The 144,179-nt window shown below is 37.3% G+C and overlaps 3 protein-coding genes and 1 long non-coding RNA gene across 10 annotated transcripts; 2 read left to right on the top strand and 2 right to left on the bottom strand.

Annotated features, from left to right (window-relative positions):
• The first annotated feature begins 23,655 nt into the window (after positions 1–23,655).
• LOC125417137 (1,5-anhydro-D-fructose reductase) lies at positions 23,656–37,959 on the top strand. The gene is made up of 10 exons (XM_087896426.1): positions 23,656–23,813; positions 25,578–25,745; positions 28,095–28,211; positions 28,934–29,011; positions 30,943–31,065; positions 32,286–32,383; positions 34,232–34,307; positions 34,829–34,912; positions 36,439–36,521; positions 36,772–37,959. Exons 1-10 carry the CDS (start codon positions 23,775–23,777, stop codon positions 36,812–36,814), a joined length of 909 nt encoding a protein of 302 aa, XP_087752552.1. The 5' UTR covers positions 23,656–23,774; the 3' UTR covers positions 36,815–37,959.
• A 15,685-nt stretch (positions 37,960–53,644) lies between these two features.
• On the bottom strand, positions 53,645–110,789 carry LOC125417284 (aldo-keto reductase family 1 member C21-like). Of its 4 annotated transcripts, none has more exons than XM_087896425.1 (12): positions 110,632–110,789; positions 109,876–109,976; positions 93,825–93,942; positions 92,463–92,589; positions 89,108–89,275; positions 88,132–88,248; positions 87,458–87,535; positions 87,115–87,237; positions 82,620–82,729; positions 82,214–82,379; positions 78,898–78,980; positions 74,515–75,102 (listed from the first exon to the last, which is right to left on the bottom strand). In XM_087896425.1, the coding sequence occupies exons 4-12, from the start codon at positions 92,544–92,546 to the stop codon at positions 75,042–75,044; spliced, it is 990 nt and encodes a 329-aa protein (XP_087752551.1). In that variant the 5' UTR covers positions 92,547–92,589; positions 93,825–93,942; positions 109,876–109,976; positions 110,632–110,789; the 3' UTR covers positions 74,515–75,041. The 4 variants fall into 4 exon arrangements, with proteins under 4 accessions (XP_048316659.3, XP_087752551.1, XP_087752550.1 ...); XM_087896424.1 differs by lacking the exon at positions 93,825–93,942 and adding an exon at positions 93,668–93,781; XM_048460702.3 differs by lacking the exons at positions 74,515–75,102; positions 93,825–93,942 and adding an exon at positions 53,645–53,871.
• A 6,879-nt stretch (positions 110,790–117,668) lies between these two features.
• LOC125417336 (estradiol 17 beta-dehydrogenase 5-like) lies at positions 117,669–139,088 on the bottom strand. 3 transcript variants are annotated; one of them, XM_085699173.2, is made up of 10 exons: positions 139,025–139,088; positions 138,123–138,292; positions 131,469–131,636; positions 129,116–129,232; positions 127,562–127,639; positions 127,053–127,175; positions 125,094–125,203; positions 124,654–124,819; positions 121,474–121,556; positions 117,669–117,927 (listed from the first exon to the last, which is right to left on the bottom strand). In XM_085699173.2, the coding sequence occupies exons 1-10, from the start codon at positions 139,071–139,073 to the stop codon at positions 117,885–117,887; spliced, it is 1,107 nt and encodes a 368-aa protein (XP_085555299.2). In that variant the 5' UTR covers positions 139,074–139,088; the 3' UTR covers positions 117,669–117,884. The 3 variants fall into 3 exon arrangements, with proteins under 3 accessions (XP_085555299.2, XP_085555301.2, XP_048316813.3); XM_085699175.2 differs by having other exon boundaries at positions 139,043–139,088; XM_048460856.3 differs by lacking the exons at positions 138,123–138,292; positions 139,025–139,088 and adding an exon at positions 134,024–134,175.
• LOC125417340 (uncharacterized) lies at positions 134,285–140,177 on the top strand. Of its 2 annotated transcripts, XR_007237106.3 has the most exons (4): positions 134,285–134,456; positions 137,581–137,669; positions 138,374–138,451; positions 139,534–140,177. It is a non-coding gene; the product is annotated as an uncharacterized LOC125417340 (long non-coding RNA). The 2 variants fall into 2 exon arrangements; XR_007237107.3 differs by lacking the exon at positions 138,374–138,451 and having other exon boundaries at positions 134,288–134,456.
• Positions 140,178–144,179: the final 4,002 nt, after the last annotated feature.

The following is a 144,179-nucleotide window of genomic DNA, read 5'->3' as shown; positions in this document are numbered from 1 at the left end:
CAATCACCAAAGAAGGACAAAACAAGATATTACATGACCTAACTATATTTACCCAATATCTGGCCACAAATCCAACCTACACAAAGTACTAGAAGAAAAACTCCAACCCAAGGGCGTTTGCTACATCCACAAAAACAGAGACAATTGATGATCTCATAGCAGCAAATCTCACAGGTGAAAACAACATACAAAATAACATCACCAATAAGGAAAACTAAATAAACAGAAGATGGGAATCTCTGGTCATTAATATCCCTTAATATGAATGGACTCAACTCACCTATAAAGAGACACAGGCTAACAGATTTGATATGAAAACAAAATCCATCCTTCTGCTGCAAAAAAGAAATACACCTCAACCTCAGAGACAGACATCGCCTCAGAGTAAAGGGTTGGGAAAAAATTTTCCAATCAAATGGACCTAAGAAACTAGCTAGTGCAGCTCTCCCAATATCTAACAGAACAGACTTCAAACTAAAATCAATCAAAAGAAATAAAGAAGGACATTTCATATTAGTCACAGGAAAAATCCATCAAGAGGAAATCTCAAAACTGAACCTTTATGCCCAAGTACATGGGCTTCATCATATGTAAAAAAAAAAAATCTAAAACTTAAATCATACATTAAAGCCCACACACTAATAGTGGGAGACTTCAACACTCCACTCTCACCACTGGGCAGGTCAGTCAGACAAAAAAATTAACAGAAAAATAAAGGAATTAACAGATGTTATGACTCAAATGGACTTAACATACATCTATGGAATAGTCCATCCAAACATAAAAGAATATACCTGGTGTGGGAGGTCCTTCTGTTTATGTGTTACTTTTATTGGTTAATGGATAAAGAAACTGCCTTGGACTGTTGATAGGGTAGTACTTAGGTAGGTAGAGAAAACTGGACTGAATGCTGGGAGAAAGAAGGCAAAGAGAGAGAAGTAATGGATCCGCTGCCTGAGACAGACACTGGGAACTTTACCTGGAAAGCCAGACCATATGGCAATACATGGATTAATACAAATGGTTAAATTAATATAAGAGTTAGTCAATAAGAAGCTAGAACTAAAGGGCCAACCAGTGTTTTAATTAATATAGTTTCTGTATGGTTATTTTGGTTCTAGGCAGCCAGGATGAACAAGCACCTTCTCCAACATATACCTTCTTCTTAGCCCCTCACGGCATCTTTGCAAAAATTGACCAAATACTTAGTAACAAAACAAACCTGAACAGATACAAAAAATTTGGAATAACCCCACATATCTTATCAGATCACCATGGCTTAATATTAGAATTCAACAACATCACTAATTCCAGAAAGCCCACAAACATATGGAAATTAAACAATGCTCAACTGAAGCATCAATGGGTCAAAGAAGAAATAAAAGAAGAAATTAAAGACTTCCTAAAATTCAATAAAAATGACCACACAAAATACCCAAATTAATTGGACACATTGACAGCAGTGTTAAGAGGAAAGTTCATATCATTAAATGCATACATAAAGAAGCTGGAAAAATCCCACACTAGTTAATTATCCGAACATTTGAAACTTTAGAACAAAAACATGCAAATTCACACAAGAGAGTTATAGGGCAGGAAATAATCAAATTGAGAGTTGAAATCAACAAAATAGAAACAAAGAAAGCAATGCAAAGAATCAATGAGACAAAGAGTTGGTTCTTTGAGAAAATCAACAGAATAGACTAACCTTTATCAAAGTAATCAAAAGGAAGAGAGAAAATACCAAATGAAAAAAATCAAAAATGAAATGGGGGACATAACAACAGGTCTGGAGGAAATACCGAGAATCATCATGTCATATTTCAAAAATCTATACTCCACAAATTGGATAACTCAGGAAATAGACATCTTTTTGGATAAATATTACTTAACAAAATTAAATTAAGACCAGATAAGCAAATTAAACATACCTGTAATTGCTAATGAAATAGAAACAGTCATCAAAAATCTCCCAACCAAAAAAAAAAAAAAAAAAGCCTAGGACCAGATGGTTTCAGCTCAGAATTCTACAAGATTTTCAAAAAATAACTAGTACCAATATTCCTCAAATTATTCTACATAATTGAAACAGAAGGAACATTGCCAAACTCATCTTATGAGACTATAATTGCCCTTATATGCAAGCCACATAAAGATATTACTAAGAAAGAAAATTACAGACCAATATTACCATGAACAGTGATGCAAATATACTAAATAAAATACTGACAAATCGAATACAAGAACACATCAGAGCCATCATCCACCATGATCAAGTCAGCTCCATCCCAGACATGCAGGGATGGTTCAACATAGAAAAATCTGTCAACGTAATCTAGCATATAACTACCCTGAAAATTAAAAACCACATGATCATCTCATTAGATGCTGAAAAAGCTTTCGACAAAATACATCCCTTCATGATAAAGGTCTTGGAGAGAGAAGGAATACAAGAAACATACCTAAATAAAATAAAGGTAATATACAGCAAGGCAACAAAACTCAAATACAAATGGATTAAAGACCTCAATATTAATCTGACCACACTGAATCTGAAAGAAGTGAAAGTTGGAAGTAGTCTACAGCACATGGGCACAGGAGACCACTTCCTATGTATAACCCCAGTAGCACAGACAATAAGAGCAATATTGAATAAATGGGATCTCCTGAAACTGAGAAGCTTCTGTAAAGCAAAGGACACTGTCATTAAGACAAAAAGGCATTCTACTGATTGGGAAAAGATCTTCACCAACCCCACATCAGACAAAGGTCTGATCTCCAAAATATACAAAGAACTCAAGAAACTAGACATTAAAACTCTAATTAACCCAATTTAAAAATGGGGTACTGAACTGAACAGAGAATTCTCAACAGAAGAAGTTCGAATGACCTAAGATTCTTAAGGTTATGCTCAACCTCCTTAGCAACCAGGGAAATGCAAATCCAAACAACTTTGAGATACCATCTTACAGCTGTCAGAATAGCTAAAATCAAAACCACCAATGACAGCCTATGCTGGAGAGGATGTGGAGTAAAGGGAACACTCATTCATTGTTGGTGGGAATGCAAACTTGTGCAACCACTTTGGAAATCAGTGTGGCAGTTTCTCAGGAAAGTGGGAGTCAACCTCCCTCAGGACCCAGCAATTCCACTCTTGGGAATATACCCAAGAGATGCCCTATCTTACTACAAAAGCATTTGTTCAGCTATGTTCATAGCAGCATTATTTGTAATAGCCAGAACATGGAAACAACCAAGGTGCCCCTCAATAGAATTAATAAAGGTGTGGCACGTATACATACACTTTAGAGTTCTACTCAGCGATAAAAAAACAATGACATCTTGAATTTTGCATGCAAATGGATGGAAAAAGAAAACGCTTTACTGAGTGAGGTAACCCAGACCCAAAAAGGTGAATATGATATGTACTCACTCATAAGCGGATTCTAGTCATTATTAAAGGACATTGAGCCTATAATTTGTGATTTTAGAGAAGCTAAATAAGAAGGTGAACCCAAAGAATAACATATATTTTACCTCCTGGATATTGGAAGTGGACAAGATTGCTGGACAGGGGTTGGGAGCATGGGGCTTGGGGTGGGGTGGGGATAAGGGGAGATGGGGAGAGAGAAGGGAAAAAGGGAGGATGGGGAGAACGTGAGGGAATGAGATGGTTGGGATGGAGGAGGGGTGGATGAGGGAGCAGGGAAGTAGATATCTTAATTAAGGTAGCAATTTTAATGTTGGCAAGTGACTTGACTCTGGAGGGGTTTCCAGGTGTCCAAGGAGAGGTCCCCAGCTTGTTCCTTGGGCAGCAGAGGAGAGGGTGCCTGAACTGGCCTTATCTTATAGCCACACTATGAATGTCTTGCATATCACCATAGAACCTTCATCTAGCGATAGATGGAGATAGAGACAGAGACCCACATTGGAGCACTGGACTGAGCTCCCAAGGTCCTTATGAGGAGCAGAAGGAGGGAGAACATGAGCAAGGAAGTCAGGACCGAGAGGGGTACGTCCACCCACTGAGACGGCGGGACTGATCTAATGGGAGATCACCAAGGCCAGTTGGACTGGACCTGATGGAGCATGCGATCAAACCGGACTCTCTGAATGTGGCTGACGGTGGAGGCTGATGGAGAAGCCAAGGACAATGGCGCTGGGGTTTTATTCTACTGCATGGACTGGCTTTGTGGGGGCCTAGTCTGTTTCGATGCTCACCTTTCTGGACCTGGGAAAAACAGGGAGGATCTTTGACTTCCTATAGGGTAGGGAACCCTGACTGCTCCTTGGACTGGAGAGGTAGGGGGAGGAGGTTGGGAGAGGGAAGGGAAGTGGGAAGAGGGAAGGAGGTGGAAATTTTCAAGAAAAAAAAGAAAAGAAAAGAAACATTTAGCTATACACCCAAATGATATCAAAGACATAAAAGATGCTTACTGGGGCCATCTAGCATAATATTAAAGTCCTAACTGAAGCTCATATGCACAAATAAATAACAAAAATTTAAAAATTATGAAGTTAAAAAAATAAAGTATTTATCTGTTTTGAGACCAGGTTTCTCACCTTGCCTCAACAGTTGGCACAGGATGGCTGGCTTGTCAGCCCTAGGGATTTGTGTGTTTTCTCCTCCAGAACATTTGAATTGCAATACAATACCATTGCACCCAGATTTTAATCATGGTTTCCAGATGTCAAACTCAGGTGTTCACACTTTCAAGTCAAGAGTGTTACTAAGTCATCTTCCAGCATTTCAGCATTAAATATTTTCTCTCTAATTTCTTAGTTCTCTACATTGACCTCTTTATTTTTAAGAAAATCAACCCTAAACCCTAATCCTCTGACTGTGCTGTCACACATATCAAGACAGCAGTTCTCAAAATAAACTTTCAGCTCCTGAATAAAAGCACATCAGAAAGAAATGAAGGTTTTTCAAACTATTAAAAATCATTAAGGTTCCTGAACACAGTAAACAATTTCATTCAAAGGTGATGCAGAGACTACAAGGTGGGTGGTCATATATTAAATAAGATTTGGATTTAATCAATTGCTGGAGAGAATGACATGTTGGCATGATGCTGATATGGGAAATGTTTCAGTGGGCTCCTCAAACTTCCCAAAGTGCATATTTGCAGGGCATACAGATTATTGCCATGACAGGGCATTCAGCAGTGATGCAGGCTTGACCTGCATATTCTCTGAAACTATACAAGCCTTCAGATACAACAGATTAAAGAGACCCTGGGGCTGCTTACCCTGCTGCTGTGAATAAGGTCAGAATTCAGAACAGACTAGAATGAATTCCAAAAGTACTCTTTCTAAATTCTGGGCTATAATTGTCTCTATATACTTTATATTTATTGAGAGATTTTTTTCTTTAAAAAAATAAAGCTTATTTTAAAATTTTGTGATTTTTGTTACTATTTTTATTTTTTATTGACTTTTATTGAGCTCTACATTTTCTCTGTTCCCCTCCCTGTCTCTCCCCTTTACCCTTCAGCTCTCCCCCAACGTCGCCATGCTCCCAATTTACGCAGGAGATCTTGTCTTTTTCTATTTCCCATGTAGATTAGATCTATGTAAGTCTCTCTTAGTGTCCTCATTGTTGTCTAAGTTCTCTAGGATTGTGATTTGTGGGCTGGTTTTCTTTGCTTTATATTTAAAAACCACCTATGAGTGAGTACATGTGATTCTGTGTCTGGGTTACCTCACTCAAAATAATTTTTTTAGCTACACCCATTCTCCTGCAAAATTCAAGATGTCATGTTTTTTTCTGATTGTGTATATGTACCACATTTTCCTTATCCATTCTTCAGTCAAGGGGCATTTAGGTTGTTTTCAGGTTCTGGCTATGACAAACGTTGCTGCTATGAACATAGTTAAGCACATGTCATTGGATATGAACATTCTTTGAATATGTACCCAAAAGTGGCATTACTGGCTCTTGAGGAAGGTTGTTTCCTAATTTTCTGAGAAACTGCCACACTGACATCCAAAGGGGCTGTACCAGCTTGCAATCCCACCAGCAGTGCAGAAGTGTTCCCCTTTCCCCATAACTCTCCAGCACAAGTTGGCTTCAGTGTTTTTGTTCTTGGCCATTCTTGTAGTTGTAAGATGGAATTTAAGAGAACTTTAAAAACATTACTCTTGAAATATATGGAGTAAAACATGTTGCAAGTTACTTACATCTGTGCAGTCACGTATCACATATTTCTGTTTAGGCCATCAAGTACCTTCATATCCTCTGGACTCAACTGGAATTCCAAAGCCTACCATGCAGATAAGAAGCATTTTTACATATTTAGACTGTATGTTTGCCAACTTGCACACTGTAAATGCAACAGAATGAACTGCGATGACAAAAAAAAAGTTGAATAATCTCAGATCTCTCAAAATACATAGTTATTCATCCAAACACTCAAGTGAGAAACAAATGTGAGGGACAGCATCACTCAAATTCCCTCCACATATCGAATTCATACACATATACAAACAAGAGAGTGTTAAAGAGAAGGTGAGGACAGAAGGAATCTGATGTGATTTAAAGAAGAAATCATCATTGTTTAGACGATCAGAAGTGCAGTTTTCCAAATGTTTAACATAATTCAGTTGCTGTCATTTAATTGTTTTATTTCCACACTGAAAAGGGGCAATCAAATAGAAGAATGCTATTTTGAACACAATTTAAAGGGATATTCTATTAATGATAATGATGTTTTATAAATGAGTTACAAACTGGTCTCAAGGTCGTCATCTTAAATACAGTTTGATCAGTTTAATCAACAAGATGATCATAACTGTTAATGTATATAAACAAATGGATCCATAAATTATTCTTCTCATCTGAAAATCAACACCACGAAAGAATTAGAGAATGAAAATATCAATCATACAGCAACTTAGTCATATAATTGACAAAATAAATGCAAAATCTCCTGAATATTTGAAAGTTAATGAAGTAAAAGTGCAGTATCAAGAAATTCACAAGATTGCATGATTTCTATGTATAAATGACACAGAATATAAGCAGTTACTTATTATGAAAATTATGGCATTACATAAAATATCATCTATGTAACTGCAATTTCTGATGAAATGATCATGGCTTGGACAGAACAGTACTGCCAAAACTTCATGGTCTCCAAAATATTGAATACATGTGAAAACAAATACAAACTTAATACCCTGGTTGGGCGTTAGAAAGTGGATTCTAAACTTTTTATTACAGAAAAAAATATAAATAATCAAGGAAAGCCAGGTGTGATGACACCTATCTATAATACCACCAGTTGGATTGTAAAAGGCAAAATCTTTAGAAGTTCTTGGTCATTTTCACCTACGTTGCTGGTTGAAGGCCAGACTACTGCGAAAATGACAACCTCAAAGTAAGCTACCATTAGTAAATACAAAATCACCCACGGAACCAAACTCAACTCAAACTCCAGAAAACTCCCTTGACATATAAAACACAATAAACTTAACTTCCCTAGATGTTTTAATTTTTTAAAAACATTTTTTTTCTCTAACTTTTCAGTAATACCACAAGGGAACAGCAGTCGTTCATGAAAACCATTGCACAGCTGAACTCTCTTGTGCAGGATGTAGGCACATGTTTATTAGAAAACAAAGACAAAATCAAAACAAAAATAAGGAAATGTAAAATAACAAACAACAAATCATCAAGCTGTGTTTAAGTAAGAGGAGAAATAAGAAACATTTTCATTTGAGATAGCCAAACTAAATCTGCACTATGAAAAATATGTTAATTGACCACAAGGGTGAGGACAGATGCATAGTCATAGATAGTGAGTCTAATTATCCATTTTAAATTGTACATATGCTTTGGTTAACACTTGAAATTATAAAACAGTATTTTTTTGTGAAATATAAAAATGAGACAGAAAGAACAGAGTATATTTTCAAAACAATAGAGGAGAATATGGGTGTGTTGCACACAGGAATGTTTAACATCAGTCAACCAAATAGAAAGTAATGAAGAATCTTAATATAAAGAGAAGGCATTTCTGCTTATGTTACTTAATAAAATTTAAAAAGTATAGCATTTTTTTTAGTAAAAGCTTCAAAATCCACTATAGAAACTGAGACCAACGGATTTCCAGAATTCTTAACATAGTTAATGGATTCACAATAGGAATATAATAATGCCAGAGGAAGAGGGAGCCTCTCCTAGGGATGATCCTCCTAACTGGTTGTCCAATACAAAGTGATCAGCTCTAAAGCTAGATATGTGCTATCAACAAAAATGGACTCAGCATGTTTAATTTGTACAATGGTGCATGTAAACATATAAATACAGATATATGTAACAATAATAATTTAGAAATAAGGGGCTATCAATTTGATAGTGGAGAGACATGGGACAAGTAGAGGTGGGGAACCCAAAAGCAGATGGAGAAAGAAAAATGGAGAAGAAAAATATTGTGATTACATTTTAATTAAAATCTACAAAAATTATAAGAATGTCTGCTTCATGTTTTCCAGTGCCTACTCTATTTCGTGCATATTGAGTCACTTGTCCTAGGATATAGAAAAAGCTTTTCCCATGTCTTGATACTTCCCTGGTTATAGGGCATTTTGCCAGTTAAATATGCCAGAAGTAATGGTATTCTTTGTCTAGATTAGAACACAATCATACATGAAAGTCCTTTCTGAGAACTCAGGAACTAAGTTGGAGTTGTGCAATATAGTAAAGTAAAGCCAAGGCTGGTTGCAAGAAGTAAGAATTATTAAGAACAGAGATAAAAAACTATGTGGAAGAGAGACCAAGGAACTACACACAGATGAGACAGGCTCCACTGCAAACAATGCAATTTACATCTTAGAGCTGACGTGACAGAACACATCTGAGCACAGAAAATCTCTTTGAGGTCAGAGGAGACAAACAAAAAATCTAAGCAAGGAAAAATTGCTTACATAAATGTTTTCTATATGGAGTCCTTGCTAAGAACAGTTTCATGACTGCTCTATGTATGGAGCCCGTACACTGAAATGGGTATTTCTTAAACTCTGACAATTATTCATAATATAAATATGATGACCTATTTGAAAAGAAAGCTACTCTTTATGGGATTTGAAAGACGGCAAAATTAAATTTAAAGAAGATAAATACCTGCATGTTAAAATAAATGTGTGTGCAAGGAAACAACAAAATCGGACATAAATAATGTGAAGACCCATTATCTAGACTAAATCCATTTCATTTCAGAAGACAAAGGAGGGGTCCTGGGAAGACCAGCTAGCCCTATTGCACTGCTGAGGCGCTCTTCCCAGAGAGCTGAGTGGGTGCTAGCCTGGGCAGCCTGCCTGCCTGTCCGGGAAGGGAGCACAGCCCTTCCCCCCTCAGCTTCTGCGTCAGGGTCTTCAGTGTTCCAAGGGACCCCTCCCCCTCTCCCCACTGCTGCGGCCCTTTGTCCCCCGGGTCCTGGGAAGACCAGCTAACCCTGTTGCACTGCTGAGGAGTTCTTCCCAGAGAGGGCTGAGGAGCTCTATCCAGAGAGTGCTGTGAAGTCCTACCCAGAGAGTGCTGAGGAGTTCTATCCAGAAAGTGCTGAGGAGTTTCATCCAGAGTGAAGGAGATGGGCAGGCGCCAATGCAAGAATTCCTCCAACAACTTGAAAGGCAACATGACATCGCCAGAATCCAGGGAGCTCGAAACTAGAAGAATTGAACACCCTACTCCAGAAGAAATAGAAGAAATCGACTCTAAGTGCTTCTTTATGAAAATAATAGAGGAACTTAAACAGGAGGTGAAAATCTGCCATAAAGAAATGGAAGATAAGTATAACAAAAAAATTGAGGAAATGAGTAAAGAAATGGAAGAGAAATATACCAAAAAGTTTGAAGAAATGAGTAAATCCGTAAATGAAATTCTGGGAAACCAAGAAAAAACAATCAAACAGGTAATAGAAACAGTTCAAGATTTGAAAACTGAAATGGAGTCAATGAAGAAATCACAAACCGAGGGCCGGCTGGCTATGGAAAATCTGGGTAAACGAACAGAGACATCAGAAACAAGCTTAACCAATAGAATACAAGAGATAGAAGAAAGAATTTCAGACTCTGAGGACACCATAGAGAAATTAAACACTCTGACCAAAGAAAACAGCAAATCCAACAAATTCTCACCACAAAACATTCAGGAACTGTGGGACACAATAAAAAACCAAATCTAAGAATAATAGGAGTAGAAGAAGGAGAAGAATTGCATTTCAAAGGTCCAGAAAATATACTCAACAAAATTATAGAAGAAAACTTTCCCATCCTAAAGAACGATATTCCTATGAAGGTTCAAGAAGCATACAGAACACCGAATAGACTGGATCAGAAAAAAACATCCCCTCGTCATATAATAATCAAAATACAAAGCATTCAGACTAAAGAAAGGATATTGAGAGCTGCAAAAGAAAAAGGTCAAGTAACTTATAAAGGTAAACCTATCAGACTTACATCAGACTTCTTGATGGAAACCATGAAAGCCAGAAGATCCTGGATAGAGGTACTGCAGAAACTAAGAGACAATGGATGCAAGCCCAGACTACTTGACCCAGCCAAGCTATTGTTCACTATCAACAGAGAAAACAAAATATTCCAGGATAAAAACAAATTTAAACAATACATAGCTACTAATCCAGCCTTACAGAGAATACTAGAAGGAAAATCACAACCCAAGGAATCCAACATTCCCAACACTGCCTACATTAACTCAGACATCTAGCGACCCTTCACAAACACAACTCAAAGAAGGAAAACACATACACTCTACTACCCAAAAAAATGACTGGAGTCATCGATCACTGGTCATTAATATCACTTAATATCAATGGTCTCAACTCACCTATAAAGAGGCACAGACTTAGAGACTGGATACGAAAACAGGATCCAACATTCTGCTGTTTACAAGAAACACACCTCAACCACAAAGACAGACACCTACTCAGAGTAAAAGGTTGGGAAAAGGTTTTCTAAGCAAATGGACCTAAGAAACAAGCAGGTGTGGCCATTCTAATATCTAACAAAATCGACTTCAAACTAAAATCAATCAGAAGAGATGGAGATGGACATTTCATACTCATAACAGGAACAATTCATCAGGAAGAAGTCTCAATCTTGAATATCTATGCCCCTAATATAAAGGCACCCACATATGTAGAAGAAACTCTTCTAGAACTCAAGGCAGTCATCAAACCACACACACTAATAGTAGGAGACTTCAACACTCCTCTCTCACCAATGGACAGGTCAATCAGACAGAAACCTAACAGAGAAATAAGAGATTTATTGGAGGTATTGAATCAAATGGACTTAACAGACATCTATAGAACATTCCACCCAAATAGGAAAGAATATACCTTCTTCTCTGCAGCTCATGGAACCTTCTCGAAAATTGACCACATACTCGGTAACAAAGCAAACTTCCACAGATACAAAAAAATATTAGTAACCACCTGTGTCTTGTCAGACCACCATGGATTAAAGTTAGAATTCAAGAACAGTGCTACCCCCAGGAAGCCATCAAATTCATGGAAGTTGAACAGTCAACTACTGAATCACCCCTGGGTCAAGGAAGAAATAAAGAAAGAAATTAAAGTCTTCCTTGAATTTAATGAAAATAAAGACACAACATACTCAAACCTATGGGACACTATGAAAGCAGTGCTAAGAGGAAAGTTCATAGCACTAAGTGCCCAATTAAAGAAAACGGAGAAAGCACACATTGGAGACTTAACAGCACACTTGAAAGCTCTCGAAAAAAAAGAAGCTGATTCACCCAGGAGGAGTAGAAGACTGGAAATAATCAAACTGAGGGCTGAAATCAACAAAATAGAAACACAGAAAACAATCAAAAGAATCAATGAATCAAAAAGCTGGTTCTTGGAGAAAATCAACAAGATCGACAAACCCCTATCCAAATTAATCAAACGGCAGAGAGAGAACATGCAAATTAATAAGATCAGAAATGAAAAGGGGGACATAACCACAGACACAGAGGAAATTCAGAGAATCATCAGATCTTACTACGAAAATTTATATGCCACAAAGTTGGAAAATGTAAAAGAAATGGACATTTTTTTAGATAAGTACCATATACCAAAGTTGAACCAAGAACAGGTGCACAATCTAAATAGACCTGTCAGTCGTGAAGAATTAGAAGCTGTTATTAAAAATCTCCCTACCAAAAAAAGCCCAGGACCAGATGGTTTCAATGCAGAATTCTACTGGAACTTCCAGGAAGAGCTAATACCTATACTCCTTAAGGTATTTCACAATATAGAAACAGAAGAATCACTGCCAAACTCTTTTTATGAAGCTACAGTTACCCTGATACCAAAACCACACAAAGACACAACCAGGAAAGAGAATTACAGACCAATATCACTCATGAACATTGACGCAAAAATACTCAATAAAATACTGGCAAACCGAATCCAAGAACACATTAGAAAAATTATCCATTATGATCAAGTGGGTTTCATCCCAGAGATGCAGGGTTGGTTCAACATACGCAAATCTATCAATGTAATCCATCATATAAATAAACTGAAAGAAAAAAACCATATGATCATTTCATTGGATGCTGAAAAAGCATTTGACAAAATTCAACACCCATTTATGATAAAGGTGTTGGAGAGACTGGGGATACAAGGAATATACCTAAATATAATAAAAGCAATATACAGCAAGCCGACAGCCAACATCAAATTGAATGGAGAGAAACTCAAAGCCTTTCCACTAAAATCAGGAACACGACAAGGCTGTCCACTCTCTCCATACCTCTTCAATATAGTGCTTGAAGTTCTAGCAATAGCAATAAAACAACATAAGGGGATCAAGGGGATTCGAATTGGAAAGGATGAAGTTAAACTTTCGTTATTTGCTGACGATATGATAGTGTACATAAGCGACCCCAAAAACTCTACCAAAGAACTCCTACAGCTGATAAACACCTTTAGTAACGTGGCAGGATACAAGATCAACTCCAAAAAATCAGTGGCACTCCTATACACAAAGGATAAAGAAACGGAAAGGGAAATCAGAGAAACATCACCTTTCACGATAGCCACAAACAGCATAAAATATCTTGGGGTTACTCTAACCAAGGATGTGAGAGACCTATTTGACAAGAACTTTAAGCCTTTGAAAAGAGAAATTGAGGAGGATACCAGAAAATGGAAAGACCTCCCCTGCTCTTGGATTGGGAGAATCAACATAGTAAAAATGGCAATTCTACCAAAAGCAATCTACAGATTCAATGCAATCCCCATCAAAATCCCATCAAACTTCTTCACAGACCTTGAGAGAACAATAATCAAGTTTATATGGAAAAACAAAAAACCCAGGATAGCCAAAACAATGTTATACAATAAAGGAACTTCTGGAGGCATTACTATCCCTGACTTCAAACTCTATTACAGAGCTACAGTATTGAAAACAGCTTGGTTTTGGCATAAGAACAGCGAAGTCGACCTATGGAATCGAATAGAAGACCCAGATACTAACCCTCAAACCTATGAACACCTAATTTTCGACAAGGGAGCTAAAGGTATACAATGGAAGAAGGAAAGTGTCTTTAACAAATGGTGCTGGCATAACTGGATGTCAACCTGTAGAAGAATGAAAATAGATCCATATCTATCACCATGCACAAAACTCAAGTCCAAATGGATTAAAGACATCAACATCAATCTGTCCACTTTGAACCTGATAGAAGAGAAAGTGGGAAGTAGTCTACAAGATATAGGCACAGGAGGCCACTTCCTAAGTAGGACCCCAGTAGCACAGACAATAAGAGAAACAAATGGGACCTGCTGAAACTGAGAAGCTTCTGTAAAGCAAAGGACACTGTCAGTAAGACAAAAAGGCTGCCTTCTGACTGGGAAAAGATCTTCACCAACCCCTCATCAGACAAAGGTCTGATCTCCAGAATATACAAAGAACTCAAGAAACTAGACACTAAAACTCTAATTAACCCAATTAAAAAATGGGGTACTGATCTGAACAGAGAATTCACAACAGATGAACTTCGAATGGCCAGAAGACACTTAAGGTCATGCTCAACCTCCTTAGCGATCAGGGAAATGCAAATCAAAACCACTTTGAGATACCATCTTACACCTGTCAGAATAGCTAAAGTTAAAAACACCAATGATAGCCTATGCTGGAGAGGATGTGGAATGAGGGGAACACTCATCCATTGTTGGCGGGAATGCAAACTTGTGCAGCCACTGTGGAAATCAGTGTGGCGGTTTCTCAGGAAACTGGGAGTCAGCCTCCCTCAGGACCCAGCAATTCCTCTCTTGGGAAAATACCCTAGAGATTCCCGAACATACTACAAAAGCGTTTGTTCAACTATGTTCATAGCAGCACTATTTGTAATAGCCAGAACCTGGAAACAGCCTAGGTGCCCCTCAATAGAAGAATGGTTAAAAAAAGTGTGGAACATATACACATTAGAGTTTTACTCAGCGGTAAAAAATAATGACATCTTGAATTTTGCATGCAAATGGATGGACATAGAAAACGCTTTACTGAGTGAGGTAACCCAGACCCAAAAAGAGGAACACGGTATGTATTCACTCATAAGTGGATTCTAACCATAATTAAAGGTCTTTGAGCCTATTATTCGTGATCCTAGAAAAGCTAAATAAGAAGACGAACCTGATGAAGATTATTTAGCTATCCGCCAGGAGGTAGGAAATAGTCAAGAGTTCCAGGTAACCTTGGGTGCATGGGGGAGGGGTGGGAGGGTTGTTGGAAGGGGAGAGGGTTAGAGAGAAGGGAGTAGGGAAGGAATGGAGAAAGCTCGGTTGACCGGGAAGGGGGGAAGAGAGGAAGGAGGAATATGGGATCAGGGAAGAATATATTTCAACTAAGGGAGTCATTTTAGAGTTTACAGGAAACTTGATTATATATGGGATCCCAGGTCCAAGGAGAGATCCCCAGATTGTTCTCTGGACAGAGGAGAGGGTGCCTGAACCGGCCTTGGCCCATAACCATACTGATGAATATTTTGCTTATCACCATAGATCCTTCATCTGGCGATGGATGGCGATACAGACTGAGACCCACCTTGGAGCACCGGACTGAGCCCCCCAAGATCCAAATGAGGAGCAGAAGGAGGAAGAAAATGACGAAGGACTGCGAGGGATGCTATCACCCACTGATACAAGGGAACGGATCTAATGAGAGTTTACCAAGGCCAGTTGGACTGCGACTGAACGAGCACGTGATCCAACCAGATTCTCTGAATGTGGCTGGATTCTCTGAATGTGGCTGGCCTGGAGTCTTTCTGAGAAGCCATTGACAATGACACTGGGACTAGTTTCCTCTGCATATACTGGATTTTTGGGATCCAGTCTGTTTGGATACTCACCTTCCTGGACCTGGAGGGAAGGGGGAGGAACTTGAACTTCCCACAGGGCAGGAAACCCTGACTGCCCTTAGGGAAAAAGAGGGAGGAGGAGAGGGAGGGGGGCAGTGGGAGGGCGTTGGGAGGAGGGGCGTAAATGGAAACTTTTATAATTTAATAAAATTACTTTCAAAAAAAAACCCAGATTGTTCAAACCACAACTTGTTCTTTGAAGATGCTGGTCTAATTTCTATTCTTGAGGCTATATGTTTTTTGCTTCCTCTTAAGGGTTTCATTCCTAAATTTGATGATGCCAACACCTTATTATTTGACCTTAGCCTAAATAGCAGTTTCCAGGAGAGTTCTGCAGTGGTTACTCAATCTAGAGTAGCTAATTTCTTTTTGATTGTGCCCAAATTTTTATATTTTATTTTTTTTGAAATCAGATGCCATTATTCAATTTTTTTCTTTTTAAAAAGGTTTATATCTCTCTTCACTGTATATGTTTTCATTAGAAGGTAAATAGGGAAAGACCACTTAAAAGTGTTTTATTCTTCTGTAAATTGATAGATTATTTACAGGATAAATAAAAAGATGCTCAATAATAAAAAAAAGAATGTAGAACTTAATTAAAAATCTAATAGCTATTTTATTGAACAACGTTGCTATGACTTTCATGTTTCTGTTCCTCTGTTTTGTGCATGTGTTTTGTGATGCACATATGTAAATGACCTGAATAGAAATTTGTGTGAGATGATTTCATCACCCTAAATTTATGATAACTTATAGAAGAATCTTTAAGTCCTACTGAATGATTGGTTTCATTTTCTTATCTGTCTGTCTAGCCTTTGGCAGTGCTTTTCTACTCTGTAACAATTCTATTCTACTTAGATGATGTAGAAAAATAGTTATTTTTTACTGAATTTGCATGGAAATAGGAGTCTTTGCCAAAGTAATTCCAATTTATCTTAAATGAAAAATTGATTGTGGTCTGAGATGATGTAAACTTAAAGAATCTTACTCAAAAAAGAGAAAAAGTCATTATGCCTTATTTCCATGATAATAAAACACCAGATTTTATGTCTTTGAACAAGTATCCTCCTCAGACACCAATTATCACTATATACACTTTTAAGTGTTTATTTGTCTGATGGGACAAATGCATCTCTATATGTTTTGAAAATGGAAAAGTGAACAAGTATATAATCTGGAAAATAATGTTACAAAAGTTCAATTAAGTAATTTGATTAAGTTATTTTGTATTTATGGAAATTATTTCTTTTGTGTGTGTTGTTTTATTTTAAATTTTTGGTCTTAATAAATTTTTGGATTTAAAAAAAAAAGAAGAAGACAAAGGAATATTTCATTCAGTTAAGGTTAAAAAGCGCATTGCCATTACAATGCATTTAATTACATTTAATTAATTTAATTGCATTTAATTACAATGCAAATTAAAAATTTGTCTTGAACCTAATTCTAACTCTATATTGCAACAAAAACTGTGGTGTTATTACGGATAAGGATAAACCCTTCGAATATATTTAAGACACAAGTGCATGGGAAAGCAAGATAGAAGATCTAGGGTGATATAGAATCAAGAGTTGCCAAAGAAGCACATTGGGGTGAATCAGTGTGACGAATTTTGAAGCTCACAGTCTAACTCAGCACCTGGATGTTCTCTTTGACTCGCTTTTCTTTGAGAGTGCTACTGTTTGCAAGGGAGTTACAAATAAAGCCGCTACACACATTTTCCCTCTGAAGTAGTTGCTATTTGCATGCCTACCTGCAATAGAAGGGAGTTCTGTTTGCTCAGCATATTTCACTTATGGCCAGTCATTTATTGTTGACCAGCATAGCTGATGTGAACTAGTATCTCATTGTTATTTAATGTAAATTTCCCAAAGAACTGAAGACACTCAGCCCTTTTTCATGTGCTTATTTGCTGAAGTGTAAGCTTGAATCTTTTGTTCAATTTTTGTCACGTATTTCATTATGAAATTTTAAAGTTGATTTTCTTACTACTAATTATTTATTAAATACATGTTTTGTTGATATAACCTATTACTGTGTGTCTTGATTTTATATTTCCTTAATAGTTTTTCAAATGCTAAAGTCCTGAATTATAGTTGATTCTATTCTTTCTTTTCTCATGGCTAGAGTTCTGCCGTTGAGCTAAGAGTAAGTTTCATTAAATTCACAGCTACACATTTTTATTATTTGATTACAACAGAAATGTTACATCTTAATCTGTAGACCAACAACCTATTTAACTTTTTTTAAACATTTAAATGAATGGCCCACAGCTGATTTTTGTTTAGGTGTGTTATCTATTTAGAAATATCTGTTGAAAAAAACTCTACTTGCCCAATGGAATAAATTCCTTTTGCAAAACTATATAGAAAACTGACAGTATTTAGTGAGTCTGTATCCAGCTTCTCTTTCCAGTTCACTGATTTGTGTTTGTGTCCTTTTGTTACTACAACACAATTCTAACTTCTATAGCTTCACTCACTTTTAAAACATTATTATCTCTTTTATTCTTGAGATTATAATTACAAATTTCTCTTCTCTTTCATCCTTCTGAACCCTCCCCCCCCCCACTAACCTCCCTGGATCCCGTTCAAATTCATAGCCCTCTTAAAACCAATTATTGTTGCATGCATCTGTGTGGTTGTGTGTGAAAATTCCTAAATATAAACTTCTCAGTATGCATATTGTTGCTTGGATGTATATTTTTAGAGCTGATCATATGGTGACACTTTCATTTTCCTCCCATTTCCATAATGGATTAGGCATTTCATTTGAATTCCTACTTAATTATATAAAATAATGATTACTAAAATTCTTTTTTCAAATTCAGGGACAGAAAACTAACTGATACAGATACTATGGCTTTTATAATCAATTTCCCTATCTTCAGGCTGTATGCTAATTTTAAGGCTTGATCCACTCACAAGTCTTCTCCCCATCACCCTTTCCTTCTACATTTCCAATCTCCCTCTCTGTGTATGGGCTGAAGGCAGGGATAACCTAGAAGACTACAAGCAACAAGTTTTTAAGGACTTCTATCTAAGCACTTTTGTCTTTCCAACTCTTTATTCATAACTTGGGGCCCTCACTACATAGCTAGTTTTGACATTAAGTTCTTTCTTTCTTTAGGACATAGTTTACCTGTGTTTCTACCAATGTTCTTTTGGATAATTAGACAAAAACTGAACTAATTCCATGTGCAGTACCACAGATCTCAAAACTTTCTTTTTGTCTTACCTCTTTACTACTGACAAATTGAATCATCATCCATCCAATTATTCCACCAAGATATCAGAGCATATTTCTTGAGGTGTGTGCCTCCCACAGACTACAGTGGTACAACATATAGTACCTTGTTGATTGTTCTTTTTCCACACTTCAAAAAGCCTCCTCCTCTCCTTAAACAGCATTTAATCCACTTCTTTATAATTGCCAGCATTTGCAGCACATTTGATCCTATGAGCTCTTGTCTACCCACACCTAGAGAAACAACTTGCAGCTCAAAGTGCAAATGCTGTACATAGTTATGTACACATGTGGTCCAGAATATCATCACTGTTAGTGAAGACCCAAATGCTAATGAAACTATGTATATCCCTCCTCAGTCCTATACTGTCAATGATGTCTCATTGATGACAGAGTTAGTTTCTCTTCTATTTCTGTATATTTTTACCATAATATTTTATTAATGCCTTGATAATTTTACACACATATTGAGCATATTTTGATCATTTTCACGTCCTATTTCTCCCTCTAACTTCTCTAGATCCACTCCCCATTCCTATGCCACTCCCAACTCCTCCTCCTTACCAACGAAGTCCAATTTTTCCTGTTCCTACATCCATACAATCATGGCTGTGAGGCCATACATTTGTTTATGGAGGACTTACTAGAGACTAAACAGTTAAAGAAAACCAACTACCCTTCCTCCAGAAGCTGTTATCTGACAGTAGCTCATCAGCTAGTGGTGGGAGCTCAAGACACTCCTTCTTATGTACCGAGCCTCAACTGGCTTGATCTTGTTTAGGTTCTTGGCAGACTACTGTGAATTGATGGTACTACCATGTGTAGAAAACACTGTTCGGCTTTAGTTCTCTCCAGATTCTGACTTTTACACCTGTTCTGCCCCACCTCTTCTGGAGTAACTTCCGAGTCTTGTTAGGAGTGATGTATTCTAGACAGTTCATCTGTGGATGAACACCTCACAACACTTTTTCTCTCTAAATTGACCAGTTGTGGGTTTCTGTATTCATATCCCTCTATTGCACAAAGAAACTTCTCTGATGTGACAGCTGCACTAATCAATGATACATACATAAGACCTCACAGGATAGTGTGATATTATATACTTAGGAGATTCATCCTGTGTAGGATTCTGGGTTTTCCCCTGCTCTTGGAGGCGCAAATTGCAAGGACTGTTTATGTTAGCCAGCCAAGCTTCCTGCTAATTTCTGTGCTAGCTCGGCTTGTAGCCTGGTGATTCAGCCTAGGGCTTTGTTATATCTTTGGGATGGCAATATCCCACCTGCCCGGAACATTCCTACAGGGCCAGTTTCCCTCTCCGATTGGCCCACACTCTATCACTGCACTCCATGTCCCAGACCCCTGCCTGGGAAGGATCTCTCACACAGCACCAGGCTCTTCATGCTGTCTGGTTGGGAAGGGGTTCCCTCTCCTGGGGTGTAGGTATATTAACCTTGCAGAAAACCAAATAAAAGGGCATTCGCCTATTTCTTGACGAATGACCCAGGTCTCTCTGTGTGTGTCTTTTGTTTAATCCCTAGGCCTTCGCCCTAGCTCGTGGTAGGTAAGGAAGGCTCGCAAACCCTACCGGGAGAGGGAGGCACAGATTCGGGTGGAACAATCCTGTAGCTTGTGAGTTCCACTACCATGAGTTCATGCCTAGATTTACAGTACCAGGCATGCATTCCACCCCATGGACTGAGCCTTATATCCAATCAGAAAGTAGTTGATTACCTCCATAATGTTTGTGCACGTTCAGGGGCATAAGGCGCCATGCAGGACATTATTCTACCTCCAAGTTTTACTGTTAGATAAAGTGTTGATGAGTTTGCTCCTAGACCTGCCCACACATTGCTTTCTGGAACTTTAAAACTAGAGAGTAGAGACTAGAATATGTGATGTCTTCAACAATAGAATCATTCCATCGAGTTCTGGTACAATCAAGATCAGTGTCAATGGCCTGTAATGTTTTTGAGGTCTCTGGAACTTCTATACCAACAATTCAAGGTATGGTATAGTCCACCTGGAACTAAGGTTTTATTTGGCAACAAGAGTATCCAAGAGAAACAATACACCCTATGTATGGCAGTAAAGTAATTCCAATTAAATACACACATATATATGTGAGTATAAATATAAGCATCTTTATATATATGTTATATATGTGTGTGTGTGTGTGTGTGTGTGTATTTGTACACAGCCACATAATACATACATACATATTTGCTTACTTACATATATATCTGCATTTTGAGGAATGACCACCAGGGGGCAGGAATAACCAACTTATAAAGTTCATGTGTCTATGTAGGATCATACACTATTTACTTGTCCTAACTGTATTTTTCAAATTTAGAGGATAATTACAAAATATTTTCAATGCTCAGGAAAAGAACTTCCTATCTAGTTATCAACTTGTGACTTCCATTTGGTAAATTTTTTCGCTATCATCTGTAAATAATCATGATTAAAATATACTTTCTGAAATGATGTTTATTAAGATACATGTGTAAATTAATCTAATAGCATTAAAATCTTTCATAATTTTCTGTCTTTATTTCAACATTTCCCGCTGTTAAATCGCTTTTATTTAACCAAAATATGTTGATTGTGCAGATATAAGTGTATTCATACACATATACATGTAGGTCTTTGCATTATGCGTATGTATGTGTATATATTAATCTCAATCTTATTGTAAATACATGTTCAATGTTTTCAAAGTCTTAATATTAACTACCTCGTCTAAATTTGAGGTTTCAAAAGTTTGTTATAGAGGATACTTGTACTCCTTTCAAGTATTTATATCTGTAGCATTTATATTATCCTTCAAAATCATTAACCTATAACATTTGACATGATAATTAAAAATGAAGGCAACACTATATTAAACTAAGCTGTAATGCAATTACAGAAACTATTTAAAGAAAGGAGAACATTTCTGGATATACATGAAATAAAACTGTAAGTGTGCCTATGAGTAACACAAGCCTATCAGACATAGCATTAATAACATTCGACTATTAAAAACACATTTTCTTACAAATAGATACTTCCAAATTCATTTGCATAAAATATTTTAGGTTCAAAAACTTTTAGGAAAAACTTTTCTTACAAATCTAAAGTATGGCTTAACTTTGGAGATTTTACAAGATATAAATAAAAGAAGTGGTCATTAAGAGATATGGAAAAGGTGTACAATTTCCCATATCCATAAACTGTCTGCCATGAGCATTTGCAAAAATCAAACTAATAAACAGATTTGATATAAATATAGCAACAGAAAAAGGGAAAAAGCAAATTGTTATCTTAGTTTGCTGATCCTAGTCATAAAGTAAAATTGGTGAATTCTGCCAAATTATTAATAAGCAAAATAAGGGTTACAAAATGCTAGCACTATGATATGGCAAATCCTCAACTTTTGTAACTATTTTAATAATGCTGATCTTTTCAGAACAGTTATTTACCTTCCCCCTTTGCTTTTCTGGCTCCTTCCAACTGTTTCAGCTTGTGGTGTTAGGCTTACCGCCAACTCAGTCACACCTACGATCTCCCAGGAGATGCTCCTCTGCTTATTCCTTCAGGAATTACGTTGTAGGAATATCCATCATTTTATTTCAATTGTAATTACATTTTGCCCTTCCCTTTCCTTCCTCAAAACCCATGCAGATTGTTCTTGATCTCTTTCAAGTTCATGGCCTCCTTTAGTATTAATTGCTATTACAGTTATGGGGGAGCTTCATGAGCATGCCTAGTTTGTTTCACAGTTCATGGCTTCCTTTATTATTTTTATTACAACTATGTGGAAGACTCATGGGCTGCCTGGTTTGTTACTTGGATTATGGCATCCAAACTCCAATTCTAATGTGTGAGCAACAAGCATTAAGAATCTCTGAGCATTCTCTTGGGTATAGCAAAACATTCTTATAAGGAAAATCTCTGGGCAGATCAGCCTATTCTCCTTTCCCCTTGATAATGTTTTCTATGTGGAGAATCTTTAAGTCAGACAGTGCAATCATTGTTTCCATTCACCAGTGCTGCCTTTCTTGAAATCTAAGACTAGTAGTCATTCCCAACTCATAGCTTATTTCTATCTCAAGTAAGATCTAATTTAATTTTGCCCTAATTTTATTCTGTGCAACTTTTCCATTGCAGGCCATACAGTTTTCCCATGTGAGCTATCTTAGTCTCATTTTTCAAACACACTCACTTTTAGCTACGGGGGATGGCTAGCCACTTGGTACACAGCAGTGTATCTTACAGTAAACAAGTCACCAAGACAACAACTACAAATGCCACAGAAGACAACACTTGAGAATTAAGCATTACAGTTAAGATTACGTACTTATTAAAGATTTAGTAGCGGAATGCTGTCACATCACCCACATATACTTTGAGTGGTATGATATACAAACACAATTGTCCAAGAGGCCACAAGAAGTAAAAAGTGGGATGTCAAAAATATTCCAGAAAGAGATTTTTCTAATACCGTAAGATACATCTTGGGGGAAATCATATACACATCATATTTTACGCTGTTGGGAACATGGGAATGACTTTCTCATTCTGTTTTTCAACACTGGAAAAATTAGGTAAAACTAACAAGTAAAGGAGGTGGGGGAAATAAGCATTTACATACTTCAGGAAGAAGCAAAATTCCCCTTGTTCACAGGTAATATTTTTAAATTTAAAATAGTTTTAAAACAAAGTATCAAACCAACACACAATCACAGGAAGTTATTATATACCCAAACCGATTATTTTCCAGCTTACTAAGAACGAAAATCAGCCTAAAGCATCTGATGTCAGGAAGTAAACCTGTACCCCAGTCTGCTTCCTCAAAATAGCCTGCATTAGTCCTGAACTTTATTCAGGTTGCTAGGAGACAGGACTCCCAACATTCCTGAGGCTTTATGAGAGGTGAACAGCACAACCAAACCCAGTAGCTCACTGCACTGAAAGACGGACGTGCTACCAGCCAACCAGAGAACCTCGCGACCTCCGCCAGCCAATTAGAGCGCCAGAACGCCCGCCCTCACGTCATTACCCTGCAGACTGTCTAACTTATGAGCGCCTGCGGCCGCCACCTGCCCCTCCAAAGCTGGTTGCCGGTTGAGCCAGAGAGCCAAGGGGTACCATGGAAAGCATCCCTATAGTGGGCTTGGGCACCTGGAAGGTAAGGATACTCTTTCTTCTGTGGTCGGGCTAATTAAGGGGGCTCGATCCTGATGAATACTTGCTGAGGAGCGGTCTTGGGCACGGGGTGACTCCTTCCACCCCTGGGCTCTGATCAAGGTCCTGCCTGGAGAGATAGAGGAGAGGTCAGACTCTCCCTTGTGAAATAATTGTTACAAGGTCCTAAAACACCTGCTCCCTGTCAGTTTGAAAAGCAGTCAGGATAAACTATATAAAGCATAGAGATCTTGAACCCGACCTCCTGCAAGATAGTCAAGGACCCCTCCTCCCCCAGTCTCAAAAGACTCATTTATGCAATATAGCTCTAATCCTCTTTGCACACCAAAACCAAATGTGCAGGAAGCGACCACCAGGAAGCATTCTACTTTGCATGCTATAACCAAATAAAAATAAACGATTGCACTAATGCCTGCTTCTGGCTTCCACTTAATGAAGGTCGAGGTTATTTGCTAGTGATTGGACAGCTTGCGTTGTCCATTTTATGTTGGAAAAACACTTTTTAAATAGAGAACGAACATGAATTTGGGTGGGTAGAGGGGTGAGGAAGGTCTGCGAAGAGGAAAACATAGTAAAGATACTTTGTATGAAAAACTGAATAAAAATTCTGTTTAGATAAGCTTTTTTAAAATAAACGTTTCTCTGGAAATTTTTGTAAAAGTGTGGGACTTTTAGGCAGTTTTATGGTTTGAGTACTCTTTGGTACATTAGAGTGAAGGTTGACATGGAAGAAACATGAAATTATTGAGATAAAGGCTTAAGAAAATCAACAGGTGTCTTCAAAGTTGGTCTCTTTCAGATTCTTCAGATACCTGCTTTCTGTTGTCCTTGCCTATCATGTTTTCACTTGCTAGCTCATTGACAGCATTCTTCTTTTCATTTTCTACAACTGAAGAGGGATACTTCAGTTATTACTTTTGAACTTCTCTGAATCTGTGATTTGTTTTATGAAAGCAATTACACTGGTGTGTTTTAGTAGCATTAATAGCTATAACTAAAGTAAAAAAAATAGGAAAAACACATTGCCTTCTGAACACAATGAAAAATTTAATTCTGTTCAAGATACTGGGGTATGAATTTTGAAAACTATGGAAGGCACTCCAAAGCCATATCTCTATGTGACATGTACTGGTGGTCTTAAATAATGTAACTATATGCTAGATGTGTATGCTGCTTTGAATAATTATTATACTTGAATAATAAATAAAATATATTATAATTCTTATTTAATTTAATTAGTAAGTAAACTCTAAAACAAAGCAAGGAAGAGCTCAAACTCAAGACTACCTTGGGCTACACTTCTCAGATCTAATGGGAATGTGTCCTGTATCATTAAACTCCTGTATATGTCGTATAAGTATCTGATGGATCACTTTAATGAGAATAAACACTTGGTTTGCCTTTACAGTTGACTGAAGATTCCTGAGTGTTAGATCTCAGACCACTTCATGTACTGTCTATTGTTACTCATTCAGCAATCACTTGGGAGCATAACACACAGCTCGGTCCTCTGCTGGAGCTGGAAAATGTCTGTGGTCTTTTCCCAAGTGAGTAAGGGGGACAGTCAGACTTCTAATCACATTCTGACTCTGACATTCCCCAACTTTAGGTTTGGCTGATAATAGTACTGTTATTAATGACTTGGGTGTTCATGTATTATTTGGTTCTGCTTCCCAGGTGACAACAGAGACACTAAGTTGTTTGTCCCTGGTGACAGAAAGGATACTTGTGTTTGATTCTGTTGCAGGCCTCTCCAGGAGTAGTGGCTGAGGCAGTGAAGGTGGCTATCGACTTTGGGTACCGGCATTTCGACTGTGCTTACTTCTACCACAATGAGAGTGAGATTGGAATGGGAATCAATTCCAAGATCAAGGAGGGTGTGGTGAAAAGAGAGGATCTGTTTGTTGTCAGTAAGGTAAGTTTTCTCAGTGGGAAGGACAGCATGGTCTCCGCCACTGCAATGAGGGAAACTGAGAAAACTGGAATAATCTAGCCTAGAATTTTTCTTATGGGAATTGGCGTCTTTGGTTTTCAGTTGATTCCGAATTAACAAGGGCTTCTACAGCTTCATGAACCTGCGAGTTTACTTCAGATGTACATTTGCTTAAAATAGCCTAAGGGTTTTTTTTTCCTTTTTTTTAAATTCAGCTGTTCAAATGGTTATGAAAAGATACCACCAATCAATAGTACGTTCATGCGCACAAAGCTTGGTTGAGTGATGACACCTCTGTGCCTGTGAAGAGCAGGATAAAGCTCTAGCCCTTGTGAACTCTGTCTATAGATCCATGCCTAAACTTGGAATTACCCGCTAGTGACAGTCAATGTGCACATGACAAAGTTCACACTGAGAAATTGATGCTATCGTGATTAGCTCTATAAGCAGGAAGTTAATCATAAAGTTAACATGAGCTGTGCATGAGCACAGCAGAGGGAGTCTGGAGAAATGGGCAGGGTTCAAATCATAGAAGTTCTAGCACATCAGAAGCTCGGACAGTTTCCTGAAACCCAGCGGGTTCCAAGCAGCTTCAGCAAGCACTGTTTCTAAGTCAGGCGGCTGGGTTTTCATACAAACCAGACACGTTCATATGACATGATGGTAGCTGACGGGAGGAATGTGCACTTTAAACAGGTTGTACACACAGTGCCGGAGATGATTAATTCTGTGCTGGCAACATGAGAAGGACGAATGGATATGAAAGAGAGTAGGAAAATAAGCCCTGTAGAACACAAGGGTTTAACCAAGACTTAAAAGCTGATTTTTGTGGGGGAGGGGCAGGTGTGGTGGTACACACCCTTCATCCTAGCAGAGGAAGGCAGAGCGCTATAAGTTTGAGGCTAGCCTGGTCCACATAGTTGAGTTCCAACGCAGCCAGAGCTCCATGAGATGCTGTCTCAAGGAGGGGACAAGAAGCTGCTCTTTAAAATTATTTTAAACCATGATCCCGATGTTAATATCAGTCAATAGTCACGTGTTTAAGGTCCAGTTATCATTCAGGAGCTCGGCCCAGATTGTTAGATAGCACAGGGTCAGGGTTCCAATGTCAGCATTTTTAAACTAAGAATTTGAATTTATTGAACTCATGAAGAGGTTAAGGAGGTTAATACCCAGCTCTAATATTCTACCCAATTCCCTTAAGACAAGGTCTTGTTAGTCCAATAGATATGAGTAGAAAGATCAAATTGTGGTCAGATTAATTTCCAAAAGCCTTTTTTATTTGTGCGCATGAGCCGTCCCTATAGGTGGGGTTGGAACGATGAGCACTGGACATGAGTAAGGAAGGTAAGGGTTTTCTATTTCAGGAGGAGGGGTTTTCCACATAGGAGATTTCGCAGGCAAAGTGGTACAGAAGCAGAAAATAAGCACAACAAGTTGGTCATAACAACCTCCTGAATCAAAGACATGGTTGCAAGGTGGTCACAACAATTTCTAAACAAAAGTGTGCTTGCAAGGTGTTGATCATAACAGTCTCCTGAAAGAACGCACGGTTGCCACTTCCTGGAAGAGACAATATAGAACCATTAAGGTTACAGTTGGGGTATAGTCCAGCTGTTGCAAAACAGTTTTAATAATCAACATAAATGATCTAGTTCGTCTTTACTGTGAGATTGCTTTCAAACCCAAGATAGAGGCAGGCTGGTTTATCAGTTTCTCACTGAACATTCAGATAGACTAGCAGCCTCCCATTAAATGTCTTCCTGTGTTGCCTTTATGTAAGTGGAGACAGTACTTTAGTTTCCCGACCACCCAGACTCAAATAATCACATAGACACTATATTAATTACAACTGATCGGCCAATAGCTTATGCATATTTCTAGCTAGCTCTTTTATCTTAAATTAACCCATTTCTATTAGTCTGTAGATTGCCACGTGACCATGGCATTACCTCATTTTCTACATGCCTTGTTTCCTCAGTAGCTGGCTGGCATCTGCTTGACTCCACCTACTCTCTCTATATATTTCTGTTAGGATTTCCTGCCTGGCTTTATTCTGCTAAGCCGTTAGCCAAAACAGCTAATTCATGAACCAATAAAAGCAGCACATATACTAAAGGACATTCCACATCACCCTTAAGCTCCCCTGAGTTTGGAAGGCTTCCTGCTCTGGATAAGGATAATCCTTTTCTAAGGATAATGTCTCTGTAGTCCTGCAGAACTTCACATATTGTGTTGTCCCATGAAAGCTTGTGGGAAGCACCAACGAGTATACAACCTGCTGGTTTTAGATTGTGGCAATGTAACAACAGGCTCCATTCTTTTCTGTAGCTGTGGTGTACCTACCACGAGAAGTCTTTGGTGAAAACAGCATGCCTCAATACCCTGAAGGCCTTAAACTTGGATTACCTGGACCTCTACCTCATACACTGGCCCATGGGCTTCAAGGTACCACTCACTTTATGGCTAGATTCCTGCAAAGACCCAGACAAATGTCAGCATGGGAGAGAGCCTGGAAGCAAAACATTTTCTGTGTTTTATAATAGAAAAATGTATCTAAAATATGAGTTAAGCTGGAACTTCCAACATTTGAAATTATTAGAAATTATGTATATGATATATAATGATATTTATATATATATATATGATACTTGTCCTTTGACCTACAGGAAGGTATGATTGGTCACAAGAGACAGGTAGTCTGTAAGCCCTTGTTGCTGTTCAGCACAGTTACTAGGTTTTTACCTCTTAACATGTTTGCCTTTTCCTTCCATACCCTGCCTTTGTTTTCTCACTTGGTTGTCACTCATCTTGATGGGAAGTCTTTGAAGTGTGAAGATCTTAATAATATTGTTGAGAGAAAATTGAATATATTAGACATGAAGAAAGTCCCATTGTTTCCTGATTTTAAAAATCTGAATCAGTCAGGGATTCAAACTTTGAGCAAGTTTCGTGATGGGATTTTGCTGGCCTCACTTTCCCTTCATTCTTGGTCTCAAAGTGGTCACTGAGCCTAGAGAGGAAAAGTGGCACAGCGAAGCCAGTAGGATTTAGTGGCAGGGTTAAATCCTCTAGTGCAGACTCTGTACATCTGTGTTCCCTCCCTACATAGTCTTCTGGTGGAGGGTACCACAAGCCCCAATAAGCTCCTTTTCTTCTGGTTCTCACAGCCTAGAGAAAAAGACATACCTTTGGATTGCAATGGCATGGTTATACCCAGTAACACCAGCTTTCTGGACACATGGGAGGTAAGTTGAAGCATGCCATCTGGCTATGTTACCCCCACTCACACATACTTAGATGAAAATTGCACAAGATCTCAAGCTTCTATGTTCAAATACACCAGGTACTACTTCAAATATGTGGCTTGCAGTATATGATGGTTAAATATGGATTGTCAACTGGACATAATCTAGAATCAGTTAGGTCAATAATCAAACCCCTTGGCAATCTTTGAAGAGATTCCTAGGTTGAATTAAATGAGGCTCAAAGGAGTCACCCTAAATTTAGGCAGAATCATTTCTTGAACTGGCATCTTGGACTGAATAAAGAGAGGTTCTCGGGCACCAATGTGCACCCCTGTTCATTTCCTAACTGTGGATGCATTGTGACCAAGGCCCTCACACTCCTGTTACCACACTCTCCCACCTTGATAGATGACTGGCCACACCTTTAAACTAGAAGCCAAAAATACGCCCTTCCTTAGCTTGCCTTTTTGAGAGTCTTGTGCAAACAAGAAAAGTAGCTAATGCACACCATGAATTATGGATGAATACTTGAAAAGCTGAAGATACCAAATGAATTTCTCATTATTTTAACCTAATGTAGTGTAGAGAATAATACAGTTTTTCCCACAACTGTTTCTTATTTTTTTTAAATTAAAACATACCATTTTCCCCCAGGAAATACAGAATAATAAAAAGGAAGTTTTTAAAAATTCCTATTTCCATAAGCCTCTGGCAATCACTGGCATTGCAACCCTCTCCTAATTCCTGTAGGTTCTCTATTAATCATTACAGAAACATAATGTTGGTCACATTTAAAGCTCACATTGGGAAGGTAGGAAAAGGAAAAAGTTAGTGGCCAGGTGACGAAGGGTCAAGTCAGTGTCCCAGATCTCGAAGATAAATGCTGAACATTTGAATTGAAGTGGTAAGTAAGAAAATAAGGAAGGTGATGGACTTGAGAGTCTCATGAAGACAGTGAAGCTGACAAAGTCGGAACAGAGAACAGCAGGTCTCTACAACTGCTGCTGCCCAGCTTGAGCAACAGAACACCAGCACGTTTGAACAAGTTTAAGTATAAATTGGCAAAGCTTAGGGAAGAGTTTTAACTCAGAAGATCCAATATGGAGCCATTCCTGTGAGAATGATGGGTGAAGCCGTAGTGATATTTCAGTCCCTTAAAAAGACATACAAGAGGAACAGAAGAGACAGGGCAAGTCTCTGGGCTGGGAACTGACAGCCTCTCCTCTTGGAAAATTATAAACCTGGAAACTAACCAGAAAAAAAAGTGAACAATGTGTTTTTGGGGTTCCAGCCCTTTCTGTCACCTTGGGCTTCTGCTCATGAAAGATGTTGGTCATACACCAGGTGTTTAAACATGCATGGTGTTTATTGAGTGATTATTACAGAATCCTAATTCACTGCTCCCTGTCTTCATGGTCACTGGAGACTCACACCTGATTTTGCACTGTCCTGCAGCTTTTTCATGGGTCTTCTGAAAGCCTAGGTAGAAGGCTCATTCATCAGAGGTCAGCCCTGTTTCAGATCGCTTTGCCCTCAAATTACTTAAAATGTGTAATGGCGAGAGTGGGAAACAAGAGTGCTGACCCATCACTGCTCTCAGGGCAAATACATAGGCGGAAAGCAAAGAGAAGAAATGGAGTCAGCAGTGGAGGGGTCACTGGAGGTCACCTCGGAGCACAGGCCTAAGAAGATTGGAAATAATGCTGAATGCCTGCTGGGATCTAACTGAGGTCAAATGCTTTATGTCTGTCATTCCATGTAATGTTAAAACAGCCCTGGTGTGGCTACTATTGTCCACATGATCTTGTAGCATCAAGTAAAATACTTTTAAAACATTGGAGCACTATGGCAAGTGGCTAAGGGAGCTGGCTTGTCATGGGGCTAGACAAACCATGTAACATGTGTACTCAGCACATGTTTTTCTCTTTCAGGCCATGGAGGACCTGGTGATTGAGGGGCTGGTGAGGAAAGTTGGGGTGTCAAACTTTAACCATGAACAGCTTGAGACACTTTTGAATAAGCCTGGTTTGAGGTTCAAGCCAGTAACTAACCAGGTGAGCTGGTAGAGGGTCTGAAGTTTTGCACAGTGTTAATTCTCTTTCCCTCCATGTGGTGGTGGGTGAGAAAGGTAACAGGTTTGCCTGTGTTAGCGGTCAGAATGGAAATGAGGTGCCAGGCAGAGGCGACTCGCTGAACGGCCAGATGTTTTCCTTTATAGCTCGTGTGGTTAAGTGATGCCATGGGCGGGTGGAGTGTGACATGGATCTCACTTCTTGGCACGTGTTTGGAGGCAGATGATCAAGTGTGTTCAGAAGAGAAGGGTCCTCTCAGACCCTACACCCTCACTAGAGGGCAGCTCTTCTCTTCCACTCATCCAGCCCATGCGGAAGAGTAGTGGGTAGCACTGTCTCCACTCAGGCTTGCAAAGGGCAGAAAGGAATCTTCTCCCCACTCCGGCTGCCCTTCACATTTGGCTACAGCACTTACAGTACCCCAAGTCTCCCATTTTGTATGTTTACTGGCTATTATTTGTCATTGGGGTTTAATGACCATAAGAAGTTTTGTCTAAATTTCATTGTACGTAAAGCTCAAAACCTGAGCATTTGAAGTTTTTCAGTAATGATTTGTTGAATGCATGCGATTAGAGAATTACTTGTGACAAGTACATGCTGCAGGTAATAGCAACAGTCTTTCGAAGGAAACTTCCCTGAAGGTTGATCTTGCTGGCTGTGGCATGCATGATCTTGAAAGCCAAGGCACTGTTCGTAATTCTTTTCAGTGTCCTCCAAATGAGCATTAATTCTAAGTCTGTTTATAACCTGAAATGGGGGAGGTAGAAATCACTGCTCTTGGGGCTTGTGTTTGAAACTCAAGTCCTGGTGACAAAAGATAGCCAATAAGCAAACTAAGCGTGTGAGGCGTTGGGTAATGTGAACCATTGGAACCTTGAAGGGCAGGAGGGAGAAGGAGTGGATTCAGACTGCTCAGGCTTGTCCCTGCATGATGGAAGAAAGCGTCCCTGAGCAGGCGATGTAGGAACGTCTGCGTGGCATAGAGGCCTGAGAGTGTGGAATTGGAGCCATTTATAGCATCTGACATCTTGCAGATGCCAGAGACCAACCTCCTCATTTGTAGGTGGAGATACCCAGACCTTAAGGGACAGGCCTTATACCTAGTTAGTGACAGTGGGGACATCAAGTATGTCTTCTCTTTGGTGCTTTCCTGGTATGCCCCTTGTCTGGATTATTTTGGTGCACTATGGTTATGTTTGTAGATTGAATGCCACCCATATCTTGCTCAGAAGAATCTGATCGATTTTTGCCATAAGAGAAATGTGTCTGTGACTGCCTACTGTCCTCTTGGTGGCTCAAGGTAAGGGCATGTTAGAGACTGTGCTAATCTGAATGCTAACAGATGCTTGATGCCCCCCACCCTTGCTTCATTTGAGACTTGGAGGAGCTTCATTGAGAGGGTGTAGAGGGGCCTTCCTACACCTCTCAGGCCCCAGGGAGAATGTAGGTGGCTACTTCTCAGGCTGGAGAGATGCCTTGTTTGGGCTTCTCTGTGAGGGTAACCAGCTTTGAAAAGACAGACCCAGCCTGAAGCAAAACCCTTTTCTGATCGGCCCGGTAGGTCATCAGTCAGCTACTACCCTCTCTTTCAGGGCATGTCACAAAATTCAGAGTGTTTAGATAATGCTACAGTGATGTCTTCTTTCCCCAAACCTGGAGTTTGTACCTCTCCCTTACTGAGCTACATAAGCCAGAACTGTAGATCCATCACTTTTCCTTTTCCCTCTCCAATCCAATGCCAAGATCGATTGCATATTGTGCCCGGAGAACCTGGAATCTCTCTGCTGTCATCACCTCTACCTTAATGAAATGCAGATGGCTTAAGGTTCTTAACCTCTTAACTCCCTTGCAGATCCACCCATTCCTTTGGGTTGCTCACCTGCTAACTGAAGTGATCTCATTGGACACAGTCATGTCTGTTTCCTACTTTAACTTTGTTCTTCCTGAGCCTGTGTGGAGGAGCTGACCTGGCTTCATCCTCCTCTGGTCACGCCTTTCCCCAATCCTGTAAACTTTCAGCATATCAACCACAAAAAACTACTGATGGGTGCTTGGATAGAATTTTCTTTCTAGTCTTTGCAACTTTGTGTATACTGATTTATTTTCCCCTAAGAATCTGTAGTTTTCTCTTTCTTGAGTTTGCTTGCTCTTGTTTCTGTTGCCGTGCTCAGGTCGGGAGCACTGTGCCCACCAGGAAGTTTCTTTGAGCTTCTTGCTGTATTCGGTGCCTTGCTCTGTCACAGCCTCTCACCTTTATTCCCTTCCACTATCTAATGCACTAGGTTACTTGGCACTGTTTGTCACTGATGTCACCTGACTCCAGAGGCCGTCTCTTTTTATCTACTCCTACCCTCAAGCTGGATGCCAGGAACCTGTTAGGAAGCCAGGAAAGGCGGGACTTTCTTCAGTTTCCTTATCTCTGTGTTTTCTGTGTGAAATAGGGTGTGCATATATGGACTTGAGAGCAGCTTGGGAGTTCTTTGAAGTCTGGGGCATATTTTGCAGCTGAGCCTTGGTGTAGAAGAGTCTCTAATCGAGTGAGTTTATGGCAAGATAACACCCGCTCTGTCTGGTTCTTTCTGAATCCATTGAGAGCTGTGACTAGCTTTGTTCTTGAAACCTGTTAACTGCTTAATAAAAGACGATTTGCTGGGTTTGGTTCCCTAGCAGTGTGTAAACCAGATGTGGTAGTGCACACCTGTAACCCCAGCAGTTTGAAGAGGAGGCAGAAAGATCAGAAGTTCAAAGTCATTCTCATGCCATATAGCAAGCTGAAAGCCAGACATGACACCCTGTCTAAAATAAAAGAAAATGGTTCCTTTAGTCACTAAGACCCTTGCCTGGATAGACTTTTGATGGATATGTTTATAGTCTTAAACATATCTTGTAGTAAAAGTTTTTACAAGCGGAAAATAGTAAACCTCACCCAGGCCTGGTGACACCTGCTAGCAATTCAAGCACTCACGTGACAGAGACAAGAAGACTGAGTTTGAACTCAATGAAGTCTAAGTGAGTTATTCAAAAAATAAAAAGTAATATGTAAGTAAAATAAACAAACGGTAAACTTGTAATCTTAGAGAAAAGTCAATTTTGTAAGCATTTGTGTTGACTGTTCTCCTGACTCGACCCGCTTTGCTGTGTCTCTCAGCAAAGATGGGGTTGACTTGTTGGATGATGATGTCGTTCAGAAGATCGCAAAGAAGCATGCAAAGTCTCCTGCTCAGGTACGTGGAAAGAACTGTCATGTTCTGCGATCACACTTCATCACCTCTCCCCAGGTCCTGAGCCTTGTTAGTTCACCCTGATGAGTTGATTCACCAGCGCTTCCCAGTTTGAAGCTCTAAGTTGGTTGCTTCCATGTCCTCATCCAGGCAAGCCATATATCCTGCCTTCCTCAGCAGTAAACTGCATACCCTCCAGTGCCTCTTTCTCCACCCTACCAACTGCATGGACAACCAGTGTGAGAGAGAGCAGACATTAACCTCAGCCTTATCCTAATGTCCTGATCATTTGTAGAACCAGGCATATGCTGAGGGATTCTAATGAAGGTGTGAATGAGTCCTCTGTCCTTCTCTTTGGACTGATGGCATTCATTACAGATATATTGACAAAGCAGTTACATTTGATTTCTAAAGGCCTTTGAGATAACCAAGGCTCTTGAGCTCTTACTGTACAGTGAAATTGAGCTACTCTAATGCCTTGTTTCCATTTGTTTTATTTCTGTGTGAAACTTTCTTTCCTACAGATTTTGATCCGATTTCAGATCCAAAGGAACGTGATAGTGATTCCGAAATCTGCCACCCCAAGTCGGATCAGGGAGAATATCCAGGTGGGCATTTCCTGATTCTAGAGTGTTTCAGATCATGACTTAGAGAGCGGAGTGCTGGCTAACTTCCATAACAACCAACCAACCAGATCTCTGTGGCCATCACCGGACAGAGGTGTATTTGTCTATGACCTGTGTTGGTGGTTAGCCTTTCACAGAGTGAGTCAGGCCAGGCTCTTATTATGTTGTGTCCCCCACCAGCCCAAGCTGGCTATCTTCTCCGTTCAAGCCAGGATGGGGAAAGAAGTAAGAGGGGTTTTAGTGGAAGCATGTAACAGACCACATTTGGGAATGAGCACTTTCATCCCATTCAATAATTCTGCCACACTTACCCTTAACAGAAACTAGATATACCCAGAGTGTGCTCAGGAGGAAGGAATTCAGGTTGGTGATCACCAGTCTGAATCATATGGAGTATGTCCACTAGTCTCTTGAGGGCATCTGCTTTGGGTGTTATGTTTTTCATGAATCAGTGAAAATTGAAGGGCTAGACATCTTAATTAGTAATTTATGTACAAAACTCTGAGAATAGCTTCTTGGAAGATAGTTTTTTAAATCTTAACCAAGCAACGAAATTGTGAACTGATGCTGAGGAGAGAGAATAATGTCAGTGTAGTAGAGGCTCAAGAGAAAGTACCAGTTAGTTCTGGAAGAGCCAGGACTTGTGTACCTGAGTTTCACTAGAAGAAAACGGGTAGTAGACTGGGGGCCTGTCCTTTCAGTTGGTCGAAGGCTTTTAGTACAAGCACCTATGCTCTCATGACAGCTCAGAGTACCCCTGTTTAGTATCCATTCTAGTACTGTTTACTTCTCGCCGTGGTCACAATGACTCTAGCACGGAGGCTGGCTCTCTACAATTCCCATAGATACTGTGTGGCTGGTTTGGCCAAACCTGAGGATAGCAATCCTCTTGGGATGGCGGCTGGGGTCCAGCAGCTTCCCTTCTTAGGGCAGGGTGATGCTGTTGCATGTTCTTCTGCTCCTTTTCCTTGGATTCAGACCCTCAGCTGCAGTGAGTGTTAGTCACTGTGAGATACTGTTGTTGAGGAATTTGATCATAGCCCTCAAGTGTGTTAGAGGGTGAAGGGCAGAGAGGTAAGAATACTATTTGAATGAAGTTACTCAAAATGTTCTTGTGTGATTTGATGCTGGAGTCAATACCAACTGACTTCCTAGCTGATGGGGTGGAAGGAGCAATAGTTTTTTCCTTTTGCGAGAAGGAGGTAGATCAGTGAAGAAAATACTTTGCTTTTTTGAAACTCTTTCTCTTTGTTCCTCACCCCCATAAGATAAAAACAATGTATAGTTCATCTTACCAGGTTTGCTTAAATTTAACTGAGACTCAGCCTGTGCCCACCAAGCAGTGAAAATCAAAGTGCATTTTGGAAGGCTCAGCAGTCTTTTAGGGGAAGTTCTAAGTGTTTCATGAAGAATTTCTGTCCCATCTTAGTGTCTATTTTAGGGAACACATATGCCAATTAAATGGGGTTTAATCTGAATTCCCTACGATCATCTGATTTTGGTTCTAGGTATTTGATTTTGAATTAACAGAAAAAGATATGGAAGAACTCCTCAGCCTTGACAAGAACCTCCGGTTGACCACATTCGCACCGTAAGTCTTTCTCCTTTTCAAAAATAAAGGCAAACATGGTGACTGGTTCTTGAACAATCTGTACTGTTAATATTCAAGGTTAATTTAACCTTACTGTAACTTTTCCTTGTTAATTGCTGGGCCAGTGAATAAAGACAATGACTAATTTATACACTAGAGAGTTAGGAAAGCACAACTCTGTCACTTAAGATGTTTCCTTTAAAGATGCCTGTTCTCCATTTCTGTTGTAATTTTTGTTTCTGTCTTCCAGAACTAAAAATCACAAGGACTATCCTTTCCACATAGAGTACTGAAGACAGCATAACTCGCCCTCTTTTGTTCTCAGATCACCAAAGTTGGCAGCATGGATCCACCTCTGCAGAGGCTGTGTGGGCTCAGCCAGCAATGACAGCAACAGAGTTAGAAGCAAGGAATATCCTGCCTAGAGCCGAGGACCAGTTCTTGGAAAAACATAAAAATCTAGGGGTGAGAAAAGAAAGTACAATGTAGGCCATAGCTGTTACTGAGTTGTTAGGGATAGCCAAGTTCACAGAGCAGTGTAATTTATGGGGGTTAGTCCTTGTGGCTCCTATCCTATAAAATGAGATACTGATGGCTCATGAATTAAAATCTACAAGTCAGCTTCAATAGCAATCAACCTAAGGCCATTGTGTTTTTCCTTCATACTACTCTCTACCCCACCCCCTGAGCTTCCTAGATTACTTTCAAGCACACTCTACCTGCACTTCAGAAAAGGAAAACCACTAAGCTGAGACTCTATCTCAGACAATTTTGTTTTTCATATTCTTAATTAAAGATTCCTAAGTGTGGGTGTGGGTGGATGTGGATGTGTGTATACCTTTTCACATAGGTGTGGAGGTGAACAAACATATATGTGCATGCATATGGAGTGCTCACTTCTCTCATAGTCTAACTCCTAAAGAGAAGTGAAAGATTCTCCTTGGTCTGAGTCCAAAAGAGAGCTTTGTTGTTGTACAAAAGCATTTTCTTTCGATGTGAGTAAAAAAGTAAGCCTGAAAAGATCCATGTGTTTATTTTTTTTCTCTGCTCTTGACTGGATATGCTATAACTAGCTTGTTCAATTACTGCCTTGATTCCTCAATGATGTATTATAACCTGGAATTGTAAACTGACTGACCTGTCCCTGAGTTGCTTTGTGTCATTGAATTTTGTCTCAATAACAGAAATGAAACTAGAATGTGTGTTTTCATATTTCACCTAAATGCTGCAGTCATCATACTTTTCAGTAAAAAAATATGAGTGCTAAATTGTTCTGATAGAATTTCTGGGATAGGTTTTTATAAGATGCATTGTAGCAGTTCCATAACTGATCAATACCTAGCATTGTTTATATATTTCCATTTAAGAACTATCTTTTTGAATACACACTGGATCCATTGATGTTGAACTCAGCAAGTATAAATTCATGTTTATCTAACACGTTTGTCTTCTTTATAAAATAAATATGAGCCTCTTGGGTTTGGAACACTGTTCAACAAATACTGGCCAGTTTTAAACCATGAACTGACAATAAGAACCACAAAAATATAAAGCAGCACTAAGCAGACCATGTAAGAAGAACTCTAATTATAGCTGAGCTTGTTGATTTTAAATGTCACCATGCCATACCACAACCTAGAATCACCTGGGGAAGAGCCTCAATTGGGAGATTACCTATACCAGATTGGCCTGTGAGCATATCTGCAGGGGACTTTCTTGATTATTCATTGATGTAGGAAGACCCATTTCATGACTGATGTCACCGGTCCCTGGTAGTAGATGTGAGTTATATGACACAGGAGGAAACTGGATGGAATCTCGAAAGCAGCTGTCAGTGTAGCCGCTCTTTTAATCTGCAGCTAACTAGATGTTCTGTGAGTTCCAACATTGTCCTCATTACATGTCACAGCAACAGAAATGAAACTAGAATATAGCTGAAGAGCTGAAGCAAGAAGTGGTCTGGAAATGGAAAGCTCTCTGCTCTGTGAAGGTTCAATGACCGTGAAAGCACATGCATGTGGATTTCAGGGTTTATGCAGGATGGAAGCCCCGAATGAGGAGTTTCAAGTATTTCCCCAGTCCACATGAAAGTGCTCAGTCAGCCACCAGCTTCTGCATGGAGAGCAATTATTTTTTAATTTTTCCCTTTTGTGGGAAATAGATTTTATTTTATTACATAATATAACCTGATTACTGTAATCCTGTCCCTACCCCCTTCCAAACCAAATCTACCCCCTTTCTGTCTCTCATTAGGAAACCAATAGGCTTCTAAGGGTACTAATTAAATAAAATATGATAAAGCTAAAACTAACACAGATTAGGAGAAAAAAAAAGACAGGAGGAAAAGAGCCCAAGAGAAGACATAGGAACATAGACCCACTTATTTGTATACTCAGGAATCCCATAAAAACACTAACCTGAAAGCCATAGTATGTACACAAAGGACTTGTAGGGTAAAAAGAGAAGAAAAAGTTGTGTGTGTATGTATACATACAAACACATTTGTGTGTATATATATATATATACCTATAAATATATATGACATATACACATATAACATTATAAATTATTTTGAAAAAAGGAAAATCCATGACATGACATTATGAGACAAGGAACCTCCAAATATGCCAGTGAGTTTCTATTAGCCATCTATTGCTGGGCATACAGCCTATTCTTTAGAGTTTATTTCTCTAATGAGACTCCCTCAGAGGAAGTGTTATTCTCATCTATAAGTGCCTATCCATTGGAAATTGCTTCTATGTTTGTGATGGGAACATGTAGTCACTTCTTTCAGCTTTATAATTCCATCTGGTACACTATAGTAGCAGACTGCTTATTGATTCCTAAATGCCCAGCCCTGAAACAATCACACAGAAACTGTATTAATTAAATCACAGCTTGGCCCATTAGCTCTAGCTTCTATTGGCTAACTCTTACATATTAATTTAACCCATTTCTATTAATCCGTGTATCATCACGAGTCTGTGGTTTACTGGACAAAGTTCCGGCGTCTATCTCTGGCAGGGCTACATGGCTTCTCTCCTGACTCCTTCTTTCTCCCAGCATTCAGTTTAGTTTTTCCCACCCTACTACTGTCTTGTTATAGGTCCAAAGTAGTTTCTTTATTCATTAATGGATAGTAATCACATCATACAGAGGGAAATTCCACATCACCTCCCCTTTTCTGTTTAAATAAAAAGGAAGGTTTTAACTTTAACATAGTAAAATTACATAAACAGGTATCAAGCAAGAATTATAGTAACAATATTTATATCTACTTTATCTTTTATTATAACTAAGGAAAACTATAGCTATTCTTCAACTCCATCAAAGACACCAGGAGGATATACTATTACCTAAGTAAACAGAACGTGCATTGTAAGCAACTTCTAAAACTCTAGACATGACAGAGACATCTCGCTGCCTGGATAGTCACCCAAAGTTCTTCTGTAACATTTTTCTAGGCATCCATCTTCAGCCTACAGGCCCATAGGATCTGGTAGACTTTTCCATCAAGCAGGAAATTTCAAGGACAGTTCCACCTATATTGGCAGTTTGTCCATGACTTTCTTGACTGCCTCATCAGTGACACACTTCCTCCAAAAGAGCCATATGTCCTATGATGTCATTCCACATGTGCTTATTGGGGCCAGTTATACTAACACTATCAAACTTTCCAAGTTGGGAGCTAGACTTTTGCTGAGGCGGGTAGCTTGGCCTTTGTCGCTACAAGGGGTTTCTACTTAAGTTTGAGGGTAGGATATGGTGATGAGTAAGAGAGTAGAGATTGGAGGTACTGAGTGAGTGGAAGAATTCTGCAGAAGGGCTGCCTATTCATCATTCTGGCAGCAGAAATGTTCCCTGGTCCAGCAGGGAGTCTTGGCCTGAAGACTCCTGGGCCCAAGAAGAGCTGTGGATCTGTGTCTATACCTTATGCTGCCGAGTCCAGGGCCCATAGTAAGATGAGATCGGGGAGAGGGCCTATCCATGAATGCAAAGAGGCCCAGGCCCAAAGAAGAAATGTGTGCCCGGGGCTATACCTGACCCTCAACAAGCATGGACCCAGATCATGAAGAACTGTGGGAAAATACAAAATGAACAAAGGCCAGGAGATTCAAACAATAAGGACTGTGCCTATGGTATATTACAACCAGAAGTATCCCAGTCCTAGATCAAACAGAGCCCTGGAACAACTGACTCAGATTCATTCTCTTCCAATGAGCCCTGGACATAAGAAGATTGCCAAGGGCAAAAGTAAAGAGCATCAACATTGTGTTTAGACCATGTACCCTGAGCCACACTGATCCTAGGTCTGACTTTCAGCTATTTTACAACTAGCTAAGACATCAATCCAGACACATCTCTGCTTGTTCATCCATAATCTTAGCCTTGACTACACTACTCTCTTTCTGAGCATTCATGTAAGCTGACATGCTCAAGAAATAGGTGTGTGGGTCACACACACACCTATTTTATTCAATATTGACCACATTCTCAACACATATCATCAAGTATGAAACATTGCAGTAATGTGCCAGGGGCTCACTGAAATGATATGTCAATATAGATATAACATACAAAAAAGAGGTCATACAGTGTCATCTAGCTGTCTGAGACATAATCTTACCTTGATTTAAAGATATCTTAAACTGATTTCTTTAGGAATGAACAGTTCTCGAATGGAACTCATGCAAAAGCCTGTTTTTACATTGCAAAATTGGTCTTGTTCTGAGTAACTGACTCCTGGTCACATCATATCTTTCAAGATTCTTAACTTGATGATAATGTAATTACTAACCTAGGAACATGGGCATGACCAGACCTCAAAGGAAATCAATTTGCTCCTGAACTGCAAGTTCCCTGGGCTATCATTTTCAAGGGTGTGTGGGTCACACCCTTGCTCTATGCATTCCAGGACAAAGTCCCCAAACAGAGGATCCAGGCCTTAAAGGGACCAAACCACATCTCAATGATCAAAGGAAATGGACACCCCATAACCATGCCCAGGTCTGAAGCCCAGCATTATCTTTATGTCAATTTTTTTTTTTGGTTTTTTGGACACACCATAGCCTCTTTTGTGACCCAGGCCATGCCGTGTTCACCAAGACAATTGGATTCTTTACCAATGAGTGACATCAGATCATAAGCCATGTTCTCAGATCAAGAAAAGTTTCCTCTGAATGTTCCTTTTGGTTCTGTTCTGGTTTGTGGGTGATATTTGTAATTGTACCAACACAGGCATAATTCTCACAAATGTGTCAAGGAAACATCATGGCTTTGAAATATTCTGGACCACACGTGAATGTCAAATGACAGGGACACTGCTTGGAATGAAGGGTGTGCTGACTGCACCCAGGACATCTCTGTGTCCAGTTCAAGAGCAACAGTTTGACCTTGGGGCTGACCCAGGACATGTACTACTACAGTAATGTTTACACACTCTAACATGATGAGTTGGTTGTCTGAAGAATGAGAAAAGGACAAAGGCCATAAACTGACTTCCATGAGGCACTGCCAGCTCCCTGATTACCAGTAAGTAAGGTCAAGATTAAACTTCAGGGTGTGAGGGCTACACCCTCTCTTTACAAGACCAAGTACTCTGCTGACAGTAAACAAGCCTGGATCACAAACCATGGCTTTGAATGTGAAAAGGACCCACTCTCTTTAATGATAGAAAAATATGGTCATAACTTAATATCAAGAATGATTACATGGCACATGGCCCTATAATGACTTTAACTGATTTTTACCCGAGGCTAGACTCTATTCACCAAACTTATTAAATGCAGAAAGAAGGCTTCCTAAGTGGATGACAGACTCCAAATTGATAACAATATGGGCTGCGGCTCACTTTCCGCCAAGAAATGTGTCAAATTTGAATTCTCTCCATCAAATGCAAAAGATATGCTTACCATGGAGGACCCAGGACCATGAAACAAGGCCTTTGTCATATATGAAAGACACCAGAGAATCAATCTGGGCACATTTGGCAAGATGAGTGTGTGGGCTGCCCCCAGGAGTCATTATGTGCCCTGCTGTCTTCCATAGATTCAGAATAAGTGATCATGTTTGTGTTGACCAACACCACCACCTCAGAGAACGGCATACCACCTCAGTGTATGGTATACCTCAGTGTATGGTATACCTGGAATATGCTTTATTCAAAAAACTGTTTCATTTTACCGAAGACATAAGCTTCTACATCGTCAGTCTTAATTTGTACTATTATCCCCATGGTGGCCATAACTACAAATAAATATGTAATTATAGAACCTGTCTTGTCAGAATCCAGAATTCAAAGCAGTTGCCTATTGAAATACTGAATATGTATCTATGGTATAGTGCATATGTTTTAATTTTCCAAACTCAGCAAAATGAAACACATTCATTTGCCAAATTTCATTTCTTTGCATACCCTCTACTATCAAAGTATTATCATAGTTATTAGATTCACTATTGATTATATCTCAGGTCCTTTCCTCTGTGAGTGTTGGTCTTGCCTTTAAATACCAAATTACCCTTTGATGTTGTGAATTAGCATTCACAAAAGCCAAAGATTCAACTATTATTTGTTTAAATTCTGTACTTGTTATCATTATATTTATAGATTAAATCAATATTTGTAAAATAAAATCAGTGAATGTTTATTTGTGTCCTGTATAATAATTTTAAATGAAATTAAAATTCTGTTCTGAAGGTGTAAATTACAAAACAATCCCACACCAATTTGGAATTATGATAAATAAAAGGGTTATTTATTTAAAGAGAAAAACTTACAGATCACCATCCTAGATAACAGCCCTCTGTGTAACCAGGAAAGGAATCTAGTAGCTGGAAGCAGAGCTGGAAGCAAGGGGGCGAGGGCACAGATACCACTGCTTTTTAAAGCAAAACAGACCACACCTAAGTGGGCTGGTATCTTAAACGCCATTGACTGAAGGAGCAGGAGGAGCTCCCATAGCACAGTTCACCTTTTAAGCTTATGCTCTCTCTCTCAAGACGTATTAAAGCTTTTCTGCAGAAGGATCCTAAGTATCCTGCATCGTTCTTGCGGGCGGTACGGTAGCGCGGGACATCTGGTGCCGAAACCCGTGAATCCGGGGGACCCTGACCACTACTCGCACCGCTGGAGACCCCTTGGACACAAGGAGGATTCAGAACTGCAGGTCTGCATGCTCAGAGAGGTATGACTATTCCTGGACTTTTTGATTTTGGTCTTGACATGTCTCCGCCCTGGGAAGGTTTTGTAGAGACCTTAGTACTTCTTTTAGCAGTTCTCTTATTTCTTGTCAGGAATTGCTTAGAAGATAAATCCTGCCAGGCGGTTGTTACAGAGGGACGAAATGTATTGGAGGAAGTCCAGGATAGCATATCAGAAACTGAGCGCAATGAGAGGTTGGGCACGCACAAACAAAGGACAGTCCCAGATAAGGAAAAAGGACCCCCCGGTGGTTCTAAGAAAATAAGAATGGGGGAGAAGACTGACCTACAAGGTCAAAAACTTTCTGATACCAACAATAAGAAAAAAGGACAGATATATATTATGTTATTTATGTTGTCTTTTGTGTACTGGACAGGAAAAAGATATTTAAATTTAGAAACTGCTAAAAAAGATATTTTAAATTTAAAATATGGGCCTAAGGATATGATGTTTTGGAAAAGAGGTTCTGTTTTCGTCTCCACAAAAAATGAGAGCCTAAGGGTGTACCTGAGATTTATATGGTTTGAATCATCGAGACCTCCTAAAATGTTGTAATATATACCCCTAAAATGTAACGTCCCAATTCAGCAGGAAGTAGCCAGAAAGACTAACAACGCCCAAATTCCCTAAAAGATTATTTAAATAAGGTCCTTTCAATGGTTGCAGAGCAGCAAGCCTGCTTCCCTGAGTTCAGCTTTACTCCATGCACCAGTTTGGATTCAGAATAAATACGACTGCGGCTAAAAGGCAGCTGGAGCAGAGTTTTGCTAGATGGCTGTGGTAAAAGGCACATTGCACCAGCCCAGTCGGTGCCTAGCCTGGCGAATGCCACAACAATGCAATGTGCCTGGAGCTGTGAGGGGCTCTGAGGCTGGAATGGCTTCTGCTTCACTTGGCGAAGCTAAACTGTGCTGACTTCAGGCAGAACTGGTTGTAATTATCATAATAAAAGCACAATCAAGGTTTAGCTGCAGTAAACGGGCAATACTTAAGTTTTTAAAAATTGCTTAGCATTTTAAGAACTCATGTCCTCCTAAAAGATTGCTGTATATACACTTGGTTTATCTAATGTTTCAGGATCCACAGGGAAATAGACGCGAAAAGCCCTTGGATTTTTAAGGTGATAGGGTCATTGGCTAAATCTATGACTATGGCGCCTTTCCCATCTGCCCCATGAGCTGTAGCAGCTCCGGCGCGGACCTTGAGATGTTGCCGGCCTATGCCGCCTCGGTTACTGGTCCGGGTGTCGGCTCCCGCCACACTCCCCACCAACACAGCTGTGGAGAGCAAGGCCCGCCCCGCTGGAAAAGCAATAAAACCCGGGATGGGGCTGCCACTATGGAAACAGGCTCCATAGCGATATAAGCCAAAAATTGGCGGAGCAATGTGGACCTGGCGCGGCTTCCCTAAAGTGGAATTGTTTAACGGGGTTTACGCCTGCCAAATGTGGCCTAGGGGAAAAAAGCCCATAGTTTCCAACACGCCTCTGGTAAACTTTTTGATACAGCTGGAGAATTGCGCCCCTGCGATCCCAGATACAATGACTGATTATTAAGCAATTGTCTAGTTATCTTCTAGGTAATTGGACTAAAAAACTTGATGAGAAAGTAACAAGGATGACCCTCTAAACAATGACAAGGGCATGGCCTATACAGATACCAGTTCTTATTAAAAACAAAAAAAGGGGGAATAATGAAGGAGTTGCCCCCAACGCCAAGAGTGGCCATTGCCATGGCTCTGTTCACTATAAATTTTTTAAATTTGGATGATAATGACCAAAATGCTGCAACACGACATTGTTCGGATCTGCAGCAGCCCAAGGATTTGGTTAAATGGAAAGATATGTTTTCTAATGAATGGAAAGGCCCGGATCCCATTCTATTGAGATCCAGGGCAGCTGTTTGTGTGTTCCCACAGGATCAGGAAAACCCATTCTGGGTGCCAGAGAGACTGACCCAAACGGTGAAAAGTGACCCACAACATGCGGACTCGCCTGAAGATTTGGCTTCTGTTCCTCCTGGCATTTTGCGGATGGATGACAACGGTTATGATGGAGCAGCGATGGGGGATACTCTCAGCCTTCCCAAAGCCGACACCAGTCAGCCATAGAGTGGCGGTGTTTCCTCGGTTTTTTACAACCAATAAGACTCTGGGGCTCCCCTACCTTCCTAGAGATGATTTATAAGCTTAGTCGAAGGATTCCAGTCCTGGGTTTTGTCCTTCATCTCCTACTTCAAAGAATGGGTGGGGGTGGGAATGTTTGGAGCAGCCCTATGCTGTGGAATAGTGTTTCTCCTCTGGATGGTTTGCTGACTCAAATCCCAAAGTCGTAGGGACAAAATGGTTATTGCACAAGCGCTGGCTGCCCTGGAACAGGGAACCTCTACTGATATGTGGTTATCTATGTTGAAGCAGTAAGGTTTATGCCAACCAGCTCCTGCACCCCTAGGACAGTGGTCCATTGCACAGGGTGGAGTGCTTGGCTTAGCTAGCCCTGAAGAGCATCGCACAGAAAATGGCCCTCTCTGAGAGATATGTCGCCCTGCATAAGGGTTTCCTGCCGCATATTCCCTTTCCCAGAAAAATGGAAGAGGGCAGGCCAGATAAGTTCCAGGTGTCATGAACCTAGGGGCAGATTCCATGCAAATCCATTATAATGTTTCCACTTTGGGAAGTGCGACCTCTATCTTTGCCTTCTGAGGGAGTTGCCTTTTTGCAAAGAAGTAAAAAAGGGGGAGATGTGGAAGACCGCAACCACATTCTCCACCACAAGATGGCACTAGCACCCGGTTTCACCGCCAGATGAACAAGGTAACGCACATGTGCTTGGTAATTTTCCACTACTGTCCCTGCCTACTTCCGAGGCATCATCTGGGATAATGGGCAGCGGACCAATCCTAGAATAACAGGTCCGAAGTGAGGACTGTTTCTTTTATAAGGGCTGGGTTCCTCTCGTCCTGGGTCTCCGCCATGTAAGCTTATGCTCTCTCTCTCAAGACACATTAAAGTTTTTCTGCAGAAGGATCCTAAGTGTCCCACGTCGTTCTTGTGGGGGAGACGGTAGCGCGGGACAATGGTTTGACCTTCGTTTTCTTTTTTTTTTAAAATATGAGATGTGCCTGACTTTCTCACTCAATCTCTTTCTTTCTACCTCTGCTACTCTGTCTTTCTCTGTTTCTGTCTGTCTGTCTCTCTCTGGTGAGTCATGTTTGGTTCTATTCTAAGTCTCTGAGTCATCCACATCCCAGTTTCTGGCCATCTATGCAGAATAGAGCTTAAACTCCCTTTTCTGCTTTGGACCTCAAGTTATAACAGTCATTAGTTAGCCTCTCTCACAAGCTCTGAGTCACCATTGCCCCAAAGCATCTTGCATGCAGGACAGTTTGAGTCTAAGGGTTTTATGTTTGGCTTAGTACCTTGGTCCCACCACCGAAAACCATACCTGGATACTGAAAATAGTCAAATAAGGTCCCATATACTTCATAACTTTAAGTCCTCACTAGGGTAACTCTCATAGGTTTCAGGAATTTATTTACTACACTAGATATCTACATTGGCCCCCAATGCCCACCTAATCCAGTTGGTGCTCACTGTACTCTCTGCCTCCATCCCCTACTTGATCTTTCTTGTTCCCATCTCCACCTGCCTCCAGTCTGCATGAAAAATGTGATTTATTTTCCCTTCCAAGGAAACTAAGTGTTCCCCCTTCAGCTCTTCTTGTTACTTAACATCTCTCTGTCAGTGAATTGCAGTGTGATTACATTATACTTCACAGCCAATATCTACTTATAAGTAAATATTATATCATACTTGTATTTCTGTGTCTAGCTTGCCTGCCCCAGGTTCACTTTTCTGGTTCTATCCATTTGCTATAAATTTTATAATGTCATTTTTTCTAACAGTTTAATGCTTCATTTTGTAAATTTTCTTTTGTCCAGTATTCAGATGAGTAGCATTGAGCTTGTCTAGGGTCTAGGGATAATAAACAAAGTGGCTATGAATATAGCTGAGCAAGTGTCCTTATTGTAGGATGCTTCATCTTTTGCGTATATGCCCAAGAATGGTATACCATAGCCTTGAGTTATATAAATCCCCCATTTTATGAAGTACTGACATATTGATTTGCAAAGTTACTGCCAGTTTGCACTAACATCAGAAATGGAAGAGTGTTCCCTTTGCTCCACATCCTTACCATCATGAGGTGTCATGGTGTTATTGATCTTAGCCATTCTTACAGTTGTAAGATAGAATCTCAAAGTCATTTTGATGTGCATTTCCCCTGTAGCTAAGAGTTTTGCACATTCAATCAATCAGCTAGTTTGTTTTGATGTCAATATCATGATGTTTTTATTACAGTAGTTCAGTTGTATAGCTTGAAAGCATGGATAGTGATACCTCTTTAAGTTCTTTGTTTGTTCGGGATTATTTTAGCTATCCTAAGTTTTGTTTGTTCATAGGAAACTGAGTATTATGAGCGTAGGGCATCTTTCTGTCTTCTGGTGTTTCAGTTTTATTCAAAGACTTGAAGTTTTTGTCATGGAAGTCTTTCATTTTTGTATTTATATTATTTGAGGCTATTGTAAAATGTATTGATTCCATGATTTCTTTCTTAGTTCAAAGGATTTTTATTTGTATGAAGGTTACTGATTATTTTAGTTCTTCCTGTTTTTAGCCAAATTGCCAAAGGCATTACTCAACTGTAAGAGTTCTCTAGTAGAATTTTTGAGGTTGTTTATGTGTCACAAATTGTTTGGTGTTGGTTATGTATCACCTGCATATAATGATACATTGACTGTTTCCTTTTAAATTTATATCCCCTTGTTTTGTAGTTGTCGTATTGCTGTAAGATTTTAAGAACTATTTTGAGTAGATATAGAGAAAGTGAACACTTACTCCTGTTACATATATTAGCACAACTGCTTTGTGTTTCTCCCCATTTAATGTTTTGTTGGTTATATGCTAGTTACAAATTACCTTTATTATGTTTATGGATGTACATTGTGTCATAATCTCTCCAAGGTTTTTTTTTATTACAAAGCATTGTTGGCTTTTGTCAAATATTTTCTCTGCATCTTATGAAGTGATTTTGTGTGCTTTTTCATTCAGTTTATTTATATTGTGGATTATATTGACTGATTTTGATAAATTTTAACCATCCTGCCTCTTTGGGATTGAGCCTACTTGGGATATATGCTCCTGGATTAAGTTTTTGAATATTTATAGAGTGTTTCTCCATCAATATTTATGAGAGAAGTTGGTCTGGAAATGTTTTTGATTCAGTTTTTGTGTGGTTTGAGTATCAGAGTCATTGTGGCATCATAAAATGAATTGATTAATGTTCCTCCCAATTCTGTTTTATAGAATTATTTGAGGAGCATTTGTACTCACTCTTCTTGAAAGTTTTGTAGAATTCCACACTTTAACCATCTTGCCCCTTTGTTTCATTTTTGTATGTCTGTCTGTTTGTTTGTTTTGTTGAGAGACTTTCAATGACTACTTCTACTTTGTTAGGTCTAATTAAGCTGTTTATCTGATCTTGAAGTAATTTTGGTCAATGGTATCTCTGGAGAAATTTCTCCATTTCTTTCAGATTTTTCAATTTTTTCCAATACAGGTATATAAAATATGACCTAGAAATTCCTGTGTTTCATTGGTATCTGTTTTTATTTTCTTTTTTAATTTCTGACTTTGATAATTCAAATATTCTCTTCATCTTTTAGCTTGTTTAGATAGATTTATCTATCTTGACTTTATTAAATTACCAACTCTTATTTTATCGATTCTCTATATTGTTTTTTTATACCTCTTTTTAAATCAATTTTAACTCTTAGTTAATTTCCTGTCATCTCATACTCCTCATGCATTTTCACTTCATTTGTTCTAGGACTTTCATGTGTATAGGTGATTGCTAGTATGAGATTTCTCCAACTTTTTTATGTAGGCATAATTCTATGAATTTCCCTGTTAACATCAATTTCATTGTGTCTCATAAGTTTGGATATGTTCTGTATTGATTTTCATTGAATCCTAAAAAGTAATTAATTTTTTAAAATTTCTGTCTTGACCAAGTATCATCCAGTTAGGAGTTATACAGTTTCTATTATGTTGTAGACTTTTTTGTTAGGTCTGTTGTCATAATCGAATTTAATCGATGATTGTCTGATATGAAGCAGGGGTATTTTTTTATCTTTTGAGACTTGATTCATGACTGAGTATATGGTAAATTATGGAGAAATTTCCATCAGGTATTGTGAGGGAGGATTGTTTTGTATTTGGGTAAAATGTTCTCTAGATACTTGGTAGCCATATTGTTTTTAATGTCTCTTAACACAAGTATTTCTCTGTTTAGTTTTCTTTTCTTTTCTTTTCTTTTTTTTGATGATGTGATGTTGGTGAGGAGAGTGGGATATTTATCACTATCAATGAATGGTAGTTGATGCATGATTCAAGATTTAGTAATGCTTCTTTTACAAACATGGTTGTCCTAGTGTTCCATAGGATGATATTTTGTTTGTGGTCTAACAAATCAAGGTTGCATGAAGAGCAGAGGGTGAAGTCAGCTTAACCACACATATCTGAAGTTCTGTACATCAGACAGGAAGTGATATCGATCTCACATAGAGAAAAATAACAGGAGGAGACAGGAGTGCGGCCTTTTTCCATTGAGAGTTACCAAAGTAAGAGTTTGCAGTGGCTTGCTCTTTCTCTCTGTGATCTTTCAGCACTTGCCCTAATATCTGGCACCAGGTTTTTTTATGAAGACCTATTAGAATTCATGTGATAGTTCAAAGCATAGCTGTCAAGAATTCAAATGTCATCTTGGTGGAATTTTCCTTTGATGAGTGTGAAGTGTCCTTTATCTCTTTTGATTAATTTTGGTTTGAGGTTTTCGTTTTGATAATTAGAATAGTTACCCCAGCTTGCTTCTTAGGTCTGTTTTCTTTTAAAATACTTTTCTAACCATTTCCTCTGAGATAATATCTATCTTTGATGGTTTTGTGTGTTTCTTGCATGCAGCTGAAGGTTGGATCCTGTTTACTCATCCATTCTGTAATTCTGTCTCTTTTTATTGGGAAATTGAATGCTTTGATATTGAGAGATATCAATTACCAGTGAATGCTATTTCCTGCTATTTTATTGCTGATAGTGGTGACAGTGTGTTTGTGTGTGTGTGTGTGTGTGTGTGTGTGTGTGTGTGTGCATGCATGCATGTGCGTGTACACGGGTGTAAGTGTGTTCTTGCTTTCCTTTTCTTTTGCTGGTGCAAAATTATTTATTTCCTATCTTTTTCTGGGCAAAGTTAAAGTCCTTGGGTTAAATTTTTTCTTGTAGGATGTTCTGTAGTGCTAGATTTGTAGGTAGTGTTTAAATTTGACTTTATCATGGAATATCTTGGTTTTTTCCTCTATGCTGATTGAAAGTTTTTCTGGATATATTAGTCTGGGCCGGCATTAAAGTCTCCAAGACATCTATGCAGGTTGTTCCATCTTTTAGAGTCTCCATTAAGAAGTCATGTGTAGTTATAATAGGTCAGCCTTTATGTGTTACTTGGCCTTTTGCTCTTGCAGCTTTTAAAAATCATTCCTTTGTACTGCATGATTTGTGTTTTGATTACTACATTGCCAGGGGACTCTTTTTCTTCTTCGAATCTATTTGATGTTCTGTATGCTTCTTGTACCTTTACAGGCGTGTCCTCCTTTAAGTTAGGAAAATTTTCTTGTATAATTTTGTAGATAATATTTCCAGGGTTTTTAAGATGGGATTCTTCTTCTACTTCAGTTCATATTATTATAATGCTTGGTATTTTCACAGTGTCTCTGATTTCCTGTTTTTTTATTTTTTTGTTAGATTTTAGAAAGTTTTACTTTTAACATTTTTTGACTAATGTATATATTTCTTCTATAACATCTTCAACACCTGAGATTCTCTCTTCCGTCTCTTGTATTGTTAGTGTCCCTTGATTCTATAGTTACTGTCTCCTTGCTTAGATTTTTTTCATTTACAGAATTCTCTCAGTGTGTTTTCCTATTTCATTCTTTTTCAATTTTCAGTGCTTAAACAATTTATTTTTTTCAATCATTTGCTTGATTTTTGGTTTGTTTTTGTCTTTATTTTATTTTTCTTGGCTTTCTTTAAGAGATTTATTGATTTCTTGCTCCTTTTTTTGGTTGGATTTTCCTCTAATTCTTTAAGGGACTTATTCATTTTCATTTGACCTTCCTCTATCATCTCCATAAAGTTGGTACTCCGGTTTTTTCTTGCATGTCAGTTTTTTTGGAATATTTGGGGCCTCTGGTGGTGACATATTGATCTGGCTATTCTTGATATTCTTATGATAGCCCCTAGAAATCTGGGTTTGGGGTGGTAACAGGTCTAGGTGCCGAATTCTGAGTTTGTCTCTGCTCCATGAGTGTTTTACTTCTGCTTTCAGATCTCCTATCAGCTTAGTGGCTGAATCTGAATCTATTTATATGCTAAGTACTCTCTAGGAACCCATATCCCCACAGTCTGTACCCTGCCACCCAAGCCACACTATGGTGGGATTTCCAGTCCGCTCTCCCTTGCCCAGCCTTGGGTCTGGTACTACTGCCAAGGAAGTTTTCAACTAAGTCTCTGTCATTGTGTTTGCCCACAAACCTGGGATGAAAATTGAGATAAAGACCTGTTATCTCACAGAGGCAGAAGAGCAACCAGCTTCTTTTCCTTTTTGGTCAGAGACCCAGCAAGTGAGTGTTGCTCCATCCATCCCAAACGGAAAAGACCGTGAAACTCCAGGTTCCTCCCTAACTTTTTCCTGTGATTCTCTCTTCCTGTTTTCCCATATCCACCATAACCTCTATTGTTAATTCCTGTCAACTAGCTGCTGCATCAGCATACTAATCCAAGGCTGACTTTATTAACACAGTCCTGGTTTTCACAGTGTAATAAAATAACTTATAACAGTTTCCTCTTTCCTCTCTGATTTTCTGACAAGATTAGACTACAATTGAGCAGGCAATCTCCACCCAAGTTGGGGGCTGGATTTCTAGTGACTGTGGTGACTTCTGATCAAGCAGGAGTTCTCTATACTTGGGACTTGACAAAGTGATGAGGAGGGGTAGGAAATTGGAGTGGGGGTACTGAGAAAGTAAGGGGACCCCTGACATTCAGCCTACCTGACATTTTGGCAGATAGCATGACCCCTGGTCAAGCAAGAGTCATGTCCGGGTTTCTTGATGTCTATCGGTTTAACATGTTAAGTTCTGATTCTGACTTTTTTTCAAATTATGTGTACAATTGTGTTTTCATGTATAGGGATATTTATGTATGAGTGTGGCTACACACAGTATCCAGAAAAGAGTATCTTGGATATTGGGCTTTGAAAATTATTATTTTTATGTTCATCCAGACATAAAATTGTCACGTATTCAAAAAAACAGAAGTAATAGTTTTCAGAATGTGTTTCTAAACACTTATTATAAAAATAATTAAATCTGTAGGAGCTAGAGAGATGGCTCAGTGTTTAAGAGCACTGGCTGCTCTTCGAAAGGAGCCATATTCAGTTCTCACTATCTACATTGCAGTTTAAAATTTTCACACTTCTATGACCATTCTCATGAGAAAAATCCCATTCCGTGAACTTTGGATTTTCTATGTCCATAAGCCTTTATGTAGAACTGGGTTCAATGTTCAAATTTCTCAATTATGCCTCAGCTTTCTGATCACATGATACACATTTTCCATTTGTGAGATAGAGAAACATACCTGTTGTTACTCCTCAAAGAATGAAAAAGCTACCTATTCTCATTAAAAAAAAAAACTGTCGGTAAAATGAGAGTTTTCATCTACCACAGAACCCACATAGACATTTAGGCATATTAATTTTGATACATCATGAATCATAGGGAAATAAGGCTGTAAAGAAATACATTAGCCCTGAAAATTGTTGAAGAATATGACTTTTTTGGGATTTCAGAATGGGATAATATTTTACTTTCATTTGTTTCTCTCTTAACTGAAGTATAGCTCCAGGAAGTTCTGAATTTGTACAGAGTAGAAGTGACAAGTCCAGACATCAGCCTGAGCAGTCTTCCTCCAGTGAAGCTTCCAAAAGACATCCACACATGTCAGCATTCATCAGAAAATGGAAAATTAGGGTGACCCTCAAACCTGCAAATACAAAGAAAATTGATAGTACATTAGAACATGCTGTATCGAGAAGTGATTTCTATGAAGCAGATTTTAGTATGGAAGTATATAATTTTCTTTTCCTAAGGCATACAATCTTCTTTTCTTACTTTAAATAACACTGCTTTCTACTTGAAAAGCAAACAATAAATGAATGATTCAGTTTATCCTGTTTTCTCTAATACCAAACATATAGAAAACAAAGAATCAAATGCTCAAACACATATCTATCAACAAAAGGAAACAGGGAAAGAAGAGTCAGCCATTGAAAACACTGGTTATTCTTCCAAAGGAACCAGGTTCTAGTCATACCATCCAAAAGCTGGCTCATAAACATTTTTAACTCTAGTTTCAGGGAATCCTATGCAATCCTCTGGCGTATATGGCGCCAGAAATACATGTGATACACAGATATTCATATAGGAAAAACCCATGTGATTAAAAAAGTTAAATAACAAACAAGAATATATGTATACACACACACACACACACACACACATATATATGTGTGTATATATGTATATATATATCCATTTGTAATAACAGCTGCCAAGGAGATACAGAAGGTACCATTTAACAAGACCAGTCTCTTCATTACTTACAACAGGTCCTAGATGATAAAGATGTTACAGGGGGCCAATCCAAGGCCTGAATATATGAATCTGGGCGGTAGCTAAATTGGTCAGTCCAGGCTCCTAGAGCCACATGGAATCTCCATGGTTCAGGGTGGCCTCAGGATATCCCAGAGAAGTTTCATGAGGATCCAGTGAGATGGTGTGCTAGAAGCCAGATGCCTTGAACCAGACCAATGACTCATTGCAATGAACATTTGTTAGCAACACTGATTGGATGAAAGTGTATACTATGAGATGAATTGCTCATAATGGCACAATAACAAATAAAGCAGAGTTGAAGATGGTACTAGTTTGAATGTAATAGGCCCCCATAATCTCAAAGGGAGCAACACTATTATGAGGTCCATCTTTGTCCAGTGGGTATAAACCTATTGGAGGAAGAGTGTCACTGTAATGGCAGGCTTTGTGGTTTCCTATGTTGAGGATACTGATCAGTCTCACAGTTGATGTCCTGTGCTTGCAAGGTATACCAATCTCAGCTCCAGTACTACATCTGCATGTATGCCACCATGATCCTGTCATGGTAATACTAGACTGAGCCTCTGAAAGTGTAAGTCACCCCCTCAATTAAATATTGTCTTTCTAAGGAATGCTATTTTCTGTTGTTTTTTTACAGAAATAAAAACCCAAACTAAGTTGGCAGCAGGAGTGGAATATTGCTATGATATAATAGGAAATGATTTTGTTTGGAGTAATATGGTCTTTAGAAGTTTGGGTTAGGAAAGAAATGAAATGCTTTGAGCACTGCATAATATCAATACTAGTAGAAGCATGAAAGACAGAGCTTCTCAAGGTGATTTGATGGACTCTGGAGATCCACAGGTTTCAAAGGAGAACAACAACATGACACCAGTAAAATCTAGTGACCCTACAGCAATGACACTTAACAACCAAGTATAGTTGAAACAAAAGAAATTTACCTAAAAATTAACTTCAGGAGAATGCTTGAGACTTTTAAAGAGGAAATGAGCAACTCCCTCAATGATATGAAGGAAAAGACAAAAAATTGAAAGACATCAGCAAATCCCTTAAAGAAAATCAAGAAAGAGCAATCAAACATATGAAAGAAACTATTCAAGACTTGAAAACTGAATTAGAGATAATAAAGAAAACATAAGCTGAGGGAATTATAGAAACAGACATTATGAGAAAATAATCAGGAACTACAAATACAAGCATAAACAACAGAATGCAAGAGATGGAAGGGAGAATCTTAAGCACTGAAGATACAATAGAAGAAATAGACTCATCAGCCAAAAAAAATTAAATATAACAAAAACTTAACACAAAATATCCAAGAAATATGAGACACCATGAAAAGACCAAACATAAGAATAATAGGTAGAGAAGAAGAAGTTCAACTCAAAAGCACAGAAAATATATTTAACAAAATCATAGAAGAAAATTTTTCCAACCTAAAGAAAGATATGTCTGTGAAAGAAGATTGCAGAACTCCAAATAGACTGGATAAAAAAATGTCCCCTCACCACATAATAATCAAACATACAGAATATAGAAAGAATATTAAGCATTGCAAAAGGAAAAGGTCAAGTAACATAAGACGGCAGACCTACCTGATTTATACCTGATTTCTCAGTGAAAACAATGAAAGCCAATAGGTCCTGTTCAAGCATTATGCAGACACTAAAAGACTATGGATACAAGCTCAGACTACTATACCCAGCAAAGCTTTCATTCACCACAGAAGGACAAAACAAGATATCCCATGGCATAACCATATTTACCCAATATCTGGCCACAAACCCAAACTTCACAAAGTTCTAGGAGAAAAACTCCCACCCAAGGGAATTCGCTATATCCAGACAATAGCAGAGACAATTGATAATCTCATAGCAGCAAATCCCAAAGGGGAAAAATTATATAAAATAACATCACCAATAAGGAAAACGAAATAAACAGAAGATGACAATCACTGGTCATTAATATCCCTTAATATGAATGGACTCAACTCACCGATAAAGAGACACAGGCTACCAGATTTGATATGAAAACAGAATCCATCCTTCTGCTGCATAAAAGACACAAACCTCAACCTCAGAGACAGACATTGCCTCAGAGTAAAGGGTTGGGGAAAATTTTCCAATCAAATGGACCTAAGAAACTAGCTGGTGCAGCTCTCCCAATACCTAACAAAACAGACTTCAAACTAAAATCAATCAAAAGAGACAAAGGACATTTCATATTAGTCACAGGAAAAATCCATCAAGAGGAAATCTCAAAATTGAACCTTTATGCCCCAAGTACATGGGCCCCATCATATGTAAAAGAAACTAAAGTTTAAATCATACATTAAAGCCCACACACTAATAGTGGGAGACTTCAACATTCCACTCTCACCACTGTCAGTCAGACAAAAAATTAACAGAAAAATAAGGGAAAGATGTTATGACTCAAATGGACTTAACAGACATTTATGAAATATTCCATCCAAACATAAAAGAATATACCTGATGTGGAAGGTCCTTCTGTTTATGTGCTACTCTTATTGGTTAATGAATTAAGAAACTGCCTTTGACTGTTGATAGGGTAGAACTTAGGTAGGTAGAGAAAACTGGACTGAATGCTGGGAGAAGGGAGACAGAGAGGGAGAAGTAATGGAACTGCTGCCAGAGACAGACACTGGGAACTTTAGCTGGTAAGCAAGATCACATGGCAATACACGGATTAATACAAATTGGTTAAATTAATATAAAAGTTAGTCAATAAGAAGCTAGAAATAAGGGGTCAAGCATTGTTTTAATTAATATAGTTTCTGTATGGTTATTTTGGTTCTAGGCAGCCAGGATGAACAAGCACCTTCTCCAACATATACCTTCTTCTTAGCACCTTATGCCATCTTTTCAAAAATTGACCACATACTTAGTAACAAAACAAACCTGAATAGAAAAAAAAATTATAATAACCCCACCTATCTTATCAGATCACCATGGCTTAATATTAGAATTCAAAAACAACACTAATTCCAGAAAGCCCACAAACATATGGAAATTAAACAATGCTCAACTGAAGCATCAATGGGTCAAGGAAGAAATAAAAGAAGAAATTAAAGACTTCCTAAAATTCGATAAAAATGACCGCACAAAATACCCAAATTAATTGGACACAATGAAAGCAGTGTTAAGAGGAAAGTTCGTATCACTAAATGCATATATAAAGAAGCTGGAAAAATCCCATACTAGTGAATTAATAGAACATTTGAAACTTGAGAACAAAACCAAGCAAACTCACACAAGAGAACTAGATGAGTTGGTTCTTTGAGAAAATCAACAGAATAGACTCACCTTTATCCAAAGTAACCAAATGGCAGAGAGAAAATATCCAAAAATGAACAAAATCAGAAATGCAGCGGGGGATGTAACAACAGACACTTAGGAAATACAGACAATCATCATGTCATATTTCAAAAATCTATACTCCACAAAATTGGATAACTCAGGAAATAGTCATATTTCTGGAGAAATATTACTTACCCCAAAATTAAATCAAGACCATATAAACAAATTAAACAGACCTATTATTTCTATTTCTATAGAACTAGAAACAGTCATCAAAAATCTCCCAACCAAAAAAAAAACCTTAGAACTAGATGATTTCAGTTCAGAATTCTACAAAATTTTCAATAAAGAAGGAGTACCAAGATTCCTCAAATTATTCCACACAATAGAAACATAACGAACATTGCCATACTCATCTTATGAGGCTATAATTACTATGATATGAAAGCCACATAAAGACATTACTAAGAAAGAGAATTACAGACCAATATTATCATGAACAGTGAATCCAAGAAGACATCAGAATCATCATCCACTATGATCAATTCGACTTCATCCCAGACATTCAGGGATGGTTCAACATAGAAAAATCTGTCAACATAATCTACTGAAGGCGTAAGTCACAGACAATCCCACACCAGTTTGGAATTATGATTAATAGAATGGTTATTTATTCAAAGGGGAAAAAACTTACAGATTACCGTCCCAGACAACAGTCCCTCCGCGCGAACAGGAAAGGAGTCCAGGGGCCGGAAACGGAGCCGGAAGACAAAGAGAGAGTGGAGGACAGCCGCTGCTTTTTTTAAAGGGAGAGACCACGCCCCAATGGGCTGGTAACTCAGTGGCGATTGGCTGAAGGAGCTGAAGGAACTCCCACAGCATCTTCCCCTTTTGTTTATGTAAGAGAGTTCTAAGCTTACTACGCAATTATATACAATAAGTACAAACCTACGAAATTATATACAATAAATACAAATATCCTATTCTAACTAGCTTAAGTCTTGTATAACAAATAACTTGGCCAAGTCATGAAAGGAAAGTAACTACATTTATATAATCTTCAATCCCATCGAAGATCTGAGAAGGGAAATAATGTTATCTGAGTAATTAGGAAGTGCAATCAAACAACTTCCAGAACATGTAACAAATCGCAGAGACAACTGGCTACCTGGACAAACACCCAAAGTCACATTTGCAGCGTTGAAGCAACCAACTTTGGCTAAGGCCTGATGTAACTGACATACCATTTTCAAAGGCAAGAAACTTCAAAACTATCTTACCCTGTCTTGGCAGGATATGACAGTCTTGTTTTATCCATTTATGGATATTCTGTAACTCTGTCAGTAGTTGAGGTATGAGCATTTCTTTACCCAAAGGCCAGTTCTGCCAAGAAGAAAGGCTCCAGGTGGAGTGTCTTTGGTGCTCAACATTCTCTCGGGCATAGATCAGTGTTGCCAGGAGTGATTGTGTCTCCCTACCATAGAACTCTGAATTAGATTAAAGGCCATTTTCTACAGCTCTTTGAAGAGGTTGAAGATTATCTATCTATACTGAATATAATCTCTATATATCTAAAGAACCTGATTAGTCTAATTATAAATGACAAACTTAGATGACTGTTGATCTATATAATTCTCAATATCTATCTAACTTAAAGACTGAGATAATAAACAAGTGTGCAATAATTGAGGACAATGAGACCTCCAAATATAAACAATGTGCAAGTATACATTGCAATATGGTAAATATATATCAATACATAAACAATATATAAGTATCTTAATCAGAGGTAGAAGTGTACAATGCAATATGGTAAATATACATATATCAATACAATGTATATATACAAATACATAAAAATGTTTTAAACAGAGGTAGAAGCATGAAGCATGCATGCATAAAATAGTCAACATAATTTAACTTTGTATCAATATATAAGAATTGATACCAATATGTTTGTCTAAAAGCAATAACTCACAAGTACAAATCTGTTTATCCCATAATCCAATTATCCCTCCTTTTTTTTTTTTTTGGATTCCTGTGCTTATAAAATTCCTCCCCCAACCCTCAACCATATACTAATTATAACCAACCCCTAAATGATGTCCCTAAACCCAAGGACAAACTTTATTGGGAGAGGGGACGTCGTTCTCTAGAATTACTTCCAGCTGTCATGGGGGCGACGTTCTTTCTGGGGGATCCTGTGAAAGTAAAATGATGGTTAAATTTCAAGATCAATGTCTTTTAAAATTGCAAATAGTCTCTGAGTATTTTGTGGAGGTCTGGCCAGAATGTTGTACAAGATGTGCACCATTTCAGCACGTTGGAACCGTCTTGTGCAGCTGGTACCCAAAACAGGTCTTGTAGTAGCGCTATCAGTATCATGACGTCATATCAACCAGGTGGAGTTGTTGTTATGGGGCCCCATCTTCTTCCTGGAAACTTCAAATGTCACTGTAGGAAAAACTCATTGTTCATTGTGGAAAACTTAAACATTAATTATATAGACATATACATGAATACCTATATTCAATGAGAGACATGATAGATATATTTAATGAAGGTATGATAGATATGAAGAAAAGTAAAGATGTTTTCTAAACTCATATTTCTTTCTGTCCCATATCATGGCTCTTGACATGAGACAGAAACTCCAGAAACTCTGGGTTTTTCTTTAAACAACAGGCTTGGAATTAGAGAGGGACTGAGCCAGAGTCCAACTCTAAAACCAGCTCTATAAATTTAGAAATATGATTTAGTATATGGTACTTACAGAACCTATTCAGTTTTCTTGATAGTCCCTATTGGGCCGTTATTTTCCATCTGTCAGTATTCAAATATCCAGGGTCCCTTGAACTTTTCAAAGATCAGTGTTTTCCTGTGGAGATAAGAACAGAACCCTGCCCCCATTCTATATGCTTTTCTTACCACCTGTATGGTTATCATCATTGTAGATGCTGTCATTTCTCCTTTCCAAGAGGTTTCTCCTCTTCAAATCGAACCTTTATTAATTTTGATGGTATCCACAATTTTTCTTCTCCTGTGGAAACAAGAGCAAAACCCCTTCCCCAACGTAGCACATCTCCTGGCTTCCATTGAGAGGTCAGCACGTCTTTGAAATAAACAGGTTGGTTTAGTTCAGAAGTTTTTTCCATTATCCAATGCCTCTCTGCTGCTGTTGTTCCTTTCTCATTAGCATTAAGAAAATTCAAGGTTAATAAAGCATTATGCAATCTATTTCTGGGGGTATCTTTCGTCCCTTTCTGTTTGTTTAGCATATCCTTTATAGTACGATTTGATCTTTCTATAACTGCCTGACCTGTAGGATTATTTGGTATACCTGTAACGTGTTTTATATTATAATAAGCAAAGAAGCGTTTCATTTTCTTAGATACATATGCTGGACCATTGTCTGTCTTTATTTGTGCAGGTATACCCATGATGGCCATAACTTCCAATAAATGTGTGATTACCGAATCAGCCTTTTCTGAGCTCAGGGCAGTTGCCCATTGAAAACCTGAATACGTGTCTATGGTGTGGTGTACATATTTTAATTTACCAAATTCCATAAAGTGGAACACATCCATCTGCCAGATTTCATTCCTTTGAGTACCCTTTGGGTTACTCCCTGCAGGCAACGGTGTTTGATTATAGAAAGAACAAGTAGGACATCTCTTTATAATGTCCTTAGCTTGTTGCCATGTAATGGAAAACTCTTTCTTTAAGCCTTTACTATTGACATGATGTTTTTTATGAAATTCTGAGGCCTGCAGAACGCTTCCAATCAATAATTGGTCAATTTCAGCGTTACCTTGTGCTAGAGGCCCAGGCAGACCGGTATGGGACCGGATGTGTGTTATGTACATTGGACAAAGCCTATTCCTAATTATGTCCTGTACCTCGATAAACAATGAAGTCAACTCTGTGTCATCTGGTATGAATTCAGCGGTTTCAATATGCAAGATAACTCTTTCTGCATATTGTGAATCTGTAACTATATTAAGAGGTTCTTTAAAATCCCTTAGCACCATAAGAATGGCATATAATTCTGCCTTCTGGACAGAATTATAAGGGCTTTGTTCCACCTTACTCAATTCTTCTGATTTATAACCTGCTTTCCCTGATTTATTTGCATCGGTATAAAATGTCCGAGCTCCAGTTATTGGAGCATCACGTACAATTCTAGGAAGAATCCAAGAAGTTCTCTTTATGAGGTTAAGTCTATCACTTTTGGGATAGTTGCTGCTAATTTCTCCCAAAAAATTAGCACAAGCTCTTTGCCATGGTTCATTATCTTCCCATAACTTTCTTATTTCCTCAGTAGTAAAAGGCACTATAATTTCTGCTGGGTCTATACCTGCTAGTTGACGAAGTCTCAGTTTACCTTTTATAATTAATTCTGAAACCTTTTCTACATAAGTTTTTAATTTTTTACTTGGTTTATGAGGTATAAATATCCACTCTAAAATAATATCTTCCCTCTGCATTAAAATCCCTGTAGGAGAAATTCTGGAAGGCAGTATGACTAGGATGGAACTAAGATTCGGGTTGACCCTATCCACATGTGCCTCCTGTAATTTTTCCTCAATCATTGTCAGTTCCTTTTCTGCTTCAACTGTCAATTTTCTGGGACTATTCAAATCCTTATCACCATCTAAGGTTTTGTTTAAATGAACTATTAGATCAGGTGTTATCCCAACAGCTGGTCGTAGACTGGAAATATCTCCTAACAATCTTTGGAAGTCATTAAGAGTCCGTAACCGGTCTCTCCTAATTTGTGCCTTTTGTGTTCGAATTTTCTCTAACCCTATTCTGTAGCCTAGGTAATTAATAGAATCTCCTCTTTGAATCTTTTCAGGGGCAATTTGTAATCCCCACCTAGGCAAAACTTTCTTTACTTCTTCAAACATACTTTCCAAAATATCTTTATTTGAATCAGATAATAAAATGTCATCCATGTAATGATAAATTATGGACTTGGGAAATTGCTTACGAATTATTTCCAGTGGCTTATTAACAAAATATTGACACAATGTGGGACTATTGAGCATCCCCTGTGGGAGGACAGTCCATTGATATCTCCTAGTAGGCTGAGAATTATTATAAGTAGGCACTGTGAAGGCAAATTTTTCTCTATCCTTTTTTTGCAAAGGTATAGTGAAAAAACAATCTTTCAAATCAATAACTATAAGAGGCCATCCTCTTGGTAATAGAGAAGGCAAAGGAATTCCAGATTGTAGCGGACCCATAGGCTGAATTACCTTGTTGACAGCTCTTAGATCTGTCACCATTCTCCATTTACCAGATTTCTTTTTTACAACAAACACAGGAGAATTCCAAGGGCTGGTTGATTCTTCAATATGGTTAGCATCTAGTTGCTCTTGTACCAGCTGTTCCAAAGCCTGTAACTTATCTTCAGCTAGAGGCCACTGCTTGATCCATATTGGCTTCTCAGTTAGCCATTTTAAAGGTAGGGCTGTTGGTACCTCTAAAGGTTTGCTATTGGCTGTGTGTTCTTGTACAGCCTGAATGGCTGGTGACCTTTTTCCATAATACCTCATTATATCCTTCCCAGAATTGTGAGTTCCTGGAACTACAGGAATGTTAATCTGGGTATTCCATTGCTGTAGCAGGTCACGGCCCCATAAATTTATTGCAATATTTGCTATATATGGCCTTAATCTTCCTATTTGCCCTTCAGGCCCTATGCATTCCACCCATCTTGTGCTTTGTTTTACACGAGATAGGGTTCCAATTCCCAGGAACTGAACATCTACCTCATGAAGAGGCCAATTCGGATGCCAGGATTCTGGAGTAATTATACTTACATCCGCACCTGTGTCTAATAAGCCTTCAATATAAATGCCATTTATACAGACTCTTAGCTTTGGTCTTTGATCGTTAATATACGTTTGCCAAAATATACGTTTACTCTGTCCTCCTGAATTTTTTGACTCATTCTCCACATGTAATTCATCATTCAGACCAGTATTACTTTTTACGGCAGACATTGGAGTTTTTAATTTTCTTGGTGAGACACATTTTCGACTGTAACTGGGAATGACTGGGCCACTTTTGGCTTGGGGGCCTGCGAGAGGCCCCTCAAGGAGTTTCCCGATGGTATCGGGTTGCCTTGTCTGTCTGTTGTTGACCTGCATTCGTTGGACCAATGTCGGCCTTTACCGCATCTTCTGCATATACCTGAAGGCTGAGATCTCCTACTTTTGTCATTCCCAGAGGAAATATTATTCCTAGGATTTCTTTGCCTGCAATCCCTTTTCAGATGTCCTAATTTACCACAATTAAAACACCTGGTAGTTTGATGTCTCCTCATAGCTTTGGAAATCGCTTCTCCTACCCAGGATTCATCGTTAAAGCTAAACATCTCAACATTCATTGTATGCTGTATCCATTCTTCCATTGGTGCTGATCTAGATCTTAAAGGCCCAATTATCTTTTTACATTCAGTATTTGCATTTTCAAAAGCTAGAGATTCAAGAAGTATTCGTCTAGCTTCTGGGTCTGTTACCCCTATGTCCAGAGCCTTAATTAATCTTTGCACAAAGTCAGTAAAGGGTTCTCTCTGTCCCTGCCTAACCCTGGTATATGATTCGACCCTTTTTGCTGGATCTTGTATTCTATTCAAAGCATTCAAGGCTGCTTTGTGACATAAGGACAGCACTTCTTCATCATAAAGAGCTTGGACCTGTGGATCAGCATATGCTCCTACACCAAGAATTTGATCTTGGGAAACCTCCACACCTTTTGCTCTTCCTTGCTGTTCCATATGTTTGGATTCTTCTCTGAAATAAATTCCAAACATCAAGGAAGGCCCATCATCTAAAACTGCAGACACTAGCTGAGAGAAATCATGGGGGGTAGCTCTGACATTAGAAGCCCAAGTCCTTATCATTTCCTTAACAAATGCAGAGTGCAAGCCAAAGTTAACGACAGCTTGCTTAATTTCTTTTAAATCATTCATTGCTATTGGTGTCCATCTAGCTTCTTTAACTCCCTTTGAGCCTTTGGAAGTTAACCCTTTGTCAGAATAAATTACAGGGTATGTTGTTAGGACCCTGGGTAAGCCAGTTCTAACAGCTGGTGGTGGCATTGTATCCTGTCCTTGTGCCTTCTTACTCTGTTCACCAGCTCCAATAGTTTCTTCAATCATTTCTAATCTTTTTATCATTGTATCCCTTAAATCCTGAATCTCCTGACCTACCCGTGTTTCTAGTAATTTCACTAAGGTATCAGTTTTTTTGTTCCCATTCTGGAGGTTCATTCTATCTGTTACCTTATCAAAACTTTGTGGTAACATCTGAACGTCAAATTCAACAGCCTGTACCCTTTCAGGTAACTTCCTAGTACCCTTGGACTTGGAGTCAATTTTGTCTATCATAGTATCCACTTGTTCAGATAACCCCTGATTTTCAATAATTTTAATCCTTTCAACTAGTTGTTCAATATTAGTCCGTAAAAATCGTATCTTTCTTAATGATAAAATATTGAAAAGAAAACTGAAACCTAGCAACAAGTAAATTAATATATTCCCATAGTCATATAAACCTTGCATGACATAATCCATTGTATTAATAAAGAAAACAGTAAAATTGGCGTTGGAAACAAAAACTGCCATATTACCTCTTGTCTAGTTGGCGGCGCTGTTGCCAAGTTGAGACTAGAACCACTGCAAAGGTGACTTAAACAGGTCCTGTTTCAGTGTCTGCCTTAGTATTTGTTAAAAACTAGGAAATATAAGTTGCTCAAGAAAGAAAGTTTAATTAAATCAATTCCATACACGGAACCAGAAACCCAGAATCCAGGGGTAGAAAAGAGCAACCTGGAAGCCGCGTATGCCTCCACGTGACCGAGTCGTTCTGATTCACGCCACTAAAGCACCGCACTTACAAGGGAAATTTAAAAACAACTCAGAAAAGAGCAAACCAGGCAGGCAGAGACTGTCCCGAGCCTGTGGAGCTTGGGAGGCGTGGGGTTTAACTGAACTGCTGGCTCCACACACAGGGCACAGGCCGCAGCTGAGGGAGGTCTCGTGACTAGCCGAGCTGGTAGCAAGCAGTTGAGTGGGGGGGAAGGGGGGGTTCTACAACCAAACGTGGGGCGCCAGATGAAGGCGTAAGTCACAGACAATCCCACACCAGTTTGGAATTATGATTAATAGAATGGTTATTTATTCAAAGGGGAAAAAACTTACAGATTACCGTCCCAGACAACAGTCCCTCCGCGTGAACAGGAAAGGAGTCCAGGGGCCGGAAACGGAGCCGGAAGACAAAGAGAGAGTGGAGGACAGCCGCTGCTTTTTTTAAAGGGAGAGACCACGCCCCAATGGGCTGGTAACTCAGCGGCGATTGGCTGAAGGAGCTGAAGGAACTCCCACAGCAATCTACCATATAACTACCCTGAAAAATAAAAACCACATGATCATCTCATTAGATGCCAAAAAAGCTTTCGACAAAATACATCCCTGCGTAATAAAGGTCTTGGAGAGAGCAGGGATACAAGAAACATATCTAAATAAGTAAAGGTAATATACAGCAAGGCAACAGCCAACATCAAACTAAATGGAGATAAACTCCCAGTAATCCCACTGAAATCAGAAATAAAACAATTGTCCACTCTCTCCATATCTATCCAATATATTTATTGAGGTTCTAGCTAGAGCAATAAGAGAACAAAAGGAGATCAAGGGGATGCAAATCAGAAAAGAAGAAGTCAAATTCTTAATATTTGCTGATGATATGATAGTTTACATTAGTTACCCTAAAAATCCTACCAAGGAACTACTAGAACTCATAACCACTTTCAGTAATATAGCAGGATACAAGATTAACTCAAAAATTTAGGAACCCTCCAGTACACAGATGATAAATGGGCTGAAAAAGAAATCAGAGAAACATCACACTTCACCACAGTCACAAATAGCATAAAATATCTCACAGTAACTCTAACAGAACAAGAGGAAGACTTGTATGACAAGAACTTTAAATCCTTGAAGAAAGAAATTGAAGAAGACATCAGAAAGTGGAAAAATCTCCCATGCTCTTGGGTAGGTAAAATTAACATAATAGAAATGGAAATCTTACCAAAAACAATCTATAGATTCAGTGCAATGCCCATCAAAATCCTAGCAAAATTCTTTACAGACCTCAAAGGAATGGTACTCAACTTCATGTGGAAAAGCAGAACACCAAGGATAGTCAAAACAATCCTATACAATAAAAGAACTTCTGGAGGCATCACAATCTCTCACTTCAAACTCTACTACAGAGTTACAGTACTGAAAACAGCATGGTGTTGGCATAAAAACACAGGAGGACCAATAGAACTGAATCAAAGACCCAAATATTAATCCACACTCCTTCAAACACCTGATTTTTGACAAAGAAGCACAAAATATCAAATGGAAAAAAGAATGTACATTTGACAAATGGTGCTGACATAACTGGATATCAACATGTAGAAGAATGAAAATTGATCCATATTCATCACCACACACAAAACTCAAGGCTAAATGGATCAAAGACCTCAACAGAAAGCCAGCTACACTGAACGTCATAGAAGAGAAAGTAGGAAGTACACTTGAATATATTGGCACAAGAGAGCACTTTCTAAATATAACCCCAGTAGCACAGACACTGAGAGAAACTCTTAATAAATGGGACCTCCTAAAACTGAAAGGCTTCTGTAAAGCAAAGACATGGTCAACAAGACAAAATGACAGCCTACAGAATGGGAAAAGATCTTTACCCACCCCACATCAGATAGAGGTCTGAACTTCAAAATATATAGAGAACTCAAGAAATTGGTCATTAAAAGAACAAATAATCCGAGAGAACTGTCAACTGAGGAATCTAAAATGACTGAAAGACATTTAACAAAATGCTAAACAATCTTAGTCGTCAGAGAACTGCAAATCAAAACAACTCTGTAATTCTATCTTACACCTGTAAGAATGACCATGATCAAGAACACAGACGACAACTTATGCTGGAGAGGATGTGGGGTAAAGGGAACACTCCTGCATTGCTGGTGGGAGTGCAAGCTGGTGCAGCCCCATTGGATATCAGTATGGTGATTTCTCAGAAAATTAGGAAACAACCTTCCTCCAGACACAGCAATACCACTTTTGGTAATATATCCAGAGGATGCTCAATCGTACCACAAGGTCATGTGCTCAACTATATTTACAACAGCATTGTTTGTCATAGCCAGAAACTGGAAACAACCTAAAGCCCCTCAACTGAAGAATGGATAAAGAAAATATGGTACATTTACACAACGGAGTATTACACAGCAGAAAAAATCATGACATCTGGAAATTTCAGGTAAATGGATGGAGCTAGAAAACATTATTTTGAGTGAGGTAACCCAAGCCCCACCAGAGGGGAGTGCAAGGCACCTCCAGCTCCTGCTGCTGGGGCTTCTTGGCTCCACATAACTCCCCACTTCCCCGTCCCCCCACCCGAGTTTGCCCTTATGCCTGTGGGATCACGAAACAAGAAGAATTTAACACCCTACTCCAGAAGAAATAGAAGAAATCAACTTTAAACAGAACATTATGAAAATAATAGAGGATTTTAAACAGGAGGTGAAAAACTGTCATTAATAAATGGAGATGACAAACAAAAAGGTAGAGGAAATGGATAAATCTCTCAAAGACACCAAAGAAAAACAAGAAAACCAAGAAAAAGCAATCAAATAGGAAAGGGAAACAGTTCAAGACTTGAGAAATGAAATGGAGGTAATGAAGAAAACACAAACCGAGGGAAGGCTAGATATCGAAAATTTGGCTAAACAAATAGGAACTGCAGAGACAAGTATTACCAACAGAATGCAAGAGATAAAAGAAAGACTCTCAGACACTGAAGGTACTGTAGAGGAAATAAACTCACTGATTAAAGAACAAAACGAATCCAACAAATTCTTAACACAAAACATCCAAGAAATCTGGGATACCGTGAAAAGACCAAACCTAAGAATAATAGGTGTAAAAGAAGGAGAAGATTTACATCTCAAAGGCCCAGAAAATATATTCACCAAAATTATTGAAGAAAACTTTCCCAATCTAAAGAAGGATATTCCTATGAAGGTACAAGAAGCATACAGAACACCCAAATAGACTGGATCAAAAAAAATCCCCTTGCCATATAATAACCAAAACACAAAACATACAGAATAAAGAACAAATATTAAGAGCTGCAAGGGGAAAAGGTCAAGTAACATATAAAGGGAAACCTATCAGAATTACACCTGACTTCTCAATGGAAACCATGAAAGCCAGAAGGTCTTGGATAGATGTGCTGCAGAAACTAAGAGATCAAGGATGCAAGCCCAGACTACTATACCCAGCAAAGCTTGCATTTACCATTGATGGAGAAAACAAGATATTCCAGGACAAAAACAGATTTAAACATTACATAGCCACAAACCTAGCCTTACAGAAAATACTAGAAGAAAAAAATCACAAACCAAGAAAGACAACAACCCCCATAATAACACAAGCATCTGGCAACCCTCCTCCAGCACAACTCAAAGAAGGGAAACACAGAAACACTACCACCAGGAAAAATAACCAGAGTTAACAACCACTCATCATTAATATCACTTAATATCAATGGACTCAACTCACCTACAAAAAGGCACAGGTTAAGAGAATGGATGCGAAATCAGGATCCAACATTCTGCTGCCTACAAGAAACACACCTCTCCCCTTCCAACAACCCTCCCACCACCCCCCCATGCACCCAAGGTTACCTGGGACTCTTGACTATTTCCTACCTCCTGGCGGATAGCTAAATAATCTTCATCAGGTTCGTCTTCTTATTTAGCTTCTCTAGGATCACGAATAATAGGCTCAAAGACCTTTAATTATGGTTAGAATCCACTTATGAGTGAATACATACCGTGTTCCTCTTTTTGGGTCTGGCTTACCTCACTCAGTAAAGCGTTTTCTATGTCCATCCGTTTGCATGCAAAATTCAAGATGTCATTATTTTTTACCGCTGAGTAAAACTCTAATGTGTATATGTTCCACACCTTTTTTAACCATTCTTCTATTGAGGGGCACCTAGGCTGTTTCCAGGTTCTGGTTATTACAAATAGTGCTGCTATGAACATAGTTGAACAAACGCTTTTGTAGTATGTTTGGGCATCTCTAGGGTATATTCCCAAGAGAGGAATTGCTGGGTCCTGAGGGAGGTTGATTCCCAGTTTCCTGAGAAACCTCCACACTGATTTCCAAAGTGGCTGCACAAGTTTGCATTCCCACCAACAATGGATGAGTGTTCCCCTCATTCCAGGGAGAGGGTTAGAGAGAAGGGAGTAGGGGAGGAATGGAGAAAGCTCGGTTGACCGGGATGGGGGGAAGGGAGGAAGGATGAATGTGGGATCAGGGAAGAATATATTTCAACTAAGGGAGTCATATTAGAGTTTACAGGAAACTTGATTATAAATGGGATCCCAGGTCCAAGGAGAGATCCCCAGATTGTTCTCTGGACAGAGGAGGGGGTGCCTGAACCGGCCTTGGCCCGTAACCATACTGATGAATATTTTGCTTATCACCATAGATCCTTCATCTGGCGTTGGATGACGATACAGATGGAGGCCCGCGTTGGAGCACCGAACTGAGCCCCCCAAGATCCAAATGAGGAGCAGAAGGAGGAAGAAAATGACGAAGGACTGCGAGGGATACTATCACCCACTGATACAAGGGGTCGGATCTAATGAGAGTTTACCAAGGCCAGATGGACCGTGACTGAGCGAGCATGTGATCCAACCAGATTCTCTGAATGTGGCCGGATTTTCTGAATGTGGCTGGCCTGCAGTCTTTCTGAAAAGCCATTGACAATGACACTGGGACTGGTTTCCTCTGCATATACTGGATTTTTGGGATCCAGTCTGTTTGGATACTCACCTTCCTGGACCTGGAGGGAGGGGGGAGGAACTTGGACTTCCCACAGGGCAGGAGATCCTGACTGCCCTTGGGGACAAAGAGGGAGGAGGAGAGGGAGGGGGGAGTGGGAGGGCGTTGGGAGGAGGGGTGTAAATGGAAACTTTTTATAATTTAATAAAATTACTTTCAAAAAAAAAAAAAAGAAACACACCTCAAACACAAAGACAAACACTACCTCGGAGTAAAGGGTTTGGAAAAGTTTTTCCAATCAAATGGACCAAAGAAACAAGTGGGTGTGGCTATACTACTATCTAACAAAATAGATTTCAAACTAAAATCAATCAGAAGAGACGGAGATGGACACTATATTCATATCAGGAACAATTCATCAGGAGAAAGTCTCAATATCTTCTGAATATCTATGCCCCTAATATAAAAGCACCCACACATGAAAAAGAAACATTACTAGACCTCAGAACATAGATCAACCCCACACTCTAGTATTGAGTGATTTCAACACTCCTCTTTCACCAATGGACAGGCCAACCAGACAGAAACTCAACAGAGAAATAAGAGAATTAACAGATGTAATGAACCAAATGGACCTAACAGATATCTGTAGAACATTCCACCCAAACAGAAAAGAATATACCTTCTTCTCAGCATCTCAGGGAGCCTTCTCAAAAATTGATCACATAATTGGTAACAAAGTAAACATCCATAGATATAATGAAATTCTAGTAATCACCTGTGTACTATCGGATCATCATGGAATAAAGCTAGAATTCAACAACAATTCTAACCCCAGAAAGACTACAAACTGAACAGTCAACTACTGAACCATCCCTGAGTCAAGGAAGAAATAAAGAAAGAAATTAAAGTCTTCCTTGAATTCAATGAAAATAAAGACACAACATACCCAACCATAAGGGACACTATGAAAACAGTGCTAAGAGGAAAGTTCATTGCACTAAGTGCTCACATAAAGGAAACAGAGAAAGCACACATTGGAGACTTAACAGCACAGCTGAAAGCTCTAGAAAAAAAGAAACAGACTCACCCAGGAGGAGTAGAAGACTGGAAATAATCAAACTGGGGACTGAAATCAAAAAATTTTAACAAAGAAAAAAATCCAAAGAATCAATGAAACAAAAAGTTGGTTCCTGGAGAAAATCAACAAAAATGATAAACCCCTTTCCAAACTAATCAAATGGCAGAGAGAAAACACTCAAATTAACAAGATCAGAAATGAAAAGAAGAAAATAACCACAGACACAGAGGAAATTCAAAGAATCATTATATCTTACTACAGAAGCCTGTATGCCACAAAATTGAAAAACGTGGAAGAAATGGACACTTTTTTAGATAAACACCATATACCAAAATTAAGACCAGGTAAGCAGTTAAATAGACCTGTAAGTCGTGAGGAAATAGAATCTGTCATCAGAAACCTCCCTACCAAATAAAGCCCTGGCCCAGATGGTTTCAATGCACAATTCTATCAGTACTTCCAAGTAGAGTTAATACCTATACTCCTTAAAGAGTTTCAAAAAATAGAAAGAGAAGAGTCATTTCTTTACTCCTTTTATGAAGCTACAGTCACCCTGATACCAAAACCACACAAGGACTTAACCCAAAGAGAATTACAGACCAATCTCACTCATGTACATCGATGCAAAAATTTTCAACAAAATACTGGCAAACAGAATGCAAGAAAACATCCAAAAAATTATACATTATGATCAAGTAGGCTTCATCCCAGAGAGGCGGGGCCAGTTCAACATACAAAAATCTATCAAAGTAACCCATCATATAAATAAACTGAATGTAAAAAACCATATGATCATTTCATTAGATGATTAAAAAAGCATTTGATAAAACTCAACACCTATTTATGATAATAGTCTTGGAGAGATTAGGAATACAAGGTTCATTCCTAAATATAATAAAAGCAATATACAGCAAGCCGACAGTTAACATTAAATTAAATGAAGAGAAACTCAAAGCCATCCCACTAAAATCAGGAACAAGACAAGGCTGTCCACTCTCTTCATATCTCTTCAATATAGTGCTTGAAGTTCTAGCAATAGCAATAAGACAGCATAAAGACATCAATGAGATTCGAATTGGAAAGGAAAAAGTCAAACTTTCATTATTTGCAGAATATGATAGTGTACATAAGCGACCCCAAAAACTCTACCAAAAAACTCCTACAGCTGATAAACATCTTTAGTAATGTGGCAGGATACAAGATCAACTCCAAAAAAATCAATAGCTCTCCTCTACACAAAGAAAAAAGAAGCAGAGAGGGAAATTAGAGAAACATCACCGATCATGATAGCAACAAATAGCATAAAGTATCTTGGGGTAACTCTAAGCAAGGAAGTGAAAGATCTATTTGACAAGAACTTTAAGGTTTGAAGAAAGAAATAGAAGAGGATACCAGAAAATGGAAGAATCTCCCATGCTCTTCGACTGGGAGGATCAACATAGTAAAAATAACAATTCTAACAAAGGTAATTTATAGATTCAGTGCAATCCCCATCAAAATCCCAACAAAATTCTTCACAGACCTTGAGAGAACAATAATCAAGTTTATATGCAAAACAAAAAAACCTAGGATAGCCAAAACAATCCTGTATAATAAAAATACTTCCAGAGGCATTACCATTCCTGACTTCAAAATTTATTACAGAGCTACAGTAATGAAAACAGCTTGGTATTGGCACAAAAACAGAGAAGTCAACCAATGGAACTGAATCAAAGACCCAGATATTATTCCACAAACCTATGAACACCTGATTTTCGACAAAGGAGCTAAAACTATACAATGGAAGAAAGAAAGCACCTTTAACAAATGGTGCTGGCATAACTGGATGTCAACCTGTAGAAGAATGAAAATAGAACCATATCTATCACCATGCACAAAACTCAAGTACAAATGGATTAAAGACCTCAATATTAATCTGACCACATTAAACCTGAATGAAGAGAAAGTGGTAAGTAGTGTACAACACATGGGCACAGAGACCACTTCCTATGTATAACCCCAGTAGCACAGACAATAAGAGCAACAATGAATAAACGGAACCTCCAAAACTGAGAAGCTTCTGTAAAGCAAAGGACATTGTCATTAAGACAAAAAGGCAACCTACTGATTGGGAGAAGATCTTCACCAACCCCTCATCAGACAAAGGTCTGATTTCCAAAATATACAAAGAACTCAAGAAACTAGATGTTAAAACTCTAATTAATCCAATTAAAAATGGGGTACTGAACTGAACAGAGAATTCTCAACAGAAGAAGTTCGAATGACCATAAGATTCTTAAGGTTATGTTCAACCTCCTTAGCGATCAGGGAAATACAAATCCAAACAACTTTGAGATACCATCTTACACCTGTCAGAATAGCTAAAATCAAAAACACTAATAATAGCCTATGCTGGAGAGGATGTGGAGTGAGGGGAACACTCATCCATTGTTGGTGGGAATGCAAACTTGTGCAACCACTTCGGAAATCAGTGTGTCGGTTTCTCCAGAAACTGGGAGTCAACCTCCCTCAGGACCCAGCAATTCCACTCTTGGGGATATACACAAGAGATACCCTATCATACTACAAAAGCATTTGTTCAACTATGTTCATAGCTGCACTATTTGTAATAACCAGAACCTGGAAACAACCTAGTTACCCCTCAATAGAAGAATGATTAAAGAAAGTGTGGAACATATACACATTGGAGTTTTACTCAACGGTAAAAAACAATGACATCTTGAATTTTGCATGTAAATGAATGGAAAAAGAAAACGCTTTACTGAGTGAGGTAACCCAGACCCAAAAGAGGAATATGATATGTACTCATTCATAAGTGGATTCTAGCCGTAATTAATGGACATTGAGCCTATAATTTATGATCCTAGAGAAGCTAAATAAGAAGGTGAACCCAAAGAAAATCATATAGTTATTCTCCTGGATATTGAAAGTAGACTAGATTGCCAGGCAAAACTTGTGTGTTTGGGGTGTGGGGGTGGATGTAAGGGGAGATTGGTAGAGAGAAGGGAGAATAGGAGGATTCGGGAGTACTTGGGGGAATGGGATTGGTGGGATTGAGGAAGGATGAATATGTGAGCAGGGAAGTAAATATCTTAATTAAGGCAGCCATTTTAGGGTTTGCAAGAGACTTGACTCTAGAGGGGTTCCCAGGTCCAAGGAGAGGTCCCCAGATTGTTCTTTGGGCAGCAGAGGAAAGGATGCTGAACTGGCCTTGTCCCATAGTCACACTGATGAATATCTTGCATATCACCATAGAACCTTCATCTGGCGATGGATGGAGATCGAGACAGAGACCCACATTGGAGCACTGGACTTAGCTCCCTAGATCCAAATGAGGAGCAGAAGGAGGGAGAACATGAGCAAGGAAGTCAGGACCACAAGGGATGCAACCACCCACTGAGACGGTGGGACTGATCTAATGGGAGTTCACCAAGGTCAGCTGGACTGTGAGTGATGGACCATGTGATCAAACTGGACACTCTGAATGTGGCTGGTAATGAAGGCTGACTGAGAAGGCAAGGACAATGGCACTAGGTTTTTATTCTACTGCATGGACTGACTTTGTGGGAGCCTGGTTTGTTTGGATGCTCACCTTTATAGACCTGAATGGAGGGGAGAGGACCTTGGACTTCCCATGGGTCAGGGAACCCTGACTGCTCTTAGAACTAGAGAGAGGCGGGGATGTGGTGAGGGGGAGGGAAAAGAGAGGCAAGAGGAGAGGCAAGAAATTTTTAATAAATAAATAAAAATAAATAAAGTTAGTAAACTCTAAACATGCATTTAAAAAAAAGAATATATTTTATTTTGTGATCACTGCAAGATTGAAAGGATAGGGCCACTAGGATATTAGAGGAATTGAGGTGCATATTGTAAAATCTCAAAGAATCAATAAAGAAATTATATTAAAAATTATTAAAGAAAGAAGAAATGTACTGCATTTTTGAAAATATGTAACCAAAAAACATACTCTATAGTAAAAAGTTGTTGAGGGATGGTGAGACTGTTTAGTTTAGTAAGGAACGAGCTACAGGTTGATGACCTATATATTCTGTGACATATATAATATAATGTTAGAATTTATGGATCCATATTTACTCCCCCCCCACTTTCAAACAAATTAATAAAGTTATCTATTTAAAATATTTGGGAAGATATAGATTCCTGAATTTTAATTTTTTCTTTTTAAAATTACATTACTCTTCCTTATTTCCTACGCTCTCGTTGATTCTGAGAAATAATGAAAATTATTTATCTATCTGGTTTGTGTCACCTTATTATCTCTAAGGGATTTCTGAGTGTGTGAATGAGTGAGTCTCTGATTCTTGGGCTTCATCTAGGGATTCTTTTCCTCTGTTGGGATTCCTTTTCTAGCCTTGATGTGATGATTTTTCCTTTATTTTACTATGTTTTATTTTGTCATGTTTGGCTGTTATCTCTTAGAATCCTATTCTTTTCTAATGAAAGAGAGAAATGGAGTAGATTCCGAAGGCAGGCAGGTGAAGAGGAACTAAAAAGGATAGAGTAAAGGGAATCTATAATCAGGACATCATGTATAAAAAAGAATCTATTTTCATTAAAATGAAAAATAATATTTTAATTAAATAAAAATTCAAAGTTCATTGTCATAGTAATACTATATGATCAACTACAAATAAATGTGCATGTTAAATTCACAATTAAAATTTTTCTAAATAATTTCGATATAGAAAAACAGAAGGAATAAAAGTATCATATATATGTACTATTACTTTGGAATTTGCATTATCCAATTTGAAAGTGGTAAGTGAGTTTGTAACTTACCATTTCACTTTAAGAAATATTGCCTTAAATGGAATGTTTGCTACACTGACATTTGGTTTCAACCATATAATTTATCAATCATTCATTTATTTCCTCTTAATTGAAATATAGTGGCTTTTGGTTCCATAATAGAAACAATACTTGTCCAAAACAAAATCCCACACATAAAAAAATAACCACAAATCACAATAACAAAATAAACATATAAGATCTAAAGAGTTAAAGGATTACTCATCAAAGACAATATCATGAATAATAGTTCTGTCTCTATGTAATACACACTAATTTATTCATTTTCAGTATACTATTAAAAACAAACTGTATCTAGAATTGTTATTACAAGCAATTTTCCATTATGCTTATAATTTTCACACAATATCACATTATTAATCTTAAATAATTACCCCTCGGGAATTAATACATTTTCCTTCATATATAATCCATCTTGTCTCGCATTCTATAGCCTTATACATAGAATAAAATATGAAAAAAAACTTTAGATTATAAATTCTCTACAGGAATGGAAATTATTTAATAAAATATAATAATATCCATTTTTAAATGCATGTGTGCGAGGTTTTCTATGTGATTGTAGATGCATGTGCATGTTTATGGGTAACCACCTGAGTGTAAGGGGCAGAAGAATCCCTTACATGAACTCCACAATAAAGTATTTGTCTGTTTTGAGGACAGGTTTTTCACCTTACCTCTATAGTTGGCATATGATGGCTGGCTTGTCAGCCCCAGGGATTTGTGTGCTTTCTCCTCCAGGACATTTGAATTGCAATAGCAAACATTACACCCAGATTTTAATCATGGTTTCCAGATGTCGAACTCAGGTATTCACACTTTCAAATCAAGTGAGTTACTAAGTAATCTTTCAGCATTAAATATTTTCTCTCTAATTTCTTAGTTCTTTACATTGACCTCTTTATTTTTAAGAAAATCAAATCTAACCCTAATCCTCTGACTGTGTTATCACACATATCAAGACAGCAGATCTCAAAATAAAACTTTCAGCTCCTGGATAAAAGCACATTAGAAAGAAATGAAGGTTTTCAAACTATTAAAAAATCATTACGATTCCTGAAAACAGTGAACAATTTCATATGCAGGTGATGCATAGACTACAAGGTTGGTGGTCAAATATTAAATAAGATTTGGATTTAATCAATTGCTGGAGAGAATGACATGTTGGCATGATGTTGATATTGGAAATACCTCAATAGGCTCCTCAAACTTCCCAAAGTGAATGTTTGCAGGGCATACAGATTATTGCCATGACAAGGCATTCAGCAGTGATGCAGGCTTGCCCTGCATATTCTCTGAAACTATACAAGCCTTAGGTGCAATAGATTAAAGAGACCCTGGGTCTGCTTACCCTGCTGCTGTGAATAAGGTCAGAATTCAGAACAGACTAGAATGAATTCCAAAAGTACTCTTTCTAAATTCTGGGCTATAATTGTCTCTATATACTTTATATTTATTGAGAGAATTTTATTTTTTCTTTAAAAAAATAACGCTTATTTTAAAATTTTGTGATTTTTGTTACTATTTTTATTTTTTATTGACTTTTATTGAGCTCTACATTTTCTCTGTTCCCCTCCCTGTCTCTCCCGTTTCCCCTTCAGCTCTCCCCCAACGTCGCCATGCTCCCAATTTACGCAGGAGATCTTGTCTTTTTCTATTTCCCATGTAGATTAGATCTATGTAAGTCTCTCTTAGTGTCCTCATTGTTGTCTAAGTTCTCTAGGATTGTGATTTGTGGGCTGGTTTTCTTTGCTTTATATTTAAAAACCACCTATGAGTGAGCACATGTGATTCTGTGTCTGGGTTACCTCACTCAAAATAATTTTTTTAGCTACACCCATTCTCCTGCAAAATTCAAGATGTCATTTTTTTTCTGATTGTGTATATGTACCACATTTTCCTTATCCATTCTTCAATCAAGGGGCATTTAGGTTGTTTTCAGGTTCTGGCTATGACAAACGTTGCTGCTATGAACATAGTTAAGCACATGTCATTGGATATGAACATTCTTTGAATATGTACCCAAAAGTGGCATTACTGGGTCTTGAGGAAGGTTGTTTCCTAATTTTCTGAGAAACTGCCACACTGACATCCAAAGGGGCTGTACCAGCTTGCAATCCCACCAGCAGTGCAGAAGTGTTCCCCTTTCCCCATAACTCTCCAGCACAAGTTGGCATCAGTGTTTTTGTTCTTGGCCATTCTAGTAGTTGTAAGATGGAATTTAAGAGAACTTTAAAAGCATTACTCTTGAAATATATGGAGTAAAACATGTTGCAAGTTACTTACATCTGTGCAGTCACATATCGCAGATTTCTGTTTAGGCCGTCAAGTACCTTCATATCCTCTGGACTCAACTGGAATTCCAAAGCCTACCATGCAGATAAGAAATATTTTTACATATTTAAACTGTATGTTTGCCAACTTGCACACTGTAATGCAACAGACTGAACTGTAATGACAAAAAAGTTGAACAATCTCAGATCTTTCAAAATACAAAGTTATTCTTCCAAACACTCAAGTGAGAAACAATGTGAGAGGCAGCATCACACAAATTACCTCCACATATCGAATTCATACACATATACAAACAAGAGAGTGTTAAAGAGAAGGTGAGGACAGAAGGAATCTGATGTGATTTAAAGAAGAAATCATCATTGTCTAGATGATCTAAACCAGAAGTGCAATTTTCCAAATGTTTAACATAATTCAGTTGCTGTCATTTAATTGTTTTATTTCCACACTGAAAAGGGGCAATCAAATAGAAGAATGCTATTTTGAACACAGTTTAAAGGGATATTCTATTAATGATAACGATGTTTTATAAATGAGTTACAAACTGGTCTCAAGTTGGTCATCTTAAATACAGTTTGATCAGTTTAATCAACAAGATGATCATAACTGTTAATGTATTTAAACAAATGGATCCATTAATTATTGTTTTCATCTGAGAATCAACACCATGAAAGAATTATAGAATAAAAATATCAATCATATCGCAACTTAGTCATGTAATTGACAGAATAAATGCAAAATCTCCTGAATATTTGAAAGTTAATGAAGTAAAAGTTCAGTATCAAGAAATTCACAAGATTGCATGATTTCTATGTATAAATGAGACAGAATATAAGCAGTTACTTATTATGAAAATTAGGGCATTACATAAAATATCATCTATGTAACTGCAATTTCCGATGAAATGATCATGGTTTGGACAGAACAGTACTGTCAAAACCTCATAGTCTCCAAAATAATGAACACATGTGAAAACAAATACAAACTAAACACCCATTGGGAGTTAGAAAGTGGATTCTAAATATTTTATTACAGAAAAAAACATAAATAATCAAGGAAAGCCAGGTGTGATGACACCTATTTATAATACCACCAGTTGGATTGTAAAAGGCAAAATCTTTAGAAGTTCTTGGTCATTTTCACCTACATTGCTGGTTGAAGGCCAGACTACTGCGAAAATGACAACCTCAAAGTAAGCTACCATTAGTAAATACAAAATCATCCACTAAACCAAACTCAACCCAAACTCCAGAAAACATATAAATCCCTTGACATATAAAACACAATAAACTTAACTTCCCTAGATGTTTTAATTTTTTAAAGCATTTTTTTCTCTAACTTTTCAGTAACACCACAAGGGAACAGCAGTCGTTCATGAAAGTGATTGCATAGCTGGAATCTCTAGTGCAGGATGTAGGCACATATTTATTAGAAAACAAAGACAAAATCAAAATAAAAATAAGGAAATGTAAAATAACAAACAACAAATCATCAAGCTGTAAGTAAGAGGAGAAATAAGAAACATTTTTTTGAGATAGCCAAACTAAATCTGCACTATGAAAAATATGATAATTGACCGCAAGGGTGAGGACAGATGCATAGTCATAGATAGTGAGTCTAATTATCCATTTTAAATTGTACATATGCTTTGGTTAACACTTGAAATTATGAAATAGTATTTTTTGTGGAATATAAAAATGAGACAGAAAGAACAGAGTATATTTTCAAAACAATAGAGGAGAATATGGGTGTGTTGCACACAGGAATGTTTAACATCAGTCAACCAAATAGAAAGTATTGAAGAATCTTAATATAAAGAGAAGGCATTTCTGCTTATGTTACTTAATGAAAATTTAAAAAGTATATCATTTTTTTTTAGTAAAAGCTACAAAATCCACTTCAGAAACTGAGACCAATGGATTTCCAGAATTCTTAACATAGTTAATGGATTCACAATAGGAATACAATAATGCCAGAAGAAGAAGGAGCCTCTCCTAGGGATGATCCTCCTAACTGGTTGTCCAATACAAAGTGATCAGCTCTGAAGCTATTTATGTACCATCAACAAAAATGGATTCAGCATATTTAATTTGTACAATGGTGCATGTAAACATATAAATACAGATATATGTAACAATAATAATTTAGAAATAAGGGGCTAACAATTTGATAGTGGAGAGACATGGGACAAGTAGAGGTGGGGAACCCAAAAGCAGATGAAGAAAGAAAAATGGAGAAGGAAAATGGTGTGATTACGTTTTAATTAAAATCAACAAAAATTATAAGAATGTCTGCTTCATGTCTTCCAGTGCCTACTCTATTTTGTGCATGTTGAGTCACTTGTCCTAGGATATAGAAAAAGCTTTTCCCATGTCTTGATACTTCCCTGGTTGTAGGGCAATTTGCCAGTTAAATATGCCAGAAATAATGGTATTCTTTGTCTAGATTAGATCACAATCATACATGAAAGTCCTTTCTGAGAACTCAGGAACAAAGTTGGAGTTGTGCAAAATAGTAAAGTAAAGCCAAGGCTGGTTGCAAGAAGTAAGAACTATTAAGAACAGAGATAGAAAACTATGTGGAAGAGAGATCAAGGAACTACACAAAGATGAGACAGACTCCACTGCAAACAATGCAATTTACATCTTAGAGCTGATGTGACAGAACACATCTGAGCACAGAAAATCTCTTTGAGGTCAGAGGAGACACACAAAAAATCTAAGCAAGGAAAAATTGCTTACATAAATTTTTTTCTATATGGAGTCCTTGCTAAGAGCAGGTGCATGACTGCTCTATGTATGGAGCCCGTACACTGAAATGTGTGTTTCTTAAACTCCTACAATTATTCATAATATAAAAATGATGACCTATTTGGAAAGAAAGCTACTCTCTACAGGATTTGAAAGGTGACAAAATTAAATTTAAAGATAAATACCTGCGTGTTAAAATAAATGTGTGTGAAAGGAAACTACAAAATAGAACATAAATAATTTGAAGACGCATTATCTACACTAAATCCATTTCATTTCAGAAGACAAAGGAACATTTCATTCACTTAAGGTTAATAGGTGCATTGCCATTGCAATGCTGAGAACAAAAATTTGTCTTGAACCTAATTTTAATTCTATATTGCTACAAAAACTGTGGTGTTATTACAGGTAAGGATAAACCCTTCGAATATATTTAAGACACAAGGGCATGGGAAAGCAAGATAGAAGAACTAGGGTGATATAGAATCAAGAGTTGCCAAAGAAGTAAACTGGGGTGAATCAGTGTGACGAATTTTGAAGCTCACAGTCTAACTCAGCACCTGGATGTTCTCTTTGACTCGCTTTTCTTTGAGAGTGCTACTGAGGGCCACAATCCCACGCTGTATCTGGTAGCAAAGGGCAATCAAGGCTGGAGTTTGGTTGTATTTCTTTGCCATGAAATGAAGAACTGGTTCATCCAAGAGAACAGGGGAGCTTGGGTCCACCCTGGAATGAAATACAGTGAGGCTAAATCCTTCATTCTATAACATGTAAAGAAGTTTCAAATATACATGAAGGTAACAGTAGACAATGGGACTTCCCAAGTGTGTTCCTGGACCAGTAACATTAATACCATTTTTCATTCTATAAAAAAGCAAATTATCCCTGCTATCAGGTTGCATGAGTTTAAATTTAGAATTATGGGACTAAAGATATGCCTGCACAATTGTTTAATGACCTCATTACCATCCTGTATATCGTTGTGTTCCCAGGACACCATAGGCAACCAGTACAATATCATTTGATTTGCAAAATTCAAGAAGTTTCATTTGGTTGAGATAAGGATGACATTCTACCTGCAGATGAATGAATAAAGATATCATAACAGATAAAATGCCACATTAATATAAAGAAAAGTGTTAAAATACAATAAACTAAATTAGGAAAACTTATTTAATAAATTATGAATTGACTATAACAACACCAAGACTTAAGCATATAGCACTCTACCCATTCTGATCCAAGAAATCTTGATTAATTGCAGTGGCTCATTAAAAACATGAATATAAAGATTCCTGGGAAGTAGAAAGGTTTTGTGGCATGAGAGGTGTAGAACGGAACAATAAAGAAAATTGGGGGACTTTAACCAAGGAACATATATAAATTTTCTTTTTTTTTTTTTTTAGTAAATTTTATTAAATTATAAAAGTTTCCATTTCCATCCCCCCTCCCAACACCCTCCCACTCCCCCTACTCCCCCTCCTCCTCCCTCTTCATCCCACAGGGCAGTCAGGGTTTCCTGCCCTGTGGGAAGTTCCAGTTCCTTCCCCCTCCCTCCAGGTCCAGGAAGGTGAGTGTCCAAACAGACTGGATCCCCAAAATCCATTATATGTAGAGGAAACAGGTCCCAGTGTCATAGTCAATGGCTTTTCAGAAAGACTTCGGGTCAGCCACAGTCAGAGAATCCGGCCAAATTCGGAGAGTCTGGTTAGATCACGTCCTCTTTCAGTCCCAGTCCAACTGGCCTTGGTAAACTCTCATCAGATCCGTTCCCTTGTATCAGTGGGTGATAGCATCCCTCGCAGTACTGATTTCGTTTTTCATGTTCTTCCTCCTTCTGCTCCTCATTTGGACCTCGGGGGGCTCAGTCCGGTGCTGCAATATGGGTCACCGACTGTATCGCCGTCCTTCGTCAGATGCAGGATCTATGGTGATAAGCAAAATATACATCAGTATGGACATGGGCCACGGCCGATTCAGGCACCCACTCCTCTGTCCAGAGAGCAATCTGGGGGATCTCTCCTTGGACCTGGGATCCCATATATAATCAAGTCTCCTGTAAACCCTAAAATGGGTCCCTTAGTTGAAATATAATCTTCCCTGATCCCATATTCATCCTTCCTCCCTCCCCCCCCCCCATCCCAGGCCACCAAGCTTTCCCCTTTCTTCCCCTACTCCCTTCTCTCTAACCTTCTCCCCTTCCATCGACCCTCCCTCCCCCCCATGCACCCGAGGTTACCTGGGACTCTTGTCTATTTCCTACCTCCTGGTGGATAGCTAAATAATCTTCATCAGGTTCATCTTCTTATTTAGCTTCTCTAGGATCACGAATAATAGGCTCAAAGACCTTTAATTATGGTTAGAATCCACTTATGAGTGAATACATACCGTGTTCCTCTTTTTGGGTCTGGCTTACCTCACTCAGTAAAGCGTTTTCTATTTCCATCCATTTGCATGCAAAATTCAAGATGTCATTGTTTTTTACCGCTGAGTAAAACTCTAATGTGTATATGTTCCACACCTTTTTTAACCATTCTTCTATTGAGGGGCACCTAGGCTGTTTCCAGGTTCTGGCTATTACAAATAGTGCTGCTATGAACATAGTAGAACAAATGCTTTTGTAGTATGATCGGGAATCTTTAGGGTATATTCCCAAGAGTGGAATTGCTGGGTCCTGAGGGAGGTTGACTCCCAGTTTCCTGAGAAACCGCCACACTGATTTCCACAGTGGCTGCACGAGTTTGCATTCCCACCAACAATGGATGAGTGTTCCCCTCACCCCACATCCTCTCCAGCATAGGATATCATTGGTGTTTTTGACTTTAGCTATTCTGACAGGTGTAAGATGGTATCTCAAAGTGGTTTTGATTTGCATTTCCCTGATCGCTAAGGAGGTTGAGCATGACCTTAAGTGTCTTCTGGCCATTCGAAGTTCATCTGTTGTGAATTCTCTGTTAAGTTCAGTACCCCATTTTTTAATTGGGTTAATTAGAGTTTTAGTGCCTAGTTTCTTGAGTTCTTTGTATATTTTGGAGATCAGACCTTTGTCTGATGAGGGGTTGGTGAAGATCTTCTCCCAGTCAGAAGGCAGCCTTTTTGTCCTACTGACAGTGTCCTTTGCTTTACAGAAGCTTCCCAGTTTCAGTAGATCCCATTTATTCATTGTTTCTCTTATTGTCTGTGCTGCTGGGGTCCTGCTTAGGAAGAGGCCTCCTGTGCCTAAATCTTGTAGACTACTTCCCACTTTCTCTTCTATCAGGTTCAAAGTGGACGGATTAATGTTGATGTCTTTAATCCATTTGGACTTGATTTTTGTGCATGGTGATAGATATGGATCTACTTTCATTTTTTTACAGGTTGACATCCAGTTATGCCAGCACCATTTGTTAAAGATGCTTTCCTTCTTCCATTGTATACCTTTAGCTCCCTTGTCGAAAATTAGGTGTTCATAAGTTTGTGGGTTAATATCTGGATCTTCTATTCGATTCCATAGGTCGACTTCTCTGTTCTTATGCCAATACCAAGCTGTTTTCAATACTGTAGCTCTATAATAGAGATGAAATTACCTGTTTCTTCTATGCAGAATCATGGCATAAGCCTTGATGCAGAACATGGAAAGGACTTACTAAGTTTTGACTCTTAGTGAGAATAATAAAACACGAACTATAGAGTCTACAGCTTGAAACAGCCAGTTGGGTATAGACTACAAATCAGGAAGATTTTAGCAAGAACTTAAAACCAAAAGTTAATTCAAATAAGTGAAGTAATTCAAAATCGATAAATTCACTTGAGTGGACACACAGAAAAGAGATAATTTAACAAAGAAAAAGAAAAACATAGACTCCATGACACTAACAATTATGGTTTCTATAACAACTCCTGTCTCAGAACATTGGTAACTAAAGGTATACATTTAAGTAGAACTAGACTTTTCTTTAGTAGACAATAAAAGAAGAAGTAACAACACAACTTAGAAGGAGAATTAGTTTTGTCAAATTGAAACAAAATAATTGATCAGGAAAGATCTTTAATGGATTCTCAAATATCATGTTACAGTCCATCATAAACTATGAATTCCTTCTTGTAAATTATCATGCACGCATGTCACAGCATTTTCACTGGAGGAAAAATGTTGAAAAAGAAGAGTGCTCTGCCCATACTTCTAGATTTTAAGGGCAGAAACAAAGAACCCAAGAAGCAACTTAATTAGTAAGACTTTCATTATTCAAAATGGATTTAAAAGAGATACTGTGTTTCAAAAAACAAACTGTGGAGGAAGACTAACATCAGTCTTAGGCCTCTATGTATACATTTGCACATACTATATGTACGCTACATGCACATATACAAGAAACAAAACATAGAGTGAAATGTTATAAACTTGGTTCTCATAATGAAAATCCAACCAAAAAAATTGTCCTTATTCCAAGGGAAAGTTTTAAAAAATTGTTAGAGGTTGGTAGTAACATGTGCATCTAACTTTGAAAGTCTTGCCAAGGTATTGTTCACATATACAAATATGTAGTCATATGCATTTACTATAATTTACAGACTTGCAAGATATCTACAATTTTGGAAATGGATGAAGAAATATAGAAGATCAGTAACATTAATTAAAATTTCCTAAGTGATTGAAAATACTCATAAAATTATATAAAATTATGAATATCACATTGTTTTTTCTAATCTAAGTTTAATATTTTAATATATAATAAATTTATCTGGTTATGACAAGTATATTAATAGCATACACCTTTATTTCCTATATGTTACTTTATGTTGTCTACTGTAAATTGTTTTAAATGCATGAGAGAATGGAGTCACAGATACAAGGAAATTCTTTCACACTTTACTTGATGCCACAAAACCATTGAAATATGCCCAGGAACAAAGTCAGCTGAAGTATTGTTCAAAGTTTCAGAGTATTAATATTACACATCCAAATAATATCAGCAAAAAAAGTAAACTTCCGTGCTCTAACCTGGATGAGAATTGTGACCTGTTGTAATTCTTGTGTTGGTACATATTAACAAAGCATGTGAAACCTACAGAAACCTGGACCGCTATCATTTGCTACATTCATAGTATCCTTGTTTCCTGAACATCTCAAGGTTTTTCAGTCTTATCTAAGCACAGTTCCTAACAGCCTTTCCACATTGTATATTGTTCTTTCTTAATAAGCCAGGTAAAGTTTAACCCATCCTCCACACTGTCATCAAGACCATAGTCTACCTTGATTATCATACCTCTCTAAAATCTACTAAGAAAAGATTCTGTTGGTGTTTTCTATTAAGGCTTCACAGAGAAAAGCAAAATCAACTGTCATAAATATCCTATGTATGAACACTCTGGAGTTAGCTTGTGTTGCTCCACATAAAAAATGAATGCTGAAACCTGTACCTATTAATCAGTTTCAACAAGGGAAACAGGAGATGGAGAACAAGAGGTTGAAGATCCCCACCTCATTACACACAGGCTTGTGCTTGAGCCCTGGCTTCTTCAGGATCATCTCCAGCTGCCTGCGGTTAAAGTTGGACACCCCAATGGACTTGGCCAGTCCTGCATCCTTGCACTTCTCCAAGGCCTAAAGAAGAAAAGGGAATTGCAAAGCATTTTATGTGGTTGTATAACCTTTTGATTCTATTATGTTAAAGTCATGCATGCTACCCCGGCTCTTAAACAAAACGGTCCTTGGAAATAATGTCATTTTTTGACAAAGAAGACACACCCCACTCTCATGAATGAAACAGTGGCCTGATGTTTTCTCTACCTGCATTCCCCCATGTGCTGTTTCTAGTACTCACTTCCCACGTGGCACAGAGATCCACTGTGTCAAATATTAATTTTCCATGTTCATCTACTGGGAAATCATTTTCTCCTGGCTGGAATAAAAGCAAAAGTTAAAGTAACATTCTCAAAAAAGGCATGTTTTCTACCAGTAGTCATGCTTCTAGGGAAAGGGAATGCTGAGAACTAAAACTTCATAATACAGATGGGTCATATTTAATGTAATTATATTTTTCATGGGTTTGGAATGTTGAGTTATATAAAATGTCCTTAGGTGGTTAGATTCTATTTTCTTATACCTATTATATGTGTTCCTAAATATTACATCTCTGAGTCATTATGGGCTGTCCTCTAGACTTTTATAAATTTTTAGGGTTTTCCCCATGTGGATAACAAATTTTGTGTCTCTTCCCTGGAGAAGACTATTTTCCTTCCTCTGCTTCATTAGTTGCCCATTGTTCCTTGTCTAGTTCTGTGGCCTCATGAGATTTTCCCCTTCCACATTAACATGTCTGCTGGTCTTTGTTTGGGTCTACTTAATCAGCATGTTGGTAAGACTTCATGGGTATAGATTCCCTGGTATCTCTAGAGAACACAGTCTCATAGAAAACCCTCTATTCTTCTGAATCCTACAACCTTCATAACTACAAACTACTCTAAATAAAATTTTTGGATATTCAAAAAAACATACTTTCAGAGCCGTTGGGAAATGCATGAGGTAAAGGTTTACATAGTCCACCTGAAATTTCTTCAATGACTGTTCCAAGGAAGATCTCACCAGTTCTGGACGAAGACAATTACACCAAACCTACAGTGGAAGGTGGAATTCAGGTTGAATTAATATTTTCTAATAATTTTTTATTTACTTTACTTAATACAGACTTTTTCCACTAATTTTAAATTGACATAATCAGTGGGAATATATCACTTCTTCCCAAAAGTTCTTTAATCTGATCTAGCCATGTACATCTCCTATGTTTATCATGTATTAATCTTGGAAATTACCCAAGACCCAATATTTTAGTCAAGCAATAACTAAGTTTACCATCAATATTATCTTTTACTGGATTTAAAATTTACAATGAGAGTCTATTATTCTTACTCAAGTCAACTCAGTATGAAATAGTTGGTGAAAGTATCTACATGTGTATACTGTTTTGCTTATTCAGTACACACATATGGAGGCTAAATGTCATTCTTGTGGGTCTATCTCTGTCATTCTCTTCCTATGCATTTTTAAATTACATAATCATAGGGAAAATATTTTCAGCATTTTGTTGTATACTAGATTAGTTACATTTGCTTAACAACCAAAATCTAATCTTATTTTCTCATATTAATAAAAGTATCTAAAATATTCAGAGCAATTAGAACTGCTAAAAAGTTATCCAGAAGATAAACAAAGCTCCTGAATATCTTCTATACTCCAACTTGCATCATAGTCCTATAAACTAAGATGATGAAGTAAGAACCATCAAAACAAACCATATTCATGAATCTAAAGACAGCAATAATGAGCCAACCATTCCCTGTCAAAAAACAATATCCACTGTCAGTAAGCACAAAGATAAAACAGTAAGTAAATTCACTAATAATTACTGATCTAGTCATATGAACCTCTGTCCAAATATTATGGTTCATTTGCAGGAACATTACATAAACAGTACCTTGGATGTCAAAAATATATCTTCTCTCCTCACAGTACCATCAGCAATCTTGCTTTGGATGACCTCTCCCACATAATCTTCAGTTTTATAAACAGAAGCAGAATCAAAATGACGGAAACCAACATCTATAGCTGTTTTGATGAGCTCCTTAATCTTACTTTTGGGAAACTGAGGACAACAAAAGGTACCATTTACAGTTAGACATGCATGTATTCAGAAAGTATTAAGACATAAAATGTGACCTGTTCTGGTATCAATGTTTCCACACATCTTATGTCGTAAGGATACCATCTAAGTTAATTGTGACATTTGTCTATGTAGTAACAAGAGGAAAGCAGTCTGGGAACCTCTTCTATTCTTCAAAACCATAGTTTAGTTATCATCACAAGATGTCTCCACTAGCACCTAGGATCCAGGACTTAAACAGGGAATCAAAAGAATATTAAAAAATTTACCCAGGAAACATGCTTCAATGGACATAAACATTAAATGCTGTGTAAGTAAATTATCCCCATATCCAAGCCAAGGCCATAAAACTGAGTTCTACACTCCAAGAAGTCAGCTATTTAGTGATTTCAGAAGAAAAAGACCTGACTCTTTCCCTAAATAACTGATGACCACAAAAATCTAACAGAACCTGAAATTTCAAAAAACAAAACAAAACAAAAATAGACAATTTAAGAGAAACAACTGACTTCTCAGTCTGCCCTCTTCCCTATCCTTGGCTACAGAAACAGAGCTGAAAAGGCATCATCTGAGTCCTGTGAACTCCAGTCACTGGGTAAGTGGGTCCCATGCCATGATGACAGTGTGGCCAGAACTTGAGAATCTCCTTTTCTGGCATCAAGTAAAACTTTCTCTGGAATGAAGGCTACTTGAACATAATGGATGATTTTTTTTGATGTGTTCTTGGATTTGGTTTGCCAGTATTTTATTGAGAATTTTTGCATCGATGTTCATGAGTAAGATTGGGCTGTAATTCTCTTTCTTGGTTGAGTCTTTGTGTGGTTTTGGTATCAGGGTAGCTGTAGCTTCATAAAAAGAGTTTGGCAATGACTTCTTGTTTCTATTATGTGGAACACATTAAAGAGTATAGGTATTAGCTCTTCTTGGAAGGTCTAGTAGAATTCTGCACTAAAATGATCTGGTCCTGGGCTTTTTTTCACTGGGAGGTTTTTGATGACAGTTTCTATTTCTTTGCAACTTATAGGGGGTGTGAGTGGATTGGGGGGAAGGGGAGAGGGGGAGAGAGAATGGAGAAGGGGAGGGTTGGAGAGAGCTTTGGGGAGTAGGATGATTGAGATGGAGGAAGGATGGATATGGGGGCAGGGAAGGAGATATCTTAATTGAGGGAGCCATTTTGAGGTTGGCAAGTGGCTTGGCTTTGGAGAGGTTCCCAAGAGTCCATGAGGATGTCGTCAGCTAGTACCCTGTTCAGGGGAGGAGAGAGTGCCTGAACTGGCCTTGTCCTGTAGTCAGACTGATGACTATCTTGAATATCACCATAGAAACTTCATCTGGCTACAGATAAAGAAAGAGACAGAAACCCACATAGGAGCACTGATCTGAGCTCCCAAGGTCCAATTGAAGAGCAGAAGGAGGGAGAAGATGAGTAAGGAAGTCAGGACCACAAGGGATTCATTCACCCACCGGGATAGTGTGCCTGAACTAATGGGAGCTCACCAAATGCAGCTGGACTGGGACTGAACAAGCATGGGATCAAACTGGACCCTCTGAATGTGGTTGACAATTGAGGCAGACAGAATCCAATGATAATGGCACTGGGATTTGTCTCTATTACATGTACTGACTTTTTGGGATCCTATTCTCTTTGGATGTAAACCTTCCTAAGCCTGGATGAAGTGGGGAGAGTCTTGGACTTCCCACAGGGCGGGGTACCCTACCCTCTTTTAGGACTAGACGGGGAGAGGGGAAAGTGAGTGGGGAAATGGGAGGGAAGTGGGAGGAGGGGAGGAAGTGGAAATTTTGATTCCTATTATTTATAAAGTAATAAAAAATTATCAGAGAAAAAGAACTTTCTCTAGTTTTTGAAAAAGTTTAAATTCTCATCTTTTGTTTCTTTCTACACAATTAATTCTTAAATAGTCTTACACTGTGAATTTTCTATTACCTTTCTCCCAGAAAAAGCAGACAGAACTCATCAAATTCCCCAAACAGTGATTTCACAAAGGGTACTCTGAAGTTTAAAAGGATACTGTTTAGAGCCTCTACTCAAAGATCTTCACAGGCAGTTTGTACATAATCACTTGACTTCACATGTCACTATTTCCTGTCTCCAAATCAAAATATGTTTTTGAGAGCCCCAGTGCTTGTCCCACTAGTAGGATTGCAATCTACATATTATAAAATCAGTGTTCTGATATTTAATCAACAAAATTATAACACAGTGACACACCTGCTGCCTTCTCTAGACAACACCTTTTGCTTATTTTGAATCCTTAGCAGCTTCTAATCTTCTGCCTTTTATTCTACTTTCCTCCAAAATTTAAACAGCTCTTGTCATTGTTCTTTATCATTGTCCTTTGGAAATTTAAAAACACATTATTACATTGAAATGATTCAACAGGTTAAGCACTATCAACAATTCTGATGACTTTTTTCAATCCCCGAGATTCACATGGTGGAAGAGAAATTACCTAAGTCTGTTGATCTCTGTCTTCCATAATTGATCAATGGCAAATATGAACACAAACACCACACACACACACACACACACACACACACACACACACACACACACACACAGAGAGAGAGAGAGAGAGAGGGGGGGGAATGAGCGAACAGAAGAGAAGAGGAGAGAAGGGAAAGGACAAAAAGAAAAAACAAAATTTTGAGCCTTGTATACCTAAAAGCGCATACCCTGTAATTAAAAAGTAACAGCCACTCGAGAAAAGAGAGAATCTGTAGAAAATGAGGAACCATTCTACTCACAAAGCACTAGTGTTGAAATTGTTTGAATAATTCAAAACTAGCAAAAACCACATAATCTCTTTTTGACTGTGTAGCCTATCTGAGCAGATTTTTCCCAAAAGGTGAAATACATTGTAAATAAACATTTAAAGAGTCTATAATATTCATTTTCCATTAGCGACACAGAAATAAATGGACATCAACAACAGGAAGCATGATTCCAGGATAATCAGCAGGCAACTAGTGACCACTCTGTCTCTGAGCAATCTTTCTCTCTTACAGCACAAAGCTGTAGCCCGGGTAAGTAAGAATCCGGGAACCCCAGCATTACCAGGAAGTGCATGATCTTTCAAGTCATATAGTCTTACATTTATTCTGATTCTATTTCTTCTAAACCCTCAACACCCAGCACCACTGTTTTTACCTCTTCAGGTACAGCAGTTCCAAAGCCCAGCACAGGTATGAAGTGCCCATCATTCAGTTCAATATTTGGACATTTGGAGTTCATCTTCTATCACTTTTCAGGGTTAGTTAACTCTGCTTGTTTTATCCTGCAGAGGTCATTAAGTAATGTTAAAGGCAAAGTTACTCCACTGCCTTCCTAATTAAATAGCAGTCTGTGACATGTGGGAGGAGATCAGCTGGCTTTCACCAGTGAGGGCAAATTACTAACTTATTTTTATCTGAAAGCTAAGAATAACCATCACAGGTGGTATAGCATGATCTTGAAGTAGATTAATTGCTATCTTTCTGAGGAATTAACGCACTGATTTCCATAGTGACTAAACAAATTCGCACTCCTACAAGTAATGGATGTGTGTTCCCTTTAATTCCCATCCTCAGTTTCATGAGGGCCCATTTATTGTTTGTCTCAGTGCCTGTGTTAATGATGTTCTGTTCAGAAATTCTCCTGTAACAATGATGTAAAGGTTATTCCACTTTTTTTTCTCATTGTATTCAGTACATTTAGTTTTGTATTGTTGTATTTCATCCATTTGGAGTTGATATGAGGCAAGTTGATATACATATATATATATATATATATATATATATATATATATATATATATGTCTTGTATAATTGCAAATTATCTCTGTTTAGTCGATAGGGTGTTTCTAAAGATCTTATTTGGATTTCTGGCCAGAATATTGTAAGAAAGTGCACCATTTTAGCAGCTGATACCCAAAAGACTGTCTTATAGTAGTGCTATAAGCATCATGACGTCTTCTCGACCAGATGGAGTCATTGTTGTGGGGCCCCACCTTCTTTCTGGAAACTTCAATGATTACTGCAGGAAAATCTACTATTCATTGTGGAAAACTTAAACATTATTCATATAGACATATATCCAACAAAAGATACTATATAGACAAAATTAGCATGGAGAAAAATAAAATATTTTCTTAAAATGTATCTTCTTTCTGTCCCATACAAGAATGTTTCTGACATGAGATGGAAAATCTGAATTTTTCTTTTAAGAACATGCTTGAATTTAGAGAAGGATAGCAACTGTTCAACTCCAAAGTCATTTCTCTCTCTCTCTCTCTCCATATATAATATATATATATATAAATCACCTGATATATATTGATATCTATCTATCTGTCTGTTTATCTATCTATTGATCACCTGTCCTCATAAGTCATATTTCTTTTTGCTGGGTGATCCTTTTGAAGAGTTATTTTTTCTTATTAGGCACCAAAACATCCAGGATCTCTTGACTTTTTGAAGATGTATATTTTCCTGTAAAGACAAGAACAGATTCTGCCACAATTCTATATCTTACCAACTGTATGATTTTCACCGCTATGAATGAGCTGTCATTTCTCATTCTCGCGAGTTTTTTTTATCTTTTTCAAAGCAAATCTTTATTAATCTTGAGGGTATTCATATTTTCTCTTCTCCTGTGGAAACAAGAACAACCCCCCTTCCCAAACTTAGCTCATCTTCTGGTTTCCATTGTAAGGTCAAAACATCCTTGAAATATACTGACTGATTTAATTCAGAGGGTTTTTTTTGAAAAAATAAAAGTATTTATTTATTTTTAATTGAAAATTTTCACCTCCTCTCCTCCTCCCATGTACCTCCCCCTTCCCCCAGTCCCCCTCCCCCTTCCTCTCCAGTCCAAAGAGCAGACAGGGTTCCCTGTGCTGTGGGAAGTTCAAGGTTCCACACTACATCCAGGTCTAGGAAGGTGAGCATCCAAACAGACTAGGCTCCCACAAAGCCAGTCCGTGCAGTAGAATCAAAACCCAGTGCCATTGTCCTTGACTTCTCAGTCAGCCCTCATTGTCAGTCACTTTCAGAGAGTCTGGTTTGATCCCGTGTTCCAACAGTCCCAGTCCAGCTGGCCTTGGTGAGCTCCCATCAGATCAGCCCCACTGTCTCAGTGGGTGGCCATACCCCTTGTGGTCCTGACTTCCTTGTTCATGTTCTCCCTCCTTCTGCTCCTCATTTGGACCTTGGGAGCGCAGTCCAGTGCTCCAATGTGGGTCTCTGTCTCTATCTCCATCCATCGCCAGCTGAAGGTTCTATGGTGATAAGCAAGATATTCATCAGTGTGGCTATAGAATAGGGCCAGTTTCTGGCGCCCTCTCCTCAACTGCCCAAGGAACAAGCTGGGGACATCTCCTTGGACACCCGGGAACCCCTCTAGAGTCAAGTCTCTTGCCAACCCTAAATTGGCTCCCTTAATTAAGATATATACTTCTCTGCTCTCATATTGACCCAAGCTCTCCCCATCCTCCCCTTCTCACTTCTCTCTCCCTATTTCCTCTAACCCCCACCCTACCTCCACCCCCAAGCTCCCAATTTTTTCCTGGCAATCTTGTCTATTTCCAATATCCAGAAGGATAACTATATGTTTTTCTTTGGGTTCACCTTCTTATTTAGCTTCTCTAGGATCACGAAAAGTAGCTCAATGTCCTTTAATTATGGCTAGAATCCACTTATGCGTGAGTACATACCATATGCATATTTGGTTCTGGATTACCTCACTCAGGATAATGTTTTTTATTTTCATCCATTTGCATGCAAAATTCAAGATGTCATTGTTTTTTTTTTACTGCTGAGTAGTACTCTAATGCGTATATATTCCACTCTTCCATTCTTCCTTTCTTCCATTGAGGGGAACCTAGGTTATTTCCAGATTCTGGCTCTTACAAATAATGCTGCTATGAACATAGTTGAACAAATGCTTTTGTAGTATGATTGTGCATCTCTAGAGTATATTCCCAAAAGTGGAATTGCTGGATTGTGATGTAGGTTGACTCTCACTTTCCAGAGAAACCATCACAATGATTTCCAAACTGGTTGCACAAGCTTGCATCCCCACCAACAACGGATGAGTGTTCCCCTTACTCCACATCCTCTCCAGCATAGGCTATCATTGGTATTTTTGATTTTAGCCATTCTGACAGGTGTAAGATGGTATCTCAAAGTGGTTTTGATTTGCATTTCCCTGATCGCTAAGAAGGTTGAGCATGACCTTAAGAGTCTTTTGGCCATTTGAACTTCTTCTGTTGAGAATTCTCTGTTCTGTTTAGTACCCCAGTTTTTAATTGTGTTAATTAGAGTTTTAATGTCTAGTTTCTTGAGTTCTTTATATATTTTGTAGATCAGACTTTGTCTCATGCGGGGTTGGTGAAAATCTTTTCCAATTCACTAGGTTGCCTTTTGGTCTTAATGACAGTGTCCTTTGCTTTACAGAAGCTTCTCAGTTTCAGGGGGTCCCTTTTATTCAATGTTGCCCTTAATGTCTGTGCCACTGGGGTTATACATAGGAAGTCGTCTCCTGTGCCCATGTGTTGCAAATGACTTTCCACTTTCTCTTCTATCAGGTCAATGTGGTCAGATTAATATTGAAGTCTTTAAACCATTTGGACTTAAGTATTGTGCATGGTGATAGATATGGTTCTATTTTCATTCTTCCACAGATTGACATCCAGTTATGCCAGCACCATTTGTTAAAGATGCTTTCTTTCTTCCATTGTATAATTTTAGCTCCTTTGTTGAAAATCAAGTAATCATAGGTTTGTGGTTAATATCCGGGTCTTCGATTCAATTCCATTGATCTACATCTCTGCTTTTATGCCAATACCAAGCTGTTTTCACTACTGTAGCTCTGTAATAGAGTTTGAAGTCAGGGTTGCTAATGTCTCCTGAAGTACTTTTATTGTATAGGATTGTTTTGGCTATCCTGGGTTTTTTGTTTTTTCCATAGAAAGTTGATGATTGTTCTCTTTAGGTCTGTGAAGAATTTTGTTGAAATATTGATGGTGATTGCATTGGATCTATTGATTACTTTTGGTAAAATTGCCATTTTTACTATGTTGATCCTACCAATCCAAAAGCATGGGAGGTCCTTCCATTTAATTGTATCTTCTTCAATTTCTTTCACCAAGGACTTAAAGTTCTTGTCAAATAAATCTTTCACTTCCTTGGTTAGAGTTACCCCAAGATACTTTATGCTATCTGTGGCTATCATGAAAGGTAATGTTTCTCTGATTTCCCTCTCTGCTTCTTTTTTCTTTGTATACAGGAGAGCTATTGATTTTTTGGAGTTGATTTTGTATCCTGTCACATTACTGAAAGTGTTTATCAGCTGTAGGAGTTATTTGGTAGAGTTTTGGGGGTCGCTTATGTACACAATCATATCATTTGCAAATAACGAAAGTTTAACTTCTTCCTTTCCAATTTTAATCCCCTTGATCTCCTTATGTTGTCTTATTGCTATTGCTAGAACTTCAAGCACTATATTGAAGAGGTATGGAGAGAGTGGACCGCCTTGTCTTGTTCCTGATTTTAGTGGAATGGCTTTAAATTTCTCTCCTTTTAATTTGATGTTAACTGTTGGCTTGCTATATATTGTTTTTATTATATTTAGGTATGAACCTTGTATTCCTAGGCTCTTCATGACCTTTATCATAAAGGGGTGTTGAATTTTGTCAAAAGCTTTTTCAGCATCTAATGAAATGATCATATGATTTTTTTTCTTTCAGTTTATTTATATGATGGATTACATTGATAGATTTTTGTTTGTTGAATCAGCCCTCTATTTCTGAGATGAAGCCTACTTGATCATAATGGATATTTTTTGTATGTGTTCTTGGATTCGGTTTGCCTGTATTTAATTGAGAATTTTTGTGTCGAATTCATGAGTGAGATTGGTCTGTAATTCTCTTTCTTGGTTAAGCCTTTGTGTGGTTTTGGTATCAGGGTAACTGTAGCTTCATAAAAGAAGTTTGGCAATGACTCTTCTGTTTCTACTTTGTGAAACACTTTAAGGAGTATAGGTATTAGCTCTTTTTGGAAGTTCTGGTAGATTTCTGCATTGAAACCATCTGGTCCTGAGCTTTTTTTTTGATAAGGAAGTTTGATAAGGAGATGACACCTTCAAATTCTTCTCGATTTACAGGTCTATTTAAATTGTTCATCTGGTCTTGATTTAATTTTGATATACGGTACTTATCTAAAAATGCCCATTTCTTTCACATTTTCCAATTTAGTGGCATACAAGCTTTTGTAGTAAGATCTGATGATTCAAGGAAATTTTCTTTTTGTCTGTTGTTATGTCCCCCTTTTTGTTTCTGATCTTGTTAATTTGAGTGTTCTCTCTCTCTGCCTTTTGATTAGTTTGGATAAAGATTTGTCAATCTTGTTGACTTTCTCAAAGAACCAGCTCTTTGTTTCATTGATTCTTTGGATTATTCTCTGTGTTTCTATTTTGTTGATTTCAGCCCTCAGTTTGATTATTTCCAGTCTTCTACTCCTCCTAGGCGAGTCTGCTTCTTTTTTTCTAGAGCTTTCTCTCTTTTCTTTATGTGGGCACTTAGTGCTCTGAACTTTCCTCTGAGCACTGCTTTCATAGTGTCCCATAGGCTTGGGTATGTTGTGTCTTTATTTTTGTTGAATTCAAGGCAGACTTTAATTTCTTTATTTCTTCCCTGACCCAGGGGTGGTTCAGTAGTTTACTGTTCAGTTTCCATGAGTTTGCAGGCTTTCTATTGGTAGAATTGCTGTTGAATTCTAACTGTATTCCATGGTGATCCAATAGTACACAGGTGGTTACTACAATTTTTTTGTATTTATGGATGTTTGCTTTGTTACTGATTATGTGATCAATTTTTGAGAAGGTTCCATGAGATGCTGAGAAGAAGTTATATTCTTTTCTGTTTGGGTGGAATGTTCTATAGATTTCTCTTAAGTCCATTTGGTTCATTACATCTGTTAGTTCTCTTATTTCTCTGTTAAGTTTCTGTCTGGTTGACCTGTCTATTGGTGAGAGAGGAGTGTTGAAATATCCTACTATTAGAGTGTGGGGTTTGATGTATGCTTTGAATTCTAGTAATGTTTCTTTTACATATGTGGCATAGATATTCAGAATTGAGACTTCCTCCTTTTATATTTTATATTAGTGGCATAGATATTCAAAATTGAGACTTCCTCCTGATGAATTGTTTCTGTTATGAGTATAAAGTGTCCTTCTCCATCTCTTCTGATTGATTTTAATTTGAAATCAATTTGTTTTTAGAAATTAGTATAGCCACACCTACTTTTTTCTTTGGTCCATTGATTGAAAAACCTCTTCCCAACCCTTTACTCTGAGGTAGTGTCTGTATTTGAGGGTGAGGTGTGTTTCTTGTAAACAGAAGAATCTTGGATCCTGTTTTCATATCCATTCTCTTAACCTGTGCTTTTTTATAGGTGAATTGAATTCATTGATATTAAGTGATATTAATGACAAGTGGTTGTTAACTCCAGTTGTTTTTTATTTTTGGTTGTAGTGTTTGTGTGTTTCCCTTCTTTGAGTTTTGCTGGTGGTGGGTTGTCAGATGCCTGTGTTCTTATGGGTGTTATTGGCTTCCTTGGTCTGTGGGTTTTTTTTCTAGTATTTTCTGTAAGGCTGGGTTTGTTGCTACATATTGTTTAAATCAGTTTTTGTCCTGGAATATCTTGTTTTCTCCATCGATGGTGAATGCAAGCTTTGCTGGGTATAGTAGTCTGGGCTTGCATCCATGGTCTCTTAGTGTCATTTTCAAGTATATAATATTCTGTCTTTACTGTTCATTTGAAACATATCCCCACCCATGAAAACTGTACAGGGGCTAGTTATTCCCAGATGCAACAGTGTTGAGTTGAGGCCTCACGAGACATTTCTAGTGAATGAGGGCTCCAACGTCATGAATCAATTAATGTCTGTCATAGAAAGACTTTCTTTTCCACATTGCAAGATCTTTCTCTCTTCTTAACGATCTTTTTTGTGCCTTTCTTCTTTCATAGACAGAGCTTGTAATCCTGTGTCAAAAACTTTCTGACCTTTATAACTGTAAGAAACAAATCTCCATCCTTTATAAATTACTACACTCTCTTACAACAGGATAATATAGACTGAAATGGTATATTGATGAAATCTGAAAGAGAATATAAGGAGTATTTATTAAAGGATTAAAGTAGACAAAATGCACTAATATTTTTACCTTGCTTTTAAGTATTTTGGAAGAAATATACTGCCTTTCTATTGTAAGAATTTGGACTAGGTTCCAAATACTAGGTCAATGTAATTGTGTGAATGAGAAGAATCTAGGTAAAGGACAGAATATATTCTGAACAGAGAGAAGAAGTATACAGTGATGTGGCAGGACAGTTGAAAAGAATGAAGAAATAGCCACAGTTCCAACCTTCACTTTCCTACTCATGGATGATAAAGTAGACCAAATAGCATTGATATCATCAGTGTATTCATCTAAACCTACGTGGGAAGCCCACAGTTTTAGTAAACCTTGAATCCAATGCAATAATTTGATGCAAGAGTGGCTCTTACATAGCAGGCAATCATCTATTTTGTAATGACCTAGCCTAGTTTACTACTGTTTCTCTGATAAAACACTGACCAAAAACTACTCGGGGAAGAAGGGATTTATATTCTCTGTCTGTCTGTCTGTCTGTCTGTCTGTCTGTCTGTCTGTATGTATGTCTATCTATCCATCTCTATTTCTATATCTATATCTATATCATCTATATCTATATCTGTATCTATATCTATATCGATATAAAATCAGTGAGAGAAGTCAAGACAGAAATCTAGAGGGAGCAATTGACCCAGGAACGATTTTTGGCACTACTTATAAACTTGCTCAGTTACCTTCTTAGGGATGACACCACACAGTGTGTTCATCAACTAGAGAACAACAAAGTATCTTACAGATATTCCCACAGGCTAATCTCATGGAGACAATTTTTTGATGGAGGTTTCCTTATCTCAGGTGATTCTAATTTCTGTAGAGAAGTTGACAAAATCTAACCAGCTCAAAGATCTTTTATCAGCTTGACACACAAAGCTATAAGTATTCAGCTATAACATTTCCTTATTTATTTGCCCCTATCACTGACTTGAGGACAAGTCTTCAGCAGAGGAGAGCTCAAAGGGAATCTGGAGAGTCAGTGTACAAGACTTTTAATCTGAAGGGATAAGGAAAAGATACACACACTCTCTTGATAATTTCCTTCTGACTTTTCTGTATTCTTCTATGTATCCTGAATTTATTTTTCCTGGTGATTTCCTTCTCTCATTTTTGATGTTTCCTTCTAAACCACATCATTTTTTCCCTTGCAGCTTATATACCCCAGCAAAATCTTTCAAGCAATATAAAAATTACAATGAATGCAAGTGAAAAACAGCATGTTTTCCATATTCCTTACAAGATTAAACATTTTATGTATTACAGGTGAAGAACAAGTTGTTCCAAAAACTTAGATACATTCATGTCCAAGCAACTTGTTATTGATTAACAGAGGGTGAGGAAGCATGGCTTCTTTCTCAGAAAGTTCTTTTGCTTGTACACTGCATTTGCAGTTACAAGGAAAGGATCAATCACTTTAATACTTATCTCAAAAGCAATCTTATAAGAATCATAAATCTAAACTTGTGTATATGAAGTAAAACCAGTTGGCTCTATTTTAAATTCTCAGATTGCCAAAGCTTTGTTTTAGCTATGATGTACTCTGCAACCTGTGAACACATTTCCCAATATTAAGAAGTATTTAAACTAGCTAGGCTACTGTGATTCAATCAGTTTTATTAATGTTAACCTAAGTCACAGTTTACCTGGCTCTACAATAGAAACTCATGTGTTCTAGCTGTGTAACCCTTTCTTGTTTTGTTTTTATTCTCTGCATCTTCTTCTTCATCAGAGGCCAAAATAACATTTTATCCTACCTTTACTTATTATAATTTCTTACTATGTGTACTAAAAACCCTCAATCATAAAAATTCTATTGAAAATATCACGATTATTGTATAAAATCATGGCTTCAGTTAAACTGTACAACATAGGAGGAAATTGTCTTCATAACAATTCACAGGTAAAAATACCCAGTAGAATGGAATATTTCTAAGAGATGATCATACTGCATTAAGGGCAGTGGGACTCTCCCCATGTCCATTTATATAATTCCAGATACCAAGAAAAGTGGTAATGGCAAACACTCAAAGATATACATCAGCAGGAAACATTCTTGGGCCAAGTCTCTTAGGGCCTTACCTATTCGAGATTCACCCATCAGGGTTTTGTTTCCCGGTGGACCATACCCCTAAAGTAATTGCCATCTGCCACTCCCCTTACATGACCACTGGTATTTCCCTAAAATCTCATATTACAATTAATACAGAATACTGTCCAATCTTTTTAAATTATTTTTTATTGAACTATATATTTCTCTCCACTTCCCTCCCTTCATCTCATTTCCCTTCTACCCTTTCCTATGATCACCATGCTCACAATTTATTTAGCAGATTTTGTATTTTTTTTACTTCCCATGTAGAATAGAACCATGTAAGTCTCTCTTAGGGTTCTCTTTGTTATCTTGGTTCTCTGGGATTGTGAATTGTTGTGAATTGCTTTATGTCTAAAAGCCACTTATGAGAATGTACATTTGGTATTTGTCTTTCTGGGTCTGGGTTACCTCAGTCAATATGATGTTTTCTAGATCCATTCATTTGCTTTCAAATTTCAAGATATCATTACTTTTTTTCTGCTGTGTAGAACTCTATTGTGTAAATATACCACATTTTCTTTATTCATTCTTCAGTCGAGGGGCATTTAGGTTGTTTCCTGGTTCTGGCTATGACAAACAATGCTGCTATAAACATAGTTGAGCACGTGTCCTTGTGGTATGATTGAGCATCCTTTAGGTATATACCCAAAAATGTTATTACTGGGTCTTGAGGTACGTTGTTTCCCAATCTTCTGAGAAATCCCCAGACTGATATCCAAAGCAGCTGTACCAGGTTGCACACTCACCAGCAATGCAGAAGTGTTTCCTTTACCTCACAGCCTGTCCAGCATAGGCTGTCATCAGTGTTTTGATCTTGGCCATTCTTAAGGATGGATCTCAGAGATGTTTTGATTTGATTTGAATTTGATGGCAAGGGATGTTGAACATTTCCTTAAGTGTCTTTCAGCCACTTGAGATTCCTCTGTTGAGCTTTCTCTGTTTAGGTCTGTACAGTTCCACTCTTCCCTCTTTTCCACGTCAATACACACTGTGCTTCTCTCATGGACTCAATGAAACTCTAATCTGCACATGCCACTGTCTTTGCATCAGTTCACTGTACATTTTGTACTTATTTTGCTTTTAAAATATTTAAGTCAGTAGAGGAGCAATAAGTGAACAATTAAGAGCACTTCTTGATAATGGAGTGGATTTTGGGGTGGGCCAGCTCACAGCCTTGACCCAAAAGCTGCAGGATCTCCAGAACAGAGGACAATAACAGGATATGTAAGAGGAATCCAAATGAGGACCCAGTATCCATAGTACAGCAGAAACAGAGGCCTCAGACCAAACTAATGACTCTGCTGTGAACACTTGCAAGTAAAGATATATGGACTAAAGAGTATACTATGTGGTTCATTGTGTCACACTTCAGCTTTACTTGAAGGCAAAACTCTCATACACAACACATAAAACAAATCTAAAAACTTCAAGGGAAAACAGAAACCAGGATGCAAAGTAAATAAATAAATAAAAATGTAAAACATATATAACTTTTAAATTAATCTCTATCTAATTTTTATTTACTTGACTATCTGATATTATAATATTGTGTATGAGCATACTTTATAATGTTATTGTATCAATAATATTCCTATAATAAATAATAAGAACTTTATTATTTTTAAAGAGGGTGTTTAAATGGCCTATAATTCACTGAGTAGACTAGAATGACTAGCCAGTGAGGCCTAGGAATCACAGAATCTCAGTTTGTCCAGTGCTGAAATTATGTCCATCTTTATTAAATAGGGACTAGAGAAAGAGCCTTAATCCTAACTCTAAGCACTAGGCAGGAATTACTAACTCTAAACTGATAATCACTAACCTTTCAACATAACCCTAACAATGGTCTCTAACCCACTCACTCTGACCTTAATTGTAGTTCTTAACCATTATTTTAGCTCTTACCCTAATTTCAATATCTAGTTCTAGCCCTAACTCTTCACTATCACCCTCAATCCTAATCTCTAATCTTAAACAAAAGCCCTACCCTTAAATTAAACCCATAATCTAGGACTAATTATGAACTTAATATTACACCAAGTTCCTACCCAATGACTAACTCAAAGTCTTAACACTGATCACGACACCAATTCGAAGTCTATTTTATTGAGGAGTCTTTCACTATGTAGAAGCTTAGTTTGCTGTTGTGATGAACTGTGGTTTGATATTATGCTGAGTCATTTATACTTACTATTGTTTGACTACTGTTCTGAGTCATTTTTTACTCTATTCCTGGGTCACGGTTGGTGTTCTTTCTGTGTCGTGGTTTGATTTACTGCTGAATAATGATTAAAGCTTACCAAGTTGTGGTTAACTATGTTCCCTAAATCATGGTTTGATTGTTTTACTGAGTTACCATCAAATTCATTAATAAGATTAGATTCAGCAAATGCCTCAAAGAGGACAATAGAAAATAAAGCCATACTTTGGGATTTTATGTTGATTAATTTATATTTGTTAATGTATATATATACTATATATATATATATTAATAGTTGTTTATGTGAATGTGTATATATATAGCTGAGAATGTTTTGGTGTATTTTTGAAAACTGATAGGTATTTAAGAAATAAGACTTGTCTTTCTGTGTTTCAGATACTGCTTCCTATGTTTTTAATTAAGAAATAAAGTTGACTGATTTAGCAGGAAAATAGTACTTCTACAAAACTTTGCCTCAAGAGCGAAGTTTTTTATTTGTTCATAGTTTTTTAACTTAATTTTTAAAAATTGATTTTATGGAGCTATACATTTTTCTCTGCTGGGATTAAAGGCATGTGCCACCACCGCCCAGTTTGTTCATAGTTTTTACTAAATTTGTCAGGCTTCTAACTGGGAAGGTGAAAGTTAACAGAATCAACATTTATTTAACATTATGTCTTTGTCAAGCATTATCTGATAGTTTTATAACAAATTTAATCATTTATTACCCCTCAATATGTAATTGACCTCTGATTTCAACAGCAATATATGGGGATCAAAGTCAATAAAGATATAGAGTCATAAAGGTTGGCTCATTTATTTCTTTGTGACCCCTGATCAAATATGTCCAGGGGACAACAGGTCACCTCTCAAACCTCCTAGTTCTCTGAAAGTCTCACATTCCCTTCATCAGAGTAGGCTATAGAGAGGCAAAGGTTGGACTCTAAGCAGGGTATATTCTGGAAAATTACTTTTATCCTCAAAACACAAATAAGAAAATACCCAAAAGAACACGATCAACTTTTCACCCTCTACATTCTACTGTGCTTTGAGATCTCATGATCTCAGGCAAGTTGATCTGTCACCTCCGTGAACCCTCACATACAACACCCTGTATCTCTAAATCTTGGAACTTTGGTCCCCAAGCCTCTGAACAGGAGCCCAGATGTATTGGTCCATAATCTCATGTACACCTATCTCTCAGACTACATAAAGTGTGTTTCTTCATTCTTAAGATGGAGAAACACATATTAAGAAATACCTGATAATTGCAACGCCTCAAAGGATGTAAACTCTACCTATTCATGTTCTGTAAGAACTGTGTATGAAATGACTGTTACTTTCCTTGGATATAAACTTCCTGGCAAATCACTGTATGGTCATCCATACAGTGAAGAAGGCAAAGCATTCAAATAATATACTAATACTGGCAAACACTAAAGAAAGTGGTTTTTATTTATTTTCAGAATGGGACAGAGTTTTCTTTGTTTGTTTTTTATTTCTTTCAAGTTTTGTAGCAATTCCAGGCTGAATTGCTACTGAACAGAAGTGACAAATTCCAGTCTTTGGCATGTGAGTGGTCTCCTACAGCACTGGCCATTGGACATCCCACAGGGTGTCCAACAGAAGTCGTCACACATTAATATCATCAGAAAATGGAAAGTTAGTGTTGCCAGAAAAACTGCAAAGACAAAAAGCATTTCAATGCTGCATTTGACTATTCTGTTTCTGGAAGGAGTCATTTCTATGACTCTGATATTAGTTTGGAAGTATATATTTTTCTTTTTTTGGGTAAGGCATAGAGACAGTCTCTCTAACTTTCATAAACAATGTTTTCCAACTGCAAAGGAAACAACAGTAAAGTATGTCTCCTTTCCTTGAAACTCCACAGGAAATGTAGAATCAGATGATAAAACATGTTTTGATCAAAGAAGCAAAGAAACAATCTCTTTTCTCTAGTATAGTTTCTCAATAAAAAAAAAACAGGTGTATCTGTCTTAAAATGAAGAAGCCAAGCAACAAACTCTGTGAGAACATATGACTTGAGGAGATGAAATTACTACTAGCAATCACATTTTGATTTTTAAATCAATTATTTGTTAGCTGCCTACCACACATATCGTAAGAGATTTGACTCAGAAGTAGCAATAAAGGTAAAACCCCATATCTAAGGAGATGCATGTAAAGAATCTCCATATAGTAACAATCACACAATGGAGGAAAAGGTCTTCCATTAGAAACAGTAATAGCAAACAAGTATATAATATTATTATATACTAGTACAATATAATATGAAATTAGTTCAGGATATCAAACTAAGGTCTATAATTTACAAGTCAAATGTCTCCCTAAGCTTTTCTGAGTCTTAAATGTCTTTTCTATCATTTTCTAATCCTCTGAATTGACCTCTCTCCATCTCAGGAAATCAGGGCCAACTGTGTTACTGAACACATAACCCAGCGGGTCTCAAAATGAGAGTGTTTAGCTTCTGACTGAATGCACAGCAGGAAACAAGGGAAGTTTTTCAAACTATTAAAAAACCATTAGGCTTCCTGAACCCAGAGAATAACTTCACATGCAGGCTATGGCATGGACTACAGGGCTGATGGTCATGCTTTTAATATGATCAGTAATTAAACAGGCACTAAAAAAAATGGCATGACATTGATATTGGAAATGTTTCAGTGAATTTCTTAAAATACCCCCAGTACATATGCACAGGGCATGCAGATTCAGAATACTGAAGGGAAAATGGAGAACCAGCAGTAATGCAGGCTGGCCCGATATAATCCATGAAATTATACAGACCTTCATGTACAGCAGATCAAGGTGACCCTCAGACTTCTCACCTTGCTGCTGTAAGGTCAGAAATATGAACAGACTAAAAGAATTCCAGAAGTTCTTTTTCCTAATTCTGGGCTCAGAATGCCTTGGCTTTCTTTATCTTTATTGCAATAACTTTAAAACCATGCCACTTGAAAATAAATGTAGCAAAGCATATTACCAAAGTAAATTTAGTTGCCCCAGCTACATATCACAGATTTCTTTTCAAGCCATCAAGGACTTTTATATCCTTTGGATTCAACTGAAATTCAAACACTTACCACACAGATAGAAAATATTTTACATATTTAGACTGTATGTTTGCCAATGTGCACATTGTAAATGCAACAGACTGCACCAACTGTGAAGACAAACTGCTTGAAAATTTTCAACTCACACAAAATACAAAGATATCCAACCAAACACTCAACTGAGAAATGAATGCCAGGAACAGCATCACTCAAAACCCCTCCACATATTGAATCCATCCACAATATACAAATAAGGGAGATTTGAGTGGAAGGAATGGAGGAAAGATGATGTAATTCAAAAAAGAAAATAGCATTGCTTAGATGATCTAAACCAGGAGTAAATGGTTATTGTAATTCATTAATCATCATTTATATAGTTTTCTTCCCACATATAAATAAAGAATAGTTAAAATATGAAAATGGTATTTTGAACGCAATTTAAATGGACATTCTAATAATATTAACAATGTCATATTCAAAGGAACTAAGGACTGGTCTGCAGAAGATCATTTTTAATATAGTTTGGGCAGCTTACTCAGCAGGATACTTTATAATTGATAACATATTGAAAATATGAGTCCATAAATCACTAGTATTGGTCTAAAAGTTAATATAAGAAATAATGAAAAAGAAAATAAAAAATTTCAATCAAATAACAACTGATGAGCTTAAATGATAGACATGGATTGTAAGACTCCTTAAATTTCCCTCTGTATTTGAAACACATCAGGATGCCTTATGATAAAACTGGAAGACTAAGATGGGCTGAGGAAAAGGTCATCAACAATATGGAGGCAGGAAAGATAGCCTGGGCAGAAGGATCCAAAGCAAGGCCCATAGGAGAATTGTTGGATAGAAAGCACAGTAGGACAAAGCTGGGGGTGCAGCCCAGTGATAAATGATGCCCAACACCTAGATTTAATCCTCAGCACTGTAAAAAAAAATAACAGGCAGCAATCTCTGGGGAACATGGAGAGATTAGATAAGAAAGAGGTGAGTCTAGAGAAAAGATCAGAAATCAGAATACCCACATCATTTCTGGGTGTTTAGCTAGTCAATCAACTGAAAATCATGCTGGAAAAACCATGCATATACCGTTCTGCAGGGGAAGAGGTCCTGAGTTGAGTGAGTCTTTGAACACACCAGAAATCTGCCAATTTGTCAAGTGTTCATAGTTCTGGGGCACTTTGTCCAAGAACGACCAATTTAAGAAACACTTCTACAAGCCATGGTAAGCCTTTTGGGGGTTTATTTATACAAGTGTAAGACTTGTGTTTTAGGCTGGAGTTTAGTTCACTTGGTAAGGCATTTGCATGTCATGCATAAAGTCTTGGGTTTCACTCTTAGTGCTGCTAAAAATTATATTAAATCAAAATGTAAAACAGAGGGATGTTGAAGGGGAATGGAAAAAAATGAAAGGAGGGAGAAGAATAAAGAGTAATGGGAAAAGTATGATCAACATACACTACAAATATGGGAAAGTCATAATAAGCCCTTCATAAAATAAAAAATCTTAGCCAAAAGGTGGAGACAAAGTCCTGTAATTCTAGTACTCGGGAGACAGAGGCAGGTATATCTATGTGAGTTTGAGAACAGTCTGTCTTATAGAGCTAGTTCCTGGTGAAAAAAAAAGGAAAATAAACTGGGTGGCAGGTCAGGCCTTTAATCCCAACACTCAGGAACAAGAGGCAAGTGAATCTCTGTGAGTTCAAGACCAGCCTGGTCTAGAAAAAAGTTCTAAGATAACCTTGAAATTATGTCACAAAAAGCCCCTCAAAAAGCCCTTAAAGTATTATTTAAAAAGACCTACAACATATATTTTTATCAATAAGCAAACATAATATATACAAAATACCCAGAGCGAAAATTATAAAAGTGCAATATGTAAAATCTCATCTAAATAATAGAAACTTCCTATTATTATCAAGAATTAGACATTACATTATTGTCAAAAGACCATGATCTTAAAGTAACAAAGAGCTTCAACAAATATGTAAACACTCCTTTTAGAATCTGACAAATTGCTACTTTTTATAACAGAAAATTATTCCACACACAGCAAGATGTTTGGAGGCATATGTCATTAGTCCCAGACATAGAAGATAGAATTAGAAAAATTAGAAATTCAGTGCTATCTTCAGCTGCATAGCAACCTGGATGCTAGACTATCTCAGAAAACTAACAATAGCCACAAAATAAACCATATCCACCCCAAACACAGCATCAACCACAGAAACAAACTCTAGAAAATACTTGTGATCTACAGAGTACACAAAATTAAAATTTGTGTCATTCACTTTTCTCTCTTCTTAATAGAATAAGATAGCAGAAGTAGTTCGCAATGCCACCTTCATGATTGAACTTCCTGACATAAGAATATATTTATCTATATATTAGAAAACCAAACATAAAAACTCTCATGAAAATATAAAAATATGCAATGCAAACAATGGTGATTCTGTAGAGGGTAAAATGCCTTAAATGTATATAAAGTACTCTTGCTTGGAAATTTAAGATAGAAAGACTAAATTCAAACAAGTCTTGTTCGTTGGAGAAGTACTACACATGATAATTTTCTTAACGTGATAAAAAAAAACTGCCATCTCACTTATCACCTGAACGTTCTCTTTGATTCGTCCCTCATTGAGACTCTACAAGGACCACAATCCCATGCTGCAGCTGGTAGAGAAGGGCAATCAAGCTGGAGTTCACTTGTATTTTTTGTGATAGGATCAAGAACTGAATCATCCAGAGGAACAAGAGTGCTCTGATCTATCCTAGAATAACAGTGGAGGGAGAATGAATTCCTCAATCTATGTATTTGACTTGTTATGAACTTCGGAAACCATGGCTTCCCAAATGTGGATCTGATGCCTGCAACAATATTACCATTTTTCATTCTCCCCAATGTGAAACTTTTCTCTGTCTGTAGTTCATTTAAATATAAACTCCAGGAATGTAGAATCATAAGACTTTTACAGAGGCTTCATTTCTAATGTCCATATTACCTGTGTTTATCCTAATGGATGCCCAGAGCAACCAGAACAATGTCTTTTGACTTGCAGAAATCCAGAAGTTTGCTCTGATTGAGATAAGAATGATATTCCACCTGCAGAAGGATGATGGAGAGATGTTGTTATATAAAAATTTATAATGTTACAAAGAAGATAGTTTTAAATAAAATAAGTAAATAAGAAAATCCTATGTAACATGAAATATGTTAACACTAATGTAGTGGTTCATGCATGTTATCCCAGAAAATGACTCACAAAGGCAGAAATTTTCACTAAATCAAGGCCATTCTGTGCTGCAGTCAGAGACCACTTCTCAGAAAACAAAAAGAAAGGCAAAAAAAGAGAAATGAATAAAGAAATCTATAGAGTCATGATCATATAGTTTTAATTGACATGTTGATTGTACATATTGATGGTTTTCATAAAGATATATTTTTTGCAGTAACATTCTATATTTTGACCCTATTTACCACTATCATTTTATTTTTCCCATTTCTGGAATTTCTATTTAATCCCCAAGATTTTTGTTTTTAAATTTTTAATGATAAGAGTGGGAGAGTGTTGTAAAAGGAACAAAGGCTGCTTCCTGCTGCCCAGCTCCCAGCTAGTTTACACCGTAAATAATTACACAGAAACTGTGTTCATTTAAACACTGCCTGGCCAATTAGTTTTAGCCTCTTATTGACTAACTGTTACATATTGATTCAACCCATTTCTAATAATCTATATTGACCCTTGACTGTGGCTTACCAGCATGAGTTTAACCAGCATCTGTCTTGGAGAGAAGAACCATGGCATCTACCATGCTGCCTTCTTCCTCCCAAAATTCTGTTCTGTCTACTCTGCCGATCTAAGCTTCGGTCCTATCAAAAGGCAAAGGCAGTCTCTTTATTTAACCAATGAAAGCAACACATAGAAAGAAGACACTCCTTCACCAGGAGAGCCAACCCTATTAATACAGGTGTGGGTGAGCCAGCCCCAAAGTTGTAAACATAATAGAACTGTCCCCATTTCTCATCTGGCAGACCATCTCTACAGCTGTGCAAGTCAGGCAGAGGGCTATGACTTGGCCTGTCTCAATATCCACCCCATCTGTGACCTGCTGGAGCATGCAGGGGAACCTAATTTAAGTACACAAACTGCAAGAATTCCACAAACAGGGACACAGAAGAATACCCAAGAAAAGACCTATGAAGACCCAGCATCAATAGTGTAGTATAAATAGAATCCTTGAACCAGACCAATGACTCTTTGCAATGAATACCTGCAAGTAAAGATATGTGGACAAAGGTGTTTACAGTGTGTCTCATTGTGTTACACTGAAACTTCAATAATTAGATTTTTAATTTTTTTCCTTTTTATATTTTTCCTTTTTTTCTCTTAAATTTTGTTTTATATGGAGAGGCGCAGGGGCAGAAGGCAGAAGCAAAGGACAGGGAAAAGAATAGGATCAAGATACATGAAATAAAAGACAGAATAATTTTTTAAAGTTTTAATGGTTATAGATTCTCCTTTATTACTATATAAACTACTAAATAGATATAGTATTAAACAACCACTAAGTACTTATCTTTATAGCATAGATTAGAACAACAATTACCTCATTAAAGAATATTCTTTTGCAGTAGATGGTGATTAATACAGAGGCACACAGGTGGTCAATGGGTAAAGAAAAAGAGAGCCTGTGTGAAGTGCTCAGCCCTAAATGCGGCATCTGAGTTACAATCCCATCTAAGGTTTAGGAATTGTTGTAGAAGAGTGAGCAAAAAATTCCAAGGCTTTAAGTAGTGAATGGCTATAGAAAATGAGTGTTTTTCTGGCCATTGTGTTTGACGGGGCCATTGCACTATTTATGTCAAGGAAATTGTGATAATCAATGAAAAAGAGGCCATGGGTTAGAAAGAGAGGAAGGAGGGGTATATGGAAGGAATGAAAACTGGCAAGAGGGAGGAAAAAATTATAATTATTCTTTAACCTCAAAAATAAAAAAAAACATTGAAAAGAACTCTGACCAACTTATTGGAAAAAGAAAAGTTATTTAAGTTTATAAAAACATGAACCTACTAAAGGTGAGTTTACAAAACCAGTATGTGTAAATAATATTTTATTTACAGTACAAGGTCCAGACATTCTCAGAAGTTAAAGTGAGAGGTGAGAGTTCACTGCACTCATTGGATTATACTTTAAGAACACATTTTTGGTCAAAGGCTAATTAACTGTGTGATTATGGACTTTTTTTCTGAATGTTGAATTCACACTTATCTTCTGTGCAAGAATTTGATCCTTTTTATATACGGAGATATTGTGATGACTCTTACAAAAGGTACTTATGATTTAGTGTGACTATCATGTCAAATATAGAAATAATGAGGGTAGCACTACTTTTTCCTCCTTGGTAAATCTATGAGTGTTCTTAACCCTGAAAGAGCAGAAGAGATACCCTGAGAAGTACTATTATTACTATATTTTTTCAAAAATTTTATGTATAATCAAACAATTTCAAATTTTAATGTATTGAGAGTTTCCACACAAAACTAGCTTTTGCTTAACTGTTGACTCCTACTACTATTCCCTTGTAGAAGTGGTACAACTTCTTATGTATGGGTTTGTGGCTTTGAGTCCACATCTTACTGCTGGTGTTAATAACATCTCTTATATAGTGAGAGTGGTGTCACTGGAAAGTTGATATCATACACTGCTGTTTATTGTGTTTCATAATAAATACATGCTGAACTTTAGATGTCACCTGGGAACACTGAGTTCTCTCCATTCCACAGCATAAGGATTACAGGTGTCTGTGCACTTGATGAACAATGATAAGCATTTATATGGGGTTTATTTGGAAGACAGGGAGTTGAAGATGAGTTGAATCAGGTTCAATATTATTTTTATTAATTATCATCATCACCACCATCATCATTATACAGAGTTTTGTGAAGCAAACTGTGAATTAAAGACAAGTGTAGAGGCTCCAAATGGCTTAATTTAAGCAAATTCAGCAAGATTCTGAATACTCAGTGTTTGGGGAATTTAGTGCATTTTGCGTGACTTCATTGGGAGAAAATTCACAGAAGATTGAACATTAATTGTTCTCTTGTCCATCTCTTGCACAATTTTCTTTTTAAATTCCATACCTTCATATTGCTGTATAAAACAATTACTGCCTAATTACTGCCATGATGAGATGTGTGAGTACATCTTGAAAGTAATGATTATGAGCATTATAGGGAATCTGCAATGCCAATAGCTAAGCCATTATCATCTGAAACTTTAAAGGTCATTTTGGTGTTCAATTACTTTTACTCAATTAGAAGACTCCAGGTGAACAAAGATGGACTCTTCTCTGCAAATAGACAACCCACCAAAACTATAAGGAAAAGGTGGCATTTGGGAAGTTTTATTGCAGGATGTGAATAAGTTTTCAGCATTTGAAAGTTTAAATGTCAAGATTATGTCTACAGAGGATCCCAAACTAGATAAAGGAGTCTGCTATATTGATGCTGCTCAATTGTACTAAGATGAAGAGGATTATAGTATTGGTCAATTGAAGGAAGACCGAAGAAAACACTATTAAGAAAGAAGACTTCTTTACTTCAAAGGTATTTCATTTTATGTGTACTGGTTAGTGATGTGTTGCAGGAGGGCCAGCTTGTTTGTCCTGGCCACATCACTAGCTGAGACCCAAAATAATCACACAGACTGTATTAATTAAATCATTATTTGGCCCATTAGCTCTATCTTTGTATTGGCTAACTCTTACATATTAATTTAACCCATTTCTAGTAATCTGTATACACCACGAGGTTGTGGCCTACCCGAAAAGTTTCAGCACATCTATCTCTTGCAGCAAATCCATGGTGTCTCCTAACTATGCCCTCCTCCTCCCATGCTATAGGCCAAGCCAGCTCTTTATTCATTAACCAATAAAAGGAAAACATAGACACAAGGACCTTTCATACCAGTGATGTGTTGAAGTGACATTTACAAATTTAGATAAGAAAATATTGGTGAATTGTGTTTATTGGGCTATCTCTTATTCATATATATTCATACATTACAAGATGTGTTGAAGAGAAAGATGGTGGCTTTCTTACCTAAACATTTAAAAATATGTAATGCACAATTGCTGCTTTATGAGTCTGATTTTGCATGAACTAAGGAAGACATCAACTTCTTTAGTGTTCTGGATTCTTTTACAAAACCATTCTTTATTCTTTAAGTTACATGTCACTCTTATCACCCTTATCAAGGAACGATGTGAGGGAGATCATAGTAAACAAAACTTTTAGTGCTAAATAAAAGAGAACTAACTTGTCTTCTGTGGTATACAAAAGGTAATATAATGCTTAAAATATCCATTCAGTTATATTAGAAAAGTATACTATTTTTTCCCATTGAACTGATTGACCGCATTAAATCCTTCCACTAATTTACCAGTAAAATGAACTCTAACTCAGATAATGGTTATTGCTATTACTTGAACAGTTTTGTCTCCTGAGTAACATCTTTGATAATTTGCAACATATAAGATTTATGTAGACTAAATGTAAGGAATTTTGTTGTTCTAGAAAAAAATTCAATTTGTGTATTAGCTGCCACACTTGGGCTATGAATACATGTACTGCATAACATATACATATACAAACATATGAATAAATATTTTTTAAAAAGTAATTCTTTAAAAAATAATTCAGGATGATGATTCACCACTGAACTATATACCTAGCTATGAAGATCTTCCTAGCTAATATTTGAATAATTAACTAACGAATACAGTGGGCTTTTATGTTGGATATTTTCAAACATTTTAATATTTTCTTCCATTATCTTCTTGTTTCCTAGTTTCAAATTGGTCTCATGCTATTCTTATCTTGCTACTAAAGGTATTGTGTTATCCTTCTTCTGGTTGTTTTCAGATATTCTTTGCTCTTAATTTTATAAATTTGGATACAATGTGCCTTATGTTAGTTTTTTTTTTGATTTGTCACATTTCTCCCTTCACACTGTGAAGTTTCACAAATCTGTCATTTCGTTCATTGTTTCCGAAATTTGGTCTACTGTTTTAAATGTTCCAGGCATGCATGCTTCCTGCTTCTTCTTTTCTTGTTCCAATGAGAGCAGTGACACATCTTTTGCAACTGTCCCATATTTTCAGTATTCTAGAGATGCAGCATTTTCTCAATTTTCTTTGTGCATACAAGTTTCAGGATTCTTCACTGATATTTACTGAAGGTCTTTAGAGTACTTGTATGCGTCAGAATCTATTGATGAACTATCTTGGAAACAGAGCACTTGTGTGTACCCATGAAAGACTCTCACAAACACAAGATGATTAAGTTTCCCCTGTTGAAGAAGTAAGGGAAGGTCAATTGATCCTCACCAGATATTCCAGCCTCTTCCACCTTCCATTATCCTCACCATGATACATATAATTCTATCCCAGCATTGCCTGACCTTGGGAGTTGCTCTATCAGAAATAGAATATTAACTGAAGGGGAGATTCCAGCTATACTCCTTTTGCAAGATCATTAACTGTGTGGGCCACACATGGGGACTATCCTGCAATGGAATTGCCTGGGAGTCAATGAATGCCTGAAATCAAACTCTCACTTACATCCCCTAAGATAATCTAATTAACACACTGGTTCACTACGCTTTGCATAGAAGGGAGTGTTCTTAGGGCTTTCTCTGTGGTGAATGAGCATTTATTTTTCTACAAAGGCTCCTACATACTGCCAAATAGTCTTAATGTCTGTTACTATTGATGAAGTTAAGTATCTTTGACCTTCTTTGGATTTCTCCTTCTACAGTTATATCATTCTCCTGATTTTGAACCCTTGATGAGATTTTTTTTCCTCTAGAGTCACTAGCCATTTAATTTCAGTCATATTGTCAGAACAACTCTACAATATCTCTGTGTTATATTTGTTTTAATTATTAAAACTATTTTTAAGCCATTTTGTGAGGCTGTTTGCTAAGTGTAGAAGTAATACATCAGGTAGTAGGTGCAAAAAATGATGAAAGTAAGTGGGTTCAGTGTGCTATGCTGTAAGAAGCAGGTTGACAATTTGTACTTTCTCTTTACTGCATCAACAGAAGTCAGAGCAAAGCCTTTACTATGTTATATTCAAGTCTGTCTCCTCACTGTCATTGATTTATCCTAGAGATTTACTTCCTCACCAATACTGAAAGAATCAGCTCTTTCAGCCTTGTTCCTCTGTGGTCTTACTTCACCTTTCTGCTGTGGTGTTAAACCAGGAGGAAGAGGAAGTACCTTACAGTCCAATGAACAATTACTGCACTTGCTCCCATTGCCTTTTATCTTTACACCTCCTTAGTACCATGGCACTCAACAGCTCCATCCAGAAGACCTGTGAGTGTGAGAACTGCTTGGTGATTTATCTCCTGACTGTGGAAAGAAAAAGAGATCATTGAATCCATTTTCCCCCTTTTCCAGGTACATTAATCTCTAGAAGTCCTAAATTCTTTATAATTGCATTAGTTTTCTTATTAATGACATCAAGAACACTGAACACTCTCTATGTATGTCATTACAGTGATTTTTCTCATCTCCTTGTTTTTCAGGTAAGAAATATGACCAGTGGCCTTGGCGTTTTCAACCTAGGAAGGGTAGCATCAATTTGTCAACTTCTTCTTCAATGTGTAATGCGTGAAACAATCACACACCAATTTGGATTCACAGAGGTATTTATTTTAGACGTAAAACTTACAGAACATCGACAGCCAGGAAAAGAGTCTAGTCACTGGAGCAAGAGCCGGAACCAAGAACTGGAAGCAAGAGAGGGAGCAGAGGACTGCTGCTCTTTTATAAAGAGAAATAGACCTAGCCCCAGTGGGCTGGTATTTCAGCGGTTATTGACTGAAGGAGGGGAAGGTGCTCCCACAGCAAATGTGAGGCAATAAGTGAAAGGTTCAGAGCTCATAATTTGTCATATTTAAAACTGGAAGTCTAATTTTGAATAATGTTCATATTTAGTCATATTTTGTGAACAACTCTCAGTTAGTTATATCACGAATATCCTAAACTACTATACATTTCTTTATCATCTTATTGGCTAAGTTATCCTCTAAAATTTAGAAGGTTTGCTTTGCTTATGTGGGCTGATTTGGCCTAAAAAGAAAAAAAAAACATTTGAAATTTGGTTACAATAAATTGATGAAGTCAGAGAAAATTTATAAATATTATAAGAGTCTAAATAAAGAACCCCATACATGAGTAAGTCTATTTCTTTTCCTGGGGACATACTAGGCTCCACATGTAATATACATCACCAAATTGGGGGCACAAGACATACAAAGCATATTATTATTGGTTAGATGTATTTCTCAAAGGATATTGATTCGTTTTCCAAGCAAAGACACACTCAAATTGTCCCTCCTAGATCTCCCTTCATTAGAGTCTTCATGATCCATGAAAACTGGTTTAACCTCATCACCTCGTAAACCCTCCCACAAGGATAGTTCAGTATCTAGATCACTGGAGAAACAACATGACTAAAGGTTGCCCTTCCTATGTATGGTTTACTTGCTATACTACACATAATACACTTCTTATTCCTTCAAATGCTAGAGAAAAACATATTAATAGACACTTGATAACTGCTACTTTCCAGATGATGATAATTTTGTTCACTTACATGTTAGGTATGTTTGTAAAATGTCTTTTATCATTACATGCCCTGTGCACACATTTCTACGAAAATGCTTTAGAGATCTAAATGAGTCAGGAGAAGTTAAAATAAGTAAATACTACAAACTGGCATAGATAAATGTTGAAGAAAATTATTCTTTTATTTCCATTCAGGATGGGGCAAATATATATTGTGTCTGTTTCATTGCACATAGCTGTAGATTCAACAAACAAGGGTTTCCCAGAAAGGACTGGGGTGGTGTATGTAATAATCACCACTGGTGCAGTCTTCCTCTGTATATCCACATGCATGGACTTCTAGCATAAGGCCTGGCACAGGAAGGTCTCCATGTTAATATTCAGCTGAAAATGGAAATTCAGGTTGGCCCTTAAATCTAGAAAGACAAACAAATCATATGAGTTTTGAGTAACTTCTATGAAGCTATTATGCAAAAATACAAAATTTTATTTTCTGGTAATTCATAGTCTACCTTAAACATTATTTTATAAATGGTTGAACAAAAACTAAATAAATATAGCATATTATGCTCCTTCCCCTAAGACATACACAGAAAATAATATTTAAATTGTCAAATATAAATTTATCCAAAGAAGATAAATTCTTTTTTTTTAAAAAAAAAAAAGAGGACAAACTGTCCTTTTTCATTATACATGGAATCCAAGTTTCCACTCCTTACCCTCCTACCATTCCCTCCACCTACCTCCCTACTACCTCTATTCACTCCTCAGAGAGGGTAAGGCCCATTGCTTTGGGGAATGTCCATGGCCCTGCCTACTATATCTAGGCTGAGCAAGAGAATAGGTTTCCAACGAGAATTGGTTTCCAAACAGGATAGGTTTCCAAAGCGAATAGGTTCCCCAAAAGCCAGTACAGACAATAGGATAAATTCTGCTGCCACTGTCAGTGGGCCCTCAGTTTTCCTCAGCCCTGTAATTGTCAACCATATTCAGAGGGATTAGTTTGTTTCTATGCATGTTCTTTCCCAGTCCAGCTGGTTTAATTTCAAATCCTTAATGAAAGCAGAAACTAGTCACCTTGTTTTGAAAATAACAAGGCAAACTACACACTCTGCAACAAGAAATACTTCAGGGAGATATAAATAGGAGGCATCAATTTCACCTCAATTTTTACTTGATAATTTACTTGCTAGAAAACTGCAAGCACTCTACTAATCTTGATGTCGAAGTAGAAATAGTGGACTAGAAACATTTCTAAGTGGAGAAATGTTTTTGGCGCAAATGTGTTGTATGAGTTTTGATCCCCAGTGTCCACATAAAACTGGCCATGGTAGCATGCAACTGTAATAACTCTCCATGGTGACATAGAAAGTGGAAACAGAAAACTTCCTGCAAACTTACAGACAACGTGAAATACACAGTGGAAACAAGATATTCTGTCTCAAACAAGGTAGAAGGCAAGGAACACAATCACGGTTGCATGATAGATCTTTCCATTTTCTGTTGTCTTCTCTGATTTCTTTCAAGGATTAATAGTTCTTGTCATACAGGTCACTAGTTTAGTGTAGAAGTCATATTGCTTTGGGTTTGGATGAAATGTTCTATTGATATTTCTTAAGCCCCTTTGAGTCATAATATCTGTGAGTTCCTTTATTTCTCTGGTAAGTTTCTGTCTGGCAGACTTCTCAAGTGATAAAAGTGCCGTGGTGAAGTCTCCCACTATCAGTGTGTTGGGTCTAATGTGTGATTTAAGCTTAGTATAGTGTTTCATTTGCAAAGGACTGTACCCTTATATTTGCAGCATAGATGTTCAGAACTGATATCTCATCTTGATGGATTTTTTCCTGTGATGAATATGAAATGATCTTCTTCATATCTTTTGATTAATTTAGTTTGAAGTCTACTTTGTTATATATATTAGAATAGCTACCCCAGCTTGTTTCATTGGCACATTTGATTGGAAAGTCTTTCCCAAACCTTTTACTCTGAGGTAATGTCTGTCTTTAATGTTGAGGTATGTTTCTTATATGTCGCAGAAAGATGGGCTCTCTATTCATAACCAATCTGTTATATCTTTTTATAGGCAAATTGAGTCTATTGATATTACAGGATATTAATGACCAGTGATTGCTTGTTCCTGTTATTTTTGTTTTTGTTGTTGGTGGTGGTAGTGGTGGTGGTGGTGGTGGTGGTGGTGGTGGTGGTGGTGGTGGTGTGTGTGTGTGTGTGTGTGTGTGTGTTTCTATTCTTTGTGATTTTCTGGTGTGTGATTACCTATTGACTATGTTTTTGTGGTTATTGTAACTTCCTTGTATTGGTGTTTTCTTTCTAGTACTTTCAGTATGGCAGTATTTGAGGGTAGATAATGATTAAATCTGGTTTGTCATGGAATATCTTGTGTCTCTGTCTATCCTGATTGAAAGTTTTGCTGGATATTTTAGTCTGAGTTGGCATCCATGGTTTCTTATTTTGTTCATAATGCCTAGCCAGGACTTTCTGTCTTTCATTGTTTCCAATAAAAAGTGGAGTATAATTCTGATAGTTCTGCCTTTATATGTTACTTGGCCTTTTTCAGTTGTAGTTCTCAATAATTTTTCTTTATTTTGTATGTTTAACGTTTTGATTATTATGTTGCAAATGAACTTTTTTTTTTTGGTCCAGTCTATTTTGTGTTTTGTAAGCTTCTGGTATTTTCATGGGCTACTTGAAAATTGTCTGTCTTTAGGTTGGAGAAAGTTTCCTTCTATGATTTTGCTGATATATTTTCTTTGTCTTCGAATTGGGCCTCTTTTCCTTCAATTTTTATTATTCTTATGTTCAATCATTTCATGCTGTTCCAGATTTCCTGGCTGATAATTCCTGGATGTCACTGGTGTTGCCATGGTCTGCTGCACTGCTGAGGCTTCTCCCAATGGCCTGTCCCTTCTGCTGTACTGCTGAGACATCTCTTGGCAGACTGACCCAGAAAAGGTTCTGCAAAGTCTGCTCCTGGTGGCCTGGCCTACCCATCACACTGCTGAGGCTGCTCGAAGCAGACTGGCCTGCCTGCTGCACTCTGAACAAGCAATTTTTCAATATGCTAGCTCAACAATTCTCATATTTATGTATTTTTAGAAGTAATTTCCCAGTAGTTGAAGAAATACATATACAATTCTTCCATCATGGATGTAATAAGAATATCTTTCCTATTTATAGAGATAACTATGGGCATATAGAATTAAGGAAGAATAACATTTTTTGTCGGTTAAAAGTTCTCCTACAGGTGGCATTGTTTTCTACATTTTATAATGCTGTTCATAATTTTATTTTCTAGTACTTCTTAATCTTCAACATTGAGGTCTCTATATTCTAGAAAACCAAGACCAAGTGAGCTACAGAATTCATTAAGCCAGTCATTATAAACACAAACACAATACATAAAGACCTGAAGGAAAGGTGCTATATAAAAGATGTGGAACTTTTCAAACCATTGAAAACATTAAACTTCCTGAATTTAATAAACAATTTCACCTGGAGGAAATATCATAGACCACAAGATTGGCTCTCATGCATTTAAAATAATTAGAGATTAAGCAGGTATAGGTAAAATTACATGACATTGAATTAAAAATGCTTCAAGAAGAGTGTTTAAATGCCTCAAGTGTAAATCACAGGACAGATAAATTTGGAAGCCCACACAAAGAACAGAGACCCAGCACTGATGACACAGAAAACTGTCCTTGAAACAGGAGAAGAGCAGTAAAATGCATGAGGTCAGTACAAACCTGGGTCCACACCTCCTGCTTCTATCACAAAGGACAGAATTCACAGGAGGCTAGAAACAGAGGATAAAGCTCTTGTTTCCCTTCTGGTTTAACACGGTCTCTGTATTCCTTGCTTAAACTAAGGCAAATGATAACAATTATGTTACATCCACCTCAGAAAAAAAAGTTGAGAAAAAAACGTTTACTGAAATTACTTACTTTGTGAAACTTATGTATCGCACATTTTTATTCAGACCATCAATGACTTTCATGTCCTCCAAAGACAACTGAAAATCAAAAACCTATGAAAGAAATAGGAACTACATTATTATATTTACACTGTATATTTGTTAATCTGCCTATTCAAAGTGCACCAGACTAAATGATGCAGATAAATACTTAATATATTCAAGAAATCAAGAAAATAAACACATGCTCATCAAAAACATTTAAAGAAGTGATGAATACCAGATGTAGAAATTCTGGAAATTAATTCCTGAATTGAAAGGTATAGCCTCACACACAAAGGCATTAAATAATCTGAGGAAGAAATAAAGACATTATGATGACAAACATGATCATAATCAGGTTGTTAGATGGTTCAAAACAAAATAAACACAGTAGTTTAAATGTTTAACAAATTTCCATAGTAGTCATTGATACAGTTTTTTTCTTTATTTTAATTTAAACTATTTTCGTATATAACTATCAGTCATTCATTTCCCCTCCTTAAACTCTTTCCAAATTCTTCCCATCTTCCTACCTACACAATTTCAACACACACTCACTCACTCATAGAAAGAGACAGACAGACAGAGACACACAGAGAGATAAAAGAATCAAAGTAAACTAAAAATACATAATAAAAATAAGATGAAACAAAAGCCCAGAAAAAATATGGCATTAATTTTGTGTTGGTCAACTATTCCTGGGTATGCTGCCTGCCAGGAAATGGAGTTCATATATTCAGTGACACTCCTGTGAGAAAGCTGATTTCATCTTTCCCAGAAGATATCAACTGAGAAAAACTCCTAAGCGTCCAGGGGTCAGACCTGAAATTCTCTTTTCCCCTTTAGTTCTGATGATTTTTCTAGCCGAAACCTGTGTATGCTGCCACAATCCCTGTGAGTTCATATATGCATCAAGTCGACTGAGTCTAGTCTATGGCAATAAAAAGACTCCTAATGATTTATCTCTATACTTGTGTATCAGAGCATCATGCAACCCTCATCAGAAAAGCTTCTTCTTGCACTGGATGGAAACTGACATGGAGACCCAGAAATAGACAATGCACAGAGAGTGAAAGACTTTGAAGCTCTCTTCCTTTGGACTTTCCATTGAACTCTTCCCTCAAAGCTCAGAGATCTATGTGGAAGACAAGGCAGGAAGACTGTAAGAGCAAGAAACAGTGTCTGACTCCATGTAATAACGTCATTAACACAGTGATCTTCCATGCCTCAAACTTTAGAATAGTAATTTTTGAAATATCATTTCTAATGCAATTCAAAGTAAAAATTTTAGAAATCTTAATAATTAAACTCCAATTAAAAAGAAGTGACATCAAGAAAATTTTCTTGTATAAATTGTGGTCAAATCCTCAACAAGAAGGTCTCCTGTTGTTAACAAATGGAAAGAAATAAGATGAAAAAACCAAAAGTACTCATAAAAATAACACCAAGAAAAAAATAGCTAGCAATGTCTGGAAAATTAATCATATTAAGTAACAGGCACTTCTTGCAAACTTCCTCTCTTTTTGACACATCTGGCAGCTAATAAAACAACAACAGCAACAAAAGCTGCTAATAAAATAATTATATTTCTATGAGTCAATAAGAGAACAGAATAAATAAAATTCCTAAGTTTGAAATTAATAGAAGTTGGAAATGAATATAGTAAACTATTTGAATTATTGCAAGTTTCTAATGTTACTGTGGATTGAGCACTTCAAATCCAAGTCAAATAGAAAATAGTCACAATCTCCAAAATAATAAACTTAGTGCAATATCAACTTTGTCAAAAACACCCTGCATGGAAGTGGTCAAACTGATTGGATAAAAGAATAACCAATAAAGAATAACCAGAATATGTGTTCCATCATGTAAAAATGAACCTTAGAATATTTAGAAGATAGACTCATTAACAAAAGTAAATACATTCATTGATGATAGAAATGAATATAGTCATGGGACTACTGAAAATAAATTTTGTTACCCATTTTTAACATTTTTATATGTTTTAGTCAATGATTGAAATGACCAAAGAGTAATTCTATTGAAACTGAAAGGTAAGCTGGAAAAGACAGAGAATGACATTTTTGAAGATGACAGAGAAGAGTTTGATTTATTTTCACACAGGAAACCTTAACACCAGCCAACTACAAAAGAAATCCATGAATAATCTAAAAAATGGATAAAAGAAATTCCTTTTAATATTAGTATTTATTGTAAAACATGGTGAGAATCTAGATCTAGAAATGAGTTGTTTAACAAAAGGAGAAAGTCCTTTTGAATTTACAGAATAAAAAATGAAATAGACTAGAAGAAGATCTCTTTTTTGCATTTTCCAGAGTCTACTCTGTGTTAAATGAAATGATGTACCTTATATAAAATTAAACATGAAAAGACATAGAATTTGTAAACTACTTGGGGATTGTATAATATGAGGAGCACAGGCTGGCAGATAAACACTACAGAGAGGAGAAACCAGCTCCACCTTGGACAGTGCGGTCCTTACCCTAGAGCAGACACCTCACTGCTCCTCAAAAGTACGAACAACTTCAATGAAGAACAGGAGAGAGACTGACCAAGATTAGAATAATCTGACTGAAATTGGATCAGACCACACACATCTGTAACCATGAACTTATCAGCTGTAAAATTGACTATTCCAAAAGGGCTTGGATGTAGGTGTGCATTGATTTTACCACTGCTAGTATTAATAGTATAACTGATCTCCTATTTGAAATGAGCAGAGAAGTACTCTCATGGGAGCCAAGACATGAAAAACATAGTTTTATGACATGAAATGCATTCAAAGTGATTAAAGACCTGAACATTAAAATACACGTATTTATAGGAAAATACAAATAAACCACAAAGAAATTGAAAGATGAAAGTTGCCTAGGCTTACTTGCTTCATTTCAGAAAATGGAGAAAAGGGCATGCACCTAATTAAATTTAAATTACCAGTGTTATTCTGAAATAGACACCTAGCTGTAACAGCAGTCACCCTGTAAACAGTCATTCCTTCTGAGGAATAGTATTTAAACTCCCTGGAGAGATGCCCTTAAAGCACAGATACACTTAGAATGTAAGGGATACTGACTTGTGTTACAGGACTAACCACCAAGTCCATAGGATAAGTCTGTGTCGGTGCCTAACACCTGCAGCACCTCATCACCTGCATATTCTCTCTTATCCGCTTCTCAGTGAAACTCTTGGCCAGGACCACAATCCCACGCTGCAGCTGATAGCGAAGGGCGATCAGGGCTGGAGTTCGCTTGTATTTTTTTGCCAGGGAATCAAGAACTGGATCATCCAAAAGAATGGGGTTATTCTGCACTATCCTGGAAGGAAGGGAGAAATGTTAAATTTTATATCCTAACTCTTCGATTCTTTAGAAGACTTCTAACACATAGGAAGGTTGAATTACAGACCATGGTTTTTCCAAATTTAATGAATGGGGAAACTATAAAACCATTATAGACTTTTATTCTCCCCCAAAATGAAAATTTTTCTTGCTTAAGTTCCTTTAATAATAACAAGAAACAGTGTCATAAGATTAAAAACTCTTTAATCAACCTTGTTTTTATTTGATTTGATTATCATCGTCTATATTACCCTATATTTTCCCGTTGGCTTCCCAGAGCACTATAAGCAACCATTACAATGTCTTTTGACTTGCAGAAATCCAGAAGTTTTCTCTGGTTGAGATAAGGATGGCATTCTACCTGAGGATGAATGAAATAGAAATATGCCAAATTATATAAAATTCTATATTTAATGTAAAGAAAAATGTCAAAAATGTTTAAAAGATGAAATAGTTTAATCCATGTAATGAAATTTGAAATGGATATCTTGCTATCAGGCCTGGTATGGTGACTCATGACTACATTTTAGGAGGCAGAGGCAGAAAGATTACAATGAGCTTGAGGCCATTCTAGTCTACAAAATGTTTCAGACTAGCCTGGGTTACAGGTAAAGTCTATGTCTTATAAAACAAGCAAAATAAAATAAATGCCTAAGTAATAAAAAATAAATAAATAAAATTAAGTGGATAAGAAAGGGGAAAAAGGAAAATAAAGAAAATACAATCATCTTCAAACGTGTTTTGGAAGATGGTAGATGTTTGTGTGTCTATGGCACAGTGAACATGAGGTGATCAGAAGATTTTTGCATGGCGATTTCTTTCCTTCTACCATATGGGTCCCAGGAATCAAAGGATTTGGAGATAAGACTCTTTATCCACTGTGCCATTCTGCTATGACCATGATTAAAGAAGTTATTTGATTTATAGTTATTGTGCATAATGAGGAATTTCAGATACATTTTCATAAAGTATGTCATATATTTTGAGCATATTTACCCTTGCTCCACTTCCTCCTCTCCTCATGTACACTTCCATTAAATGCTTCAGAGCTACACGGTTATATTTAGAACTTATGTTGTAGGGAACAGTTGAAGAAGCAGCATTTTTGAAGGAAAATGAGCTCTATATCATGCTTCATGGATGGAAATACTAGCTTTTGCTATGATGAGCCATGGCTGGTTCCCTTTGTGGAACATGAAAAGGATTCACTGAATTTTCATTATTAAATACAAAACTAAAACAAAAAATGATAAAACTCCATTAGGAATGGAAAAGAAACAGTTTGTGGATTTATTAACAGTGACATTTATGTAGATTTTGGCATTAAAATGAAAAATAAGAATACCCAATACAGATATGAACATAAAATCAAAGTAAATAATTTCTTACTAAAGTACAAAAAAAACTAAAGTAAAGAAAGGAATTCTGAGAGTCAGAGAAATAGTCTTCCCCAGGGACTATTGATTATGTGGAATCAAATGATCAGTCCTAAAAATCTACACATATAAATAACATTATTCAGACTGAGAAAGCTGTATCATTAATTTATAAATATGTATGTACAAACACATCATATCCATATCTGTATATAACAACAATTAATCAAAATTAAGGTTATGAACTGAATTTGACCAAGGAAACTAAGTATGTAGTGAAGAAAGAAAAGGAGAAATAAGAGAGATAAACACTCTGCAGCAATCATAATAGTGGTTTTCTTTCTCAAAATACTTATAATGAAAATTATGAAAGATTATCCCATCTTCTAGAAATAATTTTACTAGACTAATATTCCAAAAAGTGTCTCAGATAAGGAATGTTAACATAGAAGATAAATATCAAATAGGATTTCCAAACAACAAAAAATTGACAGAGACAAAAATCATTGATTAATCTAAAACCTGACATGAATATTGGTCAAGAAACATACACCAAATATGTGTATGATTTAGGTCACAATTTATAATAAAGAAACGTTACCATTTCCCTTAATGCTGCTAAGAATAACTCCAGGGAGAAGACTAGCAAAATGAATCTACTTTAATGCTTTATTTTATGGCAGAAGCCAGAAAAATTGAAAGACACTAGAGAACAAGGTCATCTCAAAGCTTCAGTTTACATTTCCAATGTTATTTCTTCCCTCCACTTGGCACCTCACAGTAGTAGAGGAAGAAAGGAATGGAAAGGAAAGATTGGGGGCTGAGGATCCCCACCTGGTTGCACACAGGCTTGTGCTTGAGCCCTGACATGTTAAGAATCATCTCCAGCTGCCTGCGGTTAAAGTTGGACACCCCAACGGATTTGGTCAGTCCTGCATCCTTACACTTCTCCATGGCCTAAAGAGGAAAAAATGCCAACATATAAACTAATATAAGTGGAAAACTATAATGTCAGAAACAACGTTGTAAGAAAATAAAAATGGACCTTTATGGCATTAATTTTTAGGAAAAATAAAACAGTAATGAAAATGACAGTATCAATCATTAAGAGAACCCTGAATGACCCTTAGTCAATTAGACTATTTGTCATAATTTCAGTCAAACGTTCCCTTCATTTCTATTATATCACTGTTGTGTGCGGTCCCCACATCTTAAGTAAATAAACATTTATGAAGTTCATTAATTTTTACAACACAGATTTTACACCTCACTCTCACAAGTGGAGTTCTGACATTACTCTCATTCTCTACTTTCACTGTGCCCTCTCTCATCCAAGTACTCGCCTTCCAGATGGCACACAGATCCACTGTGTCAAATATGTATTGTCCATTCTCATCTGTTGGAAGATAATTTTCTCCTGGCTGAAATAGAGACAAACATTAAAGTAATCTCTCAACAAATGCATTTGCTCACAATAACAAAACTCACTGATAAAGAGAGGGCTATGAATATAACTTCCAGCAGATGGGTGTATTATATTTCATTTAATACTGGTCTTATGGGGTTTTTTTTTTTTGCTTGTTTTTTGTAAGATTTATTTATTATATATACAGTATTTTGCCTGCGTGTACACCTGAATGCCAGAAGAGGGCACCAGATGTCATTACAGTTGGTTGTGAGCCACCATGTGGTTGCTGGGAATTGAACTCAGGACCTACGAAAGAGCACTCAGTGCTCTTAACCTCTAAGCCATCTCTCCAGCGCCTGTTCTTATGTTTTGAATGTAAAGTTGTAAAAAATGTCCTTAAGTTCCCTGGTTCCTTTAAAAAAGCAAGTAATTTCATTTTAATAAAGAACTAGTTTCTGGTTACTTAGACTATCATGCTTGACTTGTGTTTCTGTTCAGTGCCATTTTCACTTAGGAACTGATACGAATATTTCAGTGATCTCCACCAACAATAAAGTTCACTTTTGACCCATGGCAAACAAGAAGTCTTCCCCATGTTCCTTGCTTTTTGTCTTCAGTCCCGACAAATATGCCAAAGATGGCACAGCTTGTTGTATTTTGTTTGCTCTTTTGTGTTTGTTTATTGTGTGTGTCTGTGTGTGTATCACAGCTGGAGGTGCTGATAAACACTTGAAGATGGTGTCAGGTTCCCTAGAGATGGAATTACAGACAGTTAATGAACTATCTGAAGTGGAGGCTGGAAACTAAACTCAGGGCCTCTGCAAGACCAGAAAGTGCTCTTAACCACTGAACCATTTGTCTCTCCAGCTCCAGACTGGTGTATTTTAAATATCATTTTGATGATGCAAAATACCTAGAAGTCAACAACTGTCAATGAACTAGAACTTCAAACTACCTAAAGTCTAAATTTATCACCAGTAGAAATTGTTGAAATAAAAACTAAGCAAATTTGGAGTTGGAAAGATTGTTCAACAGTTAAAAGACCTTGCTGGTCTTCCAAAGGAAACAGGTTCAATTTCAAGCACTCATATGACAACACATAACTGTTTATAACTCCCATCCCAGGGAACTCAATGCCATCTTCTGGCCTCTTTGGGTACCACACACAAATTTGGTGAAAACATGTTCAGGGAAAACAATCACACATATGAAATAATACCAAAATAACTTTTAAAACAAATGAGCAGATTTATAATAATACACAGGTCAGAAATTAAAAAAGCAAAGACACTTTTAAAGATTACTTAGAATACCAAATTCAAGGCTTAGGCTATTCATTCACATAATCCTATTAACTCCTTTGCATAAATTATAAGAATTTTCTAAAATTAACCAAATGCTGTTTTAAAACTTTATAGAAGTGGAATTCAACCAATCAGGAAAGTGTTAACATTAATGAAAAAAAAATTTCGTGATCCCATCTGCATACCTTGAGAGACACTGGGAAATGAATGAGGTACAGGTCCACATAATCCAACTGGAGTTTCTTCAGTGACTGTTCCAAGCAAAGCTGCACCAGCTCTGGACGATGAAAAGTACACCAAAGCTATGAAAGATGAAGAAAGGAATTGACACTGTATTATAAAATTTCAAGAGTTTGCTATGTAAGTTTACTTATTAGAGACATTTTTCAAGTGCTGTGACATTGATGACCATAGGACAAACTATTCCTATTCCCCTTGAATTTTATTCATTTTATCTATCCACAGACATCTCTTAAATGTTTGTTCATTTTAACTTACTCTTGGATATTACTCAAGTCCCAAAACTTTCATCAAGAAATTATAGTGTTTATCATAAAAATTTAATTTTGCTGAATTAAGAAAACAATTTTGGATTCTAATATACTATAACATTTCTTACATAAAGTTCATTATGGTGTGTTGTGTTATATTAATATATATGAAGTAACTCTAACCTCACTCATAACTATTGTTTGTAATGTAAATGACCTCATTCACCTTACATAAATGTCTTCGCAATGTACCAGGATTCCCAAGAATACTATGGGAACAGTCACTTTATAATAAATCAGCAACCATGAAGGAACTGTTCTCTAGAACATCATGGTTACTGTTTCTCTATGTCTAAATAGCCATTTAAAATTTTTCCAGAATGACATATTGTGTTATCAGCAGGAAAATGTGGTGGTCTGCATTTGCTCACTCTGAATTGTTAGTTGGGGTCTCAGGTTTTAAATGATTGGTTAAGGAATAATTATTGCCACTTGTGCTTTCATCCTTCATTATCATCACAGGAATAGGAAGCAATGCTGCTATGTCTATGTAAAAAGAAGCTGAATAAAAGTATACAACCTCAAAATAAAGCATGGAGGGTTAGAGAGACGTGTTAGCAAGACAGTGATTGTAGATAGGCCTGATTTGGTTCCCAGCACCCATGTGACAGATCACAACCTTCTTTACCTCCAGTTCTAGGGGATTTGATGCCTGCTTCTAGCCTCTGCTGGTATAAAGCTCACTCATGGTACATGTAACATACATGCAATCAAAATACAAATACACATACAACAAGTAAATATTTTTTAAATCACACGTGGATAAAATCGGATAGTCTAAAAAATAAGTTACTGGACAGTTTTACTAGACGGGTAACAAGCATTTAGAAAGATTTTAAAGTATCATTTTAGGTTAATTTCCGGTTTCTTTATTTCAATTTCCTCCCAGTAAAGAATGCCATCATAAGAAAAAAAATCAACATATTTATATGGCCTGAACACTCACTTTGAGATCACAGCCTTTGGCAACAACAAAAACCCCAGTAACAGCTTGATTTGGAAATGTGAGAATTTTTAAAAAATGTAGAACAATGCAGTTTTGTTTTTATAGGAAACTACATACAAAAGAAACATCAAAATACAAATGCAGAGCACATAGTCATGTGCTACATAACAAAGTATTTGTGAGAAATGATCCACACATGCAATGGTGCTCTATAAGACTATTGTTGAGCTGAACTACTCCCATTGCCTAATGACGTCCTAGCCATCATAACGACATAGCACAACACATTACTCAGAATTCTGTGGTGATAGTAACAGTTTCAGATAAGTATAATAGACACAATTATATACAGCCTATAAAGAAAAATAATGATAACTGCTGAAAACTTATGGAGGTACATTCATAGATTTCTTACTGTTTTTAAGATTTCTGTTCTACTTATAACAACAATATCTTTACTGAAGAAAGTAAGAGTGTAATATGATTGCCCAATCAACTCAATGTGGAAAAATTCATGCCTAATTTGTTTATATATCTGAATGGAAAATATTTCAAGATCCATTTTTCCTAGTTATAGGATAAGTAACTTATTATAGAATTGTATATATATAATATTTTATAGTTACATAATAAAAACACATGTTTATATACTATATTTGATTGTTATATAATAATAATTATACAATATAATATCATGTATCCTATAATTAATTGTATCTTCTTTAACAGCAAAAGTATATTCTTATAATATTGTATTTATTGATAAAAGAGAGAACTAGTGTTCTGGTATTGAGAAATTTTATAGTTATTCATGCAATCAATAAAAATAGCCAGTTTTTCAGTTCATTTTAAATCATGCTCTAGTGAACTGAGACTCAGAACAAAAGAACTCTAACACCCACTGAAAAATTTAAAGACACTGATGAGATAGTTAAAGCTAGCAACTTTCTCTATAATAATGGCCAATTTTGGTATTCCACTACAATTCACTGATCATATAACATCCCTTCAGGACATCACATTTTATTTATTTGTCAATACCTTTGTTGTGTAAAATATATCTTCTCTTTTCACAGTGCCTTCTGCAATCTTGCTTCGGATGGCCAGCCCTACCTCCTCTTCATTTTGATACATAGAAGCAGAATCAATATGCCGGAAACCTGTATCTATAGCTATTTTGGTGGCTTCTGTAACCTTAGCTTTGGGTACCTATAAGATCAACCAAAAGCAGTATTTAGAGATAGATATGACTTAGTATTTTTAAGGCATAACAACAAAACATCTTCAGCATAAAGCTTCCCCATGTCTTCAGTGAGGTATCCATTTGCAGTGAATAATCCAACCAAGTCTGTCTAGACCTCTTCCACTGAGTCACAAGAGTAAGAGTACCCAGGAACCAGTCAATTTGTCCAGTTAAATACATATAATTGGCATTAGGGTCCCCACTGACACCACAGGAAATTATGTGTGCTAGAAGGATGCCTATGTATATGACACCATACATTTTATAAAAGTAAAAGGGCATGAGACCACACAAAGAAGAAACACTATAGACTCTTCTATGAGCTTTCTTCCAGGGAAGTGAAAAAGAATACATCAAAGTACCTAACACTGAATTTACAAAATAAAAGTATTTAAATATAAATGATTTAGTTCTCATTTCTAAGCTGTTAATTTGTAGCTTGATAAATAACCCCTAGTTCATCCCAGATGAAAGAATGCACACATGAGTCCTACTGTTTACATAGACAGTTCATGGAAAGTTTTCATCCTTGTTATGAAATGAGAAGATTTCAACATTCCCAGGGATCATCTAAGGTTCAATTTCTCAACAGAAATTTGAAAAAATAGAAATATGATATAAATTGTTTTCACACAGACATTTTTTGCATAAAAATAATAAAAACTCTCAGCAAGATTGTACTCAAAGCACAAATCCTCGTCTAGAAAATTAAGGACATTGTACATAAAAATATTTAGGGGCATGTCCTCGTTTAACCTACAGTTTCTTAGTTTATAGGAATTGTGATTTAATAAAAAAAAGCAAGCTTTTATTTAATTGGCTAAATTTTATTAAAATCTATACTGCATTAAAGAAGGAAAATGAAATAGCAATGTAGTGAACATATAAGGAAGTTTGCATTGCTAAGTAAAATTCAGGGAGATACAGGAAAAAGTAGATATTTTCCACAACATTTGTTGTTTTATTTAGAATTTCTATTCCTGTGATAAAACACCAAGACCAAAAGCAACTTGTGGATGAAAAGTTTTATTTCATCTTATAACTCTCAGATCACACTCCATCACTCAACAAAGTCAGGGAAGAAACTCTAGGGAAGGTGCGTGAAGGCAGGAGCTGACTTAGAGGCCATGGAGGATTGTTGTTTGCTGGCTTGCTCCTTTTGACGTGCTTAGTCTACTTTCTTAAGGAACCCAGGACCACCACCAGAATGCTACCACCCACAATAGGCTGAGCCCTATCACATCAATCACTACCTTAAAAAGAAATTTTCTAAAGTCAAATTTTATGGAGACAATGTCTTAGTTGACAATCCCTTCTATCAAATGTACTTGACTAATGTCAAGTTGACATCTTTAAAGCACATCAACAAGAAGAATACAGTTTTAAAATGGATAAATATATAAGCATACATCTCAGAAAAAAGAACCAGGGCTTGCCAACAAGCACTTTTTAAGAGTTTAATTTGTTTCAGAGAGGCTGCATCCTGCAACTGGAGAAGAAACAGAGACCTACAGCCAAATATTAGGCCCAGCTCAGAGAATCATGTTGAAGAGAAGGAAGAAAGCTTATAGAAGACAGGGAGATCTAGGACCTCACAAGAAAACCCACAGAATAAACTGTGCTTCTCACAAAGGAGCTGACAGTGTCTGAGCTGACTAGCAATGATCCTTCATAGGACTAACCTAGAACCTCTGCATATATATGACAGTTCTGTAGCTTGGTCTTCTTATGGGATTCCTAAAAGTGGAAGCAAGGGCTGTCTCTAACTATTTGTCTGACATTTGGGACCCTATTCCTCATATTGGGTCACCTTGCCCAGCCTTAAGACTTAGGGAGGTACTTAGTCTTTCTGCAACTTGATATGCCATGACTTTTCGATCTCCATGGGAAGCCTGCCATTTTCTGAAGAGACATAGAGGAGGAGTGAACTGGGTGGGTCAGGGGGTTGTTCTGTGAGGGAATGCAATGAGAAAAGGGGAATACTCCAGTTAGGATGTGAAATAAACAAATTTAAAATAAAAAAAAAACATGCTCAGAACTCAGTATCATTGATTTTCCTGCAGTGCTCTTGAAGGCTTGATTTCATTCTTTCTCCCTATTTAGGATAGAGAAAAATGGAAGGAAAAACTAGTGCCCTCAAATTCTCCTGCAAAACTCATGTAACAGCCCTGATGCTGAGTGCATTCTGCCTTGTCCTTGTACAAGGAACAGTTCTACCATGGTAAAACAAAGAAGCAGGTTAGCCCAACTAAATCACATCAGAACTCAATGACTGCACATACCATAACAATCCCACTTAGCCAAGCCAAACATTCTTTTTTCTTGAACCCTGAGCCCCTTATGTTGTCCTTACCCCTTGAGGTACATAGGTACCAAAGCCCAGTACAGGGATGAAGTGACCATCACTTAGTCTCACTGTCTGCTGTTTAGAATTCATGCTTCTAGGTCCTCCAACAAAGAAGATATTATTTCTGTCTTTATAGGGCAGCAAATATGTGCTTGGCCCAGTCCTGACTGTCTTGTAATGAGTAACTAATTGGAAGGGAAAATAAAATAATTTTTTCTGGTGTAATGCGGGTGGGTGATAATGGGAATAGGAGGGGTGAGGGAAGGAGGAGGGAGGGAGAGAGAGAGTACTGGAAGAAATGACTGGAAAAGTGGGTCATTTCAGGAGCAAGGTAGAAACATGGTGTAATGGTAACTTCCTGGAATAGACAAGGGTGAACCTACTAAGACTCCTAGCAATGTGATATATGAAATCTGAACATGCCATCCTCTGTAACCAGGTAAGACTTCCAGTAGAGGGACTAGAACACCAACCCAGTCACAAAACCTGTGACTTATAACCTGTTGTGCCTACAAGATATGTTGGGGAAATGGTGGCTCAGAGCTTGTGAGAGTGGCCAGCCAATGATTGGTCACACTTTAGGCCCAAGCCACAAGAGGGATCCTAAGACCAACATTGTCTTGATGGTCAGGATCCAGAAACTGGATGGCTCAGAGACCTAGGACTGAATCAAACATAACTGAAAATAAAAAATTCAATCAAACAATTTCTAATAATATTTTGCTATACTTATAGAGCTATGTCTAACCCAAATGTCATCAGAGAGGCTTTCTCAACAGCTGATGGGAGCAGATACAAAGACCCACAGTCAAACATTAAGCAGTGGTAGGGAACTCAGGAGAAAACAAGGAGGAAGATTATCGGAACCAGAGAGGTAAAGAACACCAGGGAAATATAGCCCACAAAATCAACAAAGCAGGGCTCATAGGGGTTCACAGTGACTGAATTAGTAATCACAAAGTCTTTGTGAGTTTGTACAAGGTCTTCCGCATGCATGCTATGGTTGTTTGTTTAGCTTGGGGTTTTTGTTGAACTCCTAATAGTAGGAGTGGAGGGTATCTCTGACTCATTTTCCTACTCATGGGACTCTTTTCCTCCTACTGAGTTGTCACAGCCAGTCTTGAGATGAGGATTTATGCCTAGTCTTATTGCATCATGCTATGTCATGATTAGTTGGTATCAGTTCTTTTCTGTATGAAAACAGAGGCACAATGAATATGGGGGAGAGGGGAGTTTGAGGGTCTGGGAAAAGGGGAACAAAGGGAGACTTCAGTTGGGATGTACTATTGCTACATCCACAGCTGTCTCGCCAGTGTAGCAGAAATGCTGACTAGGCAGGCAAATATTGCTGGAGGATTGGGATCCGCACTCCACGGAGATGTGGCTGCCCCGTAGCAATCAGTTGTGGTGTAATGCCAACTGAGTCGCCATTTGTACTGACTCGACTTCGCTGTCCTTGGAGCCATAAAGTGTGTCTTTTCCCTTGTCTGTGTGTCCTTTGTGATCCTTGCATATTGCTATCAGATCAGACTATTCCAGGCAGTTGCAGATATAAACAAGACTGCTGAGGACATTTTTGAATTCGGCTCCACTATTAATTAAAGCCTTAAAAAAGTAGCCAGTTCTGGGAATTGCCAAAATCATCATTAGGACAATTCCTTGATGATGTGGAATAAAAGGAGTTAATCTTAGCAGGAAAAACCTTAAAAACCTTCTACAGGAAAACAGCATTAGGCAACCTTCCTTATGGCCAGAAAACCTAGGCTAATTATAACATCTGACCCTGAGAGTCGGGAAGGAAAGGGAGTTGAGATTAATGGTATAAAATGAATTTCAGACAAATTTGAAATCATGTCTTTAAAGTTTCCTAGCAGAAAGTTTTCCCAGAAAGATAGTAGCCTTTTTCTTTCTCACCCAGACACACAAGGTCACTTAGCTGAGCCCAGTCAGCCACCTAGTACAAGCTAAAAAAAGGTGGCCTAACTCAAGAACAATGGTCTCTCTAATAACAAGGAAAAAGAAAGGTAACTTTACAGAATGTGAGGAAGCGAAAGTCCTTGTACTCATGCCAAAGCATCTTTAAAGATTCTCTTTGTGAAACTGTTTTATGCTGTTCTTTTATATTTTATGATCTGATGATGTATGCCTTTGCCAAGTTCTTTGTTTATAATAATATAAAAACCTCGCACTGAATAAGTAAAGCACAACAGCATGTCTCAAATCCATTCAGAATGGTCTGTTTGTCACTTTCCTCGCCGTATCCTGATTTCTCCTGTGCCTTCGCCCTGATTCCCCCACGGTCTGAGTGGCTCCCCTGAGCCGGTCCGTAGCATACTATATGAAAGAAATATAAATAGAAAATTATGCTAATTTTGACAAAGGAAAGGGAGGGGAGAACTGATTATATTATACTATGGACTCAAAAAATAAAAGAAATTTATAAATAAATTGTTGATCCATCTTTGATCTAACATAGTTGGGGTAACAAACCAATATCTAAATTGGCTAAGGCCAACTCCATGAGATGAAACTCCTAAATGACACTGCTTGGGTGTCCGTGTTCCAAAGACCAGATAACCCAGAGACCTACTGTAAAACCAGATACTACTGGGCTTAAAAATCAAAAAGTAGTGATAAAATTACTCCTAATAATATTCTGCTATACTTATAGATCATTGTGTTACTCAGCCTTCAACAAAGAAACTTCCACCTACAGCAAATGGGAACAAATACAGAGATCAATACCTAGACATTACTCAGAAAGAAAGAGACTTTGGAACACGCAGTCGTAAATGGGATGTCTCCATCAAATCCATCCCCACTAATCTCAGGGAATCATGTGGAAGAGGAGGCAGAATATATGAGCCAAGGGGATAGAAAAGAAAGAATCCTCTAAATCAGTCAAGCAAAGCTCATATCATCTCACAGAGAGTGAAGGAGCAAACACAGGGCCTGCACAGATTTTCACCATGTCCTCTACCATACATATCATAGTTTTCAGGATTTTATTTTTATAAGATACCTGAGTATGTGAACAAGTAGGTCTCTGGTTCCTGTGCCTCCTCTTGAGTTTTTTTCCTTCGAATGATTTGCCTTGTTTAACTTCAATGTGATATTTTTTTGTCTTGTACTTTATTTTGTTCTGTTTTGTTATCATTTAGAAGCCTTTCCTTTTCTAAGAGAGATAGAGTGTGCCGTGGGACAATGGTTTTACTCTGTAAAAATTTGTATTTTGTACCTATTTAATAAAATGCTTATCGACCAGTAGCCAGGCAGGAAGTAGATGGGGTGATCAGACAGGAAGTAGAGGTAGGGCTATGAGAACAGAATTCTGGGAAGAAGAGGGATTTAGTTTGCAGTCATCACCAAGATGCAGAGAAAGCAAGATGAGAATGCCTTGATGAAAAAGGTACCAAGCCACCTGGCTAACACAGACAGAAAATATGGACTAATACAAGAAGAAAGGCGCTTAAAAGAAATCCCACACTAGCTCAGAATTGAGAATAATAGAGAGTTATTTATTTATGGGTAGACTCACAAATCACAACCCTCTGTTGGAACAGGGACCAGCAACCGAATCCCACAGCTGAAAAAGAGGCCGGATATGTACTTTACATTGGCATAAATAGTATAAGAAGCCACGTCCAAGTGGGTGAGTAACTTAAAGGCTACTGGTGGTAGGAATTCCTACAGCCACTCCCCCTTTCATTTAAATAAGAGAGTTCTAAGCCTAATACAAAATTATATACAATAAAAACAAATATATCAACAAGAAACATGTGATAAATGATTCAATAATTATTCTAGCCTAATGAGATTATATCTTGTATAATAAATAACTTGGCCAAGTCATGAGAGGAAAGTAACTACAACTATCTAGTCTTCAATCCCATCGAAGATCTAAAAAGGGAAATAATATTACTTGAGAAAGCAGAAAGTGTAATCAAACAACTTCCAAAATGTACAACAAATGACAGAGACAACTGGCTACCTGGGCAATCACCCAATATCTCATTTTCAGTGTTGGAACAACCAACTTTGGCTAAGGCCTAGAGTAACTGACACACCATTTTCAGAGGCAAGAAATTTTTCAAAACCATCTTACCCTGTCTTGACAAGATTTGACAGTCTTTTTTCTTGTATCCTGCTTGTCCTGTCTAGACAGCGTGCATTTTGTCAGTGGCCAATGCTTGGGCAGTTTCTTGCCCAAAGGCCACTTTTGCAAAAGAAGTAAACAAGCTCCAAGTGGAGTGTCGCTGGTGCTCAACATTCTCTCTGGAATAGATCAGAACTGTCAGGAACAATCACGTCTTACTTCAACATAATCCTAAATTATTTAAATGCCATATTCTACAGCTCTTTGAAGTGGTTGAAGGTTACCTATATATGCAGAATACAATCTCTATGTATCTAAAGAACCTGAATTGTCTAACTGTAAGTATGACAAACATAGAAGACTTTTTATCTATATTTCTTAAAAAACTATATAACTTAAAGTCTAAGACTTTATATTAGAATATTATACAATAAACAAATGTGCTACAAATGAGGACAATGACCTCAAAATGTAAACAATGTATAAGCATCTTGATCAGGGATAGAAATGTACATTGCAATATGATAAATATATCCTAAAATTGTATCAATATACAAAAAATGTTTTAAACAGAGGTAGAAGCATGCATACATATAATATGACAAAATAATTTTGCCTAGACATACAAATATTGCAGACAAAAATAGTAACATATTCAATATAATTTAAGTTTGTATCAATATGCAAGAATCTATACCAATGTAAATCGCCTATAAATAATTCCTCACCAGTATTCACTGTATTTCTCATTATTATTATTAGTGTAAGTAAGCTCACATTAATCAATTATCCCATCCAATTCCCAATTTTTTTCAAAGAGATCCCTGAGCCTACATAATTTCCTCCCCAACCCCCAACCCTATACCAATTATAACAACCCCTAAATTATGTCCCTAACCATAAGAACAAACTTTGTTGTGAGAAGAGACCTTGTCTTCTATAATTATTTCCAGTTGTCATGGGGGCATGTTCTTTTTATAGAATCCTGTGAATGAAAAGTAATGGTTAAGTTCCAAGATTACTACTGTCTGGTATGATTGCAAAATAGTCTTTGAGTATTCAGCAGGGTTTTTCTAAGGTTTCTATTTGGATTTCTGGCCAGAACATTGTAAAAAAAAAAAGTGCATCATTTTAGCTAACCAAATTGAAACCATCTTGAGCTGCTGGTACTCAAAACAGGTCTTATAGTAGTGCTATCAGCATCAAGACATCATATCAACCAGATGCAGTTGTTGTTGTGAGGCCCTATCTTCTTCCTGGAAACATCAAAGGTTACAGCAGAAAAATTGATTGTTCATTGAGGAAAACTTAAGCATTATTTATATAGACATATATATTCAATGAAAGATATAGTAGAGACAAAATAGGTATGAGAAAAAATAAAAATTTTTCCTGGATTTTTTTTTCTTTTTTTTCACAGATCATGGCCCCTGACATGAGACAGAATCACTGAATTTTTATTTTAACAACATGCTTGGATATAGAGAAGGACAGAGCCAGTGTCCAATTCCAAAGTCAGCTTTGATTTTTAAATGAATCATGATTATTATTTTAGTTTATTTTTTGAGATTCTTACCCTCAGATTACAGGTCCTCAGAAGTCATAATTCTCTTCACTTTGTGATCCTATCAGGATAATTATCTTTTTCTCTTTAGGCATCTAGATGTCCAGGGTCTCTTGACCTTTTGAAGATGAATATTTTCCTGCAAAGACAAGAATAGAGCCCTTCCCCAGCCCTATGAGACTTCCTTACCACCCGTATGGTTCTCACCTGTATGGATGAGCTTTTATTTCTTTTTTTCAAGAGGTTTTCCCTTTACAAAGCAAATCTTTATTAATTTTGATGGTATCCTTAGTTTTTCTTCTCCTGTAGAAAGAAGAGAAAAACCATTTACCCAATGTAGCACATTTTCTGGTTTTTATTGTGAGGTCAACACATCCTTGAAATATACTGGCTAATTGAATTCAGAAGACTTTTCTATTATCCAATGCCACTCTGCTGCTATTGTCACTTTCTCATTAGTGTTAAGAAAATTAAAGGTTAATAAAGCATTATTCAATCTATTCCTGGGGTATTTCCCATCCCTTTCTGTTTGTTTCACATATCCTTTATACTTTTATTTTATCTTTCTAAAACTAACTGCCTAACCTGCAGGATTGTGTGGTATACCTATAATATGCCTAATATTATAATGAGCAAAAACTGTTCCATTTTCTTAGAGATATGCTGGATCATTATCTGTCTTTATTTGTTCAAGTATACCCAAAATGGCCATAACTTCTAATACATGTGTGATTACTTAATCAGCCTTTTATGAGCTCTAAGAAGTTGCCCATTGAAAACCTGAATAGGTGTCTGTGGTGTGGTGCACATATTTTAATTGACCAAATTCCGTAAAGTAGAACACATGCATCTGCTAGATCTCATTCCTTTGAGTACCCTTTGGGTTACTCCCAGAAGGTAAAGGTGTTTGGTTATAGAAAAAACAAGTAGAACATCTATTTATAATCACCTTAGCTCATTTTCATGTAATGGAAAGTTCTTTCTTTCAACCTTTGCTATTGACATGATGTTTTTTATGAAATTCCAAGGCTTGCAACATGGTTCTGATCAATAATTAATCAATTTTTGCATTACCTTGTGCTAGAAGACTTTACAGACCTGTAAGGAATTGGATGTGTCTTGTGTATATGGGACAAAGCCTATTCCTGATTAAATCTTGAAGCTGTAAGAATAAGAAAGAATATTCTGTATCATCTGGAATAAATTCAGGGATTTATATGAAAGACAACTCTTTATGCATATTGTGAATCAGTAACTGTATTTAGAGGTTCTTTATAAATCCCTTAGAACCAGAAGCAAGATGTGACTACCTCTCTGAATAAGGCACTGAGCCACGTGGCTAACAGACAAGAATAATGGGCTAATATAAGTTATAAGAGTTAATAAAAAGTCTGAGCTACTAGGTCAATTAGTTTATAAATAATGTAGATCTCTGTGTGATTCTTTTGGACTTAATGACAAGCAGGAACTGGGCAGGATAGAAACCTCAGACAATAGAATGGTGCACAACATGTGGACAACTGCATGCACAGAAAACCTGAGAGAGCTTGGTAAGTAATTCTAGATACAAAATAACAGTGTTAAGCATGGCTTATTGGTTGCAGCAATTTCTCTGGTCTCCTCTGCTTCCTAGAGGTAAGCACTCTCATTTTAGAGAGGGTTCCTGACTCTCTGCTTTAGCTGCAAAAACTTTGCAGCCCTCTTCAGAGACTCTGCCACAAAACACTTAAATGGTGTTTATGAATAGCCTACAGCATGCTTCTTGGTGACAGCACAGACCTTGAAACAACACCGTAAAGTTGTAGCAGTAGCTCCACCTGGTACCTCCACCATGATGTTGGAGTTTCAAAAAGCTAAGGAATGGGCTTGATCCAGCCATCAAAGCTATGGATTTAATCTTAGCCATATCACCTAGCAAATTAACAACTCATGTGATCAGAAAAAGAGAGATATACAGTAAAGATAGATTCAGATGAAGAAAACATCTAAATGGTTTACAGTGTGTTTAAAATTTATGTAGACTTGGGAGAAAAAAAGATAAAGCCCTTAAAATAAAGTGAGTAGTTGGGTGTGGCAACACACACTTTTAATCCCAACACTTGGGAAACAGAGGCAGATAGACCTCTGTGAATTCAAGGTGTAGTAACACACACCTTTAATCCCAACACCTAGGAGACAGAGGCAGACAGACCTTTGTGAGTTCAAGGTGTGGTAACACAAACCTTTACTCCCAACACTTGGGAGACAAAGGCAGACAGACCTCTGTGATTCAAGGTGTGATAGCACAGAACTTTAGTCCCTGCACATGGGAGACAGAGGCAGGCAGATTTCTGTGAATTCAAAGTCTCTTTGGTCTACAGAAGGAGTTCCAGGACAGCCAAAGATATACAGAGAAACACAGTCTTAAAAAGTCAAAAATTAAAAGTAAAAAATAAAAGAAATAGAATTTAAAGTAAAGCCACATAAAGATGGAAAATACAAAGAGAGTATGGATAGAGTATATTATTATGTTGTCTTTGAATTGCTTGACAGCTGAGAAACGAGCAACAGCTGCTAAAAGACATTTAAATATAAATACTGAGAATTAATAAAACATAAATATTTTGTAAATGCCTTGACTTCAAAAGTGAAGTCAAAAGATGTGTTACTTTGGATAAGATGTTTTGCTGTTGTTTCCACAGAAAATGAGAGACTATGGATTTATTCTGGTCTAAGAAAAATAAGGTTTGATCAAGGAAGACTCCTAAGAAATCTCCTGTAGGAGCAGATGGCCCAGATAGCAGCCTCAAGACTGCTGCCTGAGATGATCAAGCTTTAGAGGATATTCCTGTCATGACTTGAACATAATACTAAACTTTCTTTAGGTCCCCATAAGATTATCAGTGCCCCCAGGCAGCAGGAAGTAGCCTGGAAAACTACACCCACATGTCCACAAATGGACTATGAATACTTTCCTTTGTTTAGAATGTTGATTACAAGCTGCTATGGATAATGGTCAGGAGAAAAGACAAACAAAGAATATAAGACACAGAAAAAACATTAGCACCATGAGAATAGATACTGTTCTGCCTTCTGGACAGAATTATAAGGACTTTGTTCTACCTTATTTAAATTTTCTGATTTGCAATATGTTTTTCCTGATTTATTTGCATCAGAATAAAATGTACAGGCTCCAGTTATTTGGAGCATCACATACAATTTGAAAATTCTTGAAAAGAATCCAAGAAATTTTCTTTTTAAGGTTAAATCTTTCACTTTTGGGATAATTGCCATTGATTTCTCCAAAAAAAAAAAAAAAAAAGCACAAGCTCTTTCTCAGGATTCATTGTCTTGCCATAACTTTTTTTTATTTCATCCGTAGTAAAAGACTCTATCATCTCTGCTGAGTCAATACCTGCTAATTGACAAAGTCTCATTTACCTTTTATAATTAATTCAGAGACCTTTTCCACATAAGTTTTTCACTTTTACCTGGTTTATATGGTAAAAAGCGTCCATTCTAAAATAATATCATTTCTCTGCATTAAATTTCCTATTGGAGAAATTCTAGAGTGCAATGTGACTAGAATACAATTATGTTTTGAATTCACCCTACCATATGTGACTTCTGTAATTCCTCCTCAACTATTGTCAATTCCTTTTCTGCTTTAGCTATTAATTCTCTAGAAGTATTCACATCTTTATCACCCTCTAAGGTTTTTTTTTTAATAAATTATTAGATCAGGTGCTATCCCAAAAGTCGGTGGTAGACTGGAAATGTCTCCTAACAATCTTTGAAATTCATTAAGAGTCTGAAATCAGTCTCTTCTAATTTGTGCCTATTATGTTCTAATTTTCTGTAAACATATTTTATAACCTAGATAATTGACAGAATCTCCTCTCTGTATTTTTTCAGGAACAATTTGTAATCCCTATTTAGGCCAAACTTTCTATATTTCTTCAAACATTTTTTCTAAAATATTTTCATTTTAATTAGATAACAAAATGTCATCAGTATAATGGTAGAGTATAGACACAGGAAACTCCTTATGTATTATTTCTTATTGCTGACTAAGTATTGACAAAAAGTAAAGCTATTGAGCATTCCCTGTGGGTGAATGGTCCATTGATATCTCCTAGAAGACTGAGAATTATTATAACTAGACACTGTAAAGGCAAATTTTTCTCTATCCTTTTCATGTAAAGGTGTAGTGAAGAAACAATTTTTCAAATCAATAACTATAAGAGGCCATCCTTTTGGTAATAGAGAGGGCAAATGAATCCCATATTGTAAAGGACTCATAGATTTAATAACCTTATTGACAGCTCTTTGATCTCTCACCATTCTCCATTTTCCAGATTTCTTTTTTAACAAAAAATTCAAGAGAATTCCAAGGGCTCGTTGATTCTTCAATATGGTGAGCATCTAGTTGCTCTTGTACCAGCTTTTCTAAAGCTTTCAGCTTTTCTTCAGTTAGAGGCCATTGTTTAACCCATATTGGTTTCTCAGTTAACTATTTTAAA

Source organism: Myodes glareolus, chromosome 14 (genome assembly GCF_982192425.1).
Source record: "Myodes glareolus chromosome 14, mMyoGla1.1, whole genome shotgun sequence".
Classification (NCBI taxonomy): Eukaryota; Metazoa; Chordata; class Mammalia; order Rodentia; family Cricetidae; genus Myodes; species Myodes glareolus.
The sequence above is the reverse complement of the archived record's forward strand: the minus strand, read 5'-3'. Positions and strand labels throughout refer to the sequence as shown.

What these genes read in the sequence shown, in the direction of transcription:
- LOC125417137 (XM_087896426.1), top strand. Translation starts at nt 23,775, where the DNA reads ATGGAAAGCATCCCTATAGTGGGCTTGGGCACCTGGAAG. An exon ending in GGATCAGGGAGAATATCCAG is followed by an intron (nt 34,913 to 36,438) that starts GTGGGCATTTCC and finishes TTTTGGTTCTAG; the next exon opens with GTATTTGATTTTGAATTAAC. An exon ending in CGGTTGACCACATTCGCACC is followed by an intron (nt 36,522 to 36,771) that starts GTAAGTCTTTCT and finishes TCTGTCTTCCAG; the next exon opens with AACTAAAAATCACAAGGACT.
- LOC125417284 (XM_087896425.1), bottom strand. Translation starts at nt 92,546, where the DNA reads ATGAACTCCAAATGTCCAAATATTGAACTGAATGATGGGCACTTCATA. An exon ending in GAACTGCTGTACCTGAAGAG is followed by an intron (nt 89,276 to 92,462) that starts GTAAAAACAGTG and finishes TGTTGTCCTCAG; the next exon opens with TTTCCCAAAAGTAAGATTAA. An exon ending in CGATATGTGACTGCACAGAT is followed by an intron (nt 75,103 to 78,897) that starts GTAAGTAACTTG and finishes ATTTGGATCTAG; the next exon opens with GGAGCTAAGTCCAGTGCTCC.
- LOC125417336 (XM_085699173.2), bottom strand. Translation starts at nt 139,073, where the DNA reads ATGACAACTGGAAATAATTATAGAAGACAAGGTCTCTTCTCACAACAA. An exon ending in ATCTGTGTGCCATCTGGAAG is followed by an intron (nt 127,176 to 127,561) that starts GCGAGTACTTGG and finishes TTTCCTCTTTAG; the next exon opens with GCCATGGAGAAGTGTAAGGA. An exon ending in ACAAGCCTGTGTGCAACCAG is followed by an intron (nt 125,204 to 127,052) that starts GTGGGGATCCTC and finishes ATTCATCCTCAG; the next exon opens with GTAGAATGCCATCCTTATCT.